The sequence below is a fragment of the Pinus tabuliformis genome, chromosome 8 (genome assembly GCF_031772625.1).
Source record: "Pinus tabuliformis cultivar Carrire ecotype Pingquan chromosome 8, CPIR1, whole genome shotgun sequence".
Classification (NCBI taxonomy): domain Eukaryota; kingdom Viridiplantae; phylum Streptophyta; class Pinopsida; order Pinales; family Pinaceae; genus Pinus; species Pinus tabuliformis.
In genome coordinates, this window is record NC_142294.1 from 518254165 (window position 1) to 518398343 (window position 144179).

The 144179-nt window shown below is 34.1% G+C and overlaps 4 protein-coding genes across 4 annotated transcripts; all 4 read right to left on the minus strand.

The window, feature by feature from the left end:
* Window positions 1-10383: 10383 nt before the first annotated feature.
* On the minus strand, window positions 10384-13923 carry LOC149236404 (putative polygalacturonase At1g80170). The gene is made up of 9 exons (XM_089368891.1): window positions 13906-13923; window positions 13656-13817; window positions 13134-13268; window positions 12818-13044; window positions 12140-12519; window positions 11864-11945; window positions 11671-11779; window positions 11423-11539; window positions 10384-10805 (listed from the first exon to the last, which is right to left on the minus strand). The coding sequence occupies exons 1-9, from the start codon at window positions 13921-13923 to the stop codon at window positions 10578-10580; spliced, it is 1458 nt and encodes a 485-aa protein (XP_089225017.1). The 3' UTR covers window positions 10384-10577.
* Window positions 13924-41257: 27334 nt separating this feature from the next.
* On the minus strand, window positions 41258-43155 carry LOC149236405 (polygalacturonase QRT2-like). The gene is made up of 5 exons (XM_089368892.1): window positions 43014-43155; window positions 42738-42819; window positions 42545-42653; window positions 42297-42413; window positions 41258-41679 (listed from the first exon to the last, which is right to left on the minus strand). The coding sequence occupies exons 1-5, from the start codon at window positions 43153-43155 to the stop codon at window positions 41452-41454; spliced, it is 678 nt and encodes a 225-aa protein (XP_089225018.1). The 3' UTR covers window positions 41258-41451.
* Window positions 43156-43207: 52 nt separating this feature from the next.
* LOC149236406 (putative polygalacturonase At1g80170) lies at window positions 43208-59581 on the minus strand. Its single transcript, XM_089368893.1, has 5 exons — window positions 59411-59581; window positions 44133-44267; window positions 43873-44043; window positions 43370-43393; window positions 43208-43264 (listed from the first exon to the last, which is right to left on the minus strand). The coding sequence occupies exons 1-5, from the start codon at window positions 59579-59581 to the stop codon at window positions 43208-43210; spliced, it is 558 nt and encodes a 185-aa protein (XP_089225019.1).
* Window positions 59582-92393: 32812 nt separating this feature from the next.
* On the minus strand, window positions 92394-111140 carry LOC149236407 (polygalacturonase-like). The gene is made up of 9 exons (XM_089368894.1): window positions 111135-111140; window positions 101567-101701; window positions 101308-101478; window positions 100890-100913; window positions 100534-100741; window positions 100258-100339; window positions 100065-100173; window positions 99817-99933; window positions 92394-92621 (listed from the first exon to the last, which is right to left on the minus strand). Exons 1-9 carry the CDS (start codon window positions 111138-111140, stop codon window positions 92394-92396), a joined length of 1080 nt encoding a protein of 359 aa, XP_089225020.1.
* Between the last annotated feature and the right edge of the window lie 33039 nt (window positions 111141-144179).

The following is a 144179-nucleotide window of genomic DNA, read 5'->3' on the forward strand; positions in this document are numbered from 1 at the left end:
TTGCTCTGCGAGCTCTCGGCGATCCCTTGCAGCTTCTGTGGTTTTCTTTGTATTTTCCTGAGGCTTGTTTGCCTGATTCACTGAGTTATGTGCTCCTGGTTGCCTTCTCGGTCTCCATTGTTTCGAACTCGGCCTGGAATTCTTCTGTTCGCCTAGCAATTCCTTGAAACCCTGGTAAGGTTTGCGTTATTATATTTTTCTGTGTTTATGTTCTCTGTCACTGTGTGTTTTGGAATCTGCCCTAGTGGGTCTCTGCCTCTGCGCGTCTTTTATCGGTTGTTGTCTGTGTTTCACGAGGGTTTACAGTTAATTGATGGCTGCATGGTTCTTGGTGACATCCTCTTCAGCGATGGTTCGTTCCCTCACAAATTCGACAGGGTTATGGTGGCGTTCTCTGTTGGTTCCTCCGCCAACTCGCTTGGTAAGTCACTGTTCCATGCTAGACTTTTACGGACCTCTTCTTCCTGAGTCTAATATCTTGGCTCCTTTGTGAGCAGGAGCGCCTTTCGAGGTGAAGATGCGACTATGTCTTGCCTGTCAGGTAACAATACACTATTTTTTTATTCAGTCATTCCACTTCAGTTCTCTGGATTTATCTCTTGGAACCTAATCTCGTTTTGTTTGTCTTCTTACAGGTGGAGCCGCTCGATGGTCTCGGTGCTTGGACTTTCAGTTGCCCCGAACAAAATACGGGTAGCATCGCTCTGTTGTTGTGGTTTGCTTGTCTTGGTTTTTTTACGACTTGTAGGGTTGGTCTGTTCTTGTTGGCCTTGAGCCGCTGTCTGTTCTCGGTTCTCTGCTTATTAGTCTTTGTCGTTGATTATGGAAACGAGTTAGGGTCTTATGGGGTTGGATTCTGTCTGTAGTTGGTTTAGTTCCCACGTCTGCGAACTGGGTTTGGTCTTTTACTTTTGAACAAAAATGTGAACATATAATGGACTTTGGATGACTGTATTTTGTAACTCTATGAATTCTGTGCTGGAATAAATTTGGATTGAGTAAATTCACATACCTGTTATGGTTATGTAATGCCTGATTATTTTGGTTGTGCTACTTGTAACTGTACGCTGTTACCTTTCGTCCGACTTGACTATCTTCTTCTTCTAGTTCAGAACCTGTAGCAGTATATTGACAGTATTCACATGATAAAATAATGACAAATGTTACACAGCATTGAGGACGCTGTAGGATTATGTGTGCACAGAACAATAATTATATTTCTTTCTCTGTTAATTTCTTACATAGTCGAACCTTGTAATGTGACTGTTTCCCTCCTTTAATAGCACTGTTTTCAAAAGGTTTTAACTACTGTTGGTTTGTTTGGTTGGTTACATCAGTTGTTCCTTATGTGGAAGTTTTCATAGTTGGCTAGTACATTTTCTTTTCATGCTTTTACAACAGTAATATAACTGTCTGGAAACAACAACTTTAACTAATTACTACTGCTCCTAATTAAAAGTCATTACATTAATCTTAGGCAACTTTAATTTAAAAAAAAAAAGTAAAATAATTAAAAAAAAACAAATACTATCCATCCAACGAACTGTTTTCTCCATCCTCTTCAGAAACCATGTCAACCTTGCTTCTATCTTTGCCTTGTCAGCCAGATGCTCCTGCATCATTGGGATATACAAAGACATATTTGGACCGCATTTTACAATAAATCATGTGATTCACGCAATTATTTAGCCATTAAAATATTTTAAGAATTCAATGCACATGAAGTCCTTTAAGAATTCAATGTTCAAAACACTTACTCTTCTATGCATGAAATTCCATTGAAGTTATCCAAAGAAAATAATCTCAAACCCTTTATCATATGATTTTTTTTATGCAAATAAATTTCACTCTTATTTGACTCTTATTTTTTTGAATGCATGGTTGGAATCCCTCCTCCTTCTCTCTTGGCTCCATTCTACATGTATTCTGTCATTCGTTCTCATATTTTCCTATAGGCTTACAATACGTAGAATTGAAAAAATGAAATAGCTTTTCTAAATCCTAAAATCATTTCATAACTCACTCCATAAATCATATTTTTCCTAAATCCTAAAATCACTCCATAAATTATCTATAAGTCACTCCGTAAATCATATTTTCCTAAATTCTAGAATCCCTCAATAAATCATCCATAAATCTCTCATGCTTTTCTTTTGAAGGTATATTTCTTTTGCCTTATGACCAAAATATCACTTTTCCATAGCTTTTCTAAAACTATTACTCATTATTTCCTAAAATCACTCCATAAATTATCTACAAGTCACTCCATAAATCATATTTTCATAAATTCTAGAATCACTCAATAAATCATCCATAAATCTCTCATGCTTTTCTGTTGAAGGTATATTTTCTTTTGCCTTATGATATCACTTCTCCATAGCTTTTCTAAAACTATTACTTATTATTTCTAAAACTCATAAAATATATCAACTTAGAAATATAATTTATTTAGATAGAAGAATATAAATTCTTGTAAATAAAAGAATTAAGAATTAATTCTTGTAATATTCTTATAATTAAGAATTACAAAAATATTCATCATGTGATATTAATATAACAATCAATAATATTTAATTATTCCACGGCCCTCATTTTAGGAGAGTTTTTATGGGAGCTTATGCCAAGGATATTACAGCAATAATGTTGAATTGATTGCTCTCTGGTTTTCTCAGAGCCGTAAAAATTATTCAAATTATGGGAGATTCTAAATTTGTGATTGATTAGGAAAATTATAGAAATAAGGTCAACAACATCAATATTGAGACCAACTTACATGACATTCAATACGTATTGCACCCCTGAATGGATTTGGTATTGCCATATTCTTCATGAACTTAATGAGGAAGTTAATGTCTTGTCTAAAGAATATATCTTGTTACAAAGTGAGATTGCTTGCCTTTAAGAGTTTAATGGAGTCAAGATAGAGTCCATGGAGATGAAGCTTTGATATCTTATAACTTTTATGGATATAGAAGTACAGGATTTTTCAGTTTTATGTATTTTTGAATTAAAAAATTAAGCATAAGCATATTGTCAGTCTGATAATATGTTTTGCTACTGATAATAAACTTAAGGAAGACCACTTTAAAACATTTCAGCTACTTCTAAGATTCAAACGATAAACTTAATAAAATACGAAGAGTTTTAGACAAGATAAGAGGAATAAACTACAGAATTAAATATTTGAACTGTACAAGTTACGGAATTTCGGAATTTCTAATTATGCTTAAAAAGAAATATTTCACATTGCGTAGATTCTACTTGCGCTTATTTAATGACCGAATCAATAAACAATATACTAAGTGGTAATAATGATATTAATGATTCACTTTGGATCCATCCTGACAGCCATCATTGTATTTATGCTTAAAAGAAATATTTAATCACATAATTAATAATAAACAATATGCCAAGCGATAATAATGCTTTACTTTACGGTGATAGCTATTACTATAATCTCTGGACGTTCGCATGTGCCACTACCATGAACCTGGATAAGTTGGGGATTGAACTTGCGAATTCATACGAGAAATGTCTTTATAGAACACCTTGTTACCAACTAGTTTACACTCCAGACTTGTTGACATCATTATTGTTAAATTCATAGTACAACATGTAAATGTTGATACAATTATTGTTAGATTGGTAATAGAATATGTCATGCCTTTAAAGAATATGTAATGGTTTGTGGAAACAAACCTTTAACATTTTGGAATTTCCATTCTGGGAACTAAAATAAAATATCTTATAGCAATCATCCGCATAGTTCGATGAGAGTGTTCCACCTTAAAAAGTGATTCCATTTAATAAGAAATAACGCTATTTCTGAAATGCACAATCTTACAGATCAACTACTGTGCCTGTTTCTGAAATGTACCAAGCAATCACCATGCGCATTCATTTTTTATATTATGAAAGGATTTGGACAATTCGCACTTCTAAAATAAATTCTCCTTCTTTTCCGGTCCTAATGAGTGACTCGTTGACTCTAAGCAGGAGTTGAGAAGTTTTGAACGAATTCAAATCAAAATTTCAAAGGTTGGAAATATTATAAATCTTTTTTGGCTTGAAAACAAGTCTTATAACCAATACTTGTTTTAAAAAATTTTGGTATTTGCAAATATTTTTTTTTGAGAACATGAAAACAGATTTTTCACCATAAAAATGAGTCTCGTCACCAATTTTTACTTTTAATTTTTCTGATATTTGTAAATAAATCTCTTTTTAGCCAATATGAAAACAAGTTTCTTCACCAATTCCTGTTTCTATTTCTTTTGGCATTGTGATTCTCCGTCGTGGAACAACTGTGGCTTTAAAAAAGCAACGTCAACCGACTAGTCGTATTTGTGCGTTTTGCGGGCGTGTACTGCCACGTCAATCAACAGAGTTAGAATCAGAATCGAGAGACAAATAAACGTCCCCGAGGTCTTTAGATAGTGAGTTTCCGCATTTACCTAAACTGTTTTTCTTAGTCCGCCGAGTCGTGGATCACCACCAAACATGGGAACTAATTAGCAGACTTTCATGGAAAATACAAACACCCGATTTTCTTAGACTGCGCCCGGTTCCTGATAGTGCGCTGTAATCGTGTCAACTCTGAAATGAATGCAATTTTTGTATTTTACGTCTCTTTGAAACCGAGCAATCAAATTCGGCATCGAATCTGTTTTCAAAGTGGTAAACCCAACTTCTAAAATTCCTCCGTCCACGCATGCCACGCTGTGTGCCACCATCAGTTCACGTCAACTCACATTTTTCCACACAATCAAACATTCATCCGTCCACGCATACCACGCTCTGTGGGCCAGCGTCAGTTCACGTCAACTCACATTTTTCCACACAATCAAACATTTCCTTTGTCAAAAGGTAAATTTGCCCAAGAATATGTGATAAATTGATTTTAGTATTAATTTATTTTGTGATTTGATAGGGCAATGAAAAAATCAAATAAATAATTATGTTCATTTTAAAAATGAATAAATATAAGTTTATCTAATTTATTAGGTATGGGTAAAATTTTTTATTATTTAATAAAAAGAATATATATTTAAAAATTAAATAATAATAAATTTATATAACATTTTAATCTGAGAAATTCGAATTTAATATATATATTTTGAGAGTAAAAAGAAAGGCTACATAGTAGGGCTTAGTTTTAAACCTAATTTAATGAAACTAAAAAATAATAAAAATAAAGATTTCATCAAAAAATTAAATAACTAATAAAATAATGTATTGTTAAATGTCATCACAAAAAATAAAAAAATATGATTAACTAATATTCTTTATATATGTGTGAGATTTTTTTGTTAAGACATATAAAAAAAAATTAATTAAATTTATTAAAATATGTTTTTAATAAATAATAAGTCTTTTTAAATTTAACATGTGGAGAAAAACTACAATTTATGAAAATGGAAATAATAGAATGTTTTTTTTTTAAAGTTAAATAAAAATGAAATAAAACTAAAAACAAAATTGTAGTAACTAATAAAAATGGAAGTTACTAAACAACCTACAATAAGACCTCAACCAATAACCTTATAAATAAATAAATTTAAATAAAATAAAAAATAAAAATAAAAATGAATTCTCAATGCTAAATTATGGATGGCCTAAATATTTGGCCGAAGACAAACTAATACTTAGTCAAAGGCAAATTTGAATGCTAAATACCAAGTTTGCAAGGGGTATAATAAATAAGTGTTCATTGCGATGATATGTTAAAACTATATTAAAAACTTATTAATGTTTATTCTCACTATTAATATTAAAGAATTCCTAACTATATAATTTTATTATTATTATTATTACTATTATTTATCCTTTAGCTTTATCCAATGATAATAGAATAACTAATCAATATTCATTTTCTATATATATAAACTTAATTTTCACTTTCAATATTTCCTCCTAAACTAAGGATTGTTGTGATCCCTCTACTAGACTCTCATTGTCAAAGCTTAAGACCCACAAAGGGTGGACTAAAGATATTAAATGCAATATAGGGGTTAAGCAGGGGCATCCCCTATCCCTTACCTTTTTTGGCATTCATATCGATAAGCTTGAGGAGTGTCTCGAAACTGCAGATTGCAAGGGCACCAGGTTTGGTGATATAATCAAAATTCTTCTCCTTTATGCTGACGATATTATTCTTCTTGCAAAAAGCTATGATGACCTATAGAAGCAACTTAAGACTCTTGATGTCTATGACCATTAATACCCACAAGACTAAATTCATGATCATTAAAACAAAAAACACCACCCATGGTAGTTTCACCTATAATAGCCATTGTTTAGAGCAGGTTTCTTTTTACAAATATTTGGGTATTGACTTTCCTCATCAACTCAACTAGAATTATAACATCGAGAAAAGGATTATTGGAGGCTGCAAAGCTTATTATGAGCTTGAAAACAATTGTATTATGAGCTTGAAAAAAATTGTAAGTTGGCTAATCTTTGTGTTTGGAGTAAAAAAAGGTCCCTCTTTGAAACTCTCGTTACCCCTGTTGTCTTATACGAATGCAAAGTTTGGGGTTGTAGTATATCCAGAGAGTCATGGAGAAAGATTGAGATGATTCAAAAGGAATTCATAACCTACAACCTAAATATCAAGGGAAATACTCCCTATCCTATCCTCTTGATCGATGTTGACATGTCCCCCATTCAAAGTATGGTTATGTTCAGATATATGATGTATAAGAAGAAGCTTTACAACATGGAATCTAATAGGCTCCCAAAAATTCCTTCTAACTTTAGTCAAAACTCCCACCTTCGCTTGACTTTAGTCAAAACTCCCACCTTCGCCTCAAGCGTAGGTGGGATAAGGATGCCTAGTCTTGCCTCAACCATTGGGGAATTAAGGAGGAGATCATCATGGGAAGCAAGAACGGTGTCAAAGATACGATTACCTCCAATTTCAAGGACAAGTTGTGGAATGATAAGGGGCTTGAGGGTAAAAGGAAGCTAAGATACTATAAGGAGGTGATCAACCCCACCTTTGATAACAAGAATTATCTCCTTGTGTTAACAAGTACTAAGAAAAAAATGAACATCACTAGGATAAGAACTAATTCTCATGAGCTTCAAAGTGAGACCGGGTGGTGGTGTACTCCCAAGACTCCCTAAGATGATAGAATCTGCCAGATTTTCGATACTAAGAAGGTGGAAGATGAAAAACACTTCCTTTTAGACTACCTAGCTCTTACTCACATCCGCTCTCAATTCACGAACATCTGCCACACTTCTAAACTTATTGAATTATTAAGCCATCCTAACTATAGCGATATTGGAGCATTTCTTTCTCTTCTTTTTTATCACAAAAACAAGATTTTGAAGAACCACAATTAGATTATTTTTCTTTTCTTGAGGCCAGGCATACCACATTGTTCTTAATGGAGGTTCATCAACATCGTCATTATCATTATTATTTAGATTCTCATAACTTAATTCATTTTTTTATATTCTTTTATATTAATAATTTACATTATAAAATAATCATTTTATTCTTTCTATATATAATTTTGTTTTTTTAATTTTTTTATCAATATTTTATTTAGTTATTTATTATTTATTTTTTTTCTAATCCACATGAAAATATGAACTTTGAATTTCATGGTTTACAAACATTTTATGATACAAATATGGTTAATTAAACTTTTTTATAGACATTAATTTTTGTTTGTTTTAAATATATTTATTTTTAAATTAAATTTAAATATTCATATATTTTTACAATGTTATTAATTTTATAAAATATTCCACTCTATATTTCTAGAATTTTATTTATTTATTATAACCAATAGAATATTTATAATTTTTAATTTGAAAACTTTTTATTATTTATCTATTTACTTATTTTTCACAAGTACAACATTGCATATTCCATATGAGGAATATACTTATACCTTCAATATTGTCAACATATGTCCTATCACTTACAAGACAAATTTATAAAATTTAAAACCTATTCGTTTTTTTGACACATTTTCTGACTATATCTAACATCATTTTATAGTTAATAACTCTCTTTTATTTTTTTTTAATTTACAATAAAATATATATCCTTTACTAACCATTTTTTATATGATTTATATTACATGAGAGACAATTTCTTATAAATGCCACTAACAAATAGGATATGACAAATCTCAATAAACATAAACCCACACAACTGAAGAAATAAACTATTTACCAAACTATTCAAATTAAAATTATTTGACTTATATTCATTACACATTTAATTGTTATTTTAATTAAAATTAAAAATAATATTAATTTTTCTTATATTTATATATGAAAAAATATTATATTCTATATAAATAATATGAATTTACTATAATTTTTGTTCTATTTTAAAAATCGGTAATGTAGTTTTTCCATTAAAAATTTTGAAATTAAGATTTCACATTCTTTCGATCATATATATATATATATATCTTGTGTTGCACTTTTAGTTTTTAAAGGAATAATATAGCTAATTTTTATATTTTATATAATATTTTTAAATTTATATTTATTAAATTATTATTTCAAAAAAATATATATATTAAGTTATTAATGAAATTTTTTGGGAAAAGATCATATTGAGAATATTTGGTTGACACGTTTCCAACCAGCCTTTGTAGTTGATCTTCAGGACGAGACAAATTAATTTTTATTTTATAGTTATGAATGGAATATGTTGATATGATATTGTCATCTCTTCTATATTAGTAAGTGAACTTTCATATATTAACTATTCCAACATTTTCTTTTGTAACCTAGAGGAACCCAGTAGCATACCTATAATAAATTAGTTTTTATTTTATAGTTATGAATGAAATATGTTGATATAATTTTGTTATCTTTTATATATTAATAAATGGAATTTCATATATTAATTATTTTAGCATTTTCTTAATGGAATTTCATATATTAATTATTTTAGTAATTTTTTTGTAACGGAGAGGAATGGAGCAGCTTATTTAGTAAGCTAAGATATGAATAGGGGAATTGGAGCCTATGTCTTTTGAGGTTCAACGATTTCAGATTTCATAGATTAACCAATTGAACTACTCCCGAGACAACTATTTCAACATTTTTAAATTCATATTTACTTTTTATATTTCTTTAAGACAATTATGAATTTACCCTACAAATAATAAATAGCTATATATATATAGATAGATAGATATATTTAATTATCAAATATCAAATAATAACATATTAAATAACATAAATGATTAAAATTATTAAATAATAAATAATACAAATTACTATATAAAAAATTATCAAACAACACATGAGCCCAATTAATATTCTCAATATTATGACAACTAATATTCTTAATATTATGACCACTTAATTGGATTATGTTGAATTATCATTTAAATTTGTAAGTTGTAATTAGTAGTATAAAAACACATTTCAGAAAATTGGCGTAAGAAGTGTGAATTTAATCTTTATGTTTTTCTGAGTATTAATTTTGAAGCAAAAAGACATCGAAAATTCAAGTAAGAAAAATAAAAATTATTAAATTAATTAATTTGTGAATTTAATCTTTATGTTTTTCAGAGTATTAATTTTGAAGAGAAAACACCTTGAAAATTCAGGGAAGAAAAATAAAAATTATTAAATTAATTAATTTGGTGTATCACAAATAAATATAGAAAATTAATTATAACATACACAATCACTTTCTGCACTAATAGGTGTTCACTTGGTGAGATAAGTACCAACAAAAATTTTAAATACTAACACTCTACACCAATAAATATTTACTTGGTAAGATAAATAATTATAACATACACAATTACTTGCTCTACTAATTAACACTCTACACTAATAAGTATTTACTTGGTGAGATAAGTATTAGTACTAAGTTTCAAGTACCAATTTAAATAATTTGAAAAATAATAAATAATTCTCTTTCTGAAAATTTCATAATTAATTTATATTTATAACTTTTCTAAAATATATGGTTTTTGATTTTATAATTAAAATAAAAAGATTTAGTCAAATAAAATATAATAATAATTTATATGTGTGGATGTTTTCAATATATTTAAATGCAAATTTATAAAAATGTATAAATTAAATGGTATCAAATTTATATGTGTGGATGTTTTCAATATATTTAAATGCAAATTTATAAAAATGTATAAATTAAATGGTATCAAATATGACTATAAAGTAAGTTGACAAAGACCAAATTTCACAATATTATTTGAAGTTGCCATAGAACAAAAACCCGTATATCTTGTTAAGTTTGGCTAAGATTTATTGTGATGCTTTTGATGTATCTTGTAGGTAGAAAGTAAGTTGAGAAAAAACTAAATTTCACAGTATTATGAAGTTCCCATAGAACAAAAAACAGTATAACTGAATCTTGTTAAGTTCGGCTAAGATTTATTGTGATGCTTTTGAAGTATCTGTACAAAGTAAGTTGACAAAACACCAAATTTCACAGTATTATGAAGTTCCCCTAGAACAAAATCCAATATAACTGAATCTTGTTAAGTTTGGCTATGATTTATTGTGATGCTTTTGAATGAGTCCAAGGGACCGCACAATTTGAAGGAGTCCAAGGGACCGCACTAGTTTTTCAGACAGCTGGGCGGCAAAATAGTCCCCAGAGCCAGTCCCAGAGCATTGACACACACAGACTTTACTTTATTTGCAGTCGTTGAAGTTATCTCAACATTTATCAAAGTAATTCCTGTGCAACCAACTGTCTTGCTGCACGAAAAGTTCACAGCGACATCGGTCGATGACGTTCCCTGTATGTTTCTATACGTGACATCTTGTATTTGCACTGCGGATGGCTGCACACAACAACATGACGCACAGTATTATTGATACCAAACAGTAATACCAAACTTGAAAACCAATTTGTATAAATATTATTGCAGTATAACATAGTTTTTACCTCGATGCATTTAGTGGAGATCATGGAGATCAGATGTCCGGTGAAGTTTATATTATATATAGATATATATTTAAACAATTATTTTATATTACAATAAAATGAAACACAATGGTTTTTTTGAGAATTTGTATTAACTTTGATGGTTGGAATTAGCTACGTTTAGGGTTAGAGGGGTCTCTCTGAGTTGGGTGAGATTTCCGGAATTACCAAATTCCCTGATTACCGATTCTTTACCTAAAGATGAAATTCTATGTAGTTACCAATTACTAACCCGAGTGATAGTATTTAGAAGATAAAATAAATGGGAAATTTATCCTATATTATGTGCGCTTAAACAAGTATTTTGGAATTAATGTTGATGGCAACATCGATCGCAAGCACACATCCACGGACTTCAAAATGATATTTCAACAACGGCGGGAACTAAACTCATATTAAGATGTATTCAGTCTATATATTTTAGTGGGGCATGTTGGGAAAATATGGAAATGCCCAGAATGGTTAGTTGATCACCTGAATTTTACAAGGTGAAGCGGAATCGCAATAGTACTGATCAATGATAATCGGATTTTTAACATTATGAACAACTATGTCTTCAAATATGATATTTCGTGCATAGCCAGAACCGCCCTGTATATTTACAAAAGCATAAATTCTGTTATAACCATCCTAGATAATTCATATTAATATGAATTACGAACTGCAGTTCATTGCCGTATGAATAGAAATAATTAAAGGAGCCATACACCTGTTAAACCAACCTGCCAAGTCTTGATTCTGGCTCCGTTGGATGTTTCGACAAAAGTGATGTTTTGGACTAGAATGTCATCAATTTGGGCTTCTTCTCCATTCTTTCCCAGACTTCCAATACTGCACAAGAGAAGAAGTACAATTCAGATTTCATCTTTACTGATTGTATTTTCTGCAGGATAAGATCCAAAATACTTATGTCACCTGATGCCATGGCCTGGGCCACACTTTATGTTTTTGATATTAATAGTAGATGAGCCCGACGAAATGGAAATGCAATCATCCCCTGATATAGAGTATTTATAATCATAGTTAGCAGAACCCTTTATGTTTATTATGCGTTTGCCAATCTGAACTTTAACTAAGTGAGATAGATATAAGCTAGAAGGATATTGACTGATTTATTATTAAGAAAATGAATCTATGGTAATATGTGAATAAACAAATTAACGCAAACCAGTGAAATCACTAACTTCTAACCTGTCTGGATGACACAGTTGTTTATTTGGGCATTCTTAACTCTTTGTAAATGAATACCATCAGTGTTTGGGCTTTGTTCAGGAGCTTGTATCTGAAGCCCGCTTAATTGGATATCAGAAGAGTCGACCACTACGAGATGCATTCGTTGGCTATTGACAAATTGCAAATTTTTTATCACAACATTTGAACATCTACTAATAGTCATTGCCTGTAAGACCAACCCAAAATCCAAACAATCGGATGAGCACAGCCTTGAATTAAAATTTACAGAAAGATTAAAAAAACCGTTTATAACAAGGTGATCATTGCGCAAATAAACAAGGTAATCAAGATAAGATTGCCGGCTGAAAACAAACCGGTGGAGCCGCATCCAAGCAACCCTGCACACAAGAAATTTGACGTGATTAATATAAATTGAAGGAGCCGGTTTATACTACTAATTTGCTGTTTAATGGTAAGTGTTGGGCACTTGTGAAAAGGCTAGAGGTGGAGTCGGTGGAGTCGAACGCGGAAGAGATGGAATATTAGAGAGGATTATGACAGGATTTTCAATGGCGGCTGACCTGGAGGATAAGAGCGGCCTATGGAAGGAGATTGTCGTGCAATGTGAGCATCGTTTATTGGGCAAATGACTGGCGTGTATTAGGCAAATGACTCAAACCTTTTGTGTGGTTTAACAGGACCACCCATTTTTTAGTGGCCACATGTACACAACGGTGAGGTGAAACAGAACAGTTAAAGGGAACTTGTGAAAAGGATTTAGACCACCAATCTTGGCCTTGACCATCAATGACACCGCCACCTTCTATGGTCAACCCAGATATACCATAAAATCGAATCCACAGATTAAGTTCACTGCTATTCCATGCAGATTGTTTATTGGGTGCAACTATTGTTCCAGTAATCTGCAAATTTATGATTTTAGCAAATAATTTAACATGGAATTTTCATGATCATCTTAAAAAGCATACAATCCAATATTCAACTTTCTCACCTCTACTGAAATATGAGACTTGCAAGGGCCAAGAAACGTCACTGGCTTAATTAGAAATGTCTTCCCCGATGGTACTTGCAACACTGCGTTGGAAGACGATGCCATGCATGCTGCTTCCCATGCTTCTATGAATGCCTATAAATCACAAATGAGAAACAATACGTAGGTAATATAACAACGATAATAATCTAATCAAATTTTCTTGTTTGCGAAAGAAAGGATTTGACTAGTTCTCTGAAAGGTATAGCCACATATCTTTGGCAGTTACCAGAGAGCAGAAAAATATTTATTCCTAGTGCATGAATACTAAACAGATTTTAAGCGTGAAAATAAAACACAGGTAAAGACCGTGGGAGGGAATTTTCCTAAAATCTAAGAGTTCTGTCAAAGCGACGGTATTAATTTAAAAAGGTGCTTACTGGCTCCCAGGATTAACGATGAATATATGCGAAGTGCATCAAACTTTACAACAAAAATATCAAATGAATATTGAATCTATATAATTGATGAAAAAATATTCACCGTCCGATCATCTTTTAAACCGTCGGCATGTGCACCGTAGTCCATGACATTGAATATCGGTGAAGCGCTGGAATCACTTTTGCTCAGCACCTTTCTATGAGTAGCCCAACTTGAATCCACCATTAACAGCGCCATAATAGCAACAACTGAAGCGAATGTAGTCTGCACATAATTTATTTGTTCAAAACGACTCGTAATTTTTTCACGCACAGAAAATTAGAAATCACAAACATTGTTTGCAAGGAATTACCACCAATTTGAAATCCATCGCGATAGTTCGGAGGTCGAACCCTCGTTGTAGCCGATAGTGTGCTCGAAACTTGTTTCATGGAAGGTAGGAGAGCGGGGATTTTATAGTGCCAGAAACTTGTTTTTGGTTTGCTTTTTCTTCTTTCTACCTAAACCTTGATAGACTCGGGTTGGTCCATTTTATTTTTTCAAAACGCACTGTGGCCATAAAAATTGACCCAACTGTCACTGGGCATTGAGGAAATTCATGTTGCTGTAACATATTCAAATACCAGAGGACAAGGAATAGTTTGATGGTTATTCATTTTTCGGAGCCTCCATACTTGATTTGATCAATATTTCACGCCAACTGAATAACATGAACGCTGAGTCGACTGCCGGTTTTGCCTTTCCACTATCGAATCGAATGATGAAATTAACCTACTACAAATGTGAAAATGATAATATCCCAGAGTCGTAGTACCACCCGCATTATTGGTCGCTGCTGACAAAAATCTTAACTGGTGTATATCGATTGATGGAGGTATTTTCCGAACATTCTCATTCCATTTCCGATTCTTACGGAGAGACTGAAATGAGTCACTCTCTTTGACCTGATACGGTGATGGGCCGTAGTTTGCGTTTCTTCTTCAGAAGTCTTCCTGGAAGGGTGCCTAGTTGTTATCTGCATGTCTATATCTGTGATGCGTTACTTCTTTCGAATTCTTTCTACAACGGTGTACCTAGATGTGATCTTGGTGTTTGGATGCTTGGTCTCTCACCTGTGGAAATTAAATCGAATCGGTGACTTTTTTCCTGGGTAGCGTTCATGCATTTTTTTTTTTGCCATTCGTTGTAATTTTCTTCTCCCTTGTATATTTTACATGGTAATTATATTTCAAGTGTAATTATATATTTTATTGTTATGGTGGTTGGTTATTATTATATATTTTATGGTTAGGGTTATTGGTTATTATTACATACAATTAATTTGTAGAAGGTTGTTTAGACTTATGTGAAAGATTTTTTTTGACGAATTATTTTTAGATACATTACTTTTTTGTAAGATATTTTCCTTTTTAAATGAGTGATTTTGTGTTTAAGATAATTTGCTTACCTTACGATGTATTTATATTTGTATTATTACATTACTTAATAGAAAGTACTTCTCAAAAAATTGTGTAATAATGTCTATTTTCTTGTATTTTTACACAGAGGAGGTCTACTCCCCACTCCCTCATGAGTAAACCCATAGAAACAGAAAATTAGTAGTAGATATCTTTGTTGTGAGCATTAGAATAAGTTGTTTTTCCACCATTTGAACATTGAATACATTTGTTGTTAAGGAGCAAAGAGATTTGTAAAGGGCCTGGCTATACTCTTAAACTAGCCTATGTTCTAGGATAGGGACACCCCTAAAGCATGCTATGCTTTGGGATAGGGCCATTCATAAATGGAAAACAAAATTAGAGAAGGGTGGCAGGTCACTATCGCATACTCAGGGCATTACATAACTCAACACTCATTTGAATTCATTAGGTTAACAAAGTCTTACATATATATAGGCTTAGGTTATTGTTGAACAAATTCCTAAAATATAGGATTCGCCAACTCATCAATGATTAATTACGAAAACAATGCTAATGACACATAAGAAGTTTTAATTATAGGAGAATCTTCTAGATTTCTCCATTATTCCAACACTTCCCTTTAATGGAGAATTGTGTTTTCCACCTCTCTTGTACCATCATTACTATAGAGATTGACATTCTTTTGTAATGGTATTGATACTACCATACATTGGTTTTTTTTAATCTTTTGTAACTCCTTGGTATAATTACTCTGCGTAGCCAATGTTTATTCAATATCAATGTCATTGTCTTTCTTTCAAACTCTTATGAGAATTGTCCTTTAACTTCATCAACTTAGAAACATTTCTTTTTATAATAAAATCATTAACATACATAGAAATGATAATAAAATGCCCTTTTTGATATATATACTTTTTCTTTTCATAAAGACTTTATGAAGAAAGAAAGAATCAATCTTCACATACTGTGATCTTGGTCCCTAGTTCAATCCATATAATGCTTTCTTTAAGTTGTAGACAAGGTCCTTTTGACCCTTTTTAACAATACTTTTTGGTTGAACAAGGTTTACATCTTGTTTGAGTTCCCCATTCAAGATGACAAACATCTAGCTGATGTAGTTTCCATTTATTTTTTGTAGCTAAAGCATTCATCAATCGAATTGTATTTAAATTAGCTACAAATGCAAAAGGTTCTACATAATCAATTCCCTCTTTTTGTGATTATCCTTTTGGAACTAACCTATCTTTATGTTTACATATATTGCCATCAAATTTAAATATAGGTTTGAATTACCATTTGGATCCAATGGGTACCTTATGAAATTCCATTAAATATCAAGTATCTTTATTCACTATGGACTCATATTCTTCCTTCATTTCATCTATCCACTCTTTATGCTCATTAGATTCTTCAAAATTCAAAGGTTCTATGGCATTTATAATTTTAGTCATTAAGGTGTAATCTTTAAATCTTACTGGTGGTTGAGTTTGATGAAATGATCTTGTTGGTACTTAGTTTATTTCAACTCTTCTCTTGCTTCATGTGAATCATCTCTTCCTCTTGATTGCACTATGGTTGCTACAAGTCTCCATGTCGTTGGATTCTTCCTCTTTCTATTCATGCTTATCAACTACTTCCTCCTTGACATCATCATATTGATAAGGAATATGCCATCCAACATACCTGTCATTCTTATGGCCTTCACCTGCAAGCACATGAACTAATACATATCTTCATGCAAAAATTTTATGTGTGCAACGATCAAACAACTTATATGATTTATGATCAAAACAATAACCTATGAAAAATCACTTGATAACTTTTGCATCAAGATTCCTCCTATCTTCTTTCTGAACATGAGAAAATATATTTTTGTCGAATATTATCAAATGAATTACTGTTGTTTTATAACCATAAAGTGCTTGAAAAGGAGTCTTATGATATAAGCATTTAGTTCAACTTCTAATTTTGAAGTAAACAACAGTGAAAAATCTTCAACCTAGAAAGAATTGGCAAGATTCTTACCTCTTAACATGCTCCATGCACATTCTACCAGGCTTCTGTTCTTCCTTTTAGCTACATCATTATGTTATGGAGTATATGGTAATGTGTATTGTTGTACAATTTTGTGGGAATTCTAGTACTTGATGAATTCAATTGAAATATATTCTCCCCCTCAATCTGATTAGAAGATCTTGATGTGTTTTCTTGTTTTCTTTTCAACCAGGTTTTTGAACTCCTTAAAATATTGAAATACATCATTCGTCTTTTTCATGATGTATATTTAGTAAAATCATCAATAAATATCAATAAGTAATATGCTTCACCTAATAATCTAGTCTACATAGGACCACATACATATGTATGCCCCAAGTTCTACAACATCTCTATTCCTTTTATCTATATGAGTAGGGAACTCTTCCCTATTCATCTTCCCTATGTGCACCCCTGACATGCAGAATATTCATTCTTAAGTGTTGGAAGCACTTCTACCATTCCTCATTTTTTATGTAGGAATATATCATGATAATTAATGTGGTCATGCCTTTGATGCTAAATATTTTTTGTTGTCATTATTGTGGGTGCCAATTCTTGATGACTTTTGGTTGTCACATTGAGCTTAATAAACCTCCAATTCAAATTTCCGTTGCAATGACCTCGAATAGATCCTACATGTCTTTCACCATATAATGTGAATTTACAAATTCCACTTTCAAACCCTGATATGTTATGGTATAGACTATGTAAATTTTAGTTAACAATGGTATCTTCTATGCCTAGCACAATTTACTTAATGTTCATTTAGCAGCCCAATAACAATTTCCATTTATTTCTAGTAGCAATCACATTAACCATTAATCACATTGATACTAAATGTAGATAGAACACTAAACAAAATGCAGAAGAAAATACAAGGCAAGAGAACAACAGATTTGGTAGATCTAAAAGAAAAACCCCAATGTGGGGAAAACCCTTTGATCAATTCTTCTTGTTATTAAATCAAAATTTCAATAGAGAGAGAGAGTATAAAAGTCAAATTCACTTGACCAATACAAAGTCAAAACAACCATGTACATTTATATAGTCAATTGTAGTCAAACTTGATCCCTAACTAGAAGGTCAACACTAGTCAAAACAAAAGTCAAAAACCTCCTTCAAAGCTTGGTCAAAGGAAGTCAAACTCAAACTCTAACAGTGGTCAAAGTCAACTAAGAAAAGTCACAATTTTTTTTGTCAAACTCATTCAGGTCTATGGTCAACATAGGTCAAACAACCCATAAAACCTTGATTTCCATGTCAGATAATGTAGCCTAAGAAAATCAAAATTCTTCCCCAAAAACTACAGTAAAAAATTGTTAAGATCATGTCGGTCAATGCTGGTCAAACAATCTGAAATTATGCAATTTCAATTTTGCAATTTAGCCCAGAAAAATTCAACCTTCTTGCGACACATGAGATAGGGAAAGTCTACCTAATAGATGTAAGAACCAATTTGATAAAGAGAGATAAAAATGTGTGAGTTACGGATGTCCAAATGAGGTGTGAGGTCTCTTGTGTTTATACACTTCATTGTGGGTGAAGAGAAACATCCATTTGGTTTCTTGAGCCTAAATAATGATGAAGCCAACCTGATCAATTTCCACATGAGTGGGCATAAATTCAAAATCACACTTCTGATTTTCTAGATGACATCATCTTTATATCAATATTGGACTTGTCGAAAAGAGGAATCCAATGCAATCATCATCTCCATAAAAAGAGCTGTCCCAAGGTCGAATTTGGCCCTAATTTCCAATTTTTAACAAACTAAGGTTAAATTCTTCCTAAAAATAGGCACATGCATCACATTATGAATTAGTTTAACATGACCATTAGGTAATGTCACTGATATGTCACCATACCATTTATTTCGTCTACATGATCATATCCAAGATATATGTTTGTACCATTATTAGTTTCCTTAAAGTTCTCAAACCAATGCTTATTATAGGACATATAAATGGAGGCTCCAAAATAAACAAACCAAGTATTTTTATCATATATTTTAGTAGATAGTGAAACATCTATAACACACAATCTAAAGGTTTTGATGTCATCATTTATTATTTCTCCTTTATTAACAAAATTACTAGTGTGCCTCTTATTTATATGTCTAGACTCATGTTATTTCCTTTTCGTGCAATCTCTAGAGTAGTGTCCAAACTTGCCACAATAATGAAATTTAATATCAACCTTTGGAAATTCCATACTTGGTTGTGGTTTTGCAAATGGTGGCTTACCAAATCATGGCTTTCCATGTGGTGAAATTCCTCCTTTATTACCATCCTAAGGCTTCCTCTTGAATGGTGGTTTCCCTATTTCCCTTAACACCAAATCAAAACTTTGAGATTTAAGGTTCCTTTGCCTTTCTTCCTATTGCATAAATATACTTTCCAAGTGATAAAATGTGGGATCCTTCTCCCCTTTTGTAAGTCCTATGATGAACATTTGATACTCATCTTGCATTCCATTTAAGGTTATAGTGACTAGGTCAGTGCTAAATACTTCTTCATCTATATCTCAAAGAGTATATTTAAAGTCCTTAATTAATGAAATAAAATTACTAATGCTTTTATTCTCTTCCATTTTATAGAGAAAATCTTACTCTTATAGACAAGAGTCAATTTTTATTCTTTATTTCATACAAATCATTACACGTTTTGCATGTCTCATTCAATGTATTTTAATCTTTGATATGCATTATAATGTTTTCTTTTGCAAAAATTCTCAGTAGCACTTTCGCCATAGTCTCTCTCCTATCTCATTCTTAAATTGATTTAGTTGTAGTTCCTGTAGCATCCTCTGGATTCACTTCATCAACACATGTTGTCAACTAGACATTGTATCCTTCAATCAATGTCTACATTTTAAACTTCCAATTCATGTAATTGGTGCCATCCAAATTGTTTTCTTTATTTATATATGATTATGATAAATAATTAGCCTTATACAACTTTCAAATCAATGAACTATTTTTAAGGCCACGCCCAACAATGGACTATTTAAAAAGAAGAAGAAATAATTTAAGAAAATTTCAAATAACTTTAAACCAAGTTTATGAAATTTCATAGCAGCTGATTCTGTAGTCGCTCCTCACTTCCACACCTTCATTCATCGAGGATATAAGATTTTGTGATAATTCCAATGTCTTCACTCTTCAATATGTATACTCCTCTTGAATGGTGGTTTCCATTTTTTCCTTAGCACCAAATTATAACTTTGATATTTAAGGTTTCTTTGCCTTTCTTCCTCTTGCATAAGTATGCCTACCAACTCATCAAATGTGGGACCCTTCTCCCTTGCTATAATACCTATGATGAACATTCGACACTCATCTAGATTCCATTTAAGGTTATAGTGATTAGGTCAATGACATATATTTCTTCACCTATATCTCCAAGAGTATCTTTAATTACTTCAATCTTGAAATAAAATTGTTGGTGCTTTCATTTTATTCCATTTTAATAGACAAAATCTTACACTTTATAGATAGGAGTCAAATTTTATTCTTCAATTCATACAAATCCTTGAGCATTGTATAGGTATCATTTGATGTCTTGCAATCTTTGATATGCAATATAATAATGTCTTTTACAGATATTCTTAGAAGAAACTTCACCATAGTTTCTCTCTTCTCCCAATCTTAAATTGATTTAGTTGTAGGTCCTACACCTTTCTCTGGTTTCACTTCATCACCACTTTCTATCAACCAAAAATTGTATCCTTTCATCAATATTTTCATTTTAAACCTCCAATTCATACAATTAGTGCCATTCAACTTGGTTTCTTTGTTTAGGTATGATTCTTATAAAAAACTAGCCATATCCAACTTTCAAATTAATGAATAGCTTTTGAGGCCACACACAACAATGGAATATTTAAAAAGAAGCATAAAAAAATTAAGAAAAGTTAAAATATTGTCAAACCATGTTTATGCAGTTTTCTAGCAGTTGATTTTCTATGATCTCCTTGCTTACTTCCACATCTTCATGCATCAAGGCTATAAAATTCTATGATTTGTGGAGTCTAGTCGCTCTGCGATATACATAATCCACAAATGGCTTGCAACTTTATATGTAACTATGTTTTCATTTTTTTTATTTTTTTATTTATTTATTTTTTTTTATTTTTTTATTTTTATATAGAGTTAATGTGGAGTGAAAGACAATGGCCTAACATTGTGAACATCAATATGATGACCTAGATATATACAAGCATCCACTAACACTCTAGTCCTAGATCTTACGAATCCCACAATTTAATGGAGATTTAAATAAAAAGCACTACAATGGAATCTATCCACAAATATGTGTGAAGGAGTTTGACGTGAGTTCACAAGCTAATCACACAATTTATTTCCAATTGTTTCATTTATATTCCCGATCTCTTCTTCTCATTCACACATTCTTGTTGTATGTATATACAAAGAGAAATAAATATACACCTAAATACCACTTTTGTTTACGTGTATATAATGTTCTTCTTTATTAGATTGACAGGGATTTCATGAACCCACAAGGCTTTAAACCCTTGCTTTGGATTCTAGTAACATGTCTTGAAGATATAAAAAAATGGCACTGTTGCATGACCATCAACATATTGTAAAGTTTCATTTTCCATCATCTAAAAAAAAAATTGATCACTCATTTGCACATAGTATCTTAGCAAACATACAACATCCTCATTATATAGTAAGCATCTCCACTCTTCACATAACACACAACACAGTTCCCACAAAATCTCCCAACATTCAGATAATCAACGTATATGATTCGATCTAACTAGATACACAACCATTGTTTTGTCTCATCCAGCTACATGTAAGCTCACTTCACATGGCTCACATAATATTACTCAATTTTTATTTGCATCTACATATACATTCAATGCACTTGTTCAAAAAAAAAATAGCTTGATTTTATCCGACGCAGCATTAACATGGTCGACCCAACACTAAAAGTTGAATAAATGGTTGGAATGTACAATCACATTGGCTGGCATAGTCAATGGACTAGTTAAAGTACCTTCCTTTTAGGCTTGTATTCATCCTCGCACCTGGATCAAAACATCTACCATGCTTAGTATCAATTGTCTTCAACTCACCAACATCTACATAGCAATCATGCCTTGCACTGTCCTCCACACATCTCTAAGAAGTGAGTCACAAACCACATTCACAATAGCCAAACTGAACTCCAACCTCACAAGCCTCATTATGGCTCTGCTACCAACTCATAAATGGAATACCAAATATGAGATAGGTTGCAACTCACTAGTGAGACAATCACTCACTCAAGAGGATACACCACTCAACAGTCTGTTAGGGTCCAACCCTAACCCCTTTATTTATGCAATAAGCCCAACGGGCCAAGTCATAATCATTGTTAGTTAGAGAGTAAATAATACCCACATTAATAATTGTGATTGGTTGACCCACATTAGAGAAAAGGGACCACAGTTAGTTGTAAATGGGCCATAGTTAATAAAATAAAGTGATTAACCTGAGTTATGCAAGGGACCACTAGCAGTTAGGGTTTTAGATGTCATTTAGCTATAAATATTCTTAGTTAGTAAAGGAAAGACCATCGATTCTTATTGTAAATGAGCTCTACTCTGATGGAGGTTGCCACCTTAAAGAGGCAAGCAAACATTGAATCTATTTATGAATAATAAAATACTTGTTGTTTTTATCATTTTATTCTGTGTTATGGGCTATATTTTTTCACATTTATGGTATTGTGGCATTTCTTGCAGGTCGAGAGCATAACAAGTAGTATCAGAGTACTTTCCAAGGCCAGTTGTACCTTCAATTTTTGCAGATCTTCTTTTAGCCTAGAGACATGTTCCAGCATCTTTAAACCATGGGATTTGTCATTAAGCACATAAACCTACGGATTTGGGGAGGCATGCATACAGGAAATACAAGAGGTGGTCACGCTATTTATACTTCCTTGTAACCACTATGGGTACCCCTTCGAGTAGTAGCGCATTAGATGGGACCGCGAACGGACTAAACTTCCACGTATTGGGTATACCGGAAGCCCCCTAGGCTCACCTGAAACCTAGCCTTCAATCAGTTGTCGGCCATTTTTCTCCTATAGTACACTTAGAACATCACTCGAGGAAATTACACGCACATACTATAGTGTAGTCAGGTAGTACAGCTAAGGGTATAGTTGATCCTCCTTAGTTAGTGCCCTAAAATATAGGGCCGAGAACTATTGTCAGACCCCTCTGTATTTTACGATCTGTAGCCCCTGGCACACCTTTGTGACCATAGCTTCCTCTGCTATCTGAAGAGAGCCCACTACGTTATTGTTAAATTATGAGCAACATAAGTCATCATTAGTCAAATATTAGTACTGTATATCAAGTTATGATATTAGCTGTGGTAAACATAGTTTAGTTTCTGCATCTAAAATCTCTCGGAAAATTTATTGAACCCAATGTTACATGTAGCAATGAAAGGAGATGCATTGGGAGAACTCCTTTGTAACCGATATATTCCTATAGGAAGGTCTACATCAAATGGGAAGGCCTTGGGAGCCTGTAAATTCAAAAAGAACTACCAGTGAATGAGGAAATAACATTACAAGATGCAGTCATACACCATGGACGATGTAAATTTAAGGTGGGGAGTATGTAACACCACTCCCTTGTGTGTAAAACTTTTCAAACCTAAGTTGGGAAAAGTTATGTTTGATGTGTAACAAGAAAAGTAAATACTTTATGAAATAAATAAAATAATTAATCACTTGGAAAAGAAAGACACCAAGAGATGAGATTCTTGCCAAATCCCATTGGTGAATGGGAAGGAATAATTGTTTCATGGTAAAGCTTCTAAATTAAATTCTAGATAAGATGGATGGATTGGAGATAAGTATATATTGAGAAAAACATAAAATATTTGGGGGAGAGAAAGGCAAGCTTTTATGAGGAAAAGCCTTGTGGGAGAGAAAGGTGATATTTTCTGAGAAAAACCTAGGTAAATGGATAAAAAATATCCATAAAAGTGGGATGCCACTAATGGAAACATATCATGAAAGAGGGTATTAAATACCCCTTGAAGAGATCAACAGGAGGCAGTGGATCCATGGCAAGAATTCTCGGCTCGGGGGTGAACTAGTGGAAGACAGTTCTAGGTTGGGTGGCAGTGCTCGGTTCTTCCCAAGTGACATCCTTTCAGATAATTTGGTTGCATGGGATTTTTTTATGTTGACTCTTACTCTCTATATTGTCAATTCTGAAGTATACAAGAGAAATGTCTTAGGTTTTTCTTACATATAAAATGATTGAATAAGGTACATATGACTACTATGAATGAGTATATTTTCCTATGTTATTTGTGAGCATGAGTTGATTATATATGAGTGCATGTGTCAGCCATTGCATATAAATTCAATCATAGTTAAGTTTAGTAAAGAAACATAATATGTGGATCTTATGCATTACTGGTGTTATCCCGTCTTTTGTTTAAGATAGTGAATAATCGTGCTTGAGTCAGCTATGTAAATTGGGTAACTCTGGTTAAGGCTCAAGCGTATAAGCTATTGTTCATGTTATTTATGCTATGCATTATGCCTCCAATGCTACTCTTTTAATTAATTGTGCATAATACCAAAGGTATATAGCAATACATTCGACTATGGAAGTAGGACCATGATCATGTTATGGGCAATCCCAGCTATAGAATATTTATGATAAAGTTTCCATTTGCATTGGTGCTGATTTAGCAAAGGAAGGAGGTCTGTATGCATAATCTTATCCAGTTGAATGCCAATGATTTATTGTTGCTCCGAATCGTAATACATCCATACGGTTCGATTTGAATGCTTTTATTAAGGTTGTATTTATTGAACCTAAGAGTCCACATCATGAATCTAGTAAAGCCTCAAAGGAGTTGTAGTGTGATACCTCAGGGGTGTGGCTCATTTCTTTGATGTGGTTAGAATTTGAAGAATATGAGTATAGAGTATTATAAACATTTGTTCATGTAATATTTGTGATGACTAATTGAATCTAACCAAAAAAAATTTAACGAATGAGAGCCTAGTAGGAAATTGTCAAATTGGGCTAAGGGGGTATGTGACAAATGTTATCGGAGCATTAAGTGGCCTATGGGTCACCACACCTCTACAAGGTAGGTCCTAATGAAGGGTTCAGTTATAATTTTCTAAAAGAAAAATATTCTAGAATCCATGCATGTTGAAATCAAGCCTCGAAACAATTTATTTGAGGAAGATTTTGTACTAGGAACATATATAATATAGTATATATTGTATATATATTGATTACTTTAAATTAAAGGACTAAGGTTGTTTGAAATAAGATATATTTGATTGAAGAGTGAAGTCCCCTATGTTACTTGGCAATCATATAACTAATTGTGTTTCTGATTGCATAAAGGGGATCAACTTAAAACAAAAGTAGTCCATCAATATAGTGTCAAAGTGTTATAAGGAGTATGTGCATGGTTCAGATTGAAGACACAGTGATATCTTATATGGAGTGGATTATATGTGAATGATGGGTCATAAGATAAAACATGGGTAGGATAAAACTTAACACCCTGTTAGTTAGTGAAGGTTAATTTAATCTTATGCTTAGCGGCTTGTAACAATAAATGTAACAAACATTCAACTTCACCGAGTAGGTACATTAACCAAAGGGGTAAATTTATTGACTTGTTGACCTTCTCTCCGATGTGAAAATTTTATTATGTTTTGAGGTCGTTGATTGTGGTCATATATATGGCTGAGGGCTAGCAACATATCTCCTCGATATAGAGAAATAATAACACCATAATAGTACCTGTACTCTTTTCCTATTGATTGTGCATAGAGTGACACCTTCGATCAAGTTCGACAGTCATTCAAACTATAACGAGAAACTCAACCTACAAAATGTTATACACATATAAGTACTACTAACAGTAACCCACATGTTGCTTCTTAAATTGTTTTAGGCACATCATTTCCATGCAAGTTGGTTATTTATTTCTAATTTCAGAAGGTTATAATGGATAAAACATTCTTTGTAAATGAAATGGAATTTCATTTAAAAAAGATAGTTGTTTCTTGAAGGATCACAATAAAAAATTGGCGTTGCGACAAAGGCAGTTGCCATCACCATCTTGAACAATAATTAGCCACCCGTAAAATCAATTATGAATATTAAGGTAATCATAATCGTCTCCCAAGACTGGCTTACCTGTAAACATCAATTAAATAACTTTACCATGGTAGATTTACTGTAAACATGATGTTTACAGTATTTAATAACCTCTCCAAAGTTGTAGATTGTAGATATTGATACTTAGCACGTTCTGCAGTTAGCTCATGGTAAATTAATTCCCATTGATCGTTGATGGAAAATTCTCATTCCTCCCTCAAGTGGATGCAAAATGAGAAAAAATAAAAATATCTCCTTGTCGACTGTCGATGCCACTTTTCTGTTTGCCTTATCTGCCGACTTGGAAACATTAGATTAATGAGTGAGCTTCTACAAAAGTATTTGTTCCTTTGGGATAATGGTGATCTTTCTAGTTTCCTCCATAGAAGATTTCAATTGGATAATGCTTATCAATGAAATTACGAACCACAGTTGCATTCTATGAAGAGATTCTAATTTAGAAAAGAATTTAATTGAATACTTACACCGTATTACGATGTGGGTAATTTGGAAACCAAGGGTGATGCCTATTTGTTATCACGAGATAGTGTAGTCAGTGGATAAATCTTGACGATTATCCTTATCGAACTGATTTTGCACATCTAACATGCCTCGACCTTCATATATAATGAGATCTAGAGCCCGGTGAAGTATCAATATGACCATTTTATGTTTTATGGAATTATGGCAAGTCTAGAGTTGAATACATGCAAAGAAACAACTGATCCCTTGCCCTTCTATATCCTTATCTGTGTGTAGAGTCAGTGACCATGTTGAATATAAGCGTTCTTAGGAGTTGACGGAGTTGTGCACTGTTGTTTGGCATCCCCATTATACGTTGATTTTCTTGATTCTTTTGGTGAGGATGACAAAATTGTGTATGGTTGCTACAAGAAGATTCAATGGCCGAGTCTATGTCTTTAATTGTGGATAAAATTTACTGGTAGAATTGTTTTCATTGCATCCACCACTCATGTGAACACTTTTAGTCGAAATAAATCTAAGTTACTTATGATACACATGTTGAATTGATAGGTTCCACTAAATATTTCAACATATTCTCCTTGTCTCAATGCTAGAGTACTTTGGTAGCATGCAATTGATGGCACTATCTCAAAGGTTAGAAATGGGAATCTAGGAGTGAGAGTTAAAAATGTTTGGAGGAGAAAACTCTAAAGGCTACAATGAAACAAATAATTCTGATGGAGTAAAAAGGAAGGCAAGGAAATATCAAACAACTAACATGATCATTTAATAGTCCGGGATACATAACTGCCCACCTCTGAACAATAATCGTTCCTGCAAATTATAGTCTAACCATGGGCTTGCATTCCTCAACACGGGATTTTGGCAGGCTTCAAAAGCTTCTTTGAAATCTATGTCGGTTTGGTACAAATCCTTCAGATGTTCGAATCCCATCACCTGTATGCTACTTTCTTGTAAGAGCAAAGCTCTTCTGCTCAAGGCATCTGCCACTTTATTGGCTTGCCCACTTATGTATTTTAACACGAAAGTGAAACTCTGCAAGTATTCTACCCATTTGGCGTGCTTATGGTTTAACTTGTGCTGCTCCATTACATATTGTAACGCCGAATTATCAGAAAATAATATGAACTCATTGCCCAGCAGGTAGTGCCTCCAATGTTTTAAAGCTTGGACCACGGCATAAGATTCCTTGTCACACGAGGAGTATTTCTGTCGGCTCTCATTTAATTTTTCACTAAAGAATGCCACTGGTCTGTCTTCCTGACTGAGCACAGCGCCAATAGCTGTTCCGCGTCACACCGAACTTGAAAGAGTTTATTAAAATCGAGCAGCCTCAAGATTGGCCTCTACGTAATCTTCCACTTCAAGAGCTGAAAACTGTCTTCTGCCACCCTGGTCCAACAAAAAGGTTGACTGGCCTTTTTGATGGTCTCTAGCATCGGTGCGCAGATTTCGCTGAAATTCCTAATAAATTTCCGATAAAAACTTGCCAGTCCGTGAAAGCTACGTACCTCAAATAAGCTCTTCGGTGACCAGCTCCTTCTGTAGGAAAGTGCATTTATGATTGCTGCAATCTTTTCTGGGTCCATTTTCAATTCATTTTCTACAACTACAAACCCTGGATACACCAGCTCCTTCTGTAGGAAAGTGCATTTCTTTAAGTTTATCAGCAGTTTGTTCTGCTGTAACTTCTCTAACACCCTTTGAACATGTTGAAGATGTTCTCCTTTTGTTCTGCTGAAAATCAAGATATCATCAAGGTAAACTATCACAAACTTGCCAATAAATTCCTTTAACATCTCATTCATCAATCTCATAAAAGTACTAGGAGCGTTGCTTAATCCAAATGGCATGACTAGCCATTCGTATAGCCCTTCGTTGGTCTTGAAAGTTGTCTTCCACTCATCTCCTTCTCTATTCCTGATCTGATGATATCCACTCTTCAGATCAATCTTTGTGAAATAAGCTGCCCCGCTAAGACAATCCATCATGTCATCCATTCTGGGTAGGGGAAATCTATACCGAATAGTGATTTTATTAATAGCTCGCGAATCTGTACACATTCGCCATTCTCCACCCTTCTTGGGTGCGAGTACTGTTGGTGCCGCACAAGGGCTCAAACTTTCTCTAATCAGTCCCTTATCCAACAACTTCTGCACTTGTTTACGAATCTCTTCATTATCTTTCGGGCTCATTCTATATGCTGCCTTATTCGGTAGGCTTGATCCAGGTATAAAATCGATATGGTGGCTAATGCTCCTCTTGGGAGGAAACTTATCTGGTAGATTGTCAACTACAATGTCTTTAAATTCTTTTAACAGCTCCTGAATCTCTGCAGGAAATTCTGACTTTTCTTTGTTCAACAACATCGTTTTTGTCCTCCTTACAATCGCATAATTGACCTCATTTTCCTCAATCTGCTTCACAAACTATTTTCCTCCTATTAACAATGCTTTTGTTCCACTTGGTTCTGCTGCATCCTCCTCTTTGATGGGTACAAGCGTATGTTTGATCCCATCTTTCACAAATTTATAACAATTCGTCTTCCCATCGTGCATCACCTTCCGATCATACTACCACGGTCTCCCTAGCAGTATATGGCATACGTCCATTGGCATAATATCACAGACCACCGTGTCTTGGTATTTGCCAATGTGAAATTCAACCTCGCATTGTTCATCAACTAATAGTTGGTGGCCTTTCTGTAGCCACGACACCTTGTAAGGTATGGGATTCATAAGCCGCTTCAATCCCAGCTTTTCCACCATTTCGGTGGCAACTAAATTGTCCGTACTTCCGCTGTCTATGATCAATTTACAACACTTTCCGTGTGATTTGCAAACTGTTCGAAACAACGCCTTTCGCTAGGTCTGTTCAGCCATCTCCTTGGCTGGCTTCAACAATACTTTGTTCAAAACTAAAGCATCTCCTGTTTCTGCCACGTTTTCTATCTCCCGGGGCTGTGCTTCAGCTTCCTCAGGCTGCGCAACAAATGCTCCCCTCTAGCCAGCGTGTTCAGCTTCCGGGCATTTGAAGGATCTGTGCCCCCATTTATGGCACCTGTAGCACTGGACATTAGTCCCCCTTCCGCGACCATTTCCTCTTCCCCGCTGATATGGCCGACCTCCTCTGGTGCTATCTCCCTTCTCTGTTGTCCCTGAAGCTCTGGAACTGCTACCTTCTTCACTGTTAGTGGCAGTTCTCCCTCTGCCGTAGGACTGTCCTCGTCCTCTGCCATTTCCTAGTCCTCTCCTATTATTTTGTTTCCTGTTAATTTTCTCTTCAGCCTTTACAGCACTCTGAAAGGCCTCTTCTATATTTCGTGGAGAGAGAATATTGATCTCTTCTAGTATTTCCAGTCTCAAGCCATTCACGTACCTCGCTATTTTTTTTGGAGTATCATCCGTATAACCAGCCCGCAAATTTACACGATAAAACTCCTCTGTGTACTCCTTCACAGTCATACCTTTCTGCCTTAAATTCTGCACTCGTGGATAAAGTTCGACCTGATAGTCTTTAGGCAAAAATCTGCCCTTCAATTTTGCCACCATCCTTGGCCACTTTCTTATTGGTAGCTTGTTCATTCGTCTCCTGTCTGCTTGGACACTATCCCACCATAAGGCGGCGTGTCGTTTTAACTTAGTCGCATCAAATCTAACTCTTTTGTCCTCACTGTTCTCTTCATTTTTAAAATACTTATCTAACTCACTTACCCAATCCAGCAAAACATTCGCGGACAGACTGCCATCATAGTTAGGGATCTCAGGTTTGGGTTTGCTGCTAGCTAACAATACCGATCTCAACAGTCTTAACTCTAGGGCTTCTTCCTCTGACCCATCTGTAGCAGTTGCTGCCTCTTCTTCACTATCATCCGCAAGTTCTGGGTCTCTTCGCCTACCTGCCTCTACTGCTTCCAAGCGAGCAGTAAGGATTCTCAACTGTTCTCTCAAGCCCTCGTCTGCTACTCTGCATGCACCTCTTCCACGTCCTCGTCTTTGTACTTCCATCTTCCTCTGTTTCCTTAAAATTATGCTCTGATACCACTTCATGGGGCTAGCCCACGTGGTCCTGTCGTCAATGCGCTGATGATGTTATGTACCAGCAATGAATATAATAATAAAAGGGATTTCAGATATATGTGTTGGTTGATTTTTAATCTGTGTTGAATTGATTAGAGTTACGCTGATTGTACCCTGGTTGCTTGCCTGATGGACATCTGTCCCTCCTCGGGATTCTACAAACCCGCCTTGGTTTGGGGTTTTACACCTTCGCGCTCATTTGGTTCTCGTTGTTTCTCCCGGTCATTTGCTCTGCGAGCTCTCGGCGATCCCTTGCAGCTTCTGTGGTTTTCTTTGTATTTTCCTGAGGCTTGTTTGCCTGATTCACTGAGTTATGTGCTCCTGGTTGCCTTCTCGGTCTCCATTGTTTCGAACTCGGCCTGGAATTCTTCTGTTCGCCTAGCAATTCCTTGAAACCCTGGTAAGGTTTGCGTTATTATATTTTTCTGTGTTTATGTTCTCTGTCACTGTGTGTTTTGGAATCTGCCCTAGTGGGTCTCTGCCTCTGCGCGTCTTTTATCGGTTGTTGTCTGTGTTTCACGAGGGTTTACAGTTAATTGATGGCTGCATGGTTCTTGGTGACATCCTCTTCAGCGATGGTTCGTTCCCTCACAAATTCGACAGGGTTATGGTGGCGTTCTCTGTTGGTTCCTCCGCCAACTCGCTTGGTAAGTCACTGTTCCATGCTAGACTTTTACGGACCTCTTCTTCCTGAGTCTAATATCTTGGCTCCTTTGTGAGCAGGAGCGCCTTTCGAGGTGAAGATGCGACTATGTCTTGCCTGTCAGGTAACAATACACTATTTTTTTATTCAGTCATTCCACTTCAGTTCTCTGGATTTATCTCTTGGAACCTAATCTCGTTTTGTTTGTCTTCTTACAGGTGGAGCCGCTCGATGGTCTCGGTGCTTGGACTTTCAGTTGCCCCGAACAAAATACGGGTAGCATCGCTCTGTTGTTGTGGTTTGCTTGTCTTGGTTTTTTTACGACTTGTAGGGTTGGTCTGTTCTTGTTGGCCTTGAGCCGCTGTCTGTTCTCGGTTCTCTGCTTATTAGTCTTTGTCGTTGATTATGGAAACGAGTTAGGGTCTTATGGGGTTGGATTCTGTCTGTAGTTGGTTTAGTTCCCACGTCTGCGAACTGGGTTTGGTCTTTTACTTTTGAACAAAAATGTGAACATATAATGGACTTTGGATGACTGTATTTTGTAACTCTATGAATTCTGTGCTGGAATAAATTTGGATTGAGTAAATTCACATACCTGTTATGGTTATGTAATGCCTGATTATTTTGGTTGTGCTACTTGTAACTGTACGCTGTTACCTTTCGTCCGACTTGACTATCTTCTTCTTCTAGTTCAGAACCTGTAGCAGTATATTGACAGTATTCACATGATAAAATAATGACAAATGTTACACAGCATTGAGGACGCTGTAGGATTATGTGTGCACAGAACAATAATTATATTTCTTTCTCTGTTAATTTCTTACATAGTCGAACCTTGTAATGTGACTGTTTCCCTCCTTTAATAGCACTGTTTTCAAAAGGTTTTAACTACTGTTGGTTTGTTTGGTTGGTTACATCAGTTGTTCCTTATGTGGAAGTTTTCATAGTTGGCTAGTACATTTTCTTTTCATGCTTTTACAACAGTAATATAACTGTCTGGAAACAACAACTTTAACTAATTACTACTGCTCCTAATTAAAAGTCATTACATTAATCTTAGGCAACTTTAATTTAAAAAAAAAAAGTAAAATAATTAAAAAAAAACAAATACTATCCATCCAACGAACTGTTTTCTCCATCCTCTTCAGAAACCATGTCAACCTTGCTTCTATCTTTGCCTTGTCAGCCAGATGCTCCTGCATCATTGGGATATACAAAGACATATTTGGACCGCATTTTACAATAAATCATGTGATTCACGCAATTATTTAGCCATTAAAATATTTTAAGAATTCAATGCACATGAAGTCCTTTAAGAATTCAATGTTCAAAACACTTACTCTTCTATGCATGAAATTCCATTGAAGTTATCCAAAGAAAATAATCTCAAACCCTTTATCATATGATTTTTTTTATGCAAATAAATTTCACTCTTATTTTTTTGAATGCATGGTTGGAATCCCTCCTCCTTCTCTCTTGGCTCCATTCTACATGTATTCTGTCGTTCTCATATTTTCCTATAGGCTTACAATACGTAGAATTGAAAAAATGAAATAGCTTTTCTAAATCCTAAAATCATTTCATAACTCACTCCATAAATCATATTTTTCCTAAATCCTAAAATCACTCCATAAATTATCTAGAAGTCACTCCATAAATCATATTTTCCTAAATTCTAGAATCCCTCAATAAATCATCCATAAATCTCTCATGCTTTTCTTTTGAAGGTATATTTCTTTTGCCTTATGACCAAAATATCACTTTTCCATAGCTTTTCTAAAACTATTACTCATTATTTCCTAAAATCACTCCATAAATTATCTACAAGTCACTCCATAAATCATATTTTCATAAATTCTAGAATCATGCTTTTCTGTTGAAGGTATATTTTCTTTTGCCTTATGATATCACTTCTCCATAGCTTTTCTAAAACTATTACTTATTATTTCTAAAACTCATAAAATATATCAACTTAGAAATATAATTTATTTAGATAGAAGAATATAAATTCTTGTAAATAAAAGAATTAAGAATTAATTCTTGTAATATTCTTATAATTAAGAATTACAAAAATATTCAACATGTGATATTAATATAACAATCAATAATATTTAATTATTCCACGGCCCTCATTTTAGGAGAGTTTTTATGGGAGCTTATGCCAAGGATATTACAGCAATAATGTTGAATTGATTGCTCTCTGGTTTTCTCAGAGCCGTAAAAATTATTCAAATTATGGGAGATTCTAAATTTGTGATTGATTAGGAAAATTATAGAAATAAGGTCAACAACATCAATATTGAGACCAACTTACATGACATTCAATACGTATTGCACCCCTGGAATGGATTTGGTATTGCCATATTCTTCATGAACTTAATGAGGAAGTTAATGTCTTGTCTAAAGAATATATCTTGTTACAAAGTGAGATTGCTTGCCTTTAAGAGTTTAATGGAGTCAAGATAGAGTCCATGGAGATGAAGCTTTGATATCTTATAACTTTTATCGATATAGAAGTACACGACTTTTCAGTTTTATGTATTTTTGAATTAAAAAATTAAGCATAAGCATATTGTCAGTCTGATAATATGTTTTGCTACTGATAATAAACTTAAGGAAGACCACTTTAAAACTTCTAAGATTCAAATGATAAACTTAATAAAATACGAAGAGTTTTAGACAAGATAAGAGGAATAAACTACAGAATTAAATATTTGAACTGTACAAGTTACGGAATTTCTAATTATGCTTAAAAAGAAATATTTCACATTGCGTAGATTCTACTTGCGCTTATTTAATGACCGAATCAATAAACAATATACTAAGTGGTAATAATGATATTAATGATTCACTTTGGATCCATCCTGACAGCCATCATTGTATTTATGCTTAAAAGAAATATTTAATCACATAATTAATAATGAACAATATGCCAAGCGATAATAATGCTTTACTTTACGGTGATAGCTATTACTATAATCTCTGGACGTTCGCATGTGCCACTACCATGAACCTGGATAAGTTGGGGATTGAACTTGCGAATTCATACGAGAAATGTCTTTATAGAACACCTTGTTACCAACTAGTTTACACTCCAGACTTGTTGACATCATTATTGTTAAATTCATAGTACAACATGTAAATGTTGATACAATTATTGTTAGATTGGTAATAGAATATGTCATGCCTTTAAAGAATATGTAATGGTTTGTGGAAACAAACCTTTAACATTTTGGAATTTCCATTCTGGGAACTAAAATAAAATATCTTATAGCAATCATCCGCATAGTTCGATGAGAGTGTTCCACCTTAAAAAGTGATTCCATTTAATAAGAAATAACGCTATTTCTGAAATGCACAATCTTACAGATCAACTACTGTGCCTGTTTCTGAAATGTACCACGCAATCACCATGCGCATTCATTTTTTATATTATGAAAGGATTTGGACAATTCGCACTTCTAAAATAAATTCTCCTTCTTTTCCGGTCCTAATGAGTGACTCGTTGACTCTAAGCAGGAGTTGAGAAGTTTTGAACGAATTCAAATCAAAATTTCAAAGGTTGGAAATATTATAAATCTTTTTTGGCTTGAAAACAAGTCTTATAACCAATACTTGTTTTTAAAAAATTTTGGTATTTGCAAATATTTTTTTTTGAGAACATGAAAACAGATTTTTCACCATAAAAATGAGTCTCGTCACCAATTTTTACTTTTAATTTTTCTGATATTTGTAAATAAATCTCTTTTTAGCCAATATGAAAACAAGTTTCTTCACCAATTCCTGTTTCTATTTCTTTTGGCATTTTGAAATTAACGTCCCCGAGGTCTTTAGATAGTGAGTTTCCGCATTTACCTAAACTGTTTTTCTTAGTCCGCCGAGTCGTGGATCACCACCAAACATGGGAACTAATTAGCAGACTTTCATGGAAAATACAAACACCCGATTTTCTTAGACTGCGCCCGGTTCCTGATAGTGCGCTGTAATCGTGTCAACTCTGAAATGAATGCAATTTTTGTATTTTACGTCTCTTTGAAACCGAGCAATCAAATTCGGCATCGAATCTGTTTTCAAAGTGGTAAACCCAACTTCTAAAATTCCTCCGTCCACGCATGCCACGCTGTGTGCCACCATCAGTTCACGTCAACTCACATTTTTCCACACAATCAAACATTCATCCGTCCACGCATACCACGCTCTGTGGGCCAGCGTCAGTTCACGTCAACTCACATTTTTCCACACAATCAAACATTTCCTTTGTCAAAAGGTAAATTTGCCCAAGAATATGTGATAAATTGATTTTAGTATTTATTTATTTTGTGATTTGATAGGGCAATGAAAAAATCAAATAAATAATTATGTTCATTTTAAAAATGAATAAATATAAGTTTATCTAATTTATTAGGTATGGGTAAAAAATTTTATTATTTAATAAAAATAATATATATTTAAAAATTAAATAATAATAAATTTATATAACATTTTAATCTGAGAAATTCCAATTTAATATATATATTTTGAGAGTAAAAAGAAAGGCTACATAGTAGGGCTTAGTTTTAAACCTAATTTAATTAAACTAAAAAATAATAAAAATAAAAATTTCATCAAAAAATTAAATAACTAATAAAATAATGTATTGTTAAATGTCATCACAAAAAATAAAAAAATATGATTAACTAATATTCTTTATATGTGTGAGATTTTTTTGTTAAGACATATAAAAAAAAATTAATTAAATTTATTAAAATATGTTTTTAATAAATAATAAGTCTTTTTAAATTTAACATGTGGAGAAAAACTACAATTTATGAAAATGGAAAAATAGAATGTTTTTTTTTTTAAGTTAAATAAAAATGAAATAAAACTAAAAACAAAATTGTAGTAACTAATAAAAATGGAAGTTACTAAACAACCTACAATAAGACCTCAATCAATAACCTTATAAATAAATAAATTTAAATAAAATAAAAAATAAAAATAAAAATAAATTCTCAATGCTAAATTATGGATGGCCTAAATATTTGGCCGAAGACAAACTAATACTTAGTCAAAGGCAAATTAGAATGCTAAATACCAAGTTTGCACGGGGTATAATAAATAAGTGTTCATTGCGATGATATGTTAAAACTATATTAAAAACTTATTAATGTTTATTCTCACTATTAATATAAAAGAATTCCTAACTATATAATTTTATTATTATTATTATTACTATTATTTATCCTTTAGCTTTATCCAATGATAATAGAATAACTAATCACTATTCATTTTCTATATATATATATATATATAAACTTAATTTTCACTTTCAATATTTCCTCCTAAACTAAGGATTGTTGTGATCCCTCTACTAGACTCTCATTGTCAAAGCTTAAGACCCACAAAGGGTGGACTAAAGATATTAAATGCAATATAGGGGTTAAGCAGGGGCATCCCCTATCCCTTACCTTTTTTGGCATTCATATCGATAAGCTTGAGGAGTGTCTCGAAACTGCAGATTGCAAGGGCACCAGGTTTGGTGATATAATCAAAATTCTTCTCCTTTATGCTGACGATATTATTCTTCTTGCAAAAAGCTATGATGACCTATAGAAGCAACTTAAGACTCTTGATGTCTATGACCATTAATACCCACAAGACTAAATTCATGATCATTAAAACAAAAAACACCACCCATGGTAGTTTCACCTATAATAGCCATTGTTTAGAGCAGGTTTCTTTTTACAAATATTTGGGTATTGACTTTCCTCATCAACTCAACTAGAATTATAACATCGAGAAAAGGATTATTGGAGGCTGCAAAGCTTATTATGAGCTTGAAAACAATTGTATTATGAGCTTGAAAAAAATTGTAAGTTGGCTAATCTTTGTGTTTGGAGTAAAAAAAGGTCCCTCTTTGAAACTCTCGTTACCCCTGTTGTCTTATACGAATGCAAAGTTTGGGGTTGTAGTATATCCAGAGAGTCATGGAGAAAGATTGAGATGATTCAAAAGGAATTCATAACCTACAACCTAAATATCAAGGGAAATACTCCCTATCCTATCCTCTTGATCGATGTTGACATGTCCCCCATTCAAAGTATGGTTATGTTCAGATATATGATGTATAAGAAGAAGCTTTACAACATGGAATCTAATAGGCTCCCAAAAATTCCTTCTAACTTTAGTCAAAACTCCCACCTTCGCTTGACTTTAGTCAAAACTCCCACCTTCGCCTCAAGCGTAGGTGGGATAAGGATGCCTAGTCTTGCCTCAACCATTGGGGAATTAAGGAGGAGATCATCATGGGAAGCAAGAACGGTGTCAAAGATACGATTACCTCCAATTTCAAGGACAAGTTGTGGAATGATAAGGGCTTGTAAAGGTAAGATAGGATAAGGAGGGACAAGTTGAGGGCTTGAGGGTAAAAGGAAGCTAAGATACTATAAGGAGGTGATCAACCCCACCTTTGATAACAAGAATTATCTCCTTGTGTTAACAAGTACTAAGAAAAAAATGAACATCACTAGGATAAGAACTAATTCTCATGAGCTTCAAAGTGAGACCGGGTGGTGGTGTACTCCCAAGACTCCCTAAGATGATAGAATCTGCCAGATTTGCGATACTAAGAAGGTGGAAGATGAAAAACACTTCCTTTTAGACTACCTAGCTCTTACTCACATCCGCTCTCAATTCACGAACATCTGCCACACTTCTAAACTTATTGAATTATTAAGCCATCCTAACTATAGCGATATTGGAGCATTTCTTTCTCTTCTTTTTTATCACAAAAACAAGATTTTGAAGAACCACAATTAGATTATTTTTCTTTTCTTGAGGCCAGACATACCACATTGTTCTTAATGGAGGTTCATCAACATCGTCATTATCATTATTATTTAGATTCTCATAACTTAATTCATTTTTTTATATTCTTTTATATTAATAATTTACATTATAAAATAATCATTTTATTCTTTCTATATATAATTTTATTTTTTTATTTTTTTTTTCAATATTTTATTTAGTTATTTATTATTTATTTTTTTTCTAATCCACATGAAAATATGAACTTTGAATTTCATGGTTTACAAACATTTTATGATACAAATATGGTTAATTAAACTTTTTTATAGACATTAATTTTTGTTTGTTTTAAATATATTTATTTTTAAATTAAATTTAAATATTCATATATTTTTACAATGTTATTAATTTTATAAAATATTCCACTCTATATTTCTAGAATTTTATTTATTTATTATAACCAATAGAATATTTATAATTTTTAATTTGAAAACTTTTTATTATTTATCTATTTACTTATTTTTCACAAGTACAACATTGCATATTCCATATGAGGAATATACTTATACCTTCAATATTGTCAACATATGTCCTATCACTTACAAGACAAATTTATAAAATTTAAAACCTATTCGTTTTTTTGACACATTTTCTGACTATATCTAACATCATTTTATAGTTAATAACTCTCTTTTATTTTTTTTTAATTTACAATAAAATATATATCCTTTACTAACCATTTTTTATATGATTTATATTACATGAGAGACAATTTCTTATAAATGCCACTAACAAATAGGATATGACAAATCTCAATAAACATAAACCCACACAACTGAAGAAATAAACTATTTACCAAACTATTCAAATTAAAATTATTTGACTTATATTCATTACACATTTAATTGTTATTTTAATTAAAATTAAAAATAATATTAATTTTTCTTATATTTATATATGAAAAAATATTATATTCTATATAAATAATATGAATTTACTATAATTTTTGTTCTATTTTAAAAATCGGTAATGTAGTTTTTCCATTAAAAATTTTGAAATTAAGATTTCACATTCTTTCGATCATATATATATATATATCTTGTGTTGCACTTTTAGTTTTTAAAGGAATAATATAGCTAATTTTTATATTTTATATAATATTTTTAAATTTAAATTTATTAAATTATTATTTCAAAAAAATATATATATTAAGTTATTAATGAAAATTTTTGGGAAAAGATCATATTGAGAATATTTGGCTGACACGTTTCCAACCAGCCTTTGTAGTTGATCTTCAGGACGAGACTGTGGATAACAGTTTACTCTTAAATAATGATAAATTAATTTTTATTTTATAGTTATGAATGGAATATGTTGATATGATATTGTCATCTTTTCTATATTAGTAAGTGAACTTTCATATATTAACTATTCCAACATTTTCTTTTGTAACCTAGAGGAACCCAGTAGCATACCTATAATAAATTAGTTTTTATTTTATAGTTATGAATGAAATATGTTGATATAATTTTGTTATCTTTTATATATTAATAAATGGAATTTCATATATTAATTATTTTAGCATTTTCTTAATGGAATTTCATATATTAATTATTTTAGTAATTTTTTTGTAACGGAGAGGAATGGAGCAGCTTATTTAGTAAGCTAAGATATGAATAGGGGAATTGGAGCCTATGTCTTTTGAGGTTCAACGATTTCAGATTTCATAGATTAACCAATTGAACTACTCCGGAGACAACTATTTCAACATTTTTAAATTCATATTTACTTTTTATATTTCTTTAAGACAATTATGAATTTACCCTACAAATAATAAATAGCTATATATATATATATATATAGATAGATATATTTAATTATCAAATATCAAATAATAAAATATTAAATAACATAAATGATTAAAATTATTAAATAATAAATAATACAAATTACTATATAAAAAATTATCAAACAACACATGAGCCCAATTAATATTCTCAATATTATGACAACTAATATTCTTAATATTATGACCACTTAATTGGATTATGTTGAATTATCATTTAAATTTGTAAGTTGTAATTAGTAGTATAAAAACACATTTCAGAAAATTGGCGTAAGAAGTGTGAATTTAATCTTTATGTTTTTCTGAGTATTAATTTTGAAGCAAAAAGACATCGAAAATTCAAGTAAGAAAAATAAAAATTATTAAATTAATTAATTTGTGAATTTAATCTTTATGTTTTTCAGAGTATTAATTTTGAAGAGAAAACACCTTGAAAATTCAGGGAAGAAAAATAAAAATTATTAAATTAATTAATTTGGTGTATCACAAATAAATATAGAAAATTAATTATAACATACACAATCACTTTCTGCACTAATAGGTGTTCACTTGGTGAGATAAGTACCAACAAAAATTTTAAATACTAACACTCTACACCAATAAATATTTACTTGGTAAGATAAATAATTATAACATACACAATTACTTGCTCTACTAATTAACACTCTACACTAATAAGTATTTACTTGGTGAGATAAGTATTAGTACTAAGTTTCAAGTACCAATTTAAATAATTTGAAAAATAATAAATAATTCTCTTTCTGAAAATTTCATAATTAATTTATATTTATAACTTTTCTAAAATATATGGTTTTTGATTTTATAATTAAAATAAAAAGATTTAGTCAAATAAAATATAATAATAATTTATATGTGTGGATGTTTTCAATATATTTAAATGCAAATTTATAAAAATGTATAAATTAAATGGTATCAAATTTATATGTGTGGATGTTTTCAATATATTTAAATGCAAATTTATAAAAATGTATAAATTAAATGGTATCAAATATGACTATAAAGTAAGTTGACAAAGACCAAATTTCACAATATTATTTGAAGTTGCCATAGAACAAAAACCCGTATATCTTGTTAAGTTTGGCTAAGATTTATTGTGATGCTTTTGATGTATCTTGTAGGTAGAAAGTAAGTTGAGAAAAAACTAAATTTCACAGTATTATGAAGTTCCCATAGAACAAAAAACAGTATAACTGAATCTTGTTAAGTTCGGCTAAGATTTATTGTGATGCTTTTGAAGTATCTGTACAAAGTAAGTTGACAAAACACCAAATTTCACAGTATTATGAAGTTCCCCTAGAACAAAATCCAATATAACTGAATCTTGTTAAGTTTGGCTATGATTTATTGTGATGCTTTTGAATGAGTCCAAGGGACCGCACAATTTGAAGGAGTCCAAGGGACCGCACTAGTTTTTCAGACAGCTGGGCGGCAAAATAGTCCCCAGAGCCAGTCCCAGAGCATTGACACACACAGACTTTACTTTATTTGCAGTCGTTGAAGTTATCTCAACATTTATCAAAGTAATTCCTGTGCAACCAACTGTCTTGCTGCACGAAAAGTTCACAGCGACATCGGTCGATGACGTTCCCTGTATGTTTCTATACGTGACATCTTGTATTTGCACTGCGGATGGCTGCACACAACAACATGACGCACAGTATTATTGATACCAAACAGTAATACCAAACTTGAAAACCAATTTGTATAAATATTATTGCAGTATAACATAGTTTTTACCTCGATGCATTTAGTGGAGATCATGGAGATCAGATGTCCGGTGAAGTTTATATTATATATAGATATATATTTAAACAATTATTTTATATTACAATAAAATGAAACACAATGGTTTTTTTGAGAATTTGTATTAACTTTGATGGTTGGAATTAGCTACGTTTAGGGTTAGAGGGGTCTCTCTGAGTTGGGTGAGATTTCCGGAATTACCAAATTCCCTGATTACCGATTCTTTACCTAAAGATGAAATTCTATGTAGTTACCAATTACTAACCCGAGTGATAGTATTTAGAAGATAAAATAAATGGGAAATTTATCCTATATTATGTGCGCTTAAACAAGTATTTTGGAATTAATGTTGATGGCAACATCGATCGCAAGCACACATCCACGGACTTCAAAATGATATTTCAACAACGGCGGGAACTAAACTCATATTAAGATGTATTCAGTCTATATATTTTAGTGGGGCATGTTGGGAAAATATGGAAATGCCCAGAATGGTTAGTTGATCACCTGAATTTTACAAGGTGAAGCGGAATCGCAATAGTACTGATCAATGATAATCGGATTTTTAACATTATGAACAACTATGTCTTCAAATATGATATTTCGTGCATAGCCAGAACCGCCCTGTATATTTACAAAAGCATAAATTCTGTTATAACCATCCTAGATAATTCATATTAATATGAATTACGAACTGCAGTTCATTGCCGTATGAATAGAAATAATTAAAGGAGCCATACACCTGTTAAACCAACCTGCCAAGTCTTGATTCTGGCTCCGTTGGATGTTTCGACAAAAGTGATGTTTTGGACTAGAATGTCATCAATTTGGGCTTCTTCTCCATTCTTTCCCAGACTTCCAATACTGCACAAGAGAAGAAGTACAATTCAGATTTCATCTTTACTGATTGTATTTTCTGCAGGATAAGATCCAAAATACTTATGTCACCTGATGCCATGGCCTGGGCCACACTTTATGTTTTTGATATTAATAGTAGATGAGCCCGACGAAATGGAAATGCAATCATCCCCTGATATAGAGTATTTATAATCATAGTTAGCAGAACCCTTTATGTTTATTATGCGTTTGCCAATCTGAACTTTAACTAAGTGAGATAGATATAAGCTAGAAGGATATTGACTGATTTATTATTAAGAAAATGAATCTATGGTAATATGTGAATAAACAAATTAACGCAAACCAGTGAAATCACTAACTTCTAACCTGTCTGGATGACACAGTTGTTTATTTGGGCATTCTTAACTCTTTGTAAATGAATACCATCAGTGTTTGGGCTTTGTTCAGGAGCTTGTATCTGAAGCCCGCTTAATTGGATATCAGAAGAGTCGACCACTACGAGATGCATTCGTTGGCTATTGACAAATTGCAAATTTTTTATCACAACATTTGAACATCTACTAATAGTCATTGCCTGTAAGACCAACCCAAAATCCAAACAATCGGATGAGCACAGCCTTGAATTAAAATTTACAGAAAGATTAAAAAAACCGTTTATAACAAGGTGATCATTGCGCAAATAAACAAGGTAATCAAGATAAGATTGCCGGCTGAAAACAAACCGGTGGAGCCGCATCCAAGCAACCCTGCACACAAGAAATTTGACGTGATTAATATAAATTGAAGGAGCCGGTTTATACTACTAATTTGTTGTTTAATGGTAAGTGTTGGGCAGGGGAAAGATTTTGGATGATGCTTGTGAAAAGGCTAGAGGTGGAGTCGGTGGAGTCGAACGCGGAAGAGATGGAATATTAGAGAGGATTATGACAGGATTTTCAATGGCGGCTGACCTGGAGGATAAGAGCGGCCTATGGAAGGAGATTGTCGGTGCAATGTGAGCATCGTTTATTGGGCAAATGACTGGCGTGTATTAGGCAAATGACTCAAACCTTTTGTGTGGTTTAACAGGACCACCCATTTTTTAGTGGCCACATGTACACAACGGTGAGGTGAAACAGAACAGTTAAAAGGGTTCTTTTGTGTGGTTTAACAGGACCACCCATTTTTTAGTGGCCACATGTACACAACGGTGAGGTGAAACAGAACAGTTAAAGGGAACCCTTACTTGTTGTTGGTTAACCTTGCAGGATTTAGACCACCAATCTTGGCCTTGACCATCAATGACACCGCCACCTTCTATGGTCAACCCAGATATACCATAAAATCGAATCCACAGATTAAGTTCACTGCTATTCCATGCAGATTGTTTATTGGGTGCAACTATTGTTCCAGTAATCTGCAAATTTATGATTTTAGCAAATAATTTAACATGGAATTTTCATGATCTTCTTAAAAAGCATACAATCCAATATTCAACTTTCTCACCTCTACTGAAATATGAGACTTGCAAGGGCCAAGAAACGTCACTGGCTTAATTAGAAATGTCTTCCCCGATGGTACTTGCAACACTGCGTTGGAAGACGATGCCATGCATGCTGCTTCCCATGCTTCTATGAATGCCTATAAATCACAAATGAGAAACAATACGTAGGTAATATAACAACGATAATAATCTAATCAAATTTTCTTGTTTGCGAAAGAAAGGATTTGACTAGTTCATATCTTTGGTGTAACTCCTTGGTATATTTACTGTGCGTAGCCAATGTTTATTCACCTTTTCTCCATATCTCCAGTGCTAATCAATAATGCAATTCATCAATGTCTTTCCTTTCAAACTCTTATGAGAATTGTCCTTTAACTTCATCAACTTAGAAACATTTCTTTTTATAATAAAATCATTAACATACATAGAAATTATAATAAAATGCCCTTTTTGATATATATACTTTTTCTTTTCATAAAGACTTTATGAAGAAAGAAAGAATCAATCTTCACATACTGTGATCTTGGTCCCTAGTTCAATCCATATAATGCTTTCTTTAAGTTGTAGACAAGGTCCTTTTGACCCTTTTTAACAATACTTTTTGGTTGAACAAGGTTTACATCTTGTTTGAGTTCCCCATTCAAGAGGACAAACATCTAGCTGATGTAGTTTCCATTTATTTTTTGTAGCTAAAGCATTCATCAATCGAATTGTATTTAAATTAGCTACAAATGCAAAAGGTTCTACATAATCAATTCCATCTTTTTGTGATTATCCTTTTGGAACTAACCTATCTTTATGTTTACATATATTGCCATCAAATTTAAATATAGGTTTGAATTACCATTTGGATCCAATGGGTACCTTATGAAATTCCATTAAATATCAAGTATCTTTATTCACTATGGACTCATATTCTTCCTTCATTTCATCTATCCACTCTTTATGCTCATTAGATTCTTCAAAATTCAAAGGTTCTATGGCATTTATAATTTTAGTCATTAAGGTGTAATCTTTAAATCTTACTGGTGGTTGAGTTTGATGAAATGATCTTGTTGGTACTTAGTTTATTTCAACTCTTCTCTTGCTTCATGTGAATCATCTCTTCCTCTTGATTGCACTATGGTTGCTACAAGTCTCCATGTCGTTGGATTCTTCCTCTTTCTATTCATGCTTATCAACTACTTCCTCCTTGACATCATCATATTGATAAGGAATATGCCATCCAACATTCCTGTCATTCTTATGGTCTTCACCTGCAAGCACATGAACTAATACATATCTTCATGCAAAAATTTTATGTGTGCAACGATCAAACAACTTATATGATTTATGATCAAAACAATAACCTATGAAAAATCACTTGATAACTTTTGCATCAAGATTCCTCCTATCTTCTTTCTGAACATCAGAAAATATATTTCTGTCGAATATTATCAAATGAATTACTGTTGTTTTATAACCATAAAGTGCTTGAAAAGGAGTCTTATGATATAAGCATTTAGTTCAACTTCTAATTTTGAAGTAAACAACAGTGAAAAATCTTCAACCTAGAAAGAATTGGCAAGATTCTTACCTCTTAACATGCTCCATGCACATTCTACCATGCTTCTGTTCTTCCTTTTAGCTACATCATTATGTTATGGAGTATATGGTAATGTGTATTGTTGTACAATTTTGTGGGAATTCTAGTACTTGATGAATTCAATTGAAATATATTCTCCCCCTCAATCTGATTAGAAGATCTTGATGTGTTTTCTTGTTTTCTTTTCAACCAGGTTTTTGAACTCCTTAAAATATTGAAATACATCATTCGTCTTTTTCATGATGTATATTTAGTAAAATCATCAATAAATATCAATAAGTAATATGCTTCACCTAATAATCTAGTCTACATAGGACCACATACATATGTATGCCCCAAGTTCTACAACATCTCTATTCCTTTTATCTATTTGAGTAGGGAACTCTTCCCTATTCATCTTCCCTATGTGCACCCCTGACATGCAGAATATTCATTCTTAAGTGTTGGAAGCACTTCTACCATTCCTCATTTTTTATGTAGGAATATATCATGATAATTAATGTGGTCATGCCTTTGATGCTAAATATTTTTTGTTGTCATTATTGTGGGTGCCAATTCTTGATGACTTTTGGTTGTCACATTGAGCTTAATAAACCTCCAATTCAAATTTCCGTTGCAATGACCTCGAATAGATCCTACATGTCTTTCACCATATAATGTGAATTTACAAATTCCACTTTCAAACCCTGCTATGTTATGGTATAGACTATGTAAATTTTAGTTAACAATGGTATCTTCTATGCCTAGCACAATTTACTTAATGTTCATTTAGCAACCCAATAACAATTTCCATTTATTTCTAGTAGCAATCACATTAACCATTAATCACATTGATACTAAATGTAGATAGAACACTAAACAAAATGCAGAAGAAAATACAAGGCAAGAGAACAACAAATTTGGTAGATCTAAAAGAAAAACCCCAATGTGGGGAAAACCCTTTGATCAATTCTTCTTGTTATTAAATCAAAATTTCAATAGAGAGAGAGAGTATAAAAGTCAAATTCACTTGACCAATACAAAGTCAAAACAACCATGTACATTTATATAGTCAATTGTAGTCAAACTTGATCCCTAACTAGAAGGTCAACACTGGTCAAAACAACAGTCAAACACCTCCTTCAAAGCTTGGTCAAAGGAAGTCAAACTCAAACTCTAACAGTGGTCAAAGTCAACTAAGAAAAGTCACAATTTTTTTTGTCAAACTCATTCAGGTCTATGGTCAACATAGGTCAAACAACCCATAAAACCTTGATTTCCATGTCAGACAATGTAGCCTAAGAAAATCAAAATTCTTCCCCAAAAACTACAGTAAAAAATTGTTAAGATCATGTCGGTCAATGCTGGTCAAACAATCTGAAATTATGCAATTTCAATTTTGCAATTTAGCCCAGAAAAATTCAACCTTCTTGCGACACATGAGATAGGGAAAGTCTACCTAATAGATGTAAGAACCAATTTGATAAAGAGAGATAAAAATGTGTGAGTTACGGATGTCCAAATGAGGTGTGAGGTCTCTTGTGTTTATACACTTCATTGTGGGTGAAGAGACACATCCATTTGGTTTCTTGAGCCTAAATAATGATGAAGCCAACCTGATCAATTTCCACATGAGTGGGCATAAATTCAAAATCACACTTCTGATTTTCTAGATGACATCATCTTTATATCAATATTGGACCTATCGAAAAGAGGAATCCAATGCAATCATCATCTCCATAAAAAGAGCTGTCCCAAGGTCGAATTTGGCCCTAATTTCCAATTTTTAACAAACTAAGGTTAAATTCTTCCTAAAAATAGGCACATGCATCACATTATGAATTAGTTTAACATGACCATTAGGTAATGTCACTGATATGTCACCATACCATTTATTTCGTCTACATGATCATATCCAAGATATACGTTTGTACCATTATTAGTTTCCTTAAAGTTCTCAAACCAATGCTTATTATAGGACATATAAATGGAGGCTCCAAAATAAACAAACCAAGTATTTTTATCATATATTTTAGTAGATAGTGAAACATCTATAACACACAATCTAAAGGTTTTGATGTCATCATTTATTATTTCTCCTTTATTAACAAAATTACTAGTGTGCCTCTTATTTATATGTCTAGACTCATGTTATTTCCTTTTCGTGCAATCTCTAGAGTAGTGTCCAAACTTGCCACAATAATGAAATTTAATATCAACCTTTGGAAATTCCATACTTGGTTGTGGTTTTGCAAATGGTGGCTTACCAAATCATGGCTTTCCATGTGGTGAAATTCCTCCTTTATTACCATCCTAAGGCTTCCTCTTGAATGGTGGTTTCCCTATTTCCCTTAACACCAAATCAAAACTTTGAGATTTAAGGTTCCTTTGCCTTTCTTCCTATTGCATAAATATACTTTCCAAGTGATAAAATGTGGGATCCTTCTCCCCTTTTGTAAGTCCTATGATGAACATTTGATACTCATCTTGCATTCCATTTAAGGTTACAGTGACTAGGTCAGTGCTAAATACTTCTTCATCTATATCTCAAAGAGTATATTTAAAGTCCTTAATTAATGAAATAAAATTACTAATGCTTTTATTCTCTTCCATTTTATAGAGAAAATCTTACTCTTATAGACAAGAGTCAATTTTTATTCTTTATTTCATACAAATCATTACACGTTTTGCATGTCTCATTCAATGTATTTTAATCTTTGATATGCATTATAATGTTTTCTTTTGCAAAAATTCTCAGTAGCACTTTCGCCATAGTCTCTCTCCTATCTCATTCTTAAATTGATTTAGTTGTAGTTCCTGTAGCATCCTCTAGATTCACTTCATCAACACATGTTGTCAACTAGACATTGTATCCTTCAATCAATGTCTACATTTTAAACTTCCAATTCATGTAATTGGTGCCATCCAAATTGTTTTCTTTATTTATATATGATTATGATAAATAATTAGCCTTATACAACTTTCAAATCAATGAACTATTTTTAAGGCCACGCCCAACAATGGACTATTTAAAAAGAAGAAGAAATAATTTAAGAAAATTTCAAATAACTTTAAACCAAGTTTATGAAATTTCATAGCAGCTGATTCTGTAGTCGCTCCTCACTTCCACACCTTCATTCATCGAGGATATAAGATTTTGTGATAATTCCAATGTCTTCACTCTTCAATATGTATACTCCTCTTGAATGGTGGTTTCCATTTTTTCCTTAGCACCAAATTATAACTTTGATATTTAAGGTTTCTTTGCCTTTCTTCCTCTTGCATAAGTATGCCTACCAACTCATCAAATGTGGGACCCTTCTCCCTTGCTATAATACCTATGATGAACATTCGACACTCATCTAGATTCCATTTAAGGTTATAGTGATTAGGTCAGTGACATATATTTCTTCACCTATATCTCCAAGAGTATCTTTAATTACTTCAATCTTGAAATAAAATTGTTGGTGCTTTCATTTTATTCCATTTTAATAGACAAAATCTTACACTTTATAGATAGGAGTCAAATTTTATTCTTCAATTCATACAAATCCTTGAGCATTGTATAGGTATCATTTGATGTCCTGCAATCTTTGATATGCAATATAATATTGTCTTTTACAGATATTCTTAGAAGAAACTTCACCATAGTTTCTCTGTTCTCCCAATCTTAAATTGATTTAGTTGTAGGTCCTACACCTTTCTCTGGTTTCACTTCATCACCACTTTCTATCAACCAGAAATTGTATCCTTTCATCATTATTTTCATTTTAAACCTCCAATTCATACAATTAGTGCCATTCAACTTGGTTTCTTTGTTTAGGTATGATTCTTATAAAAACTAGCCATATCCAACTTTCAAATTAATGAATAGCTTTTGAGGCCACACACAACAATGGAATATTTAAAAAGAAGCATAAAAAAATTAAGAAAAGTTAAAATATTGTCAAACCATGTTTATGCAGTTTTCTAGCAGTTGATTTTGTATGATCTCCTTGCTTACTTCCACATCTTCATGCATCAAGGCTATAAAATTCTATGATTTGTGGAGTCTGGTCGCTCTGCAATATACATAATCCACAAATGGCTTGCAACTTTATATGTAACTATGTTTTCATTTTTTTTTATTTATTTATTTATTTATTTTTTATTTATTTTTTTATTTTTATATAGAGTTAATGTGGAGTGAAAGACAATGGCCTAACATTGTGAACATCAATATGATGACCTAGATATATACAAGCATCCACTAACACTCTAGTCCTAGATCTTACGAATCCCACAATTTAATGGAGATTTAAATAAAAAGCACTACAATGGAATCTATCCACAAATATGTGTGAAGGAGTTTGACGTGAGTTCACAAGCTAATCACACAATTTCTTTCCAATTGTTTCATTTATATTCCCGATCTCTTCTTCTCATTCACACATTCTTGTTGTATGTATATACAAAGAGAAATAAATATACACCTAAATACCACTTTTGTTTATGTGTATATAATGTTCTTCTTTATTAGATTGACAGGGATTTCATGAACCCACAAGGCTTTAAACCCTTGCTTTGGATTCTAGTAACATGTCTTGAAGATATAAAAAAATGGCACTGTTGCATGACCATCAACATATTGTAAAGTTTCATTTTCCATCATCTAAAAAAAAAATCGATCACTCATTTGCACATAGTATCTTAGCAAACATACAACATCCTCATTATATAGTAGGCATCTCCACTCTTCACATAACACACAACACAGTTCCCACAAAATCTCCCAACATTCAGATAATCAATGTATATGATTCGATCTAACTAGATACACAACCATTGTTCTGTCTCATCCAGCTACATGTAAGCTCACTTCACATGGCTCACATAATCTTACTCAACTGTTATTTGCATCTACATATACATTCAATGCACTTGTTCAAAAAAAAAATAGCTTGAGTTTATCCAACGCAGCATTAACATGGTCGACCCAACACTAAAAGTTGAATAAATGGTTGGAATGTACAATCACATTGGCTGGCATAGTCAATGGACTAGTTAAAGTACCTTCCTTTTAGGCTTGTATTCATCCTCGCACCTGGATCAAAACATCTACCATGCTTAGTATCAATTGTCTTCAACTCACCAACATCTACATAGCAATCATGCCTTGCACTGTCCTCCACACATCTCTAAGAAGTGAGTCACAAACCACATTCACAATAGCCAAACTGAACTCCAACCTCACAAGCCTCATTATGGCTCTGCTACCAACTCATAAATGGAATACCAGATATGAGATAGGTTGCAACTCACTAGTGAGACAATCACTCACTCAAGAGGATACACCACTCAACAGTCTGTTAGGGTCCAACCCTAACCCCTTTATTTATGCAATAAGCCCAACGGGCCAATTCATAATCATTGTTAGTTAGAGAGTAAATAATACCCACATTAATAATTGTGATTGGTTGACCCGCATTAGAGAAAAGGGACCACAGTTAGTTGTAAATGGGCCATAGTTAATAAAATAAAGTGATTAACCTGTGTTATGCAAGGGACCACTAGCAGTTAGGGTTTTAGATGTCAATTAGCTATAAATATTCTTAGTTAGTAAAGGAAAGACCATCGATTCTTATTGTAAATGAGCTCTACTCTGATGGAGGTTGCCACCTTAAAGAGGCAAGCAAACATTGAATCTATTTATGAATAATAAAATACTTGTTGTTTTTATCATTTTATTTTGTGTTATGGGCTATATTTTTTCACATTTATGGTATTGTGGCATTTCTTGCAGGTCGAGAGCATAACAAGTAGTATCAGAGTACTTTCCAAGGCCAGTTGTACCTTAAATTTTTGCAGATCTTCTTTTAGCCTAGAGACATGTTCCAGCATCTTTAAACCATGGGATTTGTCATTAAGCACATAAACCTACGGATTTGGGGAGGCATGCATACAGGAAATACAAGAGGTGGTCACGCTATTTATACTTCTTTGTAACCACTATGGGTACCCCTTCGAGTAGTAGCGCATTAGATGGGACCGCGAACGGACTAAACTTCCACGTATTGGGTATACCGGAAGCCCCCTAGGCTCACCTGAAACCTAGCCTTCAATCAGTTGTCGGTCGTTTTTCTCCTATAGTACACTTAGAACATCACTCGAGGAAATTACACGCACATACTATAGTGTAGTTAGGTAGTACAGCTAAGGGTATAGTTGATCCTCCTTAGTTAGTGCCCTAAAATATAGGGCCGAGAACTATTGTCAGACCCCTCTGTATTTTGCGATCTGTAGCCCCTGGCACACCTTTGTGACCATAGCTTCCTCTGCTATCTGAAGAGAGCCCACTACCTTATTGTTAAATTATGAGCAACATAAGTCATCGTTAGTCAAATATTAGTACTGTATATCAAGTTATGATATTAGCTGTGGTAAACATAGTTTAGTTTCTGCATCTAAAATCTCTCGGAAAATTTATTGAACCCAATGTTACATGTAGCAATGAAAGGAGATGCATTGGGAGAACTCCTTTGTAACCGATATATTCCTATAGGAAGGTCTACATCAAATGGGAAGGCCTTGGGAGCCTGTAAATTCAAAAAGAACTACCAGTGAATGAGGAAATAACATTACAAGATGCAGTCATACACCATGGACGATGTAAATTTAAGGTAGGGAGTATGTAACACCACTCCCTTGTGTGTAAAACTTTTCAAACCTAAGTTGGGAAAAGTAAATACTTTATGAAATAAATAAAATAATTAATCACTTGGAAAAGAAAGACACCAAGAGATGAGATTCTTGCCAAATCCCATTGGTGAATGGGAAGGAATAATTGTTTCATGGTAAAGCTTCTAAATTAAATTCTAGATAAGATGGATGGATTGGAGATAAGTATATATTGAGAAAAACATAAAATATTTTGGGGAGAAAAAGGCAAGCTTTTATGAGGAAAAGCCTTGTGGGAGAGAAAGGTGATATTTTCTGAGAAAAACCTAGGTAAATGAATAAAAAATATCCATAAAAGTGGGATGCCACTAATGGAAACATATCATGAAAGAGGGTATTAAATACCCCTTGAAGAGATCAACAGGAGGCAGTGGATCCATGGCAAGAATTCTCAGCTCGGGGGTGAACTAGTGGAAGACAGTTCTAGGTTGGGTGGCAGTGCTCGGTTCTTCCCAAGTGACATCCTTTCAGATAATTTGGTTGCATGGGATTTTTTTATGTTGACTCTTACTCTCTATATTGTCAATTCTGAAGTATACAAGAGAAACGTCTTAGGTTTTTCTTACACATAAAATGATTGAATAAGGTACATATGACTACTATGAATGAGTATATTTTCCTATGTTATTTGTGAGCATGAGTTGATTATATATGAGTGCATGTGTCAGCCATTGCATATAAATTCAATCATAGTTAAGTTTAGTAAAGAAACATAATATGTGGATCTTATGCATTACTGGTGTTATCCCGTCTTTTGTTTAAGATAGTGAATAATCGTGCTTGAGTCAGCTATGTAAATTGGGTAACTCTGGTTAAGGCTCAAGCGTATAAGCTATTGTTCATGTTATTTATGCTATGCATTATGCCTCCAATGCTACTCTTTTAATTAATTGTGCATAATACCAAAGGTATATAGCAATACATTCGACTATGGAAGTAGGACCATGATCATGTTATGGGCAATCCCAGCTATAGAATATTTATGATAAAGTTTCCATTTACATTGGTGCTGATTTAGCAAAGGAAGGAGGTCTGTATGCATAATCTTATCCAGTTGAATGCCAATGATTTATTGTTGCTCCGAATCGTAATACATCCATACGGTTCGATTTGAATGCTTTTATTAAGGTTGTATTTATTGAACCTAAGAGTCCACATCATGAATCTAGTAAAGCCTCAAAGGAGTTGTAGTGTGATACCTCAGGGGTGTGGCTCATTTCTTTGATGTGGTTAGAATTTGAAGAATATGAGTATAGAGTATTATAAACATTTGTTCATGTAATATTTGTGATGACTAATTGAATCTAACCAAAAAAAATTTAACGAATGAGAGCCTAGTAGGAAATTGTCAAATTGGGCTAAGGGGGTATGTGACAAATGTTATCGGAGCATTAAGTGGCCTATGGGTCACCAAACCTCTACAAGGTAGGTCCTAATGAAGGGTTCAGTTATAATTTTCTAAAAGAAAAATATTCTAGAATCCATGCATGTTGAAATCAAGCCTCGAAACAATTTATTTGAGGAAGATTTTGTACTAGGAACATATATAATATAGTATATATTGTATATATATTGATTACTTTAAATTAAAGGACTAAGGTTGTTTGAAATAAGATATATTTGATTGAAGAGTGAAGTCCCCTATGTTACTTGGCAATCATATAACTAATTGTGTTTCTGATTGCATAAAGGGGATCAACTTAAAACAAAAGTAGTCCATCAATATAGTGTCAAAGTGTTATAAGGAGTATGTGCATGGTTCAGATTGAAGACACAGTGATATCTTATATGGAGTGGATTATATGTGAATGATGGGTCATAAGATAAAACATGGGTAGGATAAAACTTAACACCCTGTTAGTTAGTGAAGGTTAATTTAATCTTATGCTTAGCAGCTTGTAACAATAAATGTAACAAACATTCAACTTCACCGAGTAGGTACATTAACCAAAGGGGTAAATTTATTGACTTGTTGACCTTCTCTCCGATGTGAAAATTTTATTATGTTTTGAGGTCGTTGACTGTGGTCATATATATGGCTGAGGGCTAGCAACATATCTCCTCGATATAGAGAAATAATAACACCATAATAGTACCTGTACTCTTTTCCTATTGATTGTGCATAGAGTGACACCTTCGATCAAGTTTGACAGTCATTCAAACTATAACGAGAAACTCAACCTACAAAATGTTATACACATATAAGTACTACTAACAGTAACCCACATGTTGCTTCTTAAATTGTTTTAGGCACATCATTTCCATGCAAGTTGGCTATTTATTTCTAATTTCAGAAGGCTATAATGGATAAAACATTCTTTCTAAATGAAATGGAATTTCATTTAAAAAAGATAGTTGTTTCTTGAAGGATCACAATAAAAAATTGGCATTGCGACAAAGGCAGTTGCCATCACCATCTTGAACAATAATTAGCCACCCGTAAAATCAATTATGAATATTAAGGTAATCATAATCGTCTCCCAAGACTGGCTTACCTGTAAACATCAATTAAATAACTTTACCATGGTAGATTTACTGTAAACATGATGTTTACAGTATTTAGTAACCTCTCCAAATTTGTAGATTGTAGATATTGATACTTAGCACGTTCTGCAGTTAGCTCATGGTAAATTAATTCCCATTGATCGTTGATGGAAAATTCTCATTCCTCCCTCAAGTGGATGCAAAATGAGAAAAAATAAAAATATCTCCTTGTCGACTGTCGATGCCACTTTTCTGTTTGCCTTATCTGCCGACTTGGAAACATTAGATTAATGAGTGAGCTTCTACAAAAGTATTTGTTCCTTTGGGATAATGGTGATCTTTCTAGTTTCCTCCATAGAAGATTTCAATTGGATAATGCTTATCAATGAAATTACGAACCACAGTTGCATTCTATGAAGAGATTCTAATTTAGAAAAGAATTTAATTGAATACTTACACCGTATTACGATGTGGGTAATTTGGAAACCAAGGGTGATGCCTATTTGTTATCACGAGACAGTGTACTCAGTGGATAAATCTTGACGATTATCCTTATCGAACTGATTTTGCACATCTAACATGCCTCGACCTTCATATATAATGAGATCTAGAGCCCGGTGAAGTATCAATATGACCATTTTATGTTTTATGGAATTATGGCAAGTCTAGAGTTGAATACCTACAAAGAAACAACCGATCCCTTGCCCTTCTATATCCTTATCTGTGTGTAGAGTCAGTGACCATGTTGAATATAAGCGTTCTTAGGAGTTGACGGAGTTGTGCACTGTTGTTTGGCATCCCCATTATACGTTGATTTTCTTGATTCTTTTGGTGAGGATGACAAAATTGTGTATGGTTGCTACAAGAAGATTCAATGGCCGAGTCTATGTCTTTAATTGTGGATAAAATTTACTGGTAGAATTGTTTTCATTGCATCCATCGGCACCAGGGCTCGGAGTCTACTCTCCTTCTCAATGTGGGAGGACAGATATGAGAAAGAATGAAATTCGGGAGATTAAAAGAGTAGTAGGCTCCTCTAGTCAAGAATGTACCTTTCCATATTCGCATCAGATCAAATCCTATAATGCAAATAGTAGGGTTGGCCATAAAGGCTCCCTTTGTTGTCTTTTGAAATCTAGCTTAGAAAAGAGGTTGGCTTGAAGATAAATATAGAGGCGTGGCGGGAGTTCCTTATTAAAAGATAAAAGTCTACCATAAGGTGACTATTGTATTCTCTGGATCTAAGAAGGAGAATCAATTACATTCTGTGAAGGTTTCGGATTAGCTCATGTGAATTTGGAGGACGTAGAGCCATGCTTGACAACCTTTTCCCCTTACGGTGTCCTTGGAAGCTGATCACTAAAGAAGCATGGAAGTTTGGGCTTTGCCCCTAGATGGTTTTTGCCTATTAGACATAAGCCAACATGATCAATTATCGTATGGTCTTTCAAGACTATCGCATGAAAATATTCTAACCCATAACAGTGTGCAAGATATGTCTTTGACTTCCAACTTTAACTTTATCTATCTTGTTCTCTCATCGCAAGTGAGGGTTTGATTTGTTTGTGAGCAACTAACCAGTTAAGAAATCTACCTATTAGCATAAGTCATAAAACTAGAAGGTAACAAATGAATTTTTATGTAGTATGATCACAACCTGCGCCACTTAGAGATAATAAGGAGTTGGGTCTTTAGTCCACCACTCATGTGAACACTTTTAGTCGAAATAAATCTAAGTTACTTATGATACACATGTTGAATTGATAGGTTCCACTAAATATTTCAACATATTCTCCTTGTCTCAATGCTAGAGTACTTTGGTAGCATGCAATTGATGGCACTATCTCAAAGGTTAGAAATGGGAATCTAGGAGTGAGAGTTAAAAATGTTTGGAGGAGAAAACTCTAAAGGCTACAATGAAACAAATAATTCTGATGGAGTAAAAAGGAAGGCAAGGAAATATCAAACAACTAACATGATCATTTAATAGTCAGGGATACATAACTGCCCACCTCTGAACAATAATCGTTCCTGCAAATTATAGTCTAACCATGGGCTTGCATTCCTCAACTCGGGATTTTGGCAGGCTTCAAAAGCTTCTTTGAAATCTATGTCGGTTTGGTACAAATCCTTCAGATGTTCGAATCCCATCACCTGTATGCTACTTTCTTGTAAGAGCAAAGCTCTTCTGCTCAAGGCATCTGCCACTTTATTGGCTTGCCCACTTATGTATTTTAACACGAAAGTGAAACTCTGCAAGTATTCTACCCATTTGGCGTGCTTATGGTTTAACTTGTGCTGCTCCATTACATATTGTAACGCCGAATTATCAGAAAATAATATGAACTCATTGCCCAGCAGGTAGTGCCTCCAATGTTTTAAAGCTTGGACCACGGCATAAGATTCCTTGTCACACGAGGAGTATTTCTGTCGGCTCTCATTTAATTTTTCACTAAAGAATGCCACTGGTCTGTCTTCCTGACTGAGCACAGCGCCAATAGCTGTTCCACTTGCATCACACCGAACTTGAAAGAGTTTATTAAAATCGAGCAGCCTCAAGATTGGCCTCTACGTAATCTTCCGCTTCAGGAGCTGAAAACTGTCTTCTGCCGCCCTGGTCCAACAAAAAGGTTGACTGGCCTTTTTGATGGTCTCTAGCATCGGTGCGCAGATTTCGCTGAAATTCCTAATAAATTTCCGATAAAAACTTGCCAGTCCGTGAAAGCTACGTACCTCAAATAAGCTCTTCGGTGACCAGCTCCTTCTGTAGGAAAGTGCATTTATGATTGCTGCAATCTTTTCTGGGTCCATTTTCAATTCATTTTCTACAACTACAAACCCTGGATAGACCAGCTCCTTCTGTAGGAAAGTGCATTTCTTTAAGTTTATCAGCAGTTTGTTCTGCTGTAACTTCTCTAACACCCTTTGAACATGTTGAAGATGTTCTCCTTTTGTTCTGCTGAAAATCAAGATATCATCAAGGTAAACTATCACAAACTTGCCAATAAATTCCTTTAACATCTCATTCATCAATCTCATAAAAGTACTAGGAGCGTTGCTTAATCCAAATGGCATGACTAGCCATTCGTATAGCCCTTCGTTGGTCTTGAAAGTTGTCTTCCACTCATCTCCTTCTCTATTCATGATCTGATGATATCCACTCTTCAGATCAATCTTTGTGAAATAAGCTGCCCCGCTAAGACAATCCATCATGTCATCCATTCTGGGTAGGGGAAATCTATACCGAATAGTGATTTTATTAATAGCTCGCGAATCTGTACACATTCGCCATTCTCCACCCTTCTTGGGTGCGAGTACTGTTGGTGCCGCACAAGGGATCAAACTTTCTCTAATCAGTCCCTTATCCAACAACTTCTGCACTTGTTTACGAATCTCTTCATTATCTTTCGGGCTCATTCTATATGCTGCCTTATTCGGTAGGCTTGATCCAGGTATAAAATCGACATTGTGGCTAATGCTCCTCTTGGGAGGAAACTTATCTGGTAGATCGTCAACTACAATGTCTTTAAATTCTTTTAACAGCTCCTGAATCTCTGCAGGAAATTCTGACTTTTCTTTGTTCAACAACATCGTTTTTGTCCTCCTTACAATCGCATAATTGACCTCATTTTCCTCAATCTGCTTCACAAACTGTTTTCCTCCTATTAACAATGCTTTTGTTCCACTTGGTTCTGCTGCATCCTCCTCTTTGATGGGTACAAGCGTATGTTTGATCCCATCTTTCACAAATTTATAACAATTCGTCTTCCCATCGTGCATCACCTTCCGATCATACTACCACGGTCTCCCTAGCAGTATATGGCATACGTCCATTGGCATAATATCACAGACCATCGTGTCTTGGTATTTGCCAATGTGAAATTCAACCTCGCATTGTTCATCAACTAATAGTTGGTGGCCTTTCTGTAGCCACGACACCTTGTAAGGTATGGGATTCATAAGCCGCTTCAATCCCAGCTTTTCCACCATTTCGGTGGCAACTAAATTGTCCGTACTTCCGCTGTCTATGATCAATTTACAACACTTTCCGTGTGATTTGCAAACTGTTCGAAACAACGCCTTTCGCTAGGTCTGTTCAGCCATCTCCTTGGCTGGCTTCAACAATACTTTGTTCAAAACTAAAGCATCTCCTGTTTCTGCCACGTTTTCTATCTCCCGGGGCTGTGCTTCAGCTTCCTCAGGCTGCGCAACAAATGCTCCCCTCTAGCCAGCGTGTTCAGCTTCCGGGCATTCGAAGGATCTGTGCCCCCATTTATGGCACCTGTAGCACTGGACATTAGTTCCCCTTCCGCGACCATTTCCTCTTCCCCGCTGATATGGCCGACCTCCTCTGGTGCTATCTCCCTTCTCTGTTGTCCCTGAAGCTCTGGAACTGCTGCCTTCTTCACTGTTAGTGGCAGTTCTCCCTCTGCCGTAGGACTGTCCTCATCCTCTGCCATTTCCTAGTCCTCTCCTATTATTTTGTTTCCTGTTAATTTTCTCTTCAGCCTTTACAGCACTCTGAAAGGCCTCTTCTATATTTCGTGGAGAGAGAATATTTATCTCTTCTAGTATTTCCAGTCTCAAGCCATTCACGTACCTCGCTATTTTTTCTGGAGTATCATCCGTATAACCAGCCCGCAAATTTACACGATAAAACTCCTCTGTGTACTCCTTCACAATCATACCTTTCTGCCTTAAATTCTGCACTCGTCGATAAAGTTCGACCTGATAGTCTTTAGGCAAAAATCTGCCCTTCAATTTTGCCACCATCCTTGGCCACTTTCTTATTGGTAGCTTGTTCATTCGTCTCCTGTCTGCTTGGACACTATCCCACCATAAGGCGGCGTGTCGTTTTAACTTAGTCGCATCAAATCTAACTCTTTTGTCCTCACTGTTCTCTTCATTTTCAAAATACTTATCTAACTCACTTACCCAATCCAGCAAAACATCCACGGACAGACTGCCATCATAGTTAGGGATCTCAGGTTTGGGTTTGCTGCTAGCTAACAATACCGATCTCAACAGTCTTAACTCTAGGGCTTCTTCCTCTGACCCATCTGTAGCAGTTGCTGCCTCTTCTTCACTATCATCCGCAAGTTCTGGGTCTCTTCGCCTACCTGCCTCTACTGCTTCCAAGCGAGCAGTAAGGATTCTCAACTGTTCTCTCAAGCCCTCGTCTGCTACTCTGCATGCACCTCTTCCACGTCCTCGTCTTTGTACTTCCATCTTCCTCTGTTTCCTTAAAATTATGCTCTGATACCACTTCATGGGGCTAGCCCACGTGGTCCTGTCGTCAATGCGCTGATGATGTTATGTACCAGCAATGAATATAATAATAAAAGGGATTTCAGATATATGTGTTGGTTGATTTTTAATCTGTGTTGAATTGATTAGAGTTACACTGATTGTACCCTGGTTGCTTGCCTGATGGACATCTGTCCCTCCTCGGGATTCTACAAACCCGCCTTGGTTTGGGGTTTTACACCTTCGCGCTCATTTGGTTCTCGTTGTTTCTCCCGGTCATTTGCTCTGCGAGCTCTCGGCGATCCCTTGCAGCTTCTGTGGTTTTCTTTGTATTTTCCTGAGGCTTGTTTGCCTGATTCACTGAGTTATGTGCTCCTGGTTGCCTTCTCGGTCTCCATTGTTTGGAACTCGGCCTGGAATTCTTCTGTTCGCCTAGCAATTCCTTGAAACCCTGGTAAGGTTTGCGTTATTATATTTTTCTGTGTTTATGTTCTCTGTCACTGTGTGTTTTGGAATCTGCCCTAGTGGGTCTCTGCCTCTGTGCGTCTTTTATCGGTTGTTGTCTGTGTTTCACGAGGGTTTACAGTTAATTGATGGCTGCATGGTTCTTGGTGACATCCTCTTCAGCGCTGGTTCGTTCCCTCACAAATTCGACAGGGTTATGGTGGCGTTCTCTGTTGGTTCCTCCGCCAACTCGCTTGGTAAGTCACTGTTCCATGCTAGACTTTTACGGACCTCTTCTTCCTGAGTCTAATATCTTGGCTCCTTTGTGAGCAGGAGCGCCTTTCGAGGTGAAGATGCGACTATGTCTTGCCTGTCAGGTAACAATACACTATTTTTTTATTCAGTCATTCCACTTCAGTTCTCTGGATTTATCTCTTGGAACCTAATATCGTTCTGTTTGTCTTCTTACAGGTGGAGCCGCTCGATGGTCTCGGTGCTTGGACTTTCAGTTGCCCCGAACAAAATACGGGTAGCATCGCTCTGTTGTTGTGGTTTGCTTGTCTTGGTTTTTTTACGACTTGTAGGGTTGGTCTGTTCTTGTTGGCCTTGAGCCGGATTCTGTTCTCGGTTCTCTGCTTATTAGGCTTTGTCGTTGATTATGGAAACGAGTTAGGGTCTTATGGGGTTGGATTCTGTCTGTAGTTGGTTTAGTTCCCACGTCTGCGAACTGGGTTCGGTCTTTTACTTTTGAACAAAAATGTGAACATATAATGGACTTTGGATGACTGTATTTTGTAACTCTATGAATTCTGTGCTGGAATAAATTTGGATTGAGTAAATTCACATACCTGTTATGGTTATGTAATGCCTGATTATTTTGGTTGTGCTACTTGTAACTGGACGCTGTTACCTTTCGTCTGACTTGACTATCTTCTTCTTCTAGTTCAGAACCTGTAGCAGTATATTGACAGTATTCACATGATAAAATAATGACAAATGTTACACAGCATTGAGGACGCTGTAGGATTATGTGTGCACAGAACAATAATTATATTTCTTTCTCTGTTAATTTCTTACATAGTCGAACCTTGTAATGTGCCTGTTTCCCTCCTTTAATAGCACTATTTTCAAACGGTTTTAACTACTGTTGGTTTGTTTGGTTGGTTACATCAGTTGTTCCTTATGTGGAACTTTTCATAGTTGGCTAGTACATTTTCTTTTCATGCTTTTACAACAGTAATATAACTGTCTGGAAACAACAACTTTAACTAATTACTACTGCTCCTAATTAAAAGTCATTACATTAATCTTAGTCAACTTTAATTTAAAAAAAAAAAGTAAAATAATTAAAAAAAAAACAAATACTATCCATCCAACGAACTGTTTTCTCCATCCTCTTCAGAAACCATGTCAACCTTGCTTCTATCTTTGCCTTGTCAGCCAGATGCTCCTGCATCATTGGGATATACAAAGACATATTTGGACCGCATTTTACAATAAATCATGTGATTCACGCAATTATTTAGCCATTAAAATATTTTAAGAATTCAATGCACATGAAGTCCTTTAAGAATTCAATGTTCAAAACACTTACTCTTCTATGCATGAAATTCCATTGAAGTTATCCAAAGAAAATAATCTCAAACCCTTTATCATATGATTTTTTTTATGCAAATAAATTTCACTCTTATTTGACTCTTATTTTTTTGAATGCATGGTTGGAATCCCTCCTCCTTCTCTCTTGGCTCCATTCTACATGTATTCTGTCATTCGTTCTCATATTTTCCTGTAGGCTTACAATACGTAGAATTGAAAAAATGAAATAGCTTTTCTAAATCCTAAAATCACTTCATAACTCACTCCATAAATCATATTTTTCCTAAATCCTAAAATCACTCCATAAATTATCTAGAAGTCACTCCATAAATCATATTTTCCTAAATTCTAGAATCCCTCAATAAATCATCCATAAATCTCTCATGCTTTTCTTTTGAAGGTATATTTCTTTTGCCTTATGACCAAAATATCACTTTTCCATAGCTTTTCTAAAACTGTTACTCATTATTTCCTAAAATCACTCCATAAATTATCTACAAGTCACTCCATAAATCATATTTTCATAAATTCTAGAATCACTCAATAAATCATCCATAAATCTCTCATGCTTTTCTGTTGAAGGTATATTTTCTTTTGCCTTATGATATCACTTCTCCATAGCTTTTCTAAAACTATTACTTATTATTTCTAAAACTCATAAAATATATCAACTTAGAAATATAATTTATTTAGATAGAAGAATATAAATTCTTGTAAATAAAAGAATTAAGAATTAATTCTTGTAATATTCTTATAATTAAGAATTACAAAAATATTCAACACGTGATATTAATATAACAATCAATAATATTTAATTATTCCACGGCCCTCATTTTAGGAGAGTTTTTATGGGAGCTTATGCCAAGGATATTACAGCAATAATGTTGAATTGATTGCTCTCTGGTTTTCTTAGAGCGGTAAAAATTATTCAAGTTATGGGAGATTCTAAATTGGTGATTGATTAGGAAAATTATAGAAATAAGGTCAACAACATCAATATTGAGACCAACTTACATGACATTCAATACGTATTGCACCCCTGGAATGGATTTGGTATTGCCATATTCTTCATGAACTTAATGAGGAAGTTAATGTCTTGTCTAAAGAATACAAACATGGGAACTAATTAGCAGACTTTCATGGAAAATACAAACACCCGATTTTCTTAGACTGCGCCCGGTTCCTGATAGTGCGCTGTAATCGTGTCAACTCTGAAATGAATGCAATTTTTGTATTTTACGTCTCTTTGAAACCGAGCAATCAAATTCGGCATCGAATCTGTTTTCAAAGTGGTAAACCCAACTTCTAAAATTCCTCCGTCCACGCATGCCACGCTGTGTGCCACCATCAGTTCACGTCGACTCACATTTTTCCACACAATCAAACATTCATCCGTCCACGCATACCACGCTCTGTGGGCCAGCGTCAGTTCACGTCAACTCACATTTTTCCACACAATCAAACATTTCCTTTGTTAAAAGGTAAATTTGCACAAGAATATGTGATAAATTGATTTTAGTATTTATTTATTTTGTGATTTGATAGGGCAATGAAAAAATCAAATAAATAATTATGTTCATTTTAAAAATGAATAAATATAAGTTTATATTATTTATTTTAAAAATGAATAAATATAAGTTTATCTAATTTATTAGGTATGGGTAAAAAAATTTATTATTTAATAAAAATAATATATATTTAAAAATTAAATAATAATAAATTTATATAACATTTTAATCTGAGAAATTCGAATTTAATATATATATTTTGAGAGTAAAAAGAAAGGCTACATAGTAGGGCTTAGTTTTAAACCTAATTTAATTAAACTAAAAAATAATAAAAATAAAGATTTCATCAAAAAATTAAATAACTAATAAAACAATGTATTGTTAAATGTCATCACAAAAAATAAAAAAATATGATTAACTAATATTGTTTATATATGTGTGAGATTTTTTTGTTAAGAGATATAAAAAAAATTTAATTAAATTTATTAAAATATGTTTTTAATAAATAATAAGTCTTTTTAAATTTAACATGTGGAGAAAAACTACAATTTATGAAAATGGAAATAATAGAATGTTTTTTTTTTAAAGTTAAATAAAAATGAAATAAAACTAAAAACAAAATTGTAGTAACTAATAAAAATGGAAGTTACTAAACAACCTACAATAAGACCTCAACCAATAACCTTATAAATAAATAAATTTAAATAAAAATAAAAATGAATTCTCAATGCTAAATTATGGATGGCCTAAATATTTGGCCGAAGACAAACTAATACTTAGTCAAAGGCAAATTTGAATGCTAAATACCAAGTTTGCACGGGGTATAATAAATAAGTGTTCAGTGCGATGATATGTTAAAATTATATTAAAAACTTATTAATGTTTATTCTCACTATTAAAATAAAGAATTCCTAACTATATAATTTTATTATTATTATTATTACTATTATTTATCCTTTAGCTTTATCCAATGATAATAGAATAACTAATCAATATTCATTATATATATATATATATATATATATATATATATATATATATGTATATATATATATAAACTTAATTTTCACTTTCAATATTTCCTCCTAAACTAAGGATTGTTGTGATCCCTCTACTAGACTCTCATTGTCAAAGCTTAAGACCCACAAAGGGTGGACTAAAGATATTAAATGCAATATAGGGGTTAAGCAGGGGCATCCCCTATCCCTTACCTTTTTTGGCATTCATATCGATAAGCTTGAGGAGTGTCTCGAAACTGCAGATTGCAAGGGCACCGAGTTTGGTGATATAATCAAAATTCTTCTCCTTTATGCTGATGATATTATTCTTCTTGCAAAAAGCTATGATGACCTATAGAAGCAACTTAAGACTCTTGATGTCTATGACCATTAATACCCACAAGACTAAATTCATGATCATTAAAACAAAAAACACCACCCATGGTAGTTTCACCTATAATAGCCATTGTTTAGAGCAGGTTTCTTTTTACAAATATTTGGGTATTGACTTTCCTCATCAACTCAACTAGAATTATAACATCGAGAAAAGGATTATTGGAGGCTGCAAAGCTTATTATGAGCTTGAAAACAATTGTATTATGAGCTTTAAAAAAATTGTAAGTTGGCTAATCTTTGTGTTTGGAGTAAAAAAAGGTTCCTCTTTGAAACTCTCGTTACCCCTGTTGTCTTATACGAATGCAAAGTTTGGGGTTGTAGTATATCCAGAGAGTCATGGAGAAAGATTGAGATGATTCAAAAGGAATTCATAACCTACAACCTAAATATCAAGGGAAATACTCCCTATCCTATCCTCTTGATCGATGTTGACATGTCCCCCATTCAAAGTATGATTATGTTCAGTTATATGATGTATAAGAAGAAGCTTTACAACATGGAATCTAATAGGCTCCCAAAAATTCCTTCTAACTTTAGTCAAAACTCCCACCTTCGCCTCAAGCGTAGGTGGGATAAGGATGCCTAGTCTTGCCTCAACCATTGGGGAATTAAGGAGGAGATCATCATGGGAAGCAAGAACGGTGTCAAAGATACGATTACCTCCAATTTCAAGGACAAGTTGTGGAATGATAAGGGGCTTGAGGGTAAAAGGAAGCTAAGATACTATAAGGAGGTGATCAACCCCACCTTTGATAACAAGAATTATCTCCTTGTGTTAACAAGTACTAAGAAAAAAATGAACATCACTAGGATAAGAACTAATTCTCATGAGCTTCAAAGTGAGACCGGGTGGTGGTGTACTCCCAAGACTCCCTAAGATGATAGAATCTGCCAGATTTGCGATACTAAGAAGGTGGAAGATGAAAAACACTTCCTTTTAGACTACCTAGCTCTTACTCACATCCGCTCTCAATTCACGAACATCTGCCACACTTCTAAACTTATTGAATTATTAAGCCATCCTAACTATAGCGATATTGGAGCATTTCTTTCTCTTCTTTTTTATCACAAAAACAAGATTTTAAAGAACCACAATTAGATTATTTTTCTTTTCTTGAGGCCAGACATACCACATTGTTCTTAATGGAGGTTCATCAACATCGTCATTATCATTATTATTTAGATTCTCATAACTTAATTCATTTTTTTTATTCTTTTATATTAATAATTTACATTATAAAATAATCATTTTATTCTTTCTATATATAATTTTGTTTTTTTAATTTTTTTATCAATATTTTATTTAGTTATTTATTATTTTATTTTTTTCTAATCCACATGAAAATATGAACTTTGAATCTCATGGTTTACAAACATTTTATGATACAAATATGGTTAATTAAACTTTTTTATAGACATTAATTTTTGTTTGTTTTAAATATATTTATTTTTAAATTAAATTTAAATATTCATATATTTTTACAATGTTATTAATTTTATAAAATACTCCACTCTATATTTCTAGAATTTTATTTATTTATTATAACCAATAGAATATTTATAATTTTTAATTTGAAAACTTTGTATTATTTATCTATTTACTTATTTTTCACAAGTACAACATTGCATTCCATATGAGGAATATACTTATACCTTCAATATTGTCAACATATGTCCTATCACTTACAAGACAAATTTATAAAATTTAAAACCTATTCGTTTAAATTTATATTTATTAAATTATTATTTCAAAAAAATATATATATTAAGTTATTAATGAAAATTTTTGGGAAAGGATCATATTGAGAATATTTGGTTGACACGTTTCCAACCAGCCTTTGTAGTTGATCTTCAGGACGAGACTGTGGATAACAGTTTACTCTTAAATAATGATAAATTAATTTTTATTTTATAGTTATGAATGGAATATGTTGATATGATATTGTCATCTCTTCTATATTAGTAAGTGAACTTTCATATATTAACTATTCCAACATTTTCTTTTGTAATCTAGAGGAACCCAGTAGCATACCTATAATAAATTAGTTTTTATTTTATAGTTATGAATGAAATATGTTGATATATTTTTGTTATCTTTTATATATTAATAAATGGAATTTCATATATTAATTATTTTAGCATTTTCTTAATGGAATTTCATATATTAATTATTTTAGTAATTTTTTTGTAACGGAGAGGAATGGAGCAGCTTATTTAGTAAGCTAAGATATGAATAGGGGAATTGGAGCCTATGTCTTTTGAGGTTCAACGATTTCAGATTTCATAGATTAACCAATTGAACTACTCCCGAGACAACTATTTCAACATTTTTAAATTCATATTTACTTTTTATATTTCTTTAAGACAATTATGAATTTACCCTACAAATAATAAATAGCTATATATATATATATATAGATATATTTAATTATCAAATATCAAATAATAAAATATTAAATAACATAAATGATTAAAATTATTAAATAATAAATAATACAAATTACTATATAAAAAATTATCAAACAACACATGAGCCCAATTAATATTCTCAATATTATGACAACTAATATTCTTAATATTATGACCACTTAATTGGATTATGTTGAATTATCATTTAAATTTGTAAGATGTAATTAGTAGTATAAAAACACATTTCAGAAAATTGGCGTAAGAAGTGTGAATTTAATCTTTATGTTTTTCTGAGTATTAATTTTGAAGCAAAAAGACATCGAAAATTCAAGTAAGAAAAATAAAAATTATTAAATTAATTAATTTGTGAATTTAATCTTTATGTTTTTCAGAGTATTAATTTTGAAGAGAAAACACCTTGAAAATTCAGGGAAGAAAAATAAAAATTATTAAATTAATTAATTTGGTGTATCACAAATAAATATAGAAAATTAATTATAACATACACAATCACTTTCTGCACTAATAGGTGTTCACTTGGTGAGATAAGTACCAACAAAAATTTTAAATACTAACACTCTACACCAATAAATATTTACTTGGTAAGATAAATAATTATAACATACACAATTACTTGCTCTACTAATTAACACTCTACACTAATAAGTATTTACTTGGTGAGATAAGTATTAGTACTAAGTTTCAAGTACCAATTTAAATAATTTGAAAAATAATAAATAATTCTCTTTCTGAAAATTTCATAATTAATTTATATTTATAACTTTTCTAAAATATATGGTTTTTGATTTTATAATTAAAATAAAAAGATTTAGTCAAATAAAATATAATAATAATTTATATGTGTGGATGTTTTCAATATATTTAAATGCAAATTTATAAAAATGTATAAATTAAATGGTATCAAATTTATATGTGTGGATGTTTTCAATATATTTAAATGCAAATTTATAAAAATGTATAAATTAAATGGTATCAAATATGACTATAAAGTAAGTTGACAAAGACCAAATTTCACAATATTATTTGAAGTTCCCATAGAACAAAAATCTGTATATCTTGTTAAGTTTGGCTAAGATTTATTGTGATGCTTTTGATGTATCTTGTAGGTAGAAAGTAAGTTGAGAAAAGACTAAATTTCACAGTATTATGAAGTTCCCATAGAACAAACTGAATCTTGTTAAGTTCGGCTATGATTTATTGTGATGCTTTTGAAGTATCTCGTGGATACAAAGTAAGTTGACAAAACACCAAATTTCACAGTATTATGAAGTTCCCCTAGAACAAAATCCAATATAACTGAATCTTGTTAAGTTTGGCTATGATTTATTGTGATGCTTTTGAATGAGTCCAAGGGACCGCACAATTTGAAGGAGTCCAAGGGACCGCACTAGTTTTTCAGACAGCTGGGCGGCAAAATAGTCCCCAGAGCCAGTCCCAGAGCATTGGCACACACAGACTTTACTTTATTTGCAGTCGTTGAAGTTATCTCAACATTTATCAAAGTAATTCCTGTGCAAGCAACTGTCTTGCTGCACGAAAAGTTCACAGCCACATCGGTCGATGACGTTCCCTGTATGTTTCTATACGTGACATCTTGTATTTGCACTGCGGATGGCTGCACACAACAACATGACGCACAGTATTATTGATACCAAACAGTAATACCAAACTTGAAAACCAATTTGTATAAATATTATTGCAGTATAACATAGTTTTTACCTCGATGCATTTAGTGGAGATCATGGAGATCAGATGTCCGGTGAAGTTTATATTATATATAGATATATATTTAAACAATTATTTTATATTACAATAAAATGAAACACAATGGTTTTTTTGAGAATTTGTATTAACTTTGATGGTTGGAATTAGCTACGTTTAGGGTTAGAGGGGTCTCTCTGAGTTGGGTGAGATTTCCGGAATTACCAAATTCCCTGATTACCGATTCTTTACCTAAAGATGAAATTCTATGTAGTTACCAATTACTAACCCGATTGATAGTATTTAGAAGATAAAATAAATGGGAAATTTATCCTATATTATGTGCGCTTAAACAAGTATTTTGGAATTAATGTTGATGGCAACATCGATCGCAAGCACACATCCACGGACTTCAAAATGATATTTCAACAACGGCGGGAACATATAGAAATGCCCAGAATGGTTAGTTGATCACCTGAATTTTACACGGTGAAGCGGAATCGCAATAGTACTGATCAATGATAATCGGATTTTTAACATTATGAACAACTATGTCTTCAAATATGATATTTCGTGCATAGCCAGAACCGCCCTGTATATTTACAAAAGCATAAATTCTGTTATAACCATCCTAGATAATTCATATTAATATCAATTACGAACTGCAGTTCATTGCCGTATGAATAGAAATAATTAAAGGAGCCATACACCTGTTAAACCAACCTGCCAAGTCTTGATTCAAAATACTTATGTCACCTGATGCCATGGCCTGGGCCACACTTTATGTTTTTGATATTAATAGTAGATGAGCCCGACGAAATGGAAATGCAATCATCCCCTGATATAGAGTATTTATAATCATAGTTAGCAGAACCCTTTATGTTTATTATGCGTTTGCCAATCTGAACTTTAACTAAGTGAGATAGATATAAGCTAGAAGGATATTGACTGATTTATTATTAAGAAAATGAATCTATGGTAATATGTGAATAAACAATTTAACGCAAACCAGTGAAATCACTAACTTCTAAACTGTCTGGATGACACAGTTGTTTATTTGGGCATTCGTAACTCTTTGTAAATGAATACCATCAGTGTTTGGGCTTTGTTCAGGAGCTTGTATCTGAAGCCCGCTTAATTGGATATAAGAAGAGTCGACCACTACGAGATGCATTCGTTGGCTATTGACAAATTGCAAATTTTTTATCACAACATTTGAACATCTACTAATAGTCATTGCCTGTAAGACCAACCCAAAATCCAAACAATCGGATGAGCACAGCCTTGAATTAAAATTTACAGAAAGATTAAAAAAACCGTTTATAACAAGGTGATCATTGCGCAAATAAACAAGGTAATCAAGATAAGATTGCCGGCTGAAAACAAACCGGTGGAGCCGCATCCAAGCAACCCTGCACACAAGAAATTTGACGTGATTAATATAAATTGAAGGAGCCGGTTTATACTACTAATTTGTTGTTTAATGGTAAGTGTTGGGCAGGGGAAAGATTTTGGATGATGCTTGTGAAAAGGCTAGAGGTGGAGTCGGTGGAGTCGAACGCGGAAGAGATGGAATATTAGAGAGGATTATGACAGGATTTTCAATGGCGGCTGACCTGGAGGATAAGAGCGGCCTATGGAAGGAGATTGTCAGTGCAATGTGAGCATCGTTTATTGGGCAAATGACTGGCGTGTATTAGGCAAATGACTCAAACCTTTTGTGTGGTTTAACAGGACCACCCATTTTTTAGTGGCCACATGTACACAACGGTGAGGTGAAACAGAACAGTTAAAAGGGTTCTTTTGTGTGGTTTAACAGGACCACCCATTTTTTAGTGGCCACATGTACACAACGGTGAGGTGAAACAGAACAGTTAAAGGGAACCCTTACTTGTTGTTGGTTAACCTTGCAGGATTTAGACCACCAATCTTGGCCATGACCATCAATGACAATAATAATCTAATCAAATTTTCTTGTTTGCGAAAGAAAGGATTTGACTAGTTCTCTGAAAGGTATAGCCACATATCTTTGGCAGTTACCAGAGAGCAGAAAAATATTTATTCCTAGTGCATGGATACTAAACAGATTTTAAGCGTGAAAATAAAACACAGGTAAAGACCGTGGGAGGGAATTTTCCTAAAATCTAAGAGTTCTGTCAAAGCGACGGTATTAATTTAAAAAGGTGTTTACTGGCTCCCAGGATTAACGATGAATTACCACCAATTTGAAATCCATCGCGATAGTTCGGAGGTCGAACCCTCGTTGTAGCCGATAGTGTGCTCGAAACTTGTCTCATGGAAGGTAGGAGAGCGGGGATTTTATAGTGCCAGAAACTTGTTTTTGGTTTGCTTTTTCTTCTTTCTACCTAAACCTTGATAGACTCGGGTTGGTCCATTTTATTTTTTCAAAACGCACTGTGGCCATAAAATTTGACCCAACTGTCACTGGGCATTGAGGAAATTCATGTTGCTGTAACATATTCAAATACGGTGATGGGCCGTAGTTTGCGTTTCTTCTTCAGAAGTCTTCCTGGAAGGGTGCCTAGTTGTTATCTGCATGTCTATATCTGTGATGCGTTACTTCTTTCGAATTCTTTCTACAACGGTGTACCTAGATGTGATCTTGGTGTTTGGATGCTTGGTCTCTCACCTGTGGAAATTAAATCGAATCGGTGACTTTTTTCCTGGGTAGCGTTCATGCACTTTTTTTTTTTGCCATTCGTTGTAATTTTCTTCTCCCTTGTATATTTTACATGGTAATTATATTTAAGTGTAATTATATATTTTATTGTTATGGTGGTTGGTTATTATTATATATTTTATGGTTAGGGTTATTGGTTATTATTACATACAATTAATTTGTAGAAGGTTGTTTAGACTTATGTGAAAGATTTTTTTTTGACGAATTATTTTTAGATACATTACTTTTTTGTGAGATATTTTCCTTTTTAAATGAGTGATTTTGTGTTTAAGATAATTTGCTTACCTTACGATGTATTTATATTTGTATTATTACATTACTTAATAGAAAGTATTTCTCAAAAAATTGTGTAATAATGTCTATTTTCTTGTATTTTTACACAGAGGAGGTCTACTCCCCACTCCCTCATGAGTAAACCCATAGAAACAGAAAATTAGTAGTAGATATCTTTGTTGTGAGCATTAGAATAAGTTGTTTTTCCACCATTTGAACATTGAATACATTTGTTGTTAAGGAGCAAAGAGATTTGTAAAGGGCCTGGCTATACTCTTAAACTAGCCTATGTTCTAGGATAGGGACACCCCTAAAGCATGCTATGCTTTGGGATAGGGCCATTCATAAATGGAAAACAAAATTAGAGAAGGGTGGCAGGTCACTATCGCATACTCAGGGCATTACATAACTCAACACTCATTTGAATTCATTAGGTTAACAAAGTCTTACATATATATAGGCTTAGGTTATTGTTGAACAAATTCCTAAAATATAGGATTCGCCAACTCATCAATGATTAATTACGAAAACAGTGCTAATGACACATAAGAAGTTTTAATTATAGGAGAATCTTCTAGATTTCTCCATTATTCCAACACTTCCCTTTAATGGAGAATTGTGTTTTCCACCTCTCTTGTACCATCATTACTATAGAGATTGACATTCTTTTGTAATGGTATTGATACTACCATACATTGGTTTTTTTTAATCTTTTGTAACTCCTTGGTATATTTACTCTGCGTAGCCAATGTTTATTCAATCAATGTCTTTCCTTTCAAACTCTTATGAGAATTGTCCTTTAACTTCATCAACTTAGAAACATTTCTTTTTATAATAAAATCATTAACATACATAGAAATGATAATAAAATGCCCTTTTTGATATATATACTTTTTCTTTTCATAAAGACTTTATGAAGAAAGAAAGAATCAATCTTCACATACTGTGATCTTGGTCCCTAGTTCAATCCATATAATGCTTTCTTTAAGTTGTAGACAAGGTCCTTTTGACCCTTTTTAACAATACTTTTTGGTTGAACAAGGTTTACATCTTGTTTGAGTTCCCCATTCAAGATGACAAACATCTAGCTGATGTAGTTTCCATTTATTTTTTGTAGCTAAAGCATTCATCAATCGAATTGTATTTAAATTAGCTACAAATGCAAAAGGTTCTACATAATCAATTCCCTCTTTTTGTGATTATCCTTTTGGAACTAACCTATCTTTATGTTTACATATATTGCCATCAAATTTAAATATAGGTTTGAATTACCATTTGGATCCAATGGGTACCTTATGAAATTCCATTAAATATCAAGTATCTTTATTCACTATGGACTCATATTCTTCCTTCATTTCATCTATCCACTCTTTATGCTCATTAGATTCTTCAAAATTCAAAGGTTCTATGGCATTTATAATTTTAGTCATTAAGGTGTAATCTTTAAATCTTACTGGTGGTTGAGTTTGATGAAATGATCTTGTTGGTACTTAGTTTATTTCAACTCTTCTCTTGCTTCATGTGAATCATCTCTTCCTCTTGATTGCACTATGGTTGCTACAAGTCTCCATGTCGTTGATTTCTTCCTCTTTCTATTCATGCTTATCAACTACTTCCTCCTTGACATCATCATATTGATAAGGAATATGCCATCCAACATACCTGTCATTCTTATGGCCTTCACCTGCAAGCACATGAACTAATACATATCTTCATGCAAAAATTTTATGTGTGCAACGATCAAACAACTTATATGATTTATGATCAAAACAATAACCTATGAAAAATCACTTGATAACTTTTGCATCAAGATTCCTCCTATCTTCTTTCTGAACATGAGAAAATATATTTTTGTCGAATATTATCAAATGAATTACTGTTGTTTTATAACCATAAAGTGCTTGAAAAGGAGTCTTATGATATAAGCATTTAGTTCAGCTTCTAATTTTGAAGTAAACAACAGTGAAAAATCTTCAACCTAGAAAGAATTGGCAAGATTCTTACCTCTTAACATGCTCCATGCACATTCTACCAGGCTTTTGTTCTTCCTTTTAGCTACATCATTATGTTATGGAGTATATCGTAATGTGTATTGTTGTACAATTTTGTGGGAATTCTAGTACTTGATGAATTCAATTGAAATATATTCTGCCCCTCAATCTGATTAGAATATCTTGATGTGTTTTCTTGTTTTCTTTTCAACCGGGTTTTTGAACTCCTTAAAATATTGAAATACATCATTCGTCTTTTTCATGATGTATATTTAGTAAAATCATCAATAAATATCAATAAGTAATATGCTTCACCTAATAATCTAGTCTACATAGGACCACATACATATGTATGCCCCAAGTTCTACAACATCTCTATTCCTTCTATCTATATGAGTAGGGAACTCTTCCCTATTCATCTTCCCTATGTGCACCCCTGACATGCAGAATATTCATTCTTAAGTGTTGGAAGCACTTCTACCATTCCTCATTTTTTATGTAGGAATATATCATGATAATTAATGTGGTCATGCCTTTGATGCTAAATATTTTTTGTTGTCATTATTGTGGGTGCCAATTCTTGATGACTTTTGGTTGTCACATTGAGCTTAATAAACCTCCAATTCAAATTTCCGTTGCAATGACCTCGAATAGATCCTACATGTCTTTCACCATATAATGTGAATTTACAAATTCCACTTTCAAACCCTGATATGTTATGGTATAGACTATGTAAATTTTAGTTAACAATGGTATCTTCTATGCCTAGCACAATTTACTTAATGTTCATTTAGCAGCCCAATAACAATTTCCATTTATTTCTAGTAGCAATCACATTAACCATTAATCACATTGATACTAAATGTAGATAGAACACTAAACAAAATGCAGAAGAAAATACAAGGCAAGAGAACAACAGATTTGGTAGATCTAAAAGAAAAACCCCAATGTGGGGAAAACCCTTTGATCAATTCTTCTTGTTATTAATCAAAATTTCAATAGAGAGAGAGAGTATAAAAGTCAAATTCACTTGACCAATACAAAGTCAAAACAACCATGTACATTTATATAGTCAATTGTAGTCAAACTTGATCCCTAACTAGAAGGTCAACACTGGTCAAAACAACAGTCAAAAACCTCCTTCAAAGCTTGGTCAAAGGAAGTCAAACTCAAACTCTAACAGTGGTCAAAGTCAACTAAGAAAAGTCACAATTTTTTTTGTCAAACTCATTCAGGTCTATGGTCAACATAGGTCAAACAACCCATAAAACCTTGATTTCCATGTCAGATAATGTAGCCTAAGAAAATCAAAATTCTTCCCCAAAAACTACAGTAAAAAATTGTTAAGATCATGTCGGTCAATGTTGGTCAAACAATCTGAAATTATGCAATTTCAATTTTGCAATTTAGCCCAGAAAAATTCAACCTTCTTGCGACACATGTGATAGGGAAAGTCTACCTAATAGATGTAAGAACCAATTTGATAAAGAGAGATAAAAATGTGTGAGTTACGGATGTCCAAATGAGGTGTGAGGTCTCTTGTGTTTATACACTTCATTGTGGGTGAAGAGAAACATCCATTTGGTTTCTTGAGCCTAAATAATGATGAAGCCAACCTGATCAATTTCCACATGAGTGGGCATAAATTCAAAATCACACTTCTGATTTTCTAGATGACATCATCTTTATATCAATATTGGACTTGTCGAAAAGAGGAATCCAATGCAATCATCATCTCCATAAAAAGAGCTGTCCCAAGGTCGAATTTGGCCCTAATTTCCAGTTTTTAACAAACTAAGGTTAAATTCTTCCTAAAAATAGGCACATGCATCACATTATGAATTAGTTTAACATGACCATTAGGTAATGTCACTGATATGTCACCATACCATTTATTTCGTCTACATGATCATATCCAAGATATATGTTTGTACCATTATTAGTTTCCTTAAAGTTCTCAAACCAATGCTTATTATAGGACATATAAATGGAGGCTCCAAAATAAACAAACCAAGTATTTTTATCATATATTTTAGTAGATAGTGAAACATCTATAACACACAATCTAAAGGTTTTGATGTCATCATTTATTATTTCTCCTTTATTAACAAAATTACTAGTGTGCCTCTTATTTATATGTCTAGACTCATGTTATTTCCTTTTCGTGCAATCTCTAGAGTAGTGTCCAAACTTGCCACAATAATGAAATTTAATATCAACCTTTGGAAATTCCATACTTGGTTGTGGTTTTGCAAATGGTGGCTTACCAAATCATGGCTTTCCATGTGGTGAAATTCCTCCTTTATTACCATCCTAAGGCTTCCTCTTGAATGGTGGTTTCCCTATTTCCCTTAACACCAAATCAAAACTTTGAGATTTAAGGTTCCTTTGCCTTTCTTCCTATTGCATAAATATACTTTCCAAGTGATAAAATGTGGGATCCTTCTCCCCTTTTGTAAGTCCTATGATGAACATTTGATACTCATCTTGCATTCCATTTAAGGTTATAGTGACTAGGTCAGTGCTAAATACTTCTTCATCTATATCTCAAAGAGTATATTTAAAGTCCTTAATTAATGAAATAAAATTACTAATGCTTTTATTCTCTTCCATTTTATAGAGAAAATCTTACTCTTATAGACAAGAGTCAATTTTTATTCTTTATTTCATACAAATCATTACACGTTTTGCATGTCATTCAATGTATTTTAATCTTTGATATGCATTATAATGTTTTCTTTTGCAAAAATTCTCAGTAGCACTTTCGCCATAGTCTCTCTCCTATCTCATTCTTAAATTGATTTAGTTGTAGTTCCTGTAGCATCCTCTGGATTCACTTCATCAACACATGTTGTCAACTAGACATTGTATCCTTCAATCAATGTCTACATTTTAAACTTCCAATTCATGTAATTGGTGCCATCCAAATTGTTTTCTTTATTTATATATGATTATGATAAATAATTAGCCTTATACAACTTTCAAATCAATGAACTATTTTTAAGGCCACGCCCAACAATGGACTATTTAAAAAGAAGAAGAAATAATTTAAGAAAATTTCAAATAACTTTAAACCAAGTTTATGAAATTTCATAGCAGCTGATTCTGTAGTCGCTCCTCACTTCCACACCTTCATTCATCGAGGATATAAGATTTTGTGATAATTCCAATGTCTTCACTCTTCAATATGTATACTCCTCTTGAATGGTGGTTTCCATTTTTTCCTTAGCACCAAATTATAACTTTGATATTTAAGGTTTCTTTGCCTTTCTTCCTCTTGCATAAGTATGCCTACCAACTCATCAAATGTGGGACCCTTCTCCCTTGCTATAATACCTATGATGAACATTCGACACTCATCTAGATTCCATTTAAGGTTATAGTGATTAGGTCAATGACATATATTTCTTCACCTATATCTCCAAGAGTATCTTTAATTACTTCAATCTTGAAATAAAATTGTTGGTGCTTTCATTTTATTCCATTTTAATAGACAAAATCTTACACTTTATAGATAGGAGTCAAATTTTATTCTTCAATTCATACAAATCCTTGAGCATTGTATAGGTATCATTTGATGTCTTGAAATATTTGATATGCAATATAATATTGTCTTTTACAGATATTCTTAGAAGAAACTTCACCATAGTTTCTTTGTTCTCCCAATCTTAAATTGATTTAGTTGTAGGTCCTACACCTTTCTCTGGTTTCACTTCATCACCACTTTCTATCAACCAGAAATTGTATCCTTTCATCAATATTTTCATTTTAAACCTCCAATTCATACAATTAGTGCCATTCAACTTGGTTTCTTTGTTTAGGTATGATTCTTATAAAAACTAGCCATATCCAACTTTCAAATTAATGAATAGCTTTTGAGGCCACACACAACAATGGAATATTTAAAAAGAAGCATAAAAAAATCAAGAAAAGTTAAAATATTGTCAAACCATGTTTATGCAGTTTTCTAGCAGTTGATTTTATATTATCTCCTTGCTTACTTCCACATCTTCATGCATCAAGGCTATAAAATTCTATGATTTGTGGAGTCTGGTCGCTGTGCGATATACATAATCCACAAATGGCTTGCAACTTTATATGTAACTATGTTTTCATTTTTTTTATTTATTTATTTTTTATTTATTTTTTTATTTTTATATAGAGTTAATGTGGAGTGAAAGACAATGGCCTAACATTGTGAACATCAATATGATGACCTAGATATATACAAGCATCCACTAACACTCTAGTCCTAGATCTTACGAATCCCACAATTTAATGGAGATTTAAATAAAAAGCACTACAATGGAATCTATCCACAAATATGTGTGAAGGAGTTTGACGTGAGTTCACAAGCTAATCACACAATTTATTTCCAATTGTTTCATTTATATTCCCGATCTCTTCTTCTCATTCACACATTCTTGTTGTATGTATATACAAAGAGAAATAAATATACACCTAAATACCACTTTTGTTTATGTGTATATAATGTTCTTCTTTATTAGATTGACAGGGATTTCATGAACCCACAAGGCTTTAAACGCTTGCTTTGGATTCTAGTAACATGTCTTGAAGATATAAAAAAATGGCACTGTTGCATGACCATCAACATATTGTAAAGTTTCATTTTCCATCATCTAAAAAAAAAATTGATCACTCATTTGCACATAGTATCTTAGCAAACATACAACATCCTCATTATATAGTAAGCATCTCCACTCTTCACATAACACACAACACAGTTCCCACAAAATCTCCCAACATTCAGATAATCAACGTATATGATTCGATCTAACTAGATACACAACCATTGTTTTGTCTCATCCAGCTACATGTAAGCTCACTTCACATGGCTCACATAATATTACTCAACTGTTATTTGCATCTACATATACATTCAATGCACTTGTTCAAAAAAAAAATAGCTTGAGTTTATCCAACGCAGCATTAACATGGTCGACCCAACACTAAAAGTTGAATAAATGGTTGGAATGTACAATCACATTGGCTGGCATAGTCAATGGACTAGTTAAAGTACCTTCCTTTTAGGCTTGTATTCATCCTCGCACCTGGATCAAAACATCTACCATGCTTAGTATCAATTGTCTTCAACTCACCAACATCTACATAGCAATCATGCCTTGCACTGTCCTCCACACATCTCTAAGAAGTGAGTCACAAACCACATTCACAATAGCCAAACTGAACTCCAACCTCACAAGCCTCATTATGGCTCTGCTACCAACTCATAAATGGAATACCAAATATGAGATAGGTTGCAACTCACTAGTGAGACAATCACTCACTCAAGAGGATACACCACTCAACAGTCTGTTAGGGTCCAACCCTAACCCCTTTATTTATGCAATAAGCCCAATGGGCCAAGTCATAATCATTGTTAGTTAGAGAGTAAATAATACCCACATTAATAATTGTGATTGGTTGACCCACATTAGAGAAAAGGGACCACAGTTAGTTGTAAATGGGCCATAGTTAATAAAATAAAGTGATTAACCTGAGTTATGCAAGGGACCACTAGCAGTTAGGGTTTTAGATGTCATTTAGCTATAAATATTCTTAGTTAGTAAAGGAAAGACCATCGATTCTTATTGTAAATGAGCTCTACTCTGATGGAGGTTTCCACCTTAAAGAGGCAAGCAAACATTGAATCTATTTATGAATAATAAAATACTTGTTGTTTTTATCATTTTATTCTGTGTTATGGGCTATATTTTTTCACATTTATGGTATTGTGGCATTTCTTGCAGGTCGAGAGCATAACAAGTAGTATCAGAGTACTTTCCAAGGCCAGTTGTACCTTCAATTTTTGCAGATCTTCTTTTAGCCTAGAGACATGTTCCAGCATCTTTAAACCATGGGATTTGTCATTAAGCACATAAACCTACGGATTTGGGGAGGCATGCATACAGGAAATACAAGAGGTGGTCACGCTATTTATACTTCCTTGTAACCACTATGGGTACCCCTTCGAGTAGTAGCGCATTAGATGGAACCGCGAACGGACTAAACTTCCACGTATTGGGTATACCGGAAGCCCCCTAGGCTCACCTGAAACCTAGCCTTCAATCAGTTGTCGGCCATTTTTCTCCTATAGTACACTTAGAACATCACTCGAGGAAATTACACGCACATACTATAGTGTAGTCAGGTAGTACAGCTAAGGGTATAGTTGATCCTCCTTAGTTAGTGCCCTAAAATATAGGGCCGAGAACTATTGTCAGACCCCTCTGTATTTTGCGATCTGTAGCCCCTGGCACACCTTTGTGACCATAGCTTCCTCTGCTATCTGAAGAGAGCCCACTACGTTATTGTTAAATTATGAGCAACATAAGTCATCGTTAGTCAAATATTAGTACTGTATATCAAGTTATGATATTAGCTGTGGTAAACATAGTTTAGTTTCTGCATCTAAAATCTCTCGGAAAATTTATTGAACCCAATGTTACATGTAGCAATGAAAGGAGATGCATTGGGAGAACTCCTTTGTAACCGATATATTCCTATAGGAAGGTCTACATCAAATGGGAAGGCCTTGGTAGCCTGTAAATTCAAAAAGAACTACCAGTGAATGAGGAAATAACATTGCAAGATGCAGTCATACACCATGGACGATGTAAATTTAAGGTGGGGAGTATGTAACACCACTCCCTTGTGTGTAAAACTTTTCAAACCTAAGTTGGGAAAAGTTATGTTTGATGTGTAACAAGAAAAGTAAATACTTTATGAAATAAATAAAATAATTAATCACTTGGAAAAGAAAGACACCAAGAGATGAGATTCTTGCCAAATCCCATTGGTGAATGGGAAGGAATAATTGTTTCATGGTAAAGCTTCTAAATTAAATTCTAGATAAGATGGATGGATTGGAGATAAGTATATATTGAGAAAAACATAAAATATTTGGGGGAGAGAAAGGCAAGCTTTTATGAGGAAAAGCCTTGTGGGAGAGAAAGGTGATATTTTCTGAGAAAAACCTAGGTAAATGGATAAAAAATATCCATAAAAGTGGGATGCCACTAATGGAAACCATATCATGAAAGAGGGTATTAAATACCCATTGAAGAGATCAACAGGAGGCAGTTGATCCATGGCAAGAATTCTCGGCTCGGGGGTGAACTGGTGGAAGACAGTTCTAGGTTGGGTGGCAGTGCTCGGTTTTTCCCAAGTGACATCCTTTCAGATAATTTGGTTGCATGGGATTTTTTTATGTTGACTCTTACTCTCTATATTGTCAATTCTGAAGTATACAAGAGAAATTTCTTAGGTTTTTCTTACATATAAAATGATTGAATAAGGTACATATGACTACTATGAATGAGTATATTTTCCTATGTTATTTGTGAGCATGAGTTGATTATATATGAGTGCATGTGTCAGCCATTGCATATAAATTCAATCATAGTTAAGTTTAGTAAAGAAACATAATATGTGGATCTTATGCATTACTGGTGTTATCCCGTCTTTTGTTTAAGATAGTGAATAATCGTGCTTGAGTCAGCTATGTAAATTGGGTAACTCTGGTTAAGGCTCAAGCGTATAAGCTATTGTTCATGTTATTTATGCTATGCATTATGCCTCCAATCGTACTCTTTTAATTAATTGTGCATAATACCAAAGGTATATAGCAATACATTCGACTATGGAAGTAGGACCATGATCATGTTATGGGCAATCCCAGCTATAGAATATTTATGATAAAGTTTCCATTTGCATTGGTGCTGATTTAGCAAAGGAAGGAGGTCTGTATGCATAATCTTATCCAGTTGAATGCTAATGATTTATTATTGCTCCGAATCGTAATACATCCATACGGTGCGATTTGAATGCTTTTATTAAGGTTGTATTTATTGAACCTAAGAGTCCACATCATGAATCTAGTAAAGCCTCAAAGGAGTTGTAGTGTGATACCTCAGGGGTGTGGCTCATTTCTTTGATGTGGTTAGAATTTAAAGAATATGAGTATAGAGTATTATAAACATTTGTTCATGTAATATTTGTGATGACTAATTGAATCTAACCAAAAAAAATTTAACGAATGAGAGCCTAGTAGGAAATTGTCAAATTGGGCTAAGGGGGTATGTGACAAATGTTATCGGAGCATTAAGTGGCCTATGGGTCACCACACCTCTACAAGGTAGGTCCTAATGAAGGGTTCAGTTATAATTTTCTAAAAGAAAAATATTCTAGAATCCATGCATGTTGAAATCAAGCCTCGAAACAATTTATTTGAGGAAGATTTTGTACTAGGAACATATATAATATAGTATATATTGTATATATATTGATTACTTTAAATTAAAGGACTAAGGTTGTTTGAAATAAGATATATTTGATTGAAGAGTGAAGTCCCCTATGTTACTTGGCAATCATATAACTAATTGTGTTTCTGATTGCATAAAGGGTATCAACTTAAAACAAAAGTAGTCCATCAATACAGTGTCAAAGTGTTATAAGGAGTATGTGCATGGTTCAGATTGAAGACACAGTGATATCTTATATGGAGTGGATTATATGTGAATGATGGGTCATAAGATAAAACATGGGTAGGATAAAACTTAACACCCTGTTAGTTAGTGAAGGTTAATTTAATCTTATGCTTAGCGGCTTGTAACAATAAATGTAACAAACATTCAACTTCACCGAGTAGGTACATTAACCAAAGGGGTAAATTTATTGACTTGTTGACCTTCTCTCCGATGTGAAAATTTTATTATGTTTTGAGGTCGTTGACTGTGGTCATATATATGGCTGAGGGCTAGCAACATATCTCCTCGATATAGAGAAATAATAACACCATAATAGTACCTGTACTCTTTTCCTATTGATTGTGCATAGAGTGACACCTTCGATCAAATTCGACAGTCATTCAAACTATAACGAGAAACTCAACCTACAAAATGTTATACACATATAAGTACTACTAACAGTAACCCACATGTTGCTTCTTAAATTGTTTTAGGCACATCATTTCCATGCAAGTTGGTTATTTATTTCTAATTTCAGAAGGTTATAATGGATAAAACATTCTTTGTAAATGAAATGGAATTTCATGTAAAAAAGATAGTTGTTTCTTGAAGGATCACAATAAAAAATTGGCGTTGCGACAAAGGCAGTTGCCATCACCATCTTGAACAATAATTAGCCACCCGTAAAATCAATTATGAATATTAAGGTAATCATAATCGTCTCCCAAGACTGGCTTACCTGTAAACATCAATTAAATAACTTTACCATGGTAGATTTACTGTAAACATGATGTTTACAGTATTTAATAACCTCTCCAAAGTTGTAGATTGTAGATATTGATACTTAGCACGTTTTGCAGTTAGCTCATGGTAAATTAATTCCCATTGATCGTTGATGGAAAATTCTCATTCCTCCCTCAAGTGGATGCAAAATGAGAAAAAATAAAAATATCTCCTTGTCGACTGGCGATGCCACTTTTCTGTTTGCCTTATCTGCCGACTTGGAAACATTAGATTAATGAGTGAGCTTCTACAAAAGTATTTGTTCCTTTGGGATAATGGTGATCTTTCTAGTTTCCTCCATAGAAGATTTCAATTGGATAATGCTTATCAATGAAATTACGAACCACAGTTGCATTCTATGAAGAGATTCTAATTTAGAAAAGAATTTAATTGAATACTTACACCGTATTACGATGTGGGTAATTTGGAAACCAAGGGTGATGCCTATTTGTTATCACGAGATAGTGTACTCAGTGGATAAATCTTGACGATTATCCTTATCGAACTGATTTTGCACATCTAACATGCCTCGACCTTCATATATAATGAGGTCTAGAGCCCGGTGAAGTATCAATATGACCATTTTATGTTTTATGGAATTATGGCAAGTCTAGAGTTGAATACCTGCAAAGAAACAACTGATCCCTTGCCCTTCTATATCCTTATCTATGTGTAGAGTCAGTGGCCATGTTGAATATAAGCGTTCTTAGGAGTTGACGGAGTTGTGCACTGTTGTTTGGCATCCCCATTATACGTTGATTTTCTTGATTCTTTTGGTGAGGATGACAAAATTGTGTATGGTTGCTACAAGAAGATTCAATGGCCGAGTCTATGTCTTTAATTGTGGATAAAATTTACTGGTAGAATTGTTTTCATTGCATCCATCGGCACTAGGGCTCGGACTCTACTCTCCTTCTCAATGTGGGAGGCCAGATATGAGAAAGAATGAAATTCGGGAGATTAAAAGAGTAGTAGGCTCCTCTAGTCAAGAATGTACCTTTCCATATTCGCATCAGATCAAATCCTATAATGCAAATAGTAGGGTTGGTCATAAAGGCTCCCTTTGTTGTCTTTTGAAATCTAGCTTAGAAAAGAGGTTGGCTTGAAGATAAATATAGAGGCGTGGCGGGAGTTCCTTATTAAAAGATAAAAGTCTACCATAAGGTGACTATTGTATTCTCTGGATCTAAGAAGGAGAATCAATTACATTCTGTGAAGGTTTCGGATTAGCTCATGTGAATTTGGAGGACGTAGAGCCATGCTTGACAACCTTTTCCCCTTACGGTGTCCTTGGAAGCTGATGACTAAAGAAGCATGAAAGTTTGGGCTTTGCCCCTAGATGGTTTTTTCCTATTAGACATAAGCCAACATGATCAATTGTCGTATGGTCTTTCAAGACTATCGCATGAAAATATTCTAACCCATAACAGTGTGCAAGATATGTCTTTGACTTCCAACTTTAACTTTATCTATCTTGTTCTCTCATCGCAAGTGAGGGTTTGATTTGTTTGTGAGCAACTAACCAGTTAAGAAATCTACCTATTAGCATAAGTCATAAACTAGAAGGTAACAAATGAATTTTTATGTAGTATGATCACAACCTGCACCACTTAGAGATAATAAGGAGTTGGGTCTTTAGTCCACGACTCATGTGAACACTTTTAGTCGAAATAAATCTAAGTTACTTATGATACACATGTTGAATTGATAGGTTCCACTAAATATTTCAACATATTCTCCTTGTCTCAATGCTAGAGTACTTTGGTAGCATGCAATTGATGAAACTATCTCAAAGGTTAGAAATGGGAATCTAGGAGTGAGAGTTAAAAATGTTTGGAGGAGAAAACTCTAAAGGCTACAATGAAACAAATAATTCTGATGGAGTAAAAAGGAAGGCAAGGAAATATCAAACAACTAACATGATCATTTAATAGTCCGGGATACATAACTGCCCACCTCTGAACAATAATCGTTCCTGCAAATTATAGTCTAACCATGGGCTTGCATTCCTCAACACGGGATTTTGGCAGGCTTCAAAAGCTTCTTTGAAATCTATGTCGGTTTGGTACAAATCCTTCAGATGTTCGAATCCCATCACCTGTATGCTACTTTCTTGTAAGAGCAAAGCTCTTCTTCTCAAGGCATCTGCCACTTTACTGGCTTGCCCACTTATGTATTTTAACACGATAGTGAAACTCTGCAAGTATTCTACCCATTTGGCGTGCTTATGGTTTAACTTGTGCTGCTCCATTACATATTGTAACGCCGAATTATCAGAAAATAATATGAACTCATTGCCCAACAGGTAGTGCCTCCAATGTTTTAAAGCTTGGACCACGGCATAAGATTCCTTGTCACACGAGGAGTATTTCTGTCGGCTCTCATTTAATTTTTCACTAAAGAATGCCACTGGTCTGTCTTCCTGACTGAGCACAGCGCCAATAGCTGTTCCGCGTCACACCGAACTTGAAAGAGTTTATTAAAATCGAGCAGCCTCAAGATTGGCCTCTACGTAATCTTCCACTTCAAGAGCTGAAAACTGTCTTCTGCCACCCTGGTCCAACAAAAAGGTTGACTGGCCTTTTTGATGGTCTCTAGCATCGGTGCGCAGATTTCGCTGAAATTCCTAATAAATTTCCGATAAAAACTTGCCAGTCCGTGAAAGCTACGTACCTCAAATAAGCTCTTCGGTGACCAGCTCCTTCTGTAGGAAAGTGCATTTATGATTGCTGCAATCTTTTCTGGGTCCATTTTCAATTCATTTTCTACAACTACAAACCCTGGATACACCAGCTCCTTCTGTAGGAAAGTGCATTTCTTTAAGTTTATCAGCAGTTTTTTCTGCTGTAACTTCTCTAACACCCTTTGAACATGTTGAAGATGTTCTCCTTGTAGCCATCCTTACAGCCATCATTGTAATTATGCTTAAAAGAAATATTTAATCATATAATTAATAATAAACCATATGCCAAGCGATAATAATGCTTTACTTTACGGTGATAGCTATTACTATAATCTCTGGACGTTCGCATGTGCCACTACCATGAACCTTGGACGTTCGCATGTGCCACTACCATGAACCTGGATAAGTTGGGGATTGAACTTGCGAATTCATACGAGAAATGTCTTTATAGAACACCTTGTTACCAACTAGTTTACACTCCAGACTTGTTGACATCATTATTGTTAAATTCATAGTACAACATGTAAATGTTGATACAATTATTGTTAGATTGGTAATAGAATATGTCATGCCTTTAAAGAATATGTAATGGTTTGTGGAAACAAACCTTTAACATTTTCGAATTTCCATTCTGGGAACTAAAATAAAATATCTTATAGCAATCATCCGCATAGTTCGATGAGAGTGTTCCACCTTAAAAAGTGATTCCATTTAAAAAGAAATAACGCTATTTCTGAAATGCACAATCTTACAGATCAACTACTGTGCCTGTTTCTGAAATGTACCACGCAATCACCATGCGCATTCATTTTTATTCATTTTTTATATTATGAAAGGATTTGGACAATTCGCACTTCTAAAATAAATTCTCCTTCTTTTCCGGTCCTAATGAGTGACTCGTTGACTCTAACCAGGAGTTGAGAAGTTTTGAACGAATTCAAATCAAAATTTCAAAGGTTGGAAATATTATAAATCTTTTTTGGCTTGAAAACAAGTCTTATAACCAATACTTGTTTTTTAAAAAATTTGGTATTTGCAAATATTTTTTTTTGAGAACATGAAAACAGATTTTTCACCATAAAAATGAGTCTCGTCACCAATTTTTACTTTTAATTTTTCTGATATTTGTAAATAAATCTCTTTTTAGCCCATATGAAAACAAGTTTCTTCACTGCGCCCGGTTCCTGATAGTGCGCTGTAATCGTGTCAACTCTGAAATGAATGCAATTTTTGTATTTTACGTCTCTTTGAAACCGAGCAATCAAATTCGGCATCGAATCTGTTTTCAAAGTGGTAAACCCAACTTCTAAAATTCCTCCGTCCACGCATGCCACGCTGTGTGCCACCATCAGTTCACGTCAACTCACATTTTTCCACACAATCAAACATTCATCCGTCCACGCATACCACGCTCTGTGGGCCAGCGTCAGTTCACGTCAACTCACATTTTTCCACACAATCAAACATTTCCTTTGTTAAAAGGTAAATTTGCCCAAGAATTCCTAACTATATAATTTTATTATTATTATTATTACTATTATTTATCCTTTAGCTTTATCCAATGATAATAGAATAACTAATCAATATTCATTATATATATATATATATATATATAAACTTAATTTTCACTTTCAATATTTCCTCCTAAAGTAACGATTGTTGTGATCCCTCTACTAGACTCTCATTGTCAAAGCTTAAGACCCACAAAGGGTGGACTAAAGATATTAAATGCAATATAGGGGTTAAGCAGGGGCATCCCCTATCCCTTACCTTTTTTGGCATTCATATCGATAAGCTTGAGGAGTGTCTCGAAACTGCAGATTGCAAGGGCACCAGGTTTGGTGATATAATCAAAATTCTTCTCCTTTATGCTGACGATATTATTCTTCTTGCAAAAAGCTATGATGACCTATAGAAGCAACTTAAGACTCTTGATGTCTATGACCATTAATACCCACAAGACTAAATTCATGATCATTAAAACAAAAAACACCACCCATGGTAGTTTCACCTATAATAGACATTGTTTAGAGCAGGTTTCTTTTTACAAATATTTGGGTATTGACTTTCCTCATCAACTCAACTAGAATTATAACATCGAGAAAAGGATTATTGGAGTCTGCAAAGCTTATTATGAGCTTGAAAACAATTGTATTATGAGCTTGAAAAAAATTGTAAGTTGGCTAATCTTTGTGTTTGGAGTAAAAAAAGGTCCCTCTTTGAAACTCTCGTTACCCCTGTTGTCTTATACGAATGCAAAGTTTGGGGTTGTAGTATATCCAGAGAGTCATGGAGAAAGATTGAGATGATTCAAAAGGAATTCATAACCTACAACCTAAATATCAAGGGAAATACTCCCTATCCTATCCTCTTGATCGATGTTGACATGTCCCCCATTCAAAGTATGGTTATGTTCAGATATATGATGTATAAGAAGAAGCTTTACAACATGGAATCTAATAGGCTCCCAAAAATTCCTTCTAACTTTAGTCAAAACTCCCACCTTCGCTTGACTTTAGTCAAAACTCCCACCTTCGCCTCAAGCGTAGGTGGGATAAGGATGCCTAGTCTTGCCTCAACCATTGGGGAATTAAGGAGGAGATCATCATGGGAAGCAAGAACGGTGTCAAAGATACGATTACCTCCAATTTCAAGGACAAGTTGTGGAATGATAAGGGGCTTGAGGGTAAAAGGAAGCTAAGATACTATAAGGAGGTGATCAACCCCACCTTTGATAACAAGAATTATCTCCTTGTGTTAACAAGTACTAAGAAAAAAATGAACATCACTAGGATAAGAACTAATTCTCATGAGCTTCAAAGTGAGACCGGGTGGTGGTGTACTCCCAAGACTCCCTAAGATGATAGAATCTGCCAGATTTGCGATACTAAGAAGGTGGAAGATGAAAAACACTTCCTTTTAGACTACCTAGCTCTTACTCACATCCGCTCTCAATTCACGAACATCTGCCACACTTCTAAACTTATTGAATTATTAAGCCATCCTAACTATAGCGATATTGGAGCATTTCTTTCTCTTCTTTTTTATCACAAAAACAAGATTTTGAAGAACCACAATTAGATTATTTTTCTTTTCTTGAGGCCAGACATACCACATTGTTCTTAATGGAGGTTCATCAACATCGTCATTATCATTATTATTTAGATTCTCATAACTTAATTCATTTTTTTATATTCTTTTATATTAATAATTTACGTTATAAAATAATCATTTTATTCTTTCTATATATAATTTTGTTTTTTTTAATTTTTTTATCAATATTTTATTTAGTTATTTATTATTTTTTTTTTTTTCTAATCCACATGAAAATATGAACTTTGAATTTCATGGTTTACAAACATTTTATGATACAAATATGGTTAATTAAACTTTTTTATAGACATTAATTTTTGTTTGTTTTAAATATATTTATTTTTAAATTAAATTTAAATATTCATATATTTTTACAATGTTATTAATTTTATAAAATATTCCACTCTATATTTCTAGAATTTTATTTATTTATTATAACCAATAGAATATTTATAATTTTTAATTTGAAAACTTTTTATTATTTATCTATTTACTTATTTTTCACAAGTACAACATTGCATATTCCATATGAGGAATATACTTATACCTTCAATATTGTCAACATATGTCCTATCACTTACAAGACAAATTTATAAAATTTAAAACCTATTCGTTTTTTTGACACATTTTCTGACCATATCTAACATCATTTTATAGTTAATAACTCTCTTTTATTTTTTTTTAATTTACACTAAAATATATATCCTTTACTAACCATTTTTTATATGATTTATATTACATGAGAGACAATTTCTTATAAATGCCACTAACAAATAGGATATGACAAATCTCAATAAACATAAACCCACACAACTGAAGAAATAAACTATTTACCAAACTATTCAAATTAAAATTATTTGACTTATATTCATTACACATTTAATTGTTATTTTAATTAAAATTAAAAATAATATTAATTTTTCTTATATTTATATATGAAAAAATATTATATTCTATATAAATAATATGAATTTACTATAATTTTTGTTCTATTTTAAAAATCGATAATGTAGTTTTTCCATTAAAAATTTTGAAATTAAGATTTCACATTCTTTCGATCATATATATATATTCTTATGTTGGACTTTTAGTTTTTAAAGGAATAATATAGCTAATTTTTATATTTTATATAATATTTTTAAATTTAAATTTATTAAATTATTATTTCAAAAAAATATATATATTAAGTTATTAATGAAAATTTTTGGGAAAAGATCATATTGAGAATATTTGGTTGACACTTTTCCAACCAGCCTTAAATAATGATAAATTAATTTTTATTTTATAGTTATGAATGGAATATGTTGATATGATATGTCATCTCTTCTATATTAGTAAGTGAACTTTCATATATTAACTATTCCAACATTTTCTTTTGTAACCTAGAGGAACCCAGTAGCATACCTATAATAAATTAGTTTTTATTTTATAGTTATGAATGAAATATGTTGATATAATTTTGTTATCTTTTATATATTAATAAATGGAATTTCATATATTAATTATTTTAGTAATTTTTTTGTAACGGAGAGGAATGGAGCAACTTATTTAGTAAGCTAAGATATGAATAGGGGAATTGGAGCCTATGTCTTTTGAGGTTCAACGATTTCAGATTTCATAGATTAACCAATTGAACTACTCCCGAGACAACTATTTCAACATTTTTAAATTCATATTTACTTTTTATATTTCTTTAAGACAATTATGAATTTACCCTACAAATAATAAATAGCTATATATATATATATATATATAGATAGATATATTTAATTATCAAATATCAAATAATAAAATATTAAATAACATAAATGATTAAAATTATTAAATAATAAATAATACAAATTACTATATAAAAAATTATCAAACAACACATGAGCCCAATTAATATTCTCAATATCATGACAACTAATATTCTTAATATTATGACCACTTAATTGGATTATGTTGAATTATCATTTAAATTTGTAAGTTGTAATTAGTAGTATAAAAACACATTTCAGAAAATTGGCGTAAGAAGTGTGAATTTAATCTTTATGTTTTTCTGAGTATTAATTTTGAAGCAAAAAGACATCGAAAATTCAAGTAAGAAAAATAAAAATTATTAAATTAATTAATTTGTGAATTTAATCTTTATGTTTTTCAGAGTATTATTTTTGAAGAGAAAACACCTTGAAAATTCAGGGAAGAAAAATAAAAATTATTAAATTAATTAATTTGGTGTATCACAAATAAATATAGAAAATTAATTATAACATACACAATCACTTTCTGCACTAATAGGTGTTCACTTGGTGAGATAAGTACCAACAAAAATTTTAAATACTAACACTCTACACCAATAAATATTTACTTGGTAAGATAAATAATTATAACATACACAATTACTTGCTCTACTAATTAACACTCTACACTAATAAGTATTTACTTGGTGAGATAAGTATTAGTACTAAGTTTCAAGTACCAATTTAAATAATTTGAAAAATAACAAATAATTCTCTTTCTGAAAAATTCATAATTAATTTATATTTATAACTTTTCTAAAATATATGGTTTTTGATTTTATAATTAAAATAAAAAGATTTAGTCAAATAAAATATAATAATAATTTATATGTGTGGATGTTTTCAATATATTTAAATGCAAATTTATAAAAATGTATAAATTAAATGGTATCAAATTTATATGTGTGGATGTTTTCAATATATTTAAATGCAAATTTATAAAAATGTATAAATTAAATGGTATCAAATATGACTATAAAGCAAGTTGACAAAGACCAAATTTCACAATATTATTTGAAGTTGCCATAGAACAAAAACCCGTATATCTTGTTAAGTTTGGCTAAGATTTATTGTGATGCTTTTGATGTATCTTGTAGGTAGAAAGTAAGTTGAGAAAAAACTAAATTTCACAGTATTATGAAGTTCCCATAGAACAAAAAACAGTATAACTGAATCTTGTTAAGTTCAGCTAAGATTTATTGTGATGCTTTTGAAGTATCTGTACAAAGTAAGTTGACAAAACACCAAATTTCACAGTATTATGAAGTTCCCCTAGAACAAAATCCAATATAACTGAATCTTGTTAAGTTTGGCTATGATTTATTGTGATGCTTTTGAATGAGTCCAAGGGACCTCACAATTTGAAGGAGTCCAAGGGACCGCACTAGTTTTTCAGACAGCTGGGCGGCAAAATAGTCCCCAGAGCCAGTCCCAGAGCATTGACACACACAGACTTTACTTTATTTGCAGTCGTTGAAGTTATCTCAACATTTATCAAAGTAATTCCTGTGCAACCAACTATCTTGCTGCACGAAAAGTTCACAGCGACATCGGTCGATGACGTTCCGTGTATGTTTCTATACGTGACATCTTGTATTTGCACTGCGGATGGCTGCACACAACTGTTGGGTATTTTTAATGCAAAATACCAAAAACAAACAATATGTTTACCACAGAGCCAATGCTCTGTTTACTCTGTCCAGGATCTTTTGACAGAAAACCTCTTAGAAACAAAATGACTCAGATCAAACCATTAAACTGACACAAAACATTTCTATTCACAAATATATTTCCTCATACATATTCATCCTCTGTTACTGAGAGGGATTCACCACAAGAAAAACATTCAACAAAAAAAAATTCACTGTGTTTTCACCTGAGAATTCACTGAGCTGGGTTACTGTTGTAAATCCCCTTTTACATTCACTTTACTGCTGTAATAAAATTTACATATGCATACAAATACGCTCCACCATTTTCTTTATGCACTGCTGTGCAAAAAACCACACATGGTTTTAGCTACTCCACCATACTACGATGGCCAACAACAAAAACCTTATATCCCATGTGCCAAACAAAACAGAGATGCAGAGCACGTTTTTCACTGCTCTCCTTTTTTTTACAATAGTCAATGCACGAGCCCTTTTCATTTTTTTTGGAAACAAAATAAAATAAAATAAATTACTTTTACGTGCCGTAAGTATTTTTAACACCCATGCCTTTCTTTAAATTCACCACCATACCTCCGATACATTTAAAAACATTAAAATTTAAATCACCTTACCTATTCTCTACGGTAACAATTAATTCATTAATTATTTTACCGCGGTCAACCAAAAATGAAATTCACTCCACGCAAAGTCATTAATGTATGTTCGTATGCAGGTTTGGGCAATCAACGGACGAAAAGGGTGGAGTAGATCGAACGGAGGAGGAGAATATCGGAAGGCCAACAAGTGTTGAACATTAACCCCCGAGATTCTTACGTTGCGTTACGTCAGGGCTGAACCACGTGTCATCACCAAAATTTCTCGGGCTCGATCATCGGAAAAGTACCTTTGCCTGAAATCGACCCGAGAGCTTTCCGGCTGGTTGGCTGAACGTTTTCTGGCAGTGGTCTGGCTGCGTTGAAATTACATTTTCAACACTCCCCTTTAATTTCAACAGCTGGGCATTCGGTCATACCGAGACACTTTCTCAAAAATTCAAAGCTCTTCTGATCAAGTGGCTTTGTCAAGATGTCTGCTACCTGTTCTTGAGTCCTGCAATGTTCTAGGACAATTTCTCCATTGTTCACTAATTCTCTGATGTAGTGAAACCTTGTATCAATGTGTTTCGTTCTCTTATGAAACACTGAATTCTTTGACAAAGCAATAGCTGAGCTATTGTCACAAAAAATCACTGTCGCTTTTGCCTGCTCTTGGCCTAAGCTTCTCAACATTCTTCTCATCCACACTGCTTGACATGCTGCTGCTGTAGCTGCCACATATTCAGCCTCTGCTGTAGACAATGCTACAATGGACTGCTTCTTAGAAGCCCATGAAATGGCTCCTGAACCCATATGAAAAACATAACCGGAAGTGCTCTTCCGATCATCTACACTTCCAGCCCAATCGCTATCAGTGTATCCAACCAAATCTGAATGTTCTGAGACATGATATAGAATTCCAAACATTTTGGTACCTTTGACATACCTCAAAATTCTCTTTGCTGCCTGCCAATGTGCCTCCTTCGGCCTCTCCATGAACCTGGAAATTAAACTAACAGCATACATTAAATCAGGCCTAGTTGCTGTTAAATACATAAGGCTGCCCACAATGCTTTTATACAAGCTAGGATCAAAATCCTTGCTGCTGTCCTCTCTGCTGAGCTTTAATCCCATTACTGTGGGAGTGATGGCTGCCTTGCACTCTTGCATGTTAAATCTGCCCAAAACTTGATTTACATATCTTGCTTGAGATATAAAAATTCCTTTTTCATTTTGATCTACTTCTATGCCTAAGAAGTATCTCAAGAAACCCATATCAGTCATTTCAAATTCATCCTTCATGACTGATTTAAAGTTCTCAATAAGATAAGTATCATTTCCTGTGAAAATAACATCATCTACATACAAGACAACAATTAAAATTTTACCATCCTTTTCCTTGATGTAGACTGTGGGCTCTCCTTCACATTTGTCAAATTCATTATCCAATAGATATGAATCTATCCTGTTGTACCATGCTCTTGGCGCTTGCTTCAGCCCATAAAGAGCTTTCTTCAATTTGCATACTTTGTGCTCTTCACCTTTCTTCTCATATCCGAGAGGCTGTTCCACATAGACCTCTTCCATTAACACTCCATTTAGGAATGCTGATTTCACATCCATTTGGTAGACTTTCCATTTGTTTTGAGCTGCTATGGACAACACTGCTCTCACGGTTTCCATTCTTGCAACCGGGGCAAAAGTCTCCTCATAATCTCTCCCATACTGCTGCTTGTAGCCTTTGACAACCAGCCTTGCCTTGTGCCTTTCAATCTTGCCTTCAGCATTGCTCTTGGTCTTGTAGACCCATTTCACACCAATGACTTCTTTGCCTTTAGGTAGCTCAACCAAATCCCATGTTTTGTTTCTCTCTATGGCATTAATTTCCTCATCCATAGCTTCTATCCATTTCCTATCTTTGATTGCTTCTTCAAAATGAATAGGATCATCAACATGACAAAACAAGGCAAATAAGGAATTCATTCCTTCTTCATAAATGTCACTTAGATTTCTAAACTTCTTACCTCGTTCACTTGGTGTGCAAGTGCTTGAAGATGCACTTGAATTTCCTTCTTGTGGTGTGCTCGGAGAAGCACTCTCATTGATCCTCAATGGTGTTCCTTGCTGTCCTTGTGTTGGCGCTGCTGTTTGGGGATGCATTTCAGCCACCTCCTCATCATCTTCATCATGAGACAAACAGTTTTTGACATTCACTGTTTTCTCTATGCTTCCATCCCAAGCTTCCTCTTCAATGAATTGAACATCCCTGCTGACAAAGAACTTCTTGGTAGATGGAATGTACAGCCTGTAGGCTTTGGATTCATCACTGTATCCAATGAAGATGCATTTCTCCCCTTTGCTGTCCAACTTCCTCCTTAGCTGATCTGGTATGTGTGCATAGGCCACACACCCAAAAACTCTCATGTGGGTGACTCCTTGCTTTCTCCCACTCCATGCCTCTTCTGGCACCTTGTTCATGACTGCTTTTGTAGGACACCTGTTCAATATATAAACTGCACAATGTACAGCTTCAGCCCAATACTCATTTGGCAAATGCTTTGCCTTCAACATGCTCCTTGCCATATCCATGATGGTCCTGTTCTTCCTTTCAGCAACTCCATTTTGCTGTGGGGTGTACCGAGTTGTAAACTGTTTATGAATTCCATTTTCTCTACAAAATCTTAAGAATTCCTTGGAGATATACTCACCTCCTCTATCAGTTCTCAACACTTTAATGTGCAGCCCGCTTTGGTTTTCCACAAATGCCTTGAAGTTTTGGAATTTCTCAAACACTTCACTTTTGTTTTTAAGAAAATATATCCAAGTCTTTCTTGTACAGTCATCAATGAATGTTAGGAAATATAGGCTGCTTGCTAATGATGGAGCTTGCATTGGTCCACACAAATCTGAGTGGATAATCTCTAAGGGTGTCTTTGCCCTTATACTCTTCCCTGATGGAAAACTTTCTCTATGTTGTTTTCCCAAAATGCAGCCTTCACATAGGCTGTCTGGTTTCTCTATCAATGGTAATCCTCTTACCATTCCTTTTCTGCTCAATAAGTTTAGACCTCCAAAATTTAGATGCCCAAATCTCAAGTGCCATAACCAGTTCTCATCCTTTGGCACGCTTTGGAAGGCCTCTTCGGTGACTGCTGCCATTTCCCCTTTGTTCTTCATGTCTGCCCTGATCCGGAGAGGGAACATCCTGTTCCTTGTCATCTTCACTTCAGCAATGCATCTTTTGCTGGGTGGTATATCCATGATGGTGCACACATCATTTTTAAAGAAAACATTGTAGCCCTTATGGACAAGCTGTCCAATACTCAAGAGATTACATCTCATTCCGGGGACATAGTATACATCTGCTATGGTTTTCCTTTCTCCTTGCTTTGAAAGTATTTTTATTTCTCCTCTTCCCATAACAGACACTTTACTATCAGTTCCTAGTGTGACTTCTGATTTCACATTTTTATCTAGGGCAGAAAAGAAGGCTATGTTTCCGGTCATATGGTTGCTGCAACCTGAGTCTAAAAACCATATGTCCTCACTATGTGTTTCAGCCATGTTACAAGCTAACAGGACATTTTCTTGACTGTTGTTTTCCCTTGTAACATTTGCATTTTGTCTGCTGTTCATATCATGCTGTTTCTTTCTACAATCACTAGCATAATGTCCATACTTTTTGCAATAATAGCATTGAACATTAGATTTATCATACCTTTGTCCTTGAGCATGATGTTGTCCTCCTTGTTGGCTGCTGCCTTGGCCTTGGTTCTGATTTGGATTGTTGCCTCTTCCTTGTGCATTTGATGAGTTGTTCCTTCCACCTCTATTCTGGCTTCTGCCTCTTCCTCTTTTGTTTCCTCTGCCTTGACCTCTGCCTCTTCCAAAGGACATCTGGGTCTTGAAGGCTTGCTCAAGAGATGAGTTTTCATTCCTACTCAACCTCTGCTCATGTGTTATCAATGATGCATGTAGCTCATCAACTGAATAGCTTGAGAGATCCTTTGTCTCTTCAATGGTGGTGACTATGGCATCAAACTTTGAGGGTAAGACCCTCAATATTTTCTCCACAATTCTTCTGTCTTCAATGGTTTCTCCATGAGTTCTCATTTGTGTGATTACACCAATCACATGAGTGAAGAATGAGTCAATGTTATCTGACTCCTTCATGTTCAAGTTCTCAAAATCCTTTCTCAGCAATTGTAGTTTTGCTGTCTTCACTCTCTCCATGCCTTGATAGGCTGTCTTAAGGGTTTGCCATGCTTCATTGGCTGTCTTAGCTGCTGCTAACCTTGGAAACATACTCTGGTCTACTGCTAGATACAACAACACACGGGCTTTTGAGTCCTTCTTCCTATTGTTCTTCAGCAGATCCTTCTCTCCCTGAGTTAATGCTTTGAACTCAGTTTCATCTGCTGGTTCTTCAAAACCTTCTTCAACTATTTCCCATAAATCTTGGGAAGCAAGCAGGGCTGTCATAGTTATTGACCAGTAGTCATAGTTCTTCCCATTAAACTGTGGGAGCTGGGTGTTAAACAAACCCATACCAGTGCTTGTGCTAGCCATTCCTTGTATTCTGATCTATGTCTCTAAATCCTTGACTGTGTGTTTAAAACAGCTGACTGTTTCTACAGCAACACAAAAAAAACTTTTTGGAATACCTGAATCTTTTGATGTCTGAGTCTTCTGTCTGCCTGAGAAGTTTTGCTGCAGCTACAAACCTTCTCCCTTCAGCTTCTTTGTCACCTTCAAAGAGCCTAAGCCTGCTCTGATACCACTGTTGGGTATTTTTAATGCAAAATACCAAAAATAAACAATATGTTTACCACAGAGCCAATGCTCTGTTTACTCTGTCCAGGATCTTTTGACAGAAAACCTCTTAGAAACAAAATGACTCATATCAAACCATTAAACTGACACAAAACATTTCTATTCACAAATATATTTCCTCATACATATTCATCCTCTGTTACTGAGAGGGATTCACCACAAGAAAAACATTCAACAAAAAAAATTCACTGTGTTTTCACCTGAGAATTCACTGAGCTGGGTTACTGCTGTAAATCCCCTATTACATTCACTTTACTGCTGTAATAAAATTTACATATGCATACAAATACGCTCCACCATTTTCTTTATGCACTGCTGTGCAAAAAATCACACATGGTTTTAGCTACTCCACCATACTACGATGGCCAACAACAAAAACCTTATATCCCATGTGCCAAACAAAACAGAGATGCAGAGCACGTTTTTCACTGCTCTCCTTTTTTTTACAATAGTCAATCCACGAGCCCTTTTCATTTTTTTTGAAAACAAAACAAAATAAAAAAAATTACTTTTACGTGCCGTAAGTATTTTTAACACCCATGCCTTTCTTTAAATGCACCACCATACCTCCGATACATTTAAAAACATTAAAATTTAAATCACCTTACCTATTCTCTACGGTAACAATTAATTCATTAATTATTTTACCGCGGTCAACCAAAAATGAAATTCACTCCACGCAAAGTCATTAATGTATGTTCGTATGCAGGTTTGGGCAATCAACGGACGAAAAGGGTGGAGTAGATCGAACGGAGGAGGAGAATATCGGAAGGCCAACAAGTGCTGAACATTAACCCCCGAGATTCTTACGTTGCGTTACGTCAGGGCTGAACCACGTGTCATCACCAAAATTTCAGGTTTGGGCAATCAACGGACGAAAAGGGTGGAGTAGATCGAACGGAGGAGGAGAATATCGGAAGGCCAACAAGTGCTGAACATTAACCCCCGAGATTCTTACGTTGCGTTACGTCAGGGCTGAACCACGTGTCATCACCAAAATTTCTCGGGCTCGATCATCGGAAAAGTACCTTTGCCTGAAATCGACCCGAGAGCTTTCCGGCTGGTTGGCTGAACGTTTTCTGGCAGTGGTCTGGCTGCGTTGAAATTACATTTTCAACAACAACATGACGCACAGTATTATTGATACCAAACAGTAATACCAAACTTGAAAACCAATTTGTATAAATATTATTGCAGTATAACATAGTTTTTACCTCGATGCATTTAGTGGAGATCATGGAGATCAGATGTCCGGTGAAGTTTATATTATATATAGATATAGATATATATTTAAACAATTATTTTATATTACAATAAAATGAAACACAATGGTTTTCTAGAGAATTTGTATTAACTTTGATGGTTGGAATTAGCTACGTTTAGGGTTAGAGGGGTCTCTCTGAGTTGGGTGAGATTTCCGGAATTACCAAATTCCCTGATTACCGATTCTTTACCTAAAGATGAAATTCTATGTAGTTACCAATTACTAACCCGATTGATAGTATTTAGAAGATAAAATAAATGGGAAATTTATCCTATATTATGTGCGCTTAAACAAGTATTTTGGAATTAATGTTGATGGCAACATCGATCGCAAGCACACATCCACGGACTTCAAAATGATATTTCAACAACGGCGGGAACTAAACTCATATTAAGATGTATTCAGTCTATATATTTAGAATATGGAAAAATATGGAAATGCCCAGAATGGTTAGTTGATCACCTGAATTTTACAAGGTGAAGCGGAATCGCAATAGTACTGATCAATGATAATCGGATTTTTAACATTATGAACAACTATGTCTTCAAATATGATATTTCGTGCATAGCCAGAACCGCCCTGTATATTTACAAAAGCATAAATTCTGTTATAACCATCCTAGATAATTCATATTAATATCAATTACGAACTGCAGTTCATTGCCGTATGAATAGAAATAATTAAAGGAGCCTTACACCTGTTAAACCAACCTGCCAAGTCTTGATTCTGGCTCCGTTGGATGTTTCGACAAAAGTGATGTTTTGGACTAGAATGTCATCAATTTGGGCTTCTTCTCCATTCTTTCCCAGACTTCCAATACTGCACAAGAGAAGAAGTACAACTCAGATTTCATCTTTACTGATTGTATTTTCTGCAGGATAAGATCCAAAATAATTATGTCACCTGATGCCATGGCCTGGGCCACACTTTATGTTTTTGATATTAATAGTAGATGAGCCCGACGAAATGGAAATGCAATCATCCCCTGATATAGAGTATTTATAATCATAGTTAGCAGAACCCTTTATGTTTATTATGCGTTTGCCAATCTGAACTTTAACTAAGTGAGATAGATATAAGCTAGAAGGATATTGACAGATTTATTATTAAGAAAATGAATCTATGGTAATATGTGAATAAACAAATTAAAGCAAACCAGTGAAATCACTAACTTCTAACCTGTCTGGATGACACAGTTGTTTATTTGGTCATTCTTAACTCTTTGTAAATGAATACCATCAGTGTTTGGGCTTTGTTCAGGAGCTTGTATCTGAAGCCCGCTTAATTGGATATCAGAAGAGTCGACCACTACGAGATGCATTCGTTGGCTATTGACAAATTGCAAATTTTTTATCACAACATTTGAACATCTACTAATAGTCATTGCCTGTAAGACCAACCCAAAATCCAAACAATCAGATGAGCACAGCCTTGAATTAAAATTTACAGAAAGATTAAAAAAACCGTTTATAACAAGGTGATCATTGCGCAAATAAACAAGGTAATCAAGATAAGATTGCCGGCTGAAAACAAACCGGTGGAGCCGCATCCAAGCAACGCTGCACACAAGAAATTTGACGTGATTAATATAAATTGAAGGAGCCGGTTTATACTACTAATTTGTTGTTTAATGGTAAGTGTTGGGCAGGGGAAAGATTTTGGATGATGCTTGTGAAAAGGCTAGAGGTGGAGTCGGTGGAGTCGAACGCGGAAGAGATGGAATATTAGAGAGGATTATGACAGGATTTTCAATGGCGGCTGACCTGGAGGATAAGAGCGGCCTATGGAAGGAGATTGTCAGTGCAATGTGAGCATCGTTTATTGGGCAAATGACTGGCGTGTATTAGGCAAATGACTCAAACCTTTTGTGTGGTTTAACAGGACCACCCATTTTTTAGTGGCCACATGTACACAACGGTGAGGTGAAACAGAACAGTTAAAGGGAACCCTTACTTGTTGTTGGTTAACCTTGCAGGATTTAGACCACCAATCTTGGCCTTGACCATCAATGACACCGCCACCTTCTATGGTCAACCCAGATATACCATAAAATCGAATCCACAGATTAAGTTCACTGCTATTCCATGCAGATTGTTTATTGGGTGCAACTATTGTTCCAGTAATCTGCAAATTTATGATTTTAGCAAATAATTTACATGGAATTTTCATGATCATCTTAAAAAGCATACAATCCAATATTCAACTTTCTCACCTCTACTGAAATATGAGACTTGCAAGGGCCAAGAAACGTCACTGGCTTAATTAGAAATGTCTTCCCCGATGGTACTTGCAACACTGCGTTGGAAGACGATGCCATGCATGCTGCTTCCCATGCTTCTATGAATGCCTATAAATCACAAATGAGAAACAATACGTAGGTAATATAACAACGATAATAATCTAATCAAATTTTCTTGTTTGCGAAAGAAAGGATTTGACTAGTTCTCTGAAAGGTATAGCCACATATCTTTGGCAGTTACCAGAGAGCAGAAAAATATTTATTCCTAGTGCATGAATACTAAACAGATTTTAAGCGTGAAAATAAAACACAGGTAAAGACCGTGGGAGGGAATTTTCCTAAAATCTAAGAGTTCTGTCAAAGCGACGGTATTAATTTAAAAAGGTGCTTACTGGCTCCCAGGATTAACGATGAATATATGCGAAGTGCATCAAACTTTACAACAAAAATATCAAATGAATATATGAACACATTGCCTAATCGTGTGCTACTAAGCTCTCGGACTGCTACTGGTTGGGTTGGTAGATATTTTGACTTCAGGTTTTGTGTGTAAATGGTGCATTGCACATGAGTGCATTCTTTTGTTTCTTAATAATCAATAATATATTCCTTTATTTCCTATTTCCCCAAGGATGTTGATTTTATCCACACTCGTCCAATCTAACCATTTAGGTCGCGTTAGAAAACTAAGTGATCGCATTTATTTTTCTTACCTTTATATATGCCAGCGAAGTAATTTTTGCTAATACATTTGTGATATCATCACACAAAATTTTATATACACAATTTATTTCCAAAAAAACAATGACGAGCATTTAATAAATATAAAAACACTTTCTGTAACTTTAACAATTGTAATATGTAGCCTAGTTGCTTAGGTACTTCATACATAATTTATTTCAAAAATAAATTATGAGCATTTAATAAATATAAGAACACTATTTGTAACTTTAATAAGTGTAATATATAGCATAGCTGCTTACTATATAATGCTTGAGTTTATAATATTAATCGGTAAGTTTTGATATTGTTCCCTTGGGCTTATAATCCCTTCAGTTTTTAGTATTAATCCTTTGGTTTTAATATTACCTAGTCTGAATTTATAATATCGATCCCTTGAGTTTATTAATCTAAGCATTCATTAATATCGATCCGTGATTTTTATAATCTCTTGGGATTTTAGTATTAATCCATTCAATATATAATATCAATCCCTTGTGTTTATTAATGTAAGGGTTCATATTTCTAGGGTATAATTATTGACGGGGTTTATAATGTTAATCTTTGGGTTCAATATAAATCCCTTGGGTTTATAATGATAGTCAACCATGGTCCAAGGTCACATTGTGACAAAGAATTTTCTCAATATGAAAATAAGCCATGGTCTAACATTGCATTCGGGAGTTTAATATTAATCCCTTGGGTTTATTAATCTAAGGGTTCATATTCATAGGGTATAATATTATTCATACGGTTTATAATGTTGAACCTTATGTCTCATATAAATCCGTTGGTTTTATAATGATGGTCAACCATGCTCAACCATGGTCCAACGTCACATTGTAACAAAGACTGTCTCAATATGAAAATCAACAATCGTAAACCACAGTAAAGCATGTTTATTTTAAGGTTTATATACATTGGGTTTATAATATTAATCGCTTGGTTCTAATATTATTCCCTTGGGTTTATAATCCCTTGGGTTTATTAATATAAGGGTTCATATTTCGAGGGTATAATATTATTTATAGGGTTTATAATATTACTCCTTCAGTTCAATATTAATATCTTGAGCTTATAATCATGGCTAACCATGGTTTAACGACACATCGTGACATAGATTTTATCGATATGAATATGAGTCAAGATCCAACATTGCATTGTGACAAATATTGTCTTGATATGAAAATCAATCATGGTCAACTATAGTCCAATATTTCATTGTGACAAATATTGTCTCGCTATAAAAATGAACCATGGTCAGGATTGTCAACCATGGTGAGTCATGGTCAACCAATGTCTATTGTCACATTATAGCAAAGATTGTCTCAATATGAAAATTAATCATGGTCGACCATGGCCCAACATTGTATTGTGACAAAGATTGTCTCAACATGAAAATCAACCATGGTAAACCATGGTCAACCATATTTATTTTAGAGTTTATAATATTTATCTCCGATTTTATATACCTTGGTTTTACAATATTAATCCCTCGGGTTTAATATTATTCCCTTGGGTTTTCAATCCTTTGGAGTTTTAGTATTAACCCCTTGGGTTTATTATAATTCCTTAGGTTTATAATATCAATCCAGTGGGTTTATTGATCAAAGGGTTCATATTCCTAGTGTATAATATTATTCATAGGGTTTATAATATTAATCCTTGGGTTGAATAAAAATTCCTTTAGTTTATTATCATGGTCAACCATGGTTAATAACCATGGTCACATTGTGTCATAGATTGTCTCATGGTCCAATATCACATTATGACAAGCATGGTCAATGATGGTTCAATGTTGCAATGTCACAAAGATTTTGTGAGTATGAAAATAAACTAGGGTAAACGAGGGTCAACCATGTTTATTTTAGAGTTTATAATATTTATCTTAGGGTTTATATATCTTGGTTATATAATATTAATCCTTGGGTTTATTAATCTAAGGGTTCATATTCCTAGGGCATAATATTATTCAGAGGGTTTATAATATTAATCAATTGGTTTTATATAAATACCTTGGGTTTATAATCACGGTCAACTATGTTCCAATGTCGCATTGTGACAAAGGTTGTCTCAATATGAAAGTCTATCATGGACAACCATTGTCAACCATGGTCAGTAATGGTCAAACATGGTCCAACGTCATATTGTGACAAAGATTATTTCAATATGAAAATTTATCTTTGTAAACCAAGGTCAAATGTTGCATTGGGACAAATATTATTTCACAATGCGTAGTAATCCCTTGGGTTAAATATTACTCCCTTGGGTTTATACTCCCTAAGGTTTTTAGTATTAATCCTTTGGCTTTATTTCTTTTGGGTTTATAATATCAAAACATTAGGTATATTAATATTAAACTCATTGATATTATATACCCAAAGGAAGAATCAAACCAAGGGATTAATATTATAAACCCTACGGAATATAAACCCAAGGGAATAATATTAAATAGAGGTATTAATACTATAAGCCATAGGTATATAAACCCTAGGTATATTAATATAAATACCTTGGTTGTATACTTATGGTTGACCATGGTTAACCATGGTCCAATGCCACGTTATGAAAAATGTTGTCTCAATATCAAAATCAACCATGGTCAACCATGGACCAAGGTCACATTGTCACAAAGATTGTCTCAACACGAAAATCAACCATGGTAAACCATGGTCAGTCGTCTTTATTTTGGATTTTATAATATTTATCTTAGGGTTTATATACCTTGGTTTTATAATATTAAACCCTTGGGTTTAATATTATTCCCTTGGGTTTGAAATCCCTTGGGGTTTTACTAGTAAGCCCTTGGGTTTATTAAAATCCCTTGGATTTATAATATCAATCCCTTGGGTTTATTAATCAAGGGGTTTATATTCCTAGGGTATAATACTATTCATAGGGTTTATAATATTAATCCTTGGTTTAAATATAAATTCCTTGGGTTTATTATCATGAACAACCATGGTCAATAACCATGGTCACATTGTGTGAGAGATTGTCTCATGGTCCAATATCACATTGTAACAACAGTGGTCAACCATGGTCTAACGTTGTATTGTTATAATGATTGTGTGAGTATGAAATCAACCATGGTAAAAGAGGGTCAACCATATTTATTTTTGGGTTTATAATGTTTATCTTAGGGTTTATATACCTTGGGTTTATAATATTAATCCCTCGGGTTTAATATTATTTTCTTGACTTTATAATCCTTTGGGTTTTTAGTACTCATTTCTTAGGTTTATCATTCACTTCAGTTTATAATATTGATCCACTGGGTTTATTAATATAAGGGTTCATATTCCTAGGGTGTAATATTATTCAGGAGGTTTATAATATTAATCAATTGGTTTAATATAAATCCCTTGGGTTTATCATCATGGTCAACTATGGTCCAACATTGCATTCTGATGAAGGTTGTCTCAATATGAAAATCTACCATGGATAACCGTTGTCAAACATCGTCAACCATGGTCAATCATGGTCAACCATGGTCCAACATCATATTATGAAAAATATTATTTCAATATGAAAATAAATCTTCGTCAACGAAGGTCCAACGTTTCATCGTGAGAAAGATCGCCTCACAATGTGTATTAATCCCTTGTGGTTTAAATATTATTCCCATGGGTTAATGATACTCCCCAGGGATTTTAGTATTAATCCCTTGGGTTTATAATATCAATCCATTAGGTTTATTAATGTTAAACTCATTGATGTTATATACCCAAGGGAATAACAAACCCAAGGGATTAATACTATAAACCCTAGGTAATATAAACCCCAGGGAATAATATTAAACTGAAGGGATTAATACAATAAACCCTAGGTATATAACCCCTAGTCTCTTGGGGTTTTAGTATTAATCTCTTGGGTTTATTATTCCTTTGGGCTTCTCATATCAATCCTTTGGGTTTATTATTCCCTTAGGTTTATAATATCAATCATGGTCAACCATTTTTAATCATGGTCAACCATGGTTCAATGTTGCATTTGTGATAAGGATTTTCTCACCATGAATATAAACCATGTTTATTTTAGTGTTTGAAATATTTATATTTTAGTTACCAATGTTGTGTTTATAATATTAGTCCCTTGGGTTTAATATTATTCCCTTGGATTCATAATCCCTTGGGGTTTTAATATTAATCCCTTGGGTTTATTATTCCTTTGTGTTTATAATATCAATCATGGTAAACCATTATCAATCATAGCCAACCATGGTCAACCATGGCTGAATGTCTCAGTGTGACAAGGATTGTCTCACCATGAAAATAAACCATGTTTATTTTAGTGTTTGTAGTATTTGGGTTTACCAATGTTGGGTTTCTAATTTGATGGTGTTGAGTCAATTTCCACCATCAAAAACATGATTCAAACACTACCTCTACAAGATGTTTTGAATTCTTTTTGCTCGATTCTGACCACTTTTGACCGTCCCGACAATTCCTCTACCTCGTTAGACGACTCCTATGCAGGGTACATGGCTTGTGAATTTGGTTAACGACCATTTTGATTTTCTTTTGTTAGAGTTGGTTTGAAATCTAACCAGAAATTGGAAAATTTTAGGTTGATATATTAATAAATATAAGTTTTGAATTTATTTTTATATTTAACAACATAATGGGAAAAATAAAATAATTTTATTTTAAACTAATTATATATTATTTAATTTTAATTATATTATTTCCTAATGTAATTTTTTTTTAAATAATGTTTAAATTATTTATTATTTAAATCAAAATTTTTAAAAATGAAAGAGATAATAAATTTACATATTTATTTACTAATAGTAAAATGAATGTGTTTAGAATGTATTTGTGGATAGGTTATTTTATGTAAAAAAACAAAATCTCCATGTTTGTAATCTAGGCAAATTGTGTTCAAATCTCTATGTTTGTAATCTTGTTTATAGAGAAGAACACAATCTATTGACCCAAAGGTTTACTATTAGCTACTTCTCAAAGTATGTTGTTGGGTTTCTTTGGGATTAAAAAACAAAAATCAAGAATTTTTATTATATTTTTCACATTATTTTAATTAAAAAATAGATTAGCTTCACATGATTAAAAATTAGAAGATCACAAGAAAAATAAATTAATAAATATATTATAAAAATAGATTATCTTCACATGATTAAAAATTAGAAGATTACATTAATTAGAAAAATTAATTAATAAATATATTATTTGTTTAATGATGTCTTTCATAGTATTTTCAAATTAGATAATAAAAAAATCAATCTACAAATAATTTTTTAGGCAGAACATGAGTTTTATCCTTTATGTATATGAATTCTTCATAAAGTAAATGAAAAGTGAAAAAAAAAAAGTAAAAATATGAATAACTTACTAAATTATCTGTGCATGAAAAGATTTACACAAAATTCATTTTCTTTCTTAAACTAAGCTATTTATAATAAGACAAACTTTAGCCCCTAAACTTTCGGGACCACCCTTTCTCTGAACTCTTGCTTCATGATGATCTAACCTAGGAGCAATTCTAACATCCTTCTTTATTTTAAGAATTCAATCCCCAAATGATGTTGATCTCGGCCTTTCCATGGCACACTTTCTCTTAACTCTTGCTTCATGATGATATAAGCTAGGAGCAACTCTAACAATCCCTCTTTATTTTAAGAATTCAATCTCCAACCATAACCTCCACCAATGTCTGCCCAGATTTCACTTATAAAGTGTTAAAACCTTAGTATCATAAACAATAATTTAAATTGGACACCTTTTATTAAGGCACATAAGAAAGTAAAGTGAGTTGCTTGCAAAATATTAAAGTAGAATCCTAAATAGGACTCAATAATTTAATATTTTCATTCAAATTTTAATATTCAAAATATTGATTTTGAAAATACTTATTTTATAGATATAAAAGTTACTTTTTAGTGCAATCTAAATGTTTCAACTGTCAAAATCTTTTTATTTTCAAGAGTCAAAATCTTTTTATTTTGAGTTACTCTACATATTCTATCTCTATTTACATTGATTCTTCTTTGTTGTTTAAAATGTTACATGTAAACTCCATACAAATTGTTAAAGGAATGGCCAAATCTCCTTCAAACACAAAATTAGAAAACACACTAATAGAATAAGAGTAGTCTCTACATCTATAAAATATTAAAATATATTTATATATCTACATATATCTATATATAAAACTGGTAAAATTTTTGTTACTTAATATAGCGCTTAAAATATTTTATTTAGAATTGATGCTAATTCTATTTTCATATTAATATAATTCTTTTAAATATCATATATCAACTAAACATAATAATAATAATAATAAATTATGCATAATATCAATATTATTTTTAGATTTTAGATTTTGTACATAAATTCCATATTAAATAAAGAAAAAAATACACCACTTTTTCATACAAAGAAATATATATATACTATAAATTATAATCTTTTTATTTTTTACATTTTAATTTCCAATTATTTCATTTTAGGTTTTAAATTTTATTTTCGTTTTCGCTATTTATTATTTTATTTTTAATTTGAGGTGGTGTTAAGTAACAACTTTTTTTTTCATACTGAACTGTGAAACTCCTTTGCTCGCAATAATATTTTTTTTACAGATCTCGTTCCTAATGAATCATGGAACTCCTTCACACACCATAATAATTCGATAAAATAATACTTTATGTATCATATCATTTGAATAGACCTAATATCATAGCTTTAAAACCCAAAACAAAAATTAATTAAATGCATGCCGGCCAAAACAAAATGCATATATATATGTATATATATATATATATATATATATATATATATATATATATATATATATATATATATATATATATAATGGTTGATTTGATACCACGATAATATCTAGGCTGATCTTTGCCACCCTAACTCAGTACAATTCAATGGTTTAATATCTCAAAGATTTAAACATAAATTCTTGCATTAACATTTACTTTATATTCTCACATAAATTCCAAACAAAAAACTTGTATTTAAAAATATTGAAAACATTTACAAATATAAATTATTATTATATTTAACAAAACTTTCATATTTTGTCTGGTCTGATATAAAAATTTTAAAAATATGTATTTAAGATTATTAATATTTTAAAATATTTATAAATAAATATAGCATGCAATTTTCCAAAGGAAAATTATTTTCCTGAATTTTTTTGGTAAGTTTTTGTGGCGCCTTTTTATTACTTCAAACTATAGTAGGTATTACAACATAAATATCCATGTCCAAATGGTCTAAACCTATCCATTGGGGAACCAGGTATGTTGACCATGTGGTTGCATTATAACCAGTCAAAAAATGGAAATGCATGTGTTTTTCGAGCAGATTATTGTCTTTATATTCTCTAATATCAGCCAAGCTTCACAATGATGTGACAAAAATATTCTTAGGTATGTAAGAGGCCTTAATCATCTGAATATTCAATAGGAGATGGATATTTGGAACTAGATCTAGGTTGTTTTGTCAGAGGCATGCATAGGATATGTCCTTTAATACGTGTGAAATGTGCATTCGCTGCTGGATTTGACACTCAGTCAGCTGGACTTCCCTATGAAGTGCATGCATATCTTCTGAGGGCTCTAGGATACCTGTAAGTGGAAACATTAATGCGTTAGACAACAAAGTCTTCATAATCAAATATATATGAAGAGTTTCAATTAATAAGGCTCATCTACCATGTGTGTGGCCTGGTTATGTAAAATATCACCAAAGTCAGCCAAAATCTCTTGCTCACTGGGATCCATCCAAGCTCTAATTTCGTCCTTCCATTCAGTAATTATATTTTAGGCCCATGAAGAAGTGCCCATTTTGTATGCGTTAGTTGCTACATTACCCAAATGATCAATACTACCACACCAACAACCCTTTGTGGGGTTGTTCTAAGTGTGTCCTATACCACACCCCATGCTTGACTTCGAGCCTTGGTTTCAGAGGGATGAGGGACATTCCATCATTGCACAATGGTCCCCTATGAAAAGCTTCCTATGTTTCCATACAATAGAAGTCCTAGAACCTTTGGCCCACAGTTGGATGATCACATAGGGAGGCTCCAGTGGAGAGAGAGGGTGATATGGGGCTTATTATAGCAAGGGTGGAGCTTTCCTACGAGAACTAAAAGAAAAAAATGACTAGATAACATTTCAATAAATTTGACCCATAATTTTCTCTCATGATGTTGCACAATGATGATCTCAGCAAAACCAGTCGATCTTCGATGCTACTTATCCCATGACCACATGTGAGGCTTATCTCTCACAGTGTGATCCTAGGCCTTGACCTCTTCATTACATCGAGGGGTGAGAGACATGGTGCATAAACAAAGAGTCAGCCACCATCTTCCCTGAATGTAACCTATCACCTTGTTGGATTGACTTCCCATTGACCTTAAATCCTTCAAAATCAAAGTTACCTATTCGAGAGATATTCGAATGTCCTTCGCCTCACCCAAACGACTTTGCATGCACCAGAAACCCCATGTGCCAAAGCCCTAATCTAATAACAATGGATCATAAACGAAGTAAACACGTGGAATAAAGGGTTACGAGAAAAAAAAATTCCCAACAAATAGCCACACAAATGGAATATTCCCAAAACAAAACAAAGAGAAAAATACAAATAGACCAAAGCGATTTGACATTGATACACATCATTGAAGACATAATAGAAAGATATGCGCCCAATTTAACATATGAAGGAGAGTGAAGGAGGTGTGGTGAGGTTGGGTGAGGTTGCTCGAACACTATCCTCGTAAACTGCCCTTTCCACTGTCCACACAATTCCCATTTCCCTCAGCCTCGGCTGCTGCTTACCTGCATAGTTTCTAGCTCTTTCCTCTCAAAATTTTGATAAATATTATACCAACTATGCAACTGTCCTTGTTCGTCATCATATGCCACCACCTTGCCTCATTAATATGCCCAACCTTCTCTTGGATGAGTTTACATGTGAGGGGCTGGCCACGCCACCCCCTGTCCTTTCTAACCATCATTAACATGATTACTGCAACCCAAATCCCACAGTGATTTCTTGCTCAACTTGAACCTCTATCAGGGATTACTCAATTTGATATAATATTTTTTCTATTGAATAAGACATTATGTATCTTCATATTTGAAACAATGTACTAGTACTTGAATGCATCCATGTCCAAATGGTCTCAACCTGCCAATTGGGAAACCAGGTATGTTGACCATCTAGTTGCATTATAACCATTCCTAAAACAGAAATGCCTAAGTTTTTCCAGAAATTCTAAATAAACGTATTTGTCTTTATATCCTCTAATATCAACTACCCTACACAATAATTCCATAAAGACCTTCTTATGCATCTAAGAGGTGTCAATCATCTGAAGATTCAATCAAAGCTGGATATTTTGCATTCGATCGAGGTTGTTCTGTTGAAGGAATGCATAGTATATGTTTTACAATGCATTCTAGATGATGGGGCCAGCCCACGTGATATGCCTCCAACGTATTTTGATGCGGGAGTACAGGGAAATTAATAATTAAACAGAGATTTTTATTTATACAAATCGAACGACGCTGAATTTAATGATGGGTCTTGTGATTGGTACACTAGTCTCTGGTTGTTTAACAACTGTCCCTCCTTGGGATTCCCTGAGCCCGCCTTGGTATGGGTGTTCTCAAACTCGCGCCCAAGTCATTCACTCTGTCATTCTCCCGGTTCTGTAAGCTCTGCACTCTTGGCGGTTCTTCACGGTTTCGATGTGGAATTCTATGGTTGCATTTCCCTGGTTGAGGCTTTGACCTGGAATTTTCTCCCACTCGTCCCGCAAGGGTTATATCAACCTGGTAGGTTCGGCTCTTTTCTTGTTTATGCCAAGTTTCGGTTGTTGTTATGTGATAGTGATTTAGCTGTTGTGTCTCTGCGCTCCTTTCTACTTGGTATGCAGTTTTGGTGCCTGTGATTCCCACAGTTGTTGCAGTCATTTGCTGGTTGTGCTGCTTCTGGTGACGGTCCTCCGGTTCCAAGATTGTCTCTCCATGGGCCTAGCAGAATGGCGGTGTCAAACTTCTTCGGTTGTTCCGCCACTCTCAGGGTAAGCCCGCCTGTTCTATGCTATCAGTGCCTGTTCTTTCTTTCTTAGTTTCTTAATGTTTTGGCTCCTCGTGAGCAGGGGAACCTAGTGGAGTTGTTACAGCCGTGGCTTGCCTTCGTCAGATACACAACCCAACTATGATTTATTTGCTTTGTTAAGTTTCGAGTCCTCTTTTCCTGGTACTATCGACACTTACTCTGTTTGTTGTTTGTTGTTGTAGGTATGGCCACTCGAGCGTTTTGGCATCTGGAAGTTTGACTGCTCCAACTGGACACGGGTAGTGTCGTTCTTTGTTTGCTAGTTATTTCTGTCCGGCTTCAGGCTATGACTATTAGGGTCTGTGTATTTATGTTTTACGAGTCACTGCCTGTACATAGTTTCGATGTAGATTTACACTACTGTTTGGTTACTGTAATGGGTCGAGGGTTACTGTGTCTGGTTCCCGCTTTGACAGAAGCATGGGTAATGTATTTATGGAATGGGTCCTCTCTCTTTTGTTTCGAATAGAATATATATATGTATGAAGAACCAAAATGCTATCTTCTCGTTTATAGTGATTCACTTATGAAACTGTATGGACTCTATATTCGCATACCTGACAATTTTAGAGTTTAATTGATTGTCTTGGATCGTTAATTCTGGCTTTTCAACTTTCGATTATATATGTGGTCTCGAAGTCTGTTTGTTTCGTCTTCCACCACACGTTCTCTGAATCTGCCTACAACTGTGTGCCTATGTTCTACTTCTAGTTTTTTCTATCACTCCAGTCGCATTATACCTATAAGGATATTACCAATAGTCTACACTATACATAAAACAAATGTAATTTCACACAGAAAAATGTAAATAGTCTTAGGGACGTTGAAGAGGAGAATATGCACAGAAAACTGCAACTCTTCCTTTTTCATTTCTTTGATAGTCGAACCTTTACATTGTGTTCCATTTCTCTTTTAAAAACATTGTTAGGGAACTGTTACTAACTACTGTTAGTTATGTTCGATCAGTTACATCAGTTATTTCTTGTACAGAACTTTTCATTTTCATTCAACATTTTTTAACAAAGGTGAATTAACTGTTTAGAACAGTGACACTAACTAATCCTACTATTCCTAATTACTGTTCACTAAATTAACTCAGACAACTTAATGAAATAAAAGTAAAAATAACACAAGCACGTTATCCATTTAGTGAGTTAACTCCTCCGTCCCCTTCAGAGACCATACCGCCTTCATTTTGTCTTTGTCCTGTCAGCCAGATGCTCTTGCATTAGGCTCCCGGGGTAAGAGAAAATCATGGCTCTGTTCCATGGGCTCCTCCACAGAATAGCCAGCCTTATGTATCTGCGCCGCGTCAAGCCACGAACTGTCCTCAATTGGACGGTTCTTCCACTTGATGAGGTATTGTAGATACTCCTTCCTACATGTCTTCTTGGCTACATGGGTATCGAGAATCCCTTCAATCTCATGGGGTTGAACCAAAGGCATATGCCTCATCCAAGAACTGTCTCCAACTTGGGTGTCCCATTCTGGTCGTACCACATTGTCTTCCTCTGCATGGGTAGTATATGGGAACAGGTCCACCACATTGAAAATAGGTGATATGCCTATATCAGGTGGCAGCTGGATTTAATAGGCGTTGGCTGAGAACTTACACAAAATCTTGCACGGACCAATGTTTTTAAATTTTAGTATTGTATGCGCCCTTAGGGAATCGTTATTTGCACAAGTGTGCAAGGACCTCGTCTCCAAAATTAAATTGGGCTTCTCTCTGCTTTGAATATGCTTGCTGCTTATATTTCTGGATGCTGTCCTGTAACTTTAATTTTACCCATTCGTGTAGTTCACTCATCGCTTCAGCAAAATCTTCTCCATCCGCACTTCTCCGTTCCAACTTTCCCAAATCTCGTAGTTCATGTATTCCCCGAGGATGCATGCCGTACAAGATTTGGAATGGGCTGTGTCCGGTGCTACGATTTGGCGAATCGTTATAAGCAATTTCCGCCTGAGCGAGAGCATGGTCCCATAACCGTGAATTTTCCCCAGTCAAGCTACGTAACAAATTTCCCAAACTCCTGTTCACCACTTCCGTTTGTCCATCAATCTACGGGTGATATGCAGAGCTGAAGTTCAACTGTGTGTCCAACTTTTTCCACAGGGTGTGCCAAAAGTGTCCTTTGAATTTCACGTCCCTGTCGGAAATAATAGATCTGGGTAGGCCCTGTAATCTAACAATCTCTGTGAAAAACAGGTGAGATACATGGGTGGCATCACTAGTTTTTTGACAAGGAATAAAATGCGCCATTTTTGAAAATCTGTCTACCACCACCATCACTGATTCATACCCCTGCTGCGCTCTAGGCAGTCCCAAGACAAAGTCATGCTGACTGAGTCCCATAGCCTGCTCGAAATAGGTAGTGGCGTGTAAAGTCCAGTATTCTGACTATGTCCTTTCGCTAGTTGGCAGACTTTACACCTATTCACATATCGTTGTACATCCCTGCGCATTCTGGGCCAGTAATAAAAGTGTCCGAGCTGCTACATAGTTTTGTCTATGCCAAATGACCAGCTAGAACCCCACTATGTTTCTCCCGTATAATATTTTCCCTCATTTAACAGTTTGGGATACATAACTGTCCACCTCTAAATAATAGTCCTTCCTGCAAATTGTACTCCAACCATGGACTTGTATTCCACAGCATAGAATTTTGGCAGGCTTCAAAGGCTTCCTTGAAGTCTGTGTCGATCTGGTACAAATCCTTTAGATGTTCGAATCCCATCACCTGTATTGTACTTTCCTGTAAGATCAAAGCTCTTGTGCTGAAGGCATCTGCCACTTTATTGGCTTGCCCACTGATGTGTTTTAGCATGAAAGTGAAACTCTGCAGATACTCTACCCATTTGGCGTGCTTATGGTTCAATTTGTGCTATTGCAGTGCTGAGTTATCAGAAAATAATACAAACTCGTTGCCCAGCAGGTAGTGTCTCCAATGCTTTAAAGCTTGGACCACGACATAAAATTCCTTGTCATACGAGGAATATTTTTGCCTGCTCTCATTCAATTTCTCCCTAAAGAATGCCACATGTCTATCTTCCTGACTGAGCACAGCGCCAATAGCTGTCCCACTTGCATCACATCGAACCTGGAAAAGCTTATTAAATTCAGGCAGCCTTAAAATTGGCCTCTCTGTAATCTTCTGCTTCAAAAGCTGAAAGTTGTTCTCTGCTACTCTAGTCCAACAAAAAGGCTGATTGGCCTTTTTGATGGTGTCTAGCATCAGCGTATAGATTTCACTGAAATTCCTAATAAACTTTCGATAAAAACTCGCCAATCCGTGAAAGCTACGTACCTCAAACAAGCTCTTTGGTGATGGCCAATTGACGATTGCTGCGATCTTTTCTGGATCCATCTTCAATTCATTTTCTACGATTACAAACCCCAAATAAACCTATTCCTTCTGTAGGAAAGTACATTTTTTAAAGTTTATCAGCAGTTTGTTCTGTTGTAACTTCTCTAGCACTCATCGAACATGTTGAAGGTGCTCCCCCTTCGTTCTGCTAAAAATCAAAATATCGTCAAGATAGACTATCGCAAACTTGCCAATAAATTCTTTTAACATCTCATTCATCGACCTCATAAAAGTACTAGGAGCGTTTCTCAAACCGAACGGCATGACTAGCCACTCGTACAACCCTTCATTGGTCTTGAAGGTTGTCTTCCACTCGTCCCCTTCTCTGATCCTGATCTGATGATAGCCACTCTTCAGATCAATGTTCATGAAATAAGCTGCCCCACTGAGACAATCCATCATATCATCCATTCTGGGTAAGGGAAATCTGTATCGAATAGTGATTTTATTGATAGCTCGTGAATCCATACACATCCACCATTCTCCACCCTTCTTAGGGGCAAGTACTGTTGGTACCGCACAAGGGCTCAAGCTTTCTCTGATCAGCCCCTTGTCCAGTAGATCTTGCACCTGTTTGCCAATCTCTTCATTATCTTTTGGGCTCATTCGATATGCTGCTTTATTTGGTAGGCTTGCTTTGGGTATGAAATTGATATGATGGCTGATGCTCCTCTTGGGAGGCAACTTGTCCGGTAAGTCATCAACTACAATGTCCTTAAATTCTTCTAACATCTCCTCAATCTCTGCAGGCAATTTTGACATTTCTGTGTTCAGCAACACAATCTTAGTTCTCCTCACGACCACATAATTCACTTCATTTTCCTCAATCTGTTTAATAAATTGTTTTACTCGTACCAATAATGCTTTTGTTCCACTTGCTTCTGTTGTATCCTCTTCTTTGATGGGTACAAGCATATGCTTGACTCCATCTTTCACAAATTTCTAACAATTCATCTTCCCATCGTGCATCACCTTGTGATCATACTGCCATAGTCTCCCCAGTAGTATATGGCACACATCCATTGGCATGATATCGCAGACAACCTTGTCCTGGTATTTGCCAATGTGAAATTCAGCCTCGCATTATTCATCAACTAATAGCTGGTGGCCTTTCTGCAGCCACGACACCTTGTAAGGTGTGGGGTGCTTAAGTCGCTTCAATCCTAGCTTCTCCACCATCTCGGTGGCAACCAAATTGTCTGTACTCCCATTGTCTATGATCAATTTACAGCACTTTCCATGTGATTTACAAACTGTTCGGAACAGTGCCTTCCGTTGGGTCTGTTCAGCTATCTCCTTGGCTGGCTTTAACAATACTTTATTTAAAACCAAAGCCTCTCCTGTTTCCGCCACATTTTCCACCTCCTGGGGCGGTGCCTCAGCTTCCTCAGGCTATGCAACAAATGTTCCCCTCTAGCCAGCGTGCCTGCTTCCGGGCATTCGAAGGATCTGTGCCCACACTCGTGGCACCTGTATCACTAGACATTAGTTCCCCTTCCTCGACCATTCCCTCTTCCTTGTTGATATGGTCGACCTCCTCTCGTGCTATCTCCCTTCTCTGCTATTCCTGAAGCTTTGGAGCTACTGCCTTCTTCGCTGTTAGTGGCAGTTCTCCCTCTGCCATAGGACTGTCCTCGTCCTCTGCCATTTCCTTGTCCTCTCCTGTTGTTTTGTTTCCTATTAATCTTTTCCTCAGCCTTTACAACACTCTGAAAGGCTTCCTCTATATTCCGCGGAGAGAGAATACTGATCTCATCCAGTATTTCCAGCCTCCAACCGTTCACCTATCTCATTGTCTTCAAAGGAGTATCATTAGTATAACCAACCCTCAAGTTTACATGATAAAACTCTTCTGTGTATTCCTTTATGGTCATACCCTTTTGTCTTAAATTCTGTACCCGTCAGCAAAGCTCAACCTGATAATCTTTAGGCAGGAATCTTCCTTTCATCTTTGCCACCATCCTTGGCCACTTCTTTATTGGTAGCTTGTTCATTCTCTTTCTGTCTGCCTAGACACTATCCCACCAAAAAGTGGCATGCCCCTTTAACATGGTTGCAGCAAATCTGACTCTTTTGTCCTCACTGATCTCTTCATTCTCAAAATACTTATCTAACTCACTTACCCAGTCCAGTAGAAAATCTGCGGACAGACTGCCATCATCCGGTTTTGGTTTGCTGCTAGCTAGCAATATCGATCTCAATAGTCTTAACTCTGAGGCTTCTTCATCTGATACATCTGTAGCAACTACTGCCTCCTCATCACTGTCATCCCCAAGTTCTGGCTCTCTTCTCCTTCCTGCCTCCACTGCTTCTAAGCGAGCAGTAAGGGCCCTTAACTCTTCCCTCAAGCCCTCATCTGCTGCTCTGTGTGCACCTCTTCCATGTCCTTGTCTTTGAACCTCCATATCCTGACTTCTTCAACAACCTCCTCTGATACCACTTGATGGGGCCAGCCCACGTGATACGCCTCCAACATATTTCGATGCGGGAGTACCGGGAAATTAATAATTAAACGGATATTTTTATTTATACAAATCGATTAACCGATGCTGAATTTAATGATGGGTCTTGTGATTGGTATGCTGGTCTCTAGTTGTTCGACAACTGTCCCTCCTTAGGATTTCCAGAGCTCGCCTTGGTATGGGTGTTCTCAAACTCGCGCCAAAGTCATTCACTCTTTCATTCTCCCGGTTCTGTGAGCTGTGCGCTCTCGACGGTTCTTCGTGGTTTCAATGTGGAATTCTGTGGTTGCGTTTTCCTGGTTCAGGCTTCAACCTCGAATTTTCTCCCACTCGTCCGGCAAGGGTTATATCAACCTGGTAGGTTCAGCTCTTTTCCTGTTTATGCCAAGTTTCAGTTGTTGTTATGTGATAGTGATTTAGCTGTTGTGTCTCTGCGCTCCTTTCTACTTGGTATGCAGTTCTAGTGCATGTGCTTCCCACAGTTGTTGCAGTCGTTTTCTGGTTATGCTGCTTCTGGTGATGGTCCTTCGTTTCCAAGATCGTCTCTCCATGAGCCTAGCACAATGATGGTGTAAAACTTCTTCGGTTGTTCCTCCACTCTCAGGGTATGTCCGCCCTTTCTATGCTATCTGTGCCTATTCTTTCTTTCTCAGTTGCTTAATTTTTTGGCTCCTCATGAGCAGGGGAACCTGGTGGAGTTGTTACGGCCCCGTCTTTCCTTCGTCAGGTACACAACCCAACTATACTTTATTTGGTTTGTTAAGTTTCGAGTCCTCTTTTCCTGGTACTGTCGGAACTTACTCCGTTTTCTATTTGTTGTTGCAGGTATGGCCGCTCAAGGGTTTCAGCGTCTGGAAGTTTGACTGCTCCAACTGGACACGGGTAGTGTCGTTCTCTGTTTGCTAGTTGTCTCTGTTTGGCTTCAGGCTATGACTGTTAGGGTCTGTGTATTTATGTTTTACGAGTCACTGTCTGTACACAGTTTCGTTATAGATTGACACTACTGTTTGGTTACTGTAATGGGTCGAGGGTTACTGTGTCTGGTTCCCGCTTTGACATAAGCATGGGTAATGTATTTATGGAACGAGTCCTCTCTCTTTTGTTTCGAATAGAATATATATACGTATGAAGAACCAGAATTCTATCTTCTCGTTTATAGTGATTCAATTATGAAACTGTATGGACTGTATATTCGCATACCTGGCAATTTTGGAGTTGAATTGATTGTCTTGGCTTGTTAATTCTGACTTTTCAACTTTCGATTATATATGTGGTCTCGAAGTCTGTTTGTTTCGTCTTCCACCGCACATTCTCTGAATCCGCCTGCAACCTGTGTGCCTACGTTCTACTTCTAGTGTTTCTATCATTCCAGTCGCATTATACCTGTAAGGATATTACCAACTGTCTACACTGTACATAAAATAAATGTAATTTCACACAAAAAAATGTAAACAGTCTTAGGGACGTTGAAGAGGAGAATATGCACAGAAATCTACAACTCTTCCTTTTTCATTTCTATGATAGTTGAACCTTTACATTGTGTTCTGTTTTTCTTTTAAAAACATTGTTAGGGAACTGTTACTAACCGTTGTTAGTTATGTTCGATCAGTTACATCAATTATTTCTTGTACAGAACTTTTCATTGTCGTTCAACATTTTTTAACAAAGGTGAATTAACTGTTTAGAACAGTGACACTAACTAATCCTACTTTTCCTAATCACTATTCACTAAATTAACTTAGACAACTTAATGAAATAAAAGTAAAAAAAAACACAAGCACGTTATCCATTCAGTGAGTTAAGTCCTCCATCCCCTTCAGAGACCATACCGCCCTCATTTTGTCTTTGTCCTGTCAGCCAAATGCTTCTGCATCACTAGATGTCCATTATGCTACTTGATTTGACACTAAATCAGTTAATGTTCCCTCTGAATTAGTTGCATATCTTTCGAGGGCCCTGAGATACCTATAATTCGCAATATTAATTCTTTAGCCAAAAAATTCTTCGGCGTCTAATAGATATGAAAAGTTTGCACTAACAAGTTTCATCTACCACAAGTGTGGCATGGTTCTGTTAAAAGATCACCAAAATCAGCCAGAATATCTTCCTCGCTAGGATCCATCTCAGTTCAAATTTCCTCCTACCATTTAGTAATTACGTTTCTAGCCCGTAAAGGAGTGCCCATTCTATATGAACTTGTTCTCAGTGTGTCCTTGACCATGCCCTCGACTTGAGATTGAGCTAAGACTTCAAAGGGATGACGGATGTACCATCATTTCATAATGGCCCCTTATAAAAACCTTCCTATACAACCACCAGTGCAATGAAGAAAACTAGGGTTTCACTCTAGAAGCTAGGGTTTCATACTAAGAATGCACAACACCAAAATTTAGTAAAGAAAACCTTGATTTACAAGTTATGACAAGTATACATACTTGAAATGGAGAGCATTTGAAGATTTTGAGGTGAATTTGAGAGTTTGGGAAAGTTTTAGTCAATTTAGAACTTGGTTGGGCAGTTGCACAGTGCTTCATACAGGTGTGTAGTGCCTCCTAGATGCACAGTGGCTATGCAATTTTACACTGAAAAACCTTGCCGGGTGTGCAGTGCCTCTTAGATACGTAGCGTCGGCCTCAAAAGCACAGTTCCTTTTTGTAGACAACTTTTGAATGCGTTTCCTATGTCCAAATTTGGCACAGGATAGCTCGTTGGAAAGCTTGTCGAGTCTACTTTCTATAACATCTTTAATTTTTCAATTTGGAGTTCATTTTCCCTGTCGAAAGTGAAATCTCCCAAGACTGGTCAAAATGTGCAGAATGAGGCTGCCAAAATGCATAGTGCTATTGCAGTCAACCTCTGCAAGTCTTCCTTAACTCCAAATTGAGCTCATGATAGCTCATTGGAAATATATTTCTGTCTACTTATCAGTTGAATCCATAAATCAAGTCATTTAGTCATTCCATCTAGGATAAAAATTGACTTTACCAAGGTCACTCCAGAGGTGCGACAACTCTCTTATAGTGACTGTATTTTTGACATTTCTCTAAAACCATGAAAATTGTGTAAAAAGTGAAGGAGTTTTTTTCTTCCTTGATCTATTTTGGACAAAAACCTCTCTCACTGTTTCCAAATTCATTTTTTCTTTCTAAGAAAAAAACCCTAAGAGAGGGAACTCAGCCTTACCTGAGCACAACTTAAGCACAAACAAGGTGTAAAATGACCCATTGGAACATGAAATAATGATGATAACTGTTTTAATGATGGTAAATTCATTTGAATGGTGACATGGACCAACACTTGGAAGACTTTGGATGGAGTGAAAACAAATCCTAGACCTAATACCTAGTGACCAAATTTTACTTGAAGACTCACTGAAATGACAAAATTTTACCTTGACAGCCTAAAATCACTTTGTAAGAGCATGTTTGATCACTGGAGGAAGGATGCAAAGACTAACTCTAACACCCAACATCAAATAAAGTTGGTACTCTGTTTTGGCGATTTGAGTTCATGGTTTTCATTGTTGGAATATTCGGCCCCATGATGGAAATGAAATATCTCTTCTAACAAGAGACATATAATAGTAGGTGGTAATGAGGTTGAATCCCTCTATTGGAAAGGGAGAAAGACTAAAGTGATGCCCCATAACCCTCTTTGTGGATGGATTCGACAAATGGGTCCCATTCCGTCTAGCTCCCTTAACACTCTCTCCTCTCAATACCTTATATGGAGCGCATGTTCTCCTCGCATTCGGTTGTTGTTCCTCTTTTCCTGTGCATGTAAATTTCATCATGAAAAGACACCTGTATATATACATGCTTATGGCCATTTATTGCAGGCCCAAAATCCAGTGATTGGGGTTGGTTGTAGTTTTAAATTACAATGATGAGAGATGATATGAGCAGATCATCTCAATCATGTCAAAGTAAGCGGAGTGGCATCTTGTTCTTTACTTTTTCCAAAAATATTCATAGTGATTTTTCACCCTCTATTGTTTCCACCATGTGCTCTACAGGGGCTTTTGTTGCCTCTTTAATTCTGTCCCCTGACGACGAAGATCACATTAGAGAATAGATCACAGGAGATGGACCTAAAATTAGATGGATGGGACACATGACGATTTTGTGTTTCCCGTCATTGCCATGTACACAACTCTGTCATAGCAGTTTTCTAGCCCCTACATGAGAGAAATCATTACATTTTCATTTATCTGGCTTGTCTGTTTCAAGATGTTAATTTTTTGCTTTGAGGTGGGTCCTCTGGTAAAACCACAAGCAAGATCAAATCTTTTTTATTTCATGGTGGTCGTTGTTTTCCCAATCTAGGCCCATGAACTCAATTTAGAGGGAAATTCTGAAATGAGACCTTCAAAATAGACCACATTGATGAAAATGCCAACATAAGGATGCCTCTTATTAATACTCATATCTCTCTATCCATTCAAGACTTAGATTCCACAAAATGTGATACTTTTACTCTATGGGGTGCATCTGTACTTGTTTCTAGATATGTTTCTTGGAGGCTTGTCAGTTCTCGCAAATGTGTGTTTGGGAGAAGAAATAGAACCCCATTTCAGCATACCCTAACTTTCTAGCTCCCTGGAAGAATTATTGGGAAACATATGGAACCCCATTGTAGCACAAAATTTGTGCATCCCATCTATATATAATCCAATCCTAAACACCTGTTGGAATACCTAAAAAATGATGTGACCAGGAGAGATGTGATTTGTGAGACAAGAGATATTAAAAGGATTTTTCCAAGTGCTGCATCAATTTTGGATCAAGAGGAAGAGCTTTTTTACAACCAGTGGTTGTCATCTTCTTTTACAGAAATGGGATTACAATGACGTTAGGTTATTCTTTTGAAATTTTGTTTCACATTGTTAAGTTCTTGTTTGTAGCAAATTTTCTTAATTCTCTTACTGTCTTATTTTGTTTCTTATCTTCTCATCACTCACCCTCTCCTTGATGGCTTATGTTTCTAGGGCTGGGTATGAGATATGCTTCTAAAGGCACTGGTAGAGTAGGTGAAGCCCCGCTTATCAGGTCTCTTATGGTAGCGACAACGAGAGTTACTCTAGAGTCTTGATAGATAGAGTATTAATAGTCGTTTTAAGGAATTGTTGTAACAAAGTCCCTTATTGTGAAAGAAAAAATAAGGGGGTCTTGAATAGAAGATGTGACAAAGACACTAGAGGTATTACAAAGGACTTATTTCTTGAATGGAGACTTCGAAGAATATGTATTAATTCTTCAACTAAAGGGTTTTATTTTAACATCCCCTCATATTAACATCCCCTCATATTAAGGGGTGAATGTGATATGTAAATATAAGAAATATGAACCAGTAGAACATGAAGAGACATTAGTCCTTGGAATTTGCAACTAAATTTCATGACATTTTGTATATATATGTATGATTTTTAATGGAAAATAAGTCCATTTTTGGAGTTACTTCACTTGGTATGAAAATGTGCATTGTTGGTTCTTGTCAATATAAAATTTGCATCATATTTAGTTTACATCATTTTTCTCAATTCAGTATTTTGAATCCCACATTTTCCATAATTCCATTTTCTTTGTCATATTTTCCTCTAATACTTACTATCACATTGTTCCTTTCTTACCCTTGCGTCTATTCTTTAATCCATGAGAAAATTAATCAACTAGTCATAGTAAATGGTAATGAAACTCATAGCTTATTAATAAATTAGATGCAAATTAGTTTCCCAATACTATTTTTGAGGAACAAACAATAAACAGTGGATGAACCATGTAGTGTCATCTCTCTCTTTTCGTATTAACATATTTCATCCTATTGTGAACATGTCACATGTCAACTCATAGTTGTTTTATTGCATGAGTAATGGTATGTGTTTATTTGTTAAAATTTAATGCATGTTATAGCTTGAGCATATAATATGATTATTGTTTCGTGACAATTTGTGTGTCTTTCAACAACTTAGTATGTAATTCATGGAATCCCAATTTTAACATATATAATGGGAACAAAATATATAATTAAATAATTGCATTTAATCTCAACATTTCACTCATCTCCTACAAGTTTCGTGAAGCTCATAAAAAGGATAAAGCATATTTTTTCTTTGTTTCACATAAAACTATTTTATGACTAAATTTGAGATTGAGTACTATTGGTGAAAGTTTATATCTTCTATGTTTTTCATGAAGTTCTAATGTGAACATTCATTTAAAAAAAGCATCATCAACATCAAAAAACCTAAAATTGTGAATACAACAATAAGAATTTTGATTCTATTCATTCATTTTATAGCATCACTATACCCTCACAACTTTTTCCTCTACAATGATCATTCACACTTTCTCAAATTCATGCATATTTGTCTATCACGCTCTTTCACTTCTTCCTTGTTATTTGTAGCACCATTAATATCAATGTGACAATACTTGAATTTTTTTAGAGAGCCCCATAGATCTCTTCCTTTTCACCTAATCCCAACCCATGATTAAGGAGATTTATCCTTTGTAGCATTAATACTTGGAACAACATTTCTAAAGTTTGGTGATATTCATACGAAAATATAGGGATATAGTAATATAATTTTTATTATCATCAAACTTATTTTTATAGATTCAGCTCTAACATAATGATTTTACGCATCTTTTCATGGTTTGAAAAACAAATTGAGTCATCAATACCTTCAATAAGAACAACCTAGATGTTAAATAATTAATGTAGTCAAGTTAATTTATTATGTTCTTACAACCTACAATACACATAGAATTATGACCTTTTAGAAAAGGTGTAAATGTCTATTACAATTTCTTTTCTTTTGAGATCTAGAATGAATGTGACTCCTAGGGTTCAATAAGACAAGATGCACAAAAATATTTGATTTTATGATCATGTTTAAAAAATTTTGTTACCATTTTAACAATTTGAAATTTCGTTAAAAAATGGGTTCAATGTGTATATACATAACTTCTCAAAATATTATTTCACTTCCAAGCTAGGGTATAAATCTTGGTTTGAAGACAACATTATCGATCGAAAGTTGTGGCACCAGAGATTTATTTTGAAAGTCAACACTCCAATTAGAAAAAATCTTTACTTGTGGATTTCTCTAACCGAGAAATTGCTTACCTAGGATGTTCTCATCAAACAAGTTTGGTTTGGGCAAAACAAATTCCTTCTATGCAGAGGAAAACTGTGTTTCACTTATTTGTCCATTGTAGTTATGTCGATGGGATTATTAATATCATATGGATAATGTTTTGGTTGATTGTTTTAGATTTTGGTTTTTGGATAAGTATGTTAAAATTTTCCAAGGTCTTCCCTTTTTCTTTTCAAATTTCTTATGGATAACTTAGAATCTATATATTTTATAGGATTGGTTTATGCCTCCTATACCTTGTGCAACCAATATCATCTCTATTTCTATGGACTTTTGATCAAAACCAAATAAATCACTCACAAGATCTCCTCAAATTCCTGAGTTGGATTATGATGTGCCACGCGGTGTCTTTACAGGTTCATTCAAGGTTAGTTGCCTCATTGTGGGTTGAGTGTAGTTCTCCATTTTAGCCGTTCACATTTTATGTATTGCATATATTCCCTAGGCTATGGGTCAAATGATAATGTTGAATTCATTTCTCTCTTGTTTCTCTAAGAGATACCTTGAATAGAGGTAAAAATGATTCAAGTTATGGGTGATTCTAAATTGATGATTGATTGGGAAAATTATTGAGATAAAGTAAAAAACATCAATCTTGAGACCATCTTACATGACATAGAGTAGGTATTTCACTCCTTTGAATGGATTTCATATTGCCATATTCTTCATAAACTTATTGAGGAAGTTAATGCCTTGTCTAAAGAATATCTCTTGCTACAAAGTGAGTTTGTTTGCCTTTAAGAGTTTAATGGAGTCGAGATGGAGTCCATGTAGATGAAGTTTTGATATGTTATAACTTATATCAATATAGAAGTCCATGTTTTTTCAGTTTTATTTATTTTTGAATGAGGGAATTAAGCAGAAGTATATGTTAGTTTGATAATGTTTTTTTGCTACTTAAATAATTATTATGTTGACGTTTAAGAATTATATATTCTTCTTCTAAATATATAATTTTTTTCTTGTATCAAAAATTAAATGTTATATTTATTATTAATGTTTTTATTGAAATATCAAGTAGAAAAATATTATTTAAAATATTTTTTTAAATGTATGTTTAATTTATTCTTGCGAATTCAAATACAATTTAAAATTTCAACTAGAATTAAATGAAATACATATCTTAATTTTTTATATATGAATGAATGTTATATTTATTATTATTTCTTCAAATAACTTGATTCAAAATGCATTTTTCCATTAATCACATCATTGATTTTGAGTCATCTTTTGGAACCATCTACTGTGGTTCATCTTGAGGAGAAGGATGAAAAACCATATCTCACATAAGGTATAAATAACATAGATGCATCATGCCCCATAAAATGACCGTTATACCTTTTCTGGGGCATGATGCATCTTTGTTATTTATACTTTATGTGAGACCTGGTTTTTTAGCCTTGTCCTCAGGATGAATCATAGTAGATGATTCGAAACAACACGTTATATAATTTATAATTACGCTTAAAAAAATATTTCACATTACGTAGTTTCTACTCGTTCTTGTTTAATGACATAATCAATAAACAATATGCTAAGTGGTAATAATGATATTAGTGATTCATGTTTTGTAATATCTCCCATTTTCATGAACTTTATACATTATAGAATAACTGCAAACAGAGCGTATGCTAGTAGATGATAACAATAAGTATGTAAATGTTTATATTTTAATTAATATAAATTGTTAATATGATAATTGTGAATTTTGGAAAATTCATGGGCTGACCGCAAAAAACAGGATGAAACTTGCCAGAATCTGAGAGGTATCAGATTCACCACGATTTCTTTTCTAAAGCAAATGATATATAGAAATATATATAATTGTGTTAATCCGATGGGAGATAAAGACCAGTAATAAAAGAACTGCAAGTTGAAAAACAGGCTTTTAGCTTTGAGGAAAAGAAAAACATGGAAAAAGCCTAGGCTGAGGGGAAACAAAACCCCTAAATGTAGGACGTTGCCCATAAAAAATCTGTGAACAAGATGATGTTAAATAGGCATTATAAAAGCAGAGTAGAGGTTAGTCATGTAGAAGGAAAGTTGTCATAGCTCGGGGGGAATCACACGATTCATGGTTGGGAGGTCTGGTGAAGTCAGCCAGTGATTTTCCGAGTATAAGAATTTTTGTCAGAAAACTCTTACTATGCCTTTAGAAATTGGATTATATGCATGTTATGATTAATGTGTTGGATTTATAAATCACATGTTTTATTCATATACAGACTGATGATTATTTCTTATAGGGGAAAGATTGTTATTGATCATATTCGGTAGGTTATATTTACTAGAAACATATTTTTTAGTATTCTCCTTAATATATTATATTTAAGATTTTTATATATGTGTAAAATTATTTTCCTATCGAGTTATGAAAAAAGATGAACAAAAATTTAATAATAGCTCGATGCATGTTGAAGGTTTGTAATTCCTCTTAGTAGAAGATATAATCAGAGGTATAGTTATGTTAGATAAATGGATACACATGTTTCATGATTGTTAGTTATAGAGGCACCTTAGTTGTATACTTATTGAGGTTACCAAATTGTAATGGATGATTGAGTACTTCTGAATCAGACTGTGGAGGTTTGTATACCTTATATTACCCTATGTTAATATTGATCTTATAGTATAAAATTCTTTTCAGTTAGTGTGGAAGATTTTGAATACATTTGATGCAGGTTAAGTAAAATAGGGGGTATTATAATAATTATTAATACGTGTGAATCCTATGGGAAAGTTTTAATAAGCACCGGAAATAAGAATCGAATAGTATGTACCTGCTAGTCAGTGGAGCTATCCATAGAAGTGGTATATAGGAAAAAAAAATAAAGAAGTTGAAATACAGGGATAGTTAAATTAGTATCGTCTTGTAAATAAATTAATGTGACGTGATGTGAGGGCAGATAACGTCTTAGAGTCAAGGAGAATCTGAGCCGATATCTCACCACCAAACGGAATCGTGGGTACAATCACCAGAGAAATTTGTATGCCAGATTCTCTGAAGGTTAAGAGAATCGGGGCAATGATCATAGGGTAAATAAAGGTAAACGATATCAAAATTTATACACAAGAATTTTTTTACGCATCAAATCAAATAAATAAAGAAATATGAAATGATAATTTTGAGCATTCCTCAAACACTTATATAGTGCGAGAGCCTCAGGTCATAGAAATCAACGCAGAGATTCATAGACGAAACAATAACACATGAAATGTTGTAGCCTTTTTAAAGGATAAGTAAAATAATGAAGTTGTTTTAATCCTAGATATGGAGTGACAACCATTAAACAAAACAGAAAACATCAAAACAGAGTATATATATGGGAGTGTATCCTAATAGGAAAATGTGGTATAACGATAAACTCCCAGATGGGAAATCACATGCTTTAGTCATAGCATGAACAAAACTGAAATAACTGACATATATTAATCAACATAGACTCAAGTATATTAAATATTCATGAGGATTTTCAAGATACATAGAGACTAGAAATAGAGTATGAGCATCTAGGTGCTTTTCTTAAATAATCATATACAAATGTCTTATTAAACCGCTGAATCCTTCAGCTTGAGCATTAACAAAATCAAAATGAAGAAAGGAAACTAAAGATTCATGATAGTGGCAGTTAAGAGCCCAAAATGGCTTGCATGGGTCGTGGCCACCTTGAAGTCTGCCAGCTGCATAACAAACAAAAATTGGGTAAAATCCGCAAGTAGAGTCTTAGGTGAGCGGAGAAGACTAACCTGTGAAATGGAAAAATTCGTGAGGGTTAAATGACAGCAGCCAACACACAGGTATCTTGGAGACTCTTGAGATTAGGATTACCTACATGATAAGAACCCCTAGGAATTAGTGTCATATGTCATCTAATGCTAAACTTTAAACACACCATATCTAATAATCGAAATTGAAATTGATTACTTGTGAAGGATGCAAAAGCTGGAAACTGGTACCCAAACCTGCTCGAATAGTTTAGGGTAAATGATAGCATGCCAGGGGAAGTAGAAGACAAGTATAAATGCATGGAAATTAGTAAATCGAAAAAAATATTAAACAAACTGTATCATAAGCACTTAAATGCGTCAGAACATATCCTTATCCAAAGGTAGCATGAAGTAAGAAGACTGTTATAACCCCCTACTCAGATGGAAGGGCGAATTCCATTAAAAATAGATAGAAAAAAATAATAAAACTATGAATTACCTAACCTGAGACAAGATACTCCATCAAAATGGTGATTTTGTCAATCCTAGAGAAACTTAACGATGCAGAGGTCGAACCTATCTTTCTCTCTTGCTATTCACATGGTTCCAACACCCCATGGCCTGCACACTCTTGACACCCATATTTCTCTACAAATGGGCCGAAGTAAAGGGCCGATGACCTTCTTCCTCAAAGTGACAGAGATGAAGGGAACGAAACCCTCTTGCCTCTGAGGGTTCCTCAAAAACATATCAAAAAGAAAATAACAGAGGAATGGTTTGAATTGGGAAGGTAGAGTAAAGGCGATGCTTATGGGTTAGCGAAAATAACTAGAATTGTGGATCTTAGAAAGGAAACATATGGATTGTTGATCGATTCCCAAATAACAGAAATAAATATAGAGGTATGTGCCACGTTACGTGTGTACAACCAAAGTCTTGTAGAAATTAAATAAATATGCAGGCATAGGTGTCATGTGAAGACCGAGGACCACAGGTCATAAATAGATACACTTATGACAAGAAAGGAGCAATGAACAACGTAATCTTACAGCAGTGTTAACGCTCGAAGATAATCAACTTGTGTAAAAGTTGGGAATCACGTGAAACATAATATTTATTACCGTGTTAAATGTTGAACAGACCTACGAGTAATAGATCTCCAAAGTTGTCATAGGTTTATTGTTATATTCATTGTACATAGATCGAAATTTATGTGTTATATTCCATGTTGAACAGACCTATGGTTATCAGGTCTTAAAGAATCAACATGAGAATGTTTATTATATTTATTTTTTAGAGATGAAATGTGATACATTTTATTTATGAACATTCAACATATGCATATAACAAATAAATTGATATGTTAAAAAAATGTGTAAATGGGAAAACGCATTAACATTCTGATGTTGTGATATTAGTAATACATTTTCTTACTATGACAACTTAAGGAAGGTTGGTTAATGCACCAAGATGTGAGTTTGCCTCTAAAATGAAATGATCAAGATAGGCTTGAGTTATTTCCTTAGACATTCAGGTATGTTGTTACCCAAAAAAAATAAAAATAATTGAGTCAAGGGGTGGAATTAGGTTCATTACAAATGGTATCATAGAATAGTTCTATGTTGAGCCTATATAGGGATATCCACATTAAAATGAACTATGCAAAATAAATAAAATATTAAGTAAGTGTGTGTTAATTTGCCTTTATCTATCTGAACAATGAATGTTGTTGCAGGTAGAAAAAGTTAACAACAATGGAAGGATCTTTTCCACCAAATGTTGGAAATGAGGAATTATATGTGGATCTGGGTGAGGCTGGTAGTGCTGCTACCATGAAGTCTCAGTTAGTAGAGGTGGTAAAGACACTACACACAGAGATGGTTCAACTCCGTGACAGTAACCAGAAATTGTTAAAGGCCTGCGAGGATTAGGAGAAGCTCATCCAAAAATGGACAGAGAAGTCTAAACATAAGAGTGTAATTCAATAAGGTACAAGGAAGATAGGATCTGACAAGTCGGGGAGAGAAGAAAGACTGATCCTGAATCATCAAAAGCACACAGGAAATGAAGGAAGGTCGAACTACAAGGAGAATTTAGAAAGATCAAACCACCAGTGTTTGATGGCGAAAAATAGGAAGATGCAGAGGCATGGCTGCTAAATATGATAAAATACTTCTAGGTATACTAATATGAAAGCAACCTGAAGGTGCTATTCACAATTTACCAATTGCAGGGCAAAGCTACTCTGTGGTGGGAGGAGTGGAAGAGTGTCCAAGCACTAAAAGAAATAATAGTGTCGTGGGAAGAATTTCAACAACAATTCAAGGCCAGATTCCTGAGTGAAAGATATTATGATGATAAGGCTAACAAATTTCATGAGCTGAAATTGGGGCAACTAACTATGGACAAATTTACCAATTTGTTGCGTTACGTGCCTTATCTAAAGGAAGAGAAAGCAAAAATTCAGCGCTTTCTGAACTGTTTGCAGATCCCTTACAAGGAAAGAATCCAGTTTGATAGCTCAAAAACTATGGACGAAGTAATCAGAAAAGCAAGGCTATGCCTCAACAACGTAAAATGAAAAGTGAAGGTGGAAAACTATGGAAGAATAAGGATGGTGGAAGAACATGTGGAGGAATGAAGAAGCAAAAACCACTTTATTTGAGAATATTTGGTAGAGATCATCAGAAGAGGAAAGAGAACAGAGAAGAAACACTGCTACTAGGTCAGTCTCACACAGGTTGAAGAGTGACAGAACAGAACAACAAAAATAATGACACCACCAAAGAACTATTAAGATGTTGGAGGTGTGGGGGACCTCATATGATGAGAGAATACCCACATAACTCTCGATCAATGCATAACATACAGATAGTAATGGAGGCCACCACAGTAAATGATATTGCAAGAAGCATGCCAAGGATTAGCATTTCCATGGAAAATTGACAACAAGATCATCAATATACTATGTTACAAATAGAAGGTAAAATATCAAATGAGACTGTGTCCATTTTAATAGATCCTGGAGCTACGTTAAGCTATGTTAGCCCTCAAACTATAGGGAGTTGTAGATTGGAAACAAAAAAATTTAGCAACGCATCACTACTACAATTAGCCACAAGTACTAAAAAAAAGTTACTCAGTATGTGAAACACTGCCCTGGTGATCTTAATGGTTATTTCTCGGCAATAGAATTGAACCTCCTTCTGCTTGGGTCATATGACATACTAGTGGGAATGGATTGGTTAGAACAGAAACCTGCTATTATAAACTGTCTTGAGAAAATAGTGACCTATTTAGGAACTAATGGGGTTATTATGGTCATTAAGTGAAAAGCGAAACCAGTAACGATTAGATAAATTTATGCCTTACATTTGAAAAGAAGTGCCAGGAAAGGTTGTCAACTGTATTTGGTACAGGTTGAGGACATCCTTTAGAACACTGAGTAAGAGAGGTTAGAAATGATCCCAGTCATTAAGGAATATCTGGATGTTTTTCCAGAGGAAATTCCCAGACTGCCCCCATTTTTGGATATAGATTTCACAATAAACTTGGTACCTAGGGCTGTTTCAGTTTCTAGGACTCCTTACCGCATGAGCACTCCCGAATTATTAGAGTTAAGAATGCAATTACAAGAGTTATTGCACAAGGGATATATCAGACCCAACATATCTCCTTGGGGGGTGTCGGTTCTTTTTGTAAAAAAGAAAGATGGTACATACCGAATGTTTATAGATTATTGTCAGTTGAACAAATTAACAATAAAACCGATATCCCTTACCAAGAATAGATGACCTGTTTGATCAAGTCATAGAGGCCTCATTTTTTTCAAAAATTGATCTAAGAATGGGGTATCATCAATTACGGATTAAGGAGGAAGATATACAGAAAACAACTTTCGAAACACGTTATGGTCACTACGAGTTCGTGGTGTTACCTTTTGGTCTCACTAATTCTCCAGCGACATTCATGTGTCTTATGAACAATGTGTTACACCAATACTTGGATGAATTTGTATTTTTTTTTGTAGATGACATCTTGGTATACTCAAAAAATGAGGAGGAACACCAAGAACATTTAAGAATGGTGTTGCAGACCTTAAGGAAGAATAAATTGTACGCCATGAACAACAAGTGTGAATTTTTCAAAAACAAGCTACAACTCCTAGGACATGTCATATCCAATGAAGGATTATCAATAGATCTAGAAAATATTTCACCGATTTAGGAATGGCCAGTACCAAAGGATGTTTCTATGGTTTGTTCTTTTATGGGGATTTCAAGATAATATTTTAGATTTGTGAAAAAATTCTACAGATTAGCATACCCCATCACCTCATTACAAAAAAAAAGGAACAATGTTTGAATGGACCGAAAAGTGACAGGAAAGTTTTAATGAACTAAAAAGAATGTTGACCACAGGTCTGGTGTTACGGATAGAAGATCTGGAACCAAAATTTGTGGTATGCACAGATGTGTGCCTTGAGGGTCTAGGAGGGGTATTGCTACAAAATGATGCTTTGATAGCTTATGAGTCCCGATAATTGAAAAAACATGAGAAAAATTATGTTGTGTATGAGCTGGAGTTGGTGGCAGTAATCCATGCACTAATAATGTGGAGACATTATTTGTTGGGTAAAAAGTTTGCCTTAATGACCGACCACATCAGCCTTAAATACTTTTTTAGTCAAGCCGATTTGAATGTGAGACAGACAAGTTGGCTCGCCTTTCTCTGTGAATTTGAATTTGAAATTAAACATATCAAGGGAAAGGAGAAGATTGCTGATATGTTAAGTCGGCATGCCCATGCTAAAGCTGCACATATACAAGTAAAATTAAAAATATATTTTGAGGAACAAGTGAGGTTGGCAGGAGAACGTGACCCCCAATACCAAGAATTGTACAAACAGATACAACAAGGTAGGACAACAAGGTATGTGATCAACTCAAAGGGATTGATCACCTACCAAGGTAGATGGGTGATTCCAAATAGCACACCCCTCAGATGATTTATATTGGATGAACAACACAAAGAACCGTATGCAGGTCATCCGGGATACCAGAAAATGATAATTGCATTAAGGAAACAATTCTGTTGGGCTAGAATGAAATAGGATGTAGCATATTATTTTGTGAAGTGTTTATAATGTCAACCAGTCAAAATAGAACACCAGCATCTAGCAGGGTTGCTGAATTCACTACCTATTCCAGAGTGGAAATGGGAAATGATTTCCATGGATTTCATTACTGGACTACCAAGAACTCGATATCAACATGATTCCATTATGGTGGTAGTAGATATGCTGACCAAGGTAGCCCACTTCATTCCCATACAATCAACTTTTGGGATAGCACAAATAGAAAATATCTTTATGAAAGATATATTCAGATTACATGGCATACCAAAAATGATTGTATCAAATCACGACAATGAATTCACTTCGAAATATTGGAAGTCCCTATTTGGGAATTTTGCTACCAAATGGAATTTTAGTACAACATAGAACCCAAAGACGGATGGAAAAACTGAGATAACAAATCAAGTCTTAGAGGATGTTCTGCGAATGTATGTGATGGACAGACCCACAAAATGGGAAGACTATTTACATTCAGTCGAGTTTTCTTATAACAACAGCTACCAAGCTTCCATCAAGATGAGCCCATCTTAGGCCATACATGGAAAAAAATGCCATACTCCTCTCAGTTGGAGTCAACCAGAGGATAACATGATTATTGGACCCGAACTGTTGAGTGAAATGGAAGAGATGGTGAAAAGAATTCAGCAAAATATCTGGACAGTTCACGATAGACAGAAAAGCTATGCAGATAAAAAAAAAAGTTTTAAGGAATTTCAAATTGGGGAACATATGTACTTGAGGGTTAGACCTCGCAAGAGTACCTTTAGTACTAGTAGTTATGCTAAATTAGCACCGCGAAACTGTGGACCATTCGAAGTGTTAGATAGAATAGGTCTAGTAGGTTATCAATTAGCTCTACCGGATCATATTAAAGTGCATAATGTCTTTCATGTATCATTATTAAAAAATATGTACATGACAGCACTCATGTAATTGATTGGCATATTTTATAGGTGGTGATCGAAGGAGATTTCTTGCCCGAACCACTCCGCGTGCTGGGGTAGAGGGAAACCGTACTGTGGAATTGGGTCATATCTCAGGTTAAAGTGCAGTGGTGACACTTAACTCCTGAGGAGGCGACGTGGGAAAAAGAAGAGGTTATAAGGGTTGCCTACCATGAATTGTTTCAGACTTAATAATAACATTGAGGATGGTGTTGAGCTTAAGGGGGGGATGATGTAATATGTCCCATTTTCATGAACTTCAAACATTATTGAATAACTGCAAAAAGAACATATGCTAGTAGATGATAACAATAAGTATATAAATGTTTATATTTTAATTAATATAGATTGTTAATATGATAATTATGAATTTTGGAAAATTCATGAGCTGACCCCAGAAAAGAGGATGAACCTTGCCAGGATCTGAGAGGTATCAAATTTTCCATGATTTATTTCCTAAAGGAAATTATATATAGAAATATATATAATTGTGTTAATTCGGTGGGAAATAGAGACTGGTAATAAAAGCACTGTAAGTGGAAAAGAAGGCTTTTAGCTTTAAGGAAAAGAAAAACATGGAAAAATCCTAGGCTGAGGGGAAACAGAACCCCTGAAGGCAGGAAGCTGCCCATGAAATATTTGTGAATAAGATGATGTTAAATATGCATTATCAAAGCAGGGTAGAGGTTACTCATGTATAGGGCAAGTTGTCATAGCTCAAGGGGAATCAGAGGATTCATGGTTGGGAGGTTTGTTGAAGTCAGCCAGTGATTTTCCGTGTATAAGAATTTTGGTCAGAAAATTCTTACTATGCCTTTAGAAATTGGATTTGATGCATGTTAGGATTAATGTGTTGGATTTATAGATCACATATTTTATTCATATAGAGACTGATGATTATTTTCTGTAGTGGAAAGATTGTTATTGAACATATTCGATAGGTGATATTTACTAGCACCATATGTTTTAGTATTCTCCTTAATATATTATGTTTAAGATTTTTATATATATGCAGAATTATTTTCCTATCGAGTTATAGAAAAAACATGAAAAAAAAATTTAGAATAGATCGATGCATGATGAAGGTTTGTAATTCCTCTTGGTAGAAGATATAAGCATAGGTATAGTTATGTTAGATAAATGGATAAACATGTTTCATGAATTCATAGTTATAGAGGCACATTAGCTGTATACTTATTGAGGTTACCAAATTGTAATGGATGATTGAGTACTTCTAAAATAGACTATTGAAGTTTGTATACCTTATACTATCCTATGTTAATATTGATCTTATAGCAGAAAATTATTTTCAGTTAATGTGGAAGATTATGGATACATTGGATGCAGGTTAAGTAAACTTGGGGGGTGTTATAATAATTATTATTATGTGTGAATCCTATGGGAAACTATTAATAAGCACCAGGAATAAGAATTGAATAGTATGTACTTGCTGGTCAGCGGAGCTATCCATAGAAATGGTATATAGGAAAGAAGAAGAAGAAGTTGAAATACAAAGACAATTAAATTAGTATCGTCTTGTAAATAAATTAATGTTCCATGACGTGAGGGCAGATAACATCTTAGAGTCGAGGAGAATCCGAGCCGAAATCTCACCACCAAACAGAAATCGTGGGTACAATCCGCAAAGAAATTTGTATGCCAGATTCTCTGAAGGTTAAGAGAATCAAGCCAATGATCATAGGGTAAATAAAGGTAAATGATATCAAAATTTATACACAAGAATTGTTTTACGCATCAAATCAAATAAATAAAGAAATCTAAAATGATAATTTTGAGCATTCCTCAACCATGTATATAGTGCGAGAACCTCAGATCATAGAAATCAACGCAGAGATTCATAGACAAAACAATAACACATGAAATGTTGTAGCCTTTTTAAAGGATAAGTAAAATATTGAAGTTGTTTTAATCCTAGATATGGAGTGATAACCATTAAAAAAAACAGAAAACAACAAAACAGAGCATATATACGAGAGTGTATCCTAATAGGAAAATGTGGTATAACGATAAACTCCCAGATGGGCAATCACATGCTTCAGTCATAACATGAAAAAAACTGAAATAACTGACATATATTAATCAACGTAGACTCAAGTGTATTAAATATTCATGAGGATTTTCAAGATACATAGAGACTAGAAAGAGAGTATGAGCATCTAGGTGCTTTTCTTAAATAGTCATATAAAAATGTCTTATTAAACCCCATAATCCTTTAACTCGAGGGTTAACAGAATCAAAAAGAAGAAAAGAAACTAAAGATTCATGATAGTGGTAGTTAAGAGCCCAAAATGGCTTGCATGGGCCATGGCCACCTTGAAGTCTGTTAGTCGTAGAACGAATGAAAACTAGGTAAAATCCGCAAGTAGAGTCTTAGCTGAGTGGAGAAGAACAACATGTGCAACAGAAAAATTTATGAGGGTTAAATGTCAGCATCTAGCGCACAGGTATCATTGGGACTCCAAAGATTAGGATTACCTACGTGAGAAGAACCCGTAGGAATTAGTGTGATATGTAATATAATGCTAAACTTTAAGCACACCATATCTAATAATCAAATGGGAAATTGATTACCTGTGAAGGATGCAAAAGCTCGAAGTCATCACCCAAACTTGATCGAATAGTTTAGGGTAAATGATAGCATGTTAGGGGAAGTATAAGACGAGTATAAATGCAAAGAAATTGGTAAATCGAAAAAAATATTAAACAAACTCTATGATAAGGACTTACCTAGGTTAGAACAGATCCTTATCCAAAGGTAGCATGAAGCAAGAAGACTAGTATAACCCCTTGCTCGGATGGAAGAGTGAACTTCATTAAAAATATACAAAAAAATAATAATAAAACTATGAACTACCTAACCTCAGACAAGATACTCCATCAAAATGGTGATCTTGTCAATCATAGAGAAACTTACCGATGTACAGGTTGAACCTCTCCGTTATGAAATTAGCTCACAAAAAGAAAGAAAAGATAGATCAACACCTTAGAATTTAGCCTCTTTGAGGGGGAAACCTCCTTTACATTACACAAATGAATAATTCTTTGATGATTCAAATGACAAAACCTCCTTTCTATATATAGGAGTCTAAGGAGTCACAATATAACCCATCCGACATAACAATAATAATATAAAGGCACAAAAATAACAATAGAGGGATCCTTAGGGGCACAGTAATAACAATATGGGGACAATAGGGGCACAACAATATTAACAAGGGATACAACTAAAATAGTAATGGGGTAATCCCTAGTATTATAGGGACCTAACATGCCCCTCTCCTTCAAAAAAGTGTTGTCCTCAACACTTGAGTAGTTTTGGATGCTTCTGCATAAAATTCTCATCCTCCCATGTGGAATCTTCAGCGGATAAGTTCTTCCACTTCATGAGATACACTGAAATTGATCGATTTCGTAGCTATCGAGCTCTTGTTTCTTGTAGATGATTTCAAATTCATAACCCAGCATCTTTGTGTCCCACTTTTGTTGCTCTTTAAAGGATAATCTTTTTTCTAAAAAGTATTTAAGGCTATCATGATCCGTTTTACCTTGAAGTGTTTTCCTATTAGGTAGGGTCGCCATTTCTTAAGTGCATGTAGTATTGCCAACATTTCCTTCTCATAAATAGCTTTGTGTAAAATGTTTCCCTTCATTGGACAACTTTCAAAAGCAATGGGTCTTTCATCTTGCTTTAAAACAGCACCAATTCCATTTCTTGAAGCATCACATTCCACAATAAAGGTTTTTGTGAAGTCTGGTGTAGCTAAGACGGGTGCTTGGCACATTTCCTCTTTAAGATGTTCAAAGGCCTTTGTTGTTTCTGGAGTCCATGCAAATGCATCTTTCTTCAATAATGTTGTTAGAGGTGTTGCTATTTTCCCAAAATTCTTAACAAACTTGTGATAAAACCTTGTCAACCCAAGAAATCCTTCCAGATGCTTTATGGATGTTGGGATATTCCATTCCCTAATGGCTTTAATTTTTCAAGGGTCTACCTTAACTCCTTCATGAGATACAATATGACCTAGATATTCCACCTCTTGTACTCCAAAGAAACATTTTGATCTTTTTGCATATAGTTGTTTCTCCTCCAATAGCTGAAGCACCCTGTCAACATGTTCAACATGATCCTCCCAAGACTTGCTCTAGATTAGTATATCATCAAAAAATACTAAAAAAAAAATTCTAAGGGTTTGAAAATGGAATTCATCAAACCTTGAAATGTAGAAGGTGCATTGGTAGGGCCAAAAGGCATGACCAAAAATTCACAATGACCCTCATGAGTTCTAAATTTTGTTTTCAGAATGTCTTCAGTCTTCATTCTAGTTTATATCCTGAATGAAGATCCAACTCGATGAAGTAAATTGATCCATGCAATTCATCCAGTAATTCATAAATGATAGGAATGGGAAAATTATCTTTAATAGTGAGCTTATTAAGCTCCCTGTAATCCGGACACATGCCCCATGATCCAATCTTCTTCTGCACCAATACTACTGGAGCAAAGAAAGAACTTTGACTGGGTTGAATTATACCAGCCTCTAGCATTTCTGCAACCATATGTTCAATTTCACTCTTTTGGGCATAAGAATATCTTTACGGCCTGATGTTTGGAGGAACACTTCCTGGAATCAGATGAATAGCATGATCATGATCACGAACAAGCGGGAGACCTTTCGGAGTCTCAAATACCTTCGAATGATTGTCCAAGACTTTTTGGAGATCTGGAGAAATAGATGATTTCGATGTGGAAACATCTAGCGAACATAATTGTGCAATTACACCTATTTTCTCCTTTTTAGAAGCTTTTTCATACCGTTAGAGCTGATTATCTTTCTCGATTTCCCTGCAATACCCCTTAATTCAACTTCCTTTCCTTCTGCATAAAATTTCATGAAAAATTCTTGAAAATTAAAAGCTATTGTACCCAAGGATTGTAGCCATTGGACTCCCAGTACAACATCAGCACCTCCCATTGGAATGTAAAGCATTGGGCTAGTCAATACATATTCTCCCATGGATAGCTTGATATTATGGCACTTTCGAGAGCAATTTATTGTTCCTCCATTTGCAACCATCACTTGACACTCAGGTGCTGGATATAGGAAGAAATTCAATTCTTTTGCTACCTTACAATGAATAAAATTGTGAGTACTTCCTGAATCAATCAACACTATTACCTTTTTCTTCTTAATTTTTCCTTCTATCTTGATGGTTTGAGGAGTGGTAATTCCATCCAATGCATTACAAGATATGGTCGGATTCATTTCTTCTTTATCTAGGCTTTGTTGCTGGAGTATATCCTCTTCTTTTGACCTTTCTTGCTCCTTTTCTTCTTCATCTTCACAATCTATGCAGAATAATTTCTTCTTAGCACACTTATGACCTTTAGTGTATTTGCTATCACAACTGTAAAAAATTCCTTTTGCTCTTTTTTCTTAAAATTGTTGTGGTGTCAACCTTATAGGTTGTGGAAGACTAGGGGCATTAATACATCCATCTTTATAGTTGTGAGTGGTATGCTTCCTGGTTGCCATAATTTTTCTTTCCATTTTTCTTGCTAACCTGAATGCCTTCTCTAATGAATTAGGTTCCCAAAGACAAACATCATGTTGGACATTATCCTTTAAAGTCCCTATGAACAAATCAATCCTATTCTCCTCTGGAATATTTTTTACCCTTATGTTCAATTTTTGGAACTCCTCAATGTGCTCCATTATTGAACCCTTTTGTTTGATACTTATCAATTGGCTAAAAAAAGTGTTTCTTTTTGTATCCTCATAATGTGCTGTCAATTCTTCCGTAAAAATTTCCCAAGTGATAATTTGTTTACAAGAGAAAAGCCATTGATACCATACAAACTGATTTGGTTCCAAATATAAAGTTGCAATACTTACCTTTTGTGTGTTTTGAACATTATTGAGATTGAAAAATTGCTCCATCTATAATATCCATGTTGTGGGATCCTTGACATCAAACTTCCTCATATTGATTTTTGGAATATGGTGGGTCTTTGATCCAACATTAGAGTCTACGAAATCATGATTAACATTTCTTTTGTTCACATCATGAGTTTCCTTTACTACCCTTTCACCATTAGTAAGTATTTCTTGTAGAAAATTTGTCAAATCTGTCTTCAAATCTATCTTCAAATCATCAATCTTAGCTTCCACGCCATTCATATTAGCTTCCACGCCCTTTATCTTAGATTTGACACCATCTATCTTAGCTTCTGTTAGCTTTCATGACAGTGAAATTTGTTGCACTTGGTCTTGTAATTTTGATATAATATGTAGCATTTATTCCTCTTCTTCATGAGTCATGCTAGAGCTTTCAGGTTGCTTACTACGTGTTTTCATTTTCTTTCCTCAGGCCATCAGTCAAAAATAATAATTCTCTACTATGCCCTTTGAATTCCTTCAAAATAATTTTTCAAACCAAGCTGAAGCAAAAATTAAAAAAAAAATTTACACATCTTTTTTCACTTTGTAGGAGCTTGATATTACCTCTGATGTATCTCTATAATTTTGGATCGTCTAGTTCTAAAATTACGACCTGTAGTAGCCCTCTATGTCCTCTTTCCAATGCCACCAGTATGATCCCAATTGGATTCTCCAAGGAAGAGTTATGAAAAATCTCCCACGTTGACCTAATTATAGACTAGTTCAGTAGAGTGAATTCGTACGATGTGCCACGTGTCCTTGTTTTGACCTTTGGCTCTAAAAAATATACACAAGAAACTAGAGTCCATTCTCTTTCTGTACCTTCTTACGAAATTTAAATCCAATGCTCAAAGAGAAAGTTATGACGATTTTCCCCAGGTCACCTGTTTGGAATGTAATTAAGGAGTCTCCAAAAAGACCAACTTCCTCAGATCATATCTCCGCAAATATAGTGTGAAAAGCTCAGAAATTCAGAATTAAGCATTAGTGTGATTTCTTATCAAATGGGTTTTTTTTTTATTCTGAACCATCGCAAAAGAAAAGTTATAGTGAAAATGCCGCAATGACCTATTTGGAGCAGCGAAACCCTAGAGTCCAAAGCTCTGATACCAAATGTTATCAAACCAGCTCACAAAAAGATAGAAAGGATAAATCAATGCCCTATAATTCAGCCTCTTCGAGGGGACAACCTACTTTAGATTACACAAATGAATAGTTATTTGATGATTCAAATGACAAAACCTCCTTTCTATATATAGGAGTCTAAGGAGTCACAATTTAACCCAGCCGACCTAACAATAATAATATAAAGGCACAAAAATAATAATAGAGGGATTCTAAGGGGCACAGTAATAACAATATGGGGACAATAGGGGCACAAAAATATTAATGAGGGATACAACTACATGATTAATGGGGTAATCACTCGTACTATAGTGACCTAACACTCTCTTTCTCTCTTGTTGTTCACATGTTTCCAATACCCTACAACCCGCACACCCTTAACACCCATATTTCTCTGCAGGTGGGCTGAAGTAAAGCGCTGACTACCTTCTTCTTCAACATGACAAAGATGAAGGGGAGGAAACCCTCTTGCCTCTAGGGTTTCCGCGAAAACACACCGGAAGGAAAATAGCAGAGGAATGGTTTGAATTGGGAAGGTAGAGTAAAGGTGATGCTTAGGGGTTAGCAAAAATAACCAGAACTATGGATCTTAGAAAGGAAACATCTTGAGTGTTGATCGATTCCCGAATAACAAAAATAAATATAGAGGTGCATGTCACATACGTGTTTACAGCCAAAGTCTTGTATAAATTAAATAAATATGAAGGCATAGGTGTCATGTGAAGACCAAGGACCACATCTCATGAATAGATACCCTTATGATAAGAAAGGAGAAATGAACAACTTAATCTTACAACAACGTTACTGCTCGGAGATAACTAAGCTGAGTTAAAGTTGGGAATCACATGAAACTTAATATTTATTTCCATGTTAAATGTTGAACAGACCTATGGGCAATAGATCTCCAGAGTTGTCATAGGTTTATTATTATATTCATTGTACATAGATCGAAATTTATCTGTTATATTCCATGTCGAATAGACCTATGGTTATCATGTCTTAAAGAATCAACATGAGAATGTTTTTTATATTTATTGTTTAGAGATCAAATGTTATATGTTGTATTTATGAACATTCAACATATGTATATAACAAATAAATTGATATGTTAAAAAATGTGTAAAGGGGAAAATGCATTAACATTCTAACGTTGTGATATTAGTAATACATTTGCTTACTATGACCACTTAAGGAAGATTGGTTAATGCACCAAGATGTGACTTTGCCTCTATAATGAAATGATTGAGATAGGCTTGAGTTATTTCCTTAGATATTCGGGTATGTTGTTACCCCAAGAAAAAAATTTAGGGACTCAAGAGGTGGAATTAGGTTCATTACAAATGGCATCAGAGCATAGTTCTACATTGATCCTATATAGGGACAACCACATTAAAATGAACTGTGAAAAATAAATAAAATATTGAGTGTGTTAATTTGCCTTTATCTATCTCAAAAATGAATATTAATGTAGGCAGAAAAAGTTAACAACAATGGAAGGGTCTTTGCCACCAAATGCTGGAAATGAGGAATTACATGTGGATATGGGCGAGGTTGGTAGTGTTGCTGCCATGAAATCTGAGTTAGTAGAGATGGTAAAGACACTACACATGGAGATGGTTCAACTCCGTGACAGTAACCAAAAATTGTTAAAGGCCAGCGAGGATCAGGAGAAGCTCATCCAAGAATGGATAGAGAATTCTAACCATAAGAGTGTAAATGAAGAAGGTATAGGGAAGATAGGATCTGACAAGTCGGGGAATGAAGAAGAAGTTGATCCTAAATCATTAAAAGCACACAAGAATCGAAGGAAGGTTGAATTACAAGGAGAATTTAGAAAGATCAAACCACCAATTTTTGATGGCGAAAAAGAGGAAGATGTGGAGGCATGGCTGCT

Excerpts from the sequence above, each read along its gene's own strand:
- LOC149236405 (XM_089368892.1), bottom strand. The coding sequence starts at position 43,155 with ATGCATCTCGTAGTGGTCGACTCTTCTGATATCCAATTAAGCGGGCTT. Across the intron at positions 42,820-43,013 it reads CAACTGTGTCATCCAGACAG|GGGATGATTGCATTTCCATT; the intron begins GTTAGAAGTTAG and ends ACTCTATATCAG. Across the intron at positions 42,414-42,544 it reads CCAGAATCAAGACTTGGCAG|GGCGGTTCTGGCTATGCACG; the intron begins GTTGGTTTAACA and ends GTAAATATACAG.
- LOC149236407 (XM_089368894.1), bottom strand. Across the intron at positions 101,479-101,566 it reads AGTCTCATATTTCAGTAGAG|ATTACTGGAACAATAGTTGC; the intron begins GTGAGAAAGTTG and ends ATAAATTTGCAG. Across the intron at positions 100,742-100,889 it reads GCTTGGATGCGGCTCCACCG|GCAATGACTATTAGTAGATG; the intron begins GTTTGTTTTCAG and ends TTGGTCTTACAG.
- LOC149236406 (XM_089368893.1), bottom strand. The coding sequence starts at position 59,581 with ATGATTGTGAAGGAGTACACAGAGGAGTTTTATCGTGTAAATTTGCGG. Across the intron at positions 44,268-59,410 it reads AAGAGGCCTTTCAGAGTGCT|GCATTCATAGAAGCATGGGA; the intron begins GTAAAGGCTGAA and ends TGTGATTTATAG. Across the intron at positions 43,394-43,872 it reads GCAAGGTTAACCAACAACAA|GGTTGCTTGGATGCGGCTCC; the intron begins GTAAGGGTTCCC and ends TCTTGTGTGCAG.
- LOC149236404 (XM_089368891.1), bottom strand. Across the intron at positions 11,780-11,863 it reads GGCCCAGGCCATGGCATCAG|TATTGGAAGTCTGGGAAAGA; the intron begins GTGACATAAGTA and ends TCTCTTGTGCAG. Across the intron at positions 10,806-11,422 it reads CTTCACCTTGTAAAATTCAG|CCATCCGCAGTGCAAATACA; the intron begins GTGATCAACTAA and ends TGTTGTGTGCAG.